The sequence below is a fragment of the Drosophila innubila genome, chromosome X, assembly GCF_004354385.1.
Source record: "Drosophila innubila isolate TH190305 chromosome X, UK_Dinn_1.0, whole genome shotgun sequence".
Lineage (NCBI taxonomy): Eukaryota > Metazoa > Arthropoda > Insecta > Diptera > Drosophilidae > Drosophila > Drosophila innubila.
Genome location: NC_047626.1, coordinates 37,675,596 through 37,795,215, shown reverse-complemented (window position 1 = coordinate 37,795,215; position 119,620 = coordinate 37,675,596). Strand labels below are relative to the sequence as shown.

At 35.9% G+C, this 119,620-nt stretch overlaps 4 protein-coding genes and 3 long non-coding RNA genes across 10 annotated transcripts; 4 read left to right on the top strand and 3 right to left on the bottom strand.

Moving 5' to 3' along the window:
• Positions 1-38,507: 38,507 nt before the first annotated feature.
• Positions 38,508-39,207, bottom strand: LOC117794185. The gene is made up of 4 exons (XR_004618377.1): positions 39,127-39,207; positions 38,971-39,057; positions 38,739-38,824; positions 38,508-38,680 (listed from the first exon to the last, which is right to left on the bottom strand). It is a non-coding gene; the product is annotated as an uncharacterized LOC117794185 (long non-coding RNA).
• Positions 39,208-42,466: 3,259 nt separating this feature from the next.
• On the top strand, positions 42,467-43,166 carry LOC117794183 (zinc finger BED domain-containing protein 1-like). Its single transcript, XM_034634702.1, has 2 exons — positions 42,467-42,881; positions 42,945-43,166. The coding sequence occupies exons 1-2, from the start codon at positions 42,510-42,512 to the stop codon at positions 43,131-43,133; spliced, it is 561 nt and encodes a 186-aa protein (XP_034490593.1). The 5' UTR covers positions 42,467-42,509; the 3' UTR covers positions 43,134-43,166.
• A 726-nt stretch (positions 43,167-43,892) lies between these two features.
• On the top strand, positions 43,893-44,750 carry LOC117794182. Of its 2 annotated transcripts, none has more exons than XR_004618375.1 (2): positions 43,893-44,465; positions 44,517-44,750. XR_004618375.1 is itself a non-coding variant. In XM_034634701.1 (2 exons), exons 1-2 carry the CDS (start codon positions 44,094-44,096, stop codon positions 44,715-44,717), a joined length of 561 nt encoding a protein of 186 aa, XP_034490592.1. In that variant the 5' UTR covers positions 43,893-44,093; the 3' UTR covers positions 44,718-44,750. The 2 variants fall into 2 exon arrangements, 1 of the variants encoding a protein (XP_034490592.1); XM_034634701.1 differs by having other exon boundaries at positions 44,529-44,750.
• A 4,939-nt stretch (positions 44,751-49,689) lies between these two features.
• Positions 49,690-50,182, top strand: LOC117794184. Its single transcript, XR_004618376.1, has 3 exons — positions 49,690-49,787; positions 49,879-49,948; positions 50,027-50,182. It is a non-coding gene; the product is annotated as an uncharacterized LOC117794184 (long non-coding RNA).
• Positions 50,183-57,808: 7,626 nt separating this feature from the next.
• On the top strand, positions 57,809-58,896 carry LOC117794186. 2 transcript variants are annotated; one of them, XR_004618379.1, is made up of 4 exons: positions 57,809-58,046; positions 58,117-58,197; positions 58,249-58,331; positions 58,389-58,896. It is a non-coding gene; the product is annotated as an uncharacterized LOC117794186 (long non-coding RNA). The 2 variants fall into 2 exon arrangements; XR_004618378.1 differs by having other exon boundaries at positions 57,809-58,197.
• Positions 58,897-63,185: 4,289 nt separating this feature from the next.
• Positions 63,186-79,092, bottom strand: LOC117794180 (trithorax group protein osa). Of its 2 annotated transcripts, none has more exons than XM_034634697.1 (3): positions 78,942-79,092; positions 65,147-66,331; positions 63,186-65,075 (listed from the first exon to the last, which is right to left on the bottom strand). In XM_034634697.1, the coding sequence occupies exons 1-3, from the start codon at positions 78,942-78,944 to the stop codon at positions 63,549-63,551; spliced, it is 2,715 nt and encodes a 904-aa protein (XP_034490588.1). In that variant the 5' UTR covers positions 78,945-79,092; the 3' UTR covers positions 63,186-63,548. The 2 variants fall into 2 exon arrangements, with proteins under 2 accessions (XP_034490588.1, XP_034490589.1); XM_034634698.1 differs by having other exon boundaries at positions 65,147-66,328.
• Positions 79,093-99,239: 20,147 nt separating this feature from the next.
• LOC117794019 (histone H1, orphon-like) lies at positions 99,240-102,793 on the bottom strand. Its single transcript, XM_034634480.1, has 2 exons — positions 102,490-102,793; positions 99,240-99,363 (listed from the first exon to the last, which is right to left on the bottom strand). Exons 1-2 carry the CDS (start codon positions 102,783-102,785, stop codon positions 99,240-99,242), a joined length of 420 nt encoding a protein of 139 aa, XP_034490371.1. The 5' UTR covers positions 102,786-102,793.
• Positions 102,794-119,620: the final 16,827 nt, after the last annotated feature.

The window sequence follows — 119,620 nt, the reverse complement described above, 5'->3', positions numbered from 1 at the left end:
GTGACGAAAGCAATTTCTTGCCCCAAAATTTCTGATATCCAATTTTGTGACGAACAAAATTCAGTTTAATCTAAAAATTTTAAATAAAAATATAAATTAATAAAAAAAAAGCGAAAATTGGCATTGTGCACTGTGAACAAAAAGGGTGAGCTTCTTTGTACATAAACATTACTTTTTGCGCAGTGCCGAATGCCAATTTTCGGCAATTTTTTTACAACATAATAAAATTTCGTTAAAGCCGTTTTGTCAAAAATCGCCAAAATGTAAGCTTAAAAACATAATATCACCTGTAAAATGTTACCTGAATACTAAAAAAAAAAAGTTTTAAGGTACGCATAAAAGCCCTCGAACGTACCTTTCCAATGATATATAAAACATATCTGTAGCTTCTATGGTTTGGAAACTGTTAGAGTTTCAATTTTAGCGGGATCTAGCGTTTTCCCGCTAAACTAGCGGGAAATTGAAAAAAGTCGTAAAACAAACATTTCTAGATTTTCAAAGAGGAATAAATCCCCATCATTACATCTTAGCTTTTTAAGCGCTTTGATACAAACAGACAAACATACCAACAAAGAAACTAACTTTTCAGTTTATTTTGAGAAGTCCACTAAAAATTTCAAATTAATTTATCTTTTGAACCAGTTACCGGATTTGGGTCATCGAAGTATCAATCGACGCGTATTTTTGATAAGAATTTTAAAAAAATAAATAATTTTACCAAAAAGCCCCAACGGCTCCACTAGCTGCGATCATACAAATTTTTCCCCTCCCACTTACACCCCCGTATCTCATGACCCAGGTGAATTAGAAAAAGTTTTAGTATGCCATTTTGTAAGTTAGGACTAAACCTTTCGATCGGTATATAACTTGATCTGATCGAACAGTCGTAGCAAATTTTCCAACTTAGCTGTATATATAGTTAGTCGCCTTTCGCACCCTTCGTGCTGCTTTCGTCACTAACGCGAACTGCCGTCCGCAGTGATATGCGTTTAACATAGATTTGTACATCCTGACCGAAGTTCGTTTAAATCGATTTACTATATCATACAGCTGTCATAGTTTAAAAAGGTTTTTTGTTTTTTGAGGTATCTTAACCAAAATTATAGAATATGCATTTATGTTTGATATGTACATTCTGACCAGATTTGGATAAAATCGGTTCCATATATCATTTAGCTGCCATAGAAACAATTGGTTGAAAATCAACTTTTATAAAAGAGTACCTGGGCTCAGGGTATCCTACTGTCGAGCGTGCTCGACTGTAGCCGCGCTCACCGCGAGTGAAGCGAGCAGGGGGCGGAGCCCCTCCTGTTTTCTTTATTATTAAAGAAAACAATTATTTTAAATATGAAAGAAATTCAACAAATAGATTTACATATTTTATTTTGTCTACATTAATGATAATAATAATAAAATTAAAAAAAAAAAAGCAATTGTAAAAATTTTTGATATCCCACAAAAAAACAAACGAAAATTGACATTCGGCACTGCGCAAAAAAATAATTATTATGTTCGTGGTAGCTCACCCTTTTTGAGCACAGTGCAGAATGCCAATTTTCGGATTTTTTTTTTTTTATTAATTAATATTATTATTTAATATTTGTATATTCAACTTTATTTTTATTTTTTTTTATTAATTAATATTATTATTTAATATTTGTATATTCAACTTTATTTTTTTCGTCACAAAATTGGATATCAGAAATTAAGGGGCTGGAATTTGCTTTCGTCTCTTGACTTTTACCCCGTGTAGAGGTTTTTTTTGTGGGATATAAATTGTACATAAAATTTGTATGTGAATGTTTGTCCGACGAGCAGTTGGTTGCAAAGTTGAATTAGAGAAGTATTGACGGCTTACTATTTTTAATCAATTCTTAGCCAGGGCTGCCACCCCGCCGATAATGACGCCGTTAATGATACGGGCTAGCCTTAAAGCCTTTATATTGAAGCCTAACTTTTAAATTTGCACATTGCAAAATGGATTGTTTTTGTGATTAGCATGGGACAACGTTGACTTTGAAAAAATTTTATATACTCCTGAGTTACTCCATTCTCATGGAAGTTAGTCTCCCGAATTTGGTTCCTCTCGTTCTAAAAGTCTGTGAGGTATAGGCACAATTCACACAAAAGTTTCAAGATTCTAAATTTTTCGACAAACCCTTTGATAAGTGCTGCCCATTTTTAAAAAGTGTGACCCATTGTGTGACACAGAGCTGATAACTTAGTCACAATTTCTAAATATATGTTACAACCAAGATGAGAGAACGAAAAAAAGTTAAATCCTTCATTTAGGGTAAAGTTCCCTATGGGTAAAGGGCTATGGACTTTGAAATTAAGATGAGAAAACGGCCCTAAATGAATAAAACTAGTTGTGTCCTTCTGAAACGCATATTAAATTTATGTGTTCTTTTTCTATTTGTTAATAAAGAAAAACACTTTGTTTCTTTAAAAAGAAATTCAACAAATAAATTTACATATATTACTATCTGCCTGCATTAATAATAAATGTACATATCACCCAAAAAAAAACCTCTACACGAGGTAAAAGTAAGTGACGAAAGCATATTCAAACCCCAAAATTTCTGATATCCAATTTTATGACGAGCGAAATTAAGTTAAATATAAAAATTTTTAATAGAAATATAAATTATTAAAAAAAAAAAACAAAAATTTCTCATCTTTGAGAGGTTGTCTCGCATACTATTTTTACATGCTTAAAAATCGTTTTTGCACTCGTAATCTTTGAATCGTAAATCGAATGCATACATATCGAGCCCTATTTGCATAAATAACGTAGGCGCCATTTTTCCGAAATTTGTTTTTTCATGCAAAAGTGTTCATTAATACCAACAGCATCTGCACCAAAAATATTATAGTTGAATTTTATATATTTACGGAAATATTGGCCTGTCAATTATTACGAAAGCGACAGACGGCATACGAAACACGACACACGATAACATAAGAAACTCTCTCCTGTAAAATCTTGTCTTTATCTTACGGTATTGTTGATAGGCCTATGTATCCGTAAATTTACAGAATATATATATAATTTTTATGAACACATTTGCTTGCGCCATTTTTGTAAATAGAGCTCGATATTACTATTACAATCGCTTTCATCAAAACAATGATTTTTTGCAACGCCCTTACGTCCCACTGTGTGTCGTATGAACAAAAGTCGATTTGTTTACAAACATATGTATGTATGTATCTAAATATGTGTGCACTGCATGCACGACACCGGATGATCGAGTTTCTTGTAAAGTGGAAAGAAAAACAAAAGCAATTCAAGCCTATTAACAATTTCATTAAAACAATAGTTTTAAGCTGGCATCAATCGCTATTTAAATGTTTTTTAATTTGTAGAGAGAGGCATACTAATTCTTTAATTGAAAAGCTACATACACATACAATGTCATACATACATAATTGCATACACACAATGTATGACTTACATACATATATCCATACATACAACACAAGGGAACAAAATTGAGCTTTTTGTGTTTATTTAAAATTTATAAAAGTTTTATGCTACTAATTTGGAGTCGCTGATTTCAAATCTGATCTCTATTTTATTCTATCAGCTCGCGTTTTTGGCGTTACAGGCTGATCTCTTTTTTTCCATTAATAAAAGTTAAAACAATCACTGCGGACGGCAGCTCGCGCTAGTGACGAAAGCAGCACGAAGGGTGCGAAAGGCGACTAGCAATATATACAGCTAATTTGGAAAACTTTCTATGACTGTCCGATCAGACCTATCGAAAGGTTTAGTCCTAACTTACAAAATGGCATTCTTAAACTTCTTTTAACTCCCCAGGTACATGTGGTAAAGGGGTGTGAGTGGGAGGGGAATAATTTTTAATGATTGCAGCTAATGGGGCCGTTGGGACCTTTCGGTAATATTTTATATTTTTTAAAAGTTTTTATCAAAAATACGAGTCGATTAATATGTCGATCAACCAAATCAACAACTATTTCAAAAGATTTTTAAATTTGAACTTTTTAATGGACTTCTCAAAATGAAATGAAAAGTTAGTTTGTTTGCTTGTCTGTTTGTATCAAAGCGCTAAAAAAGCTTGGATGTAATGAAACTTTACAAATGTTTGTTCTACGAATTTTGGAAAAGCCCTCTAGTTTAGCGGGAAAGCGCAAAATTCCGCTTAACTTGAAACCCCCGCAGTTTCCAAACCATAGAAGCTACAAAGTGCTCAAGTAAAATTTTACAGGAAAAAAGGTTTTTTGTCTCACATTTTGGCGATTTTAGAAAATTCACTTTTAATATCTTTATCAAACTTCAATATGTTAAGGTCAAAGAATTTCTGCGTTTTTTTGACATATCACTGCGGACGGCAGTTCGCGTTAGTGACGAAAGCATCACGAAGGGTGCGAAAGGCGACTAACAATATATACAGCTAAGTTGGAAAATTTGCTACGACTGTCCGATCAGATCGAGTTATATACCGATCGAAAGGTTTAGTCCTAACTTACAAAATGGCATACTAAAACTTTTTTCAACCAACATGAGTCATGAGATACGGGGGTGAAAGTAGAGGGGGGAAAATTTAAATGATTGCAGCTAATGGGGCTGTCGGGGTCTTTTAGTAAAATTTTATTTTTTTTTTTTTTATTTATTTTTTAAAAATTCTTCTTATAAATACGCGTCGATTGATATCTCAATCACTCAAATCCGATAACTGGTTCAAAAGATAAATAAATTTTAAATTTTAGTGGACTTCTTAAAATAAACTGAAAAGTTAGTTTCTTTGTTGGTATGTTTGTCTGTTTGCATCAAAGCGCTTAAGAAGCTTAAATGTAATGATGGGGATTTATTCCTTTTCAAAAATCTAGAAAAGTTTGTTCTACGACTTTTTGAAAAAACCGATAGTTTGGTGGTAAAACGCTAAATCCCGCTAAAATTGAAACCTCATCAGTTTCCAAACCATAAAAGCTACAGATATGTTCTATATATCATTGGTAAGGTGTGTTTGAGGGCTTTTAGGCGTACCTTTTTTTCTATCGGTCGAAAATCACGATTTAGTACGAAAAACCTTTTGGTTTTATGAGATATCTCAACCAAACTGATATAATATGCATTTAACTTGGTTTCATATATCCTGACTAAAGTTGGATCATATCAGATCACTATATCATATAGCTGTCATAAGACCGATCGGGTCAAAATTAGGTTTTAGTATGAAAAACTTATTTGTTTAGTGAGATATTTTCACAAAGTTGATAGCATATGCATTTAGGTTAGTTTTCAAAATCCTGACCGAAGTAAGTTCTTATCGGACCATTATATCATACAGCTGTCATAGGACCAATCGGGCGAAAATCAAGTTCTACTGTAAAAAACTTTTTTGTTTTATGAGAAATCTTAACCAAACTTATACAATATGCATTTAACTTGTTTTTATATATCCTGACCAAAGTTGGTTCAAATCGGACCACTATATCATATAGCTGTCATAGAACCGATCGGTCCAATATTAAGTCTTTGTATGAAAAACTTCTTTGTTTTACGAGATATCGTAACCAAACTAATAGAATATGCATTAAAGTTAGACTTATATATTCTGATTAAAGTTGGTTCTAATCGGAGCACTATATCATATAGCTGTCATAGGACCGATCGGGCGAAATCCAATTCTTAGTATGAAAAACTTTTTTTTTCATAGTAAGTACGGGGTCTCCGACAGTAGAGTATGCTCGGCTGTAGCAACGCGAGCATTAATTATAAAGTTACAATGTCAAAAGCAATTGCAAAAATTTCTGATATCCCACAAAAAAAAACCTCTACACGAGGTAAAAGTCTAGTGACGAAAGCAATTTCTAGCCCGAAAATTTCTGATATCCAATTTTGTGACGAACAAAATTCAGTTTATTCTAAAAATTTTAAATAAAAATATTAATTAATAAAAAAAATAGCGAAAATTGGAACTCGGCACTGCGCAAAAAGTAATTTTTATGTCCAAAGAAGCTCACCCTTTTTACTCACACTGCACAATGCCAATTTTCGCTTTTTTTTTTAATCGTGTAGAGGTTTTTTTTGTGGGATCACATATATCTGTAAAATTCGATTTCTCGAGGTATTACCATTTAAGTGTATATGTACATATTGCTTAGAGTCCAAAGATGACAGCATCAATAAAGTGGCATATCAGCAAACCTATGTAGCAAATAGCTTTTGCGCGACAAAAATAACCAGTGCTGCAAAAAATTACAGTGTTGCCAGACAGTTTATTTTGTTTTTTTGACAATTCGGGATTAAACTAGTTTAATTAACCTAAACTTGTTGTGTCTTTCTGCATATTAAAATTTATATAAATAAATTTACATATTTTAGTATCTGTCTGCATTAATGATAGTTATAATGCAATGTAAAAAAAGCAATTGCAAAAATTTCTGATATCCGACAAAAAAAAAACCTCTACACGAGGTAAAAGTCTAGTGACAAAAGCATATTCCAGCGCAAAAATTTCTGATATCCAATTTTGTAAAGAACAAAATAAAGATTAATCAGGCCTGTTCCGAATTCCGAACGTTTTCAAAAAGTAAAAACGAAACGAAAACGAACGTTTTACCATTTGCTGTTCCCAATTCCGACCGAAATGGACTAGTTTTTACTTTTCGAACTCGATTTTCAAAACGTTTTGATAGCAGTAAGTCATCGACCGTATCAGCTGTTTTAGCCAATGAGGAAATAGAAATTGCTTAAATAATATAAATTGCTAATTTAATTCTGCAAAATTCCGGCATTTATGGTTATTGGTTGCTTGCATTTTAGCATTAAATTTTTTTGTCACCAGCTGATTGCCTGGCTTGTGCATATCGACATGCACCAGAGTTGTCACGAATTCAATAATAAAAGCATTAAATTTTTCTCTTAAATCAGCTTAGAATTACTTAAAACTGTTTTTGGAAATTAATTGTATATATTTCATGTTAAATATAGCACATAAAATCTAAATTAGACTAAAATTTCGTTGTTCGAATTTTATTTATAAATTGAAGTAACTCTAGCAGCTTTCGATTGTGAGAGTTGATATCGATAACAAAAAGTAAAGTGGAATTCAGAACAGATCGGTTTAGTCATTGCCGCTCACTTTTGTTGTGTATGCAATATTTTATAGATGCTTATTAAAAAATTATTTTAAAATACTCTTCAAGTTTAAACAGTTGAAGTAGTGATGTTAAACTATTCTGAAATGTTCAATGTTATTTGAATTTTCAGTTTACTGCTTCAGGCAATTATTTAAATGCTTTTTGTAGCACTTACTTTTGATTCCGCTCGCTCAACAGCACACGTTTTGAAAACGACAATTCTTGTCGATTTGCGGAATGCGGAAAGGCAATCAAATCGATTTGCGACAATTTCACTCGATTTCGGAATTGGGAACAGGCCCGATTATGTTCGTGGTAGCTCACCCTTTTCGCACTCAGTAAAGAATGCCAAATTTCTTTTCTCTTTTTTTTTAAATTTTAAAATTTTTATATTAAACTTTATTTTGTTCGTCACAAAATTTGATATTATAACTTTTGGCGCTGGAATATGCTTTCGTCACTAGACTTTTACCTCGTGTAGAGGATTTTTTTTATAGCTTAGCTCCTCATTGGGCGTTTTCAAAAGCTTACTTTTATTCAAAGGGAACAATAACATATCTCAAAAAAATATAATTTTGAAAATTTCACAATAAGGAGTAAGTATGATTTATATGTTACTTTTATTTATAGAAAAAAATCAAAAAATCGATAAGTACCTGTAACTCAAAAACGAGAGCTGATTGAAAAAAATGGAGATCAGATTTGAAATCAGCGACCTTAAATTAGTTAACAACAGCAGTTAAGTTCCAGAAAACAAGTAAACAACAAAAGTAGAAAAAATAAAAAAATTTAATTCAAATTTTTATTTTCTTCTGGGAGCTAACTCACCTTTAAAAAATTTATGTTATGGTAGCTTTCCATGTACATTTTATCTAAAAACCCTCCAAAAAAGGAATTTTAAGTAACTTTATTGAAATGTTAATGACTTTTAAATTTGTGAGCCGATTACCTCGAAATAAAGCTCTTTTTTTCGAAACACGTTAAGCTTAACGAATAAAAAAAACTAAAACCACAGTATTTGTTTTTATATTTTTTTTTTAAGAATTTTTAAAAACATATTTTTTTTGGCCAAAATTGATATATATTTTTTTTTTTAATCATCAACGATATCTCTGAAACTACTGTGCAAATTTAAATCCAATGTTGATAAGATAATATTGATGACTTTTATTAACTGAATATGGTAAACCGTTTTCCAGATATTTCAATACAAAGGGTGGTTTTTTCTAGAAGTTGGTTTTTTCTAGAAGTTGGTTTTTTCGAGTAGAGATAAAGCTGTCATTTATGTTTAGTTTAGTTTGCCATTTTATCATGAACTGATTGAAAACAGAACAACGCTTGCAAATTGTGCAAATTTATTTCGAAAATACTTTTTCACTTCGCGAAGCTAACCGCAAGCTCCGTCCATTTTATGGTCGACATAATCGTCCATCATAGCAATCTGTTCGGTTAACCATGGATCGTTTTCGCACAACGTTTACTCTATGTGATAATACGCATTCGCAGGGACGTCGAACAGTGCGCACCCAAAAATCAACTGCTGGAGAGTCAGTTACCGTTAATGGAAACCGGTATACAGCCATGATAAGCGACTATTTTGTTTCCGAATTGGATGGCATGAATGTGGATGAGATACGGATTCAACAAGACGGCGCTACATGCCACACAGCTCACGGCACAATCGAATTAATGAAGGAAACATTCGATGATCGTATAATTTCGCGGAATGGACCTATCAATTGGCCACCAAGATAGTGTGATTTGACACCATTGGATTATTTTCTTTAGGCATATGTGAAGTCGCTCGTCTACGCCGACAAACCACAAACGTTTGGGGACTTGGAAGCCAACATTCGTCTCGTTTTTGCCGATATACAGCCCCAAATGCTCGAAAAAGTGCTTGAAAATTGGACCTCTAGACTTGGCTATATTCAAGACAGCCGCGGCTGCCACATGCCGGAAATATTATTTAAACATTATTAGCATAAAATTATCCTTCCAATAAAGAAAAAGTGATGGACATTAAAATGATTTTCTTGTGTTTTATTCCAATTCGAAGCTCTATACCTTTAAAAAAACACCCTTTATGTAGTGGCAGTGCCTTAAGTTTGGAAATAACGGTATATCGCGAGAAGTCGAGTTGATAGAAAAAAAAAACAAGTGTAGATTTGGATTCAGCACCCCAAATTACAAGCAATTGTTAATTAACAAATTCTTGTTCCTCTGTGCGATGTATGACATTCATACATTTCCATAAAAGACCTGCATTGTATTATGCCAAAAAAAAAAAAAAACGTGGCAATAATCAATTATCGCGTTGTTTCGTTTGACAAATATTTTTTTCGGTCAAATATTGATTCAAGTAGTATATGAAAAAGTATATTTTTAGTAAACTATTTGTGTGTTCTTGAGTAGGGTAGAGCGAAAATTACGTTTCATAACCTGCGACTATTAAATATGACCGAATAAAGGTATTTTGTGCTTGGAAGAATGTATATATGAAACATGCAAAATGAGTCGCCACAGACTCCCTAAAGTATATCAATTCTTGATCTGTTTTGACAGCCAAGTCTGTTGGAAAGCATCGATCTCGGAGACTATAAGAGCTAGAGACTTTAAACTTGGTATGCAGGTTCCTAGATCCAGTAGGCAGATCAAGTTTGTTTTTATTTTTTTTATCCGACCACTATATCTAATAGCTGCCATAGAAAAGATCGGTCAATCAAGTTTTAGTACGAAAATTGTTAGAAATTGCTTTCGTCACAAGACTTTTACCTCGTGTAGGGGTTTTTTTTTATGAGCTCTCAAAAATTTTTGCAATTGCTTTTGCTTTTGACATTGTAATTTTATCATTAATGCAGGCAAATAGTAAAATATATAAATTTAGTTGTTGAATTTATTTCATATTAAAAAAAAAATTGTTTAATTATAAAGATCGCTTTGCTCGCGTTGCACACTGGGCCAGGCGGCCGATATGCGTGGCAAAAATCATTTTTTTGACGAAAGCGTTAGTAAAAAGTAATAAAGGCATTCGATAGAAGTCTCAGAGATTACAAATCAAAGATTTTTGAAATCAGGTAAAATTGTGGGCGTGACAGCCTCTCAAAGTTGACCCTTATTTCAGTGCGCGCACAAATGTGGATTTTTTCCTAAAATGCAAACTTTAAAACTGATTTGATGACAAGTTATATGACCGATCTTTATGTTTTTGGTTTCATCTGAAAAGTACATTCATTTTTAATTAAATGCCGTAGAATTTTGTTTCTTCACTTGTTGACCTTTCATTCCAGCGATGTTTAAAAAAAGCACTAAAATTAGGCTATTTTTTGACTTTGATGGAATAGAAAAAAAATTGGACTCCGAAGGACTCGATCCCACTACCACAGGAGTCTTCGTTAATCAATTCTCTAACGAAATAACCCCGGTCTTTCATGCGTCCAGCTGCGTCTGGGAGAGTTATAGGACGAAAACTGATGCAACCTCGCAAAAAAATGGTGATAGAAGAGGAAGAGCGCAGTGCAATTTCATACGTTTTCGCTATGCCAGGCATCATACAAGATTTATCAAAAAAACAAAATTTTTTTTTTTTTAAATAAATATAAATAAATAAATAATAAACTTTTTTATATATTAAACAATGCTTTTTAAAGAATAAAATAGATTGAAATTTATATTTCGAACAAAAAATAAATAAATTTTTTTTTAATTTTACATGTAAAATATGCACTGAAAATATTTTTCAACTTTGACCGAAAGCCCTGAATCAACCAGTAGGCCTATTACGCAGTTAAAGCACTGATTTTAAAGCTTATGAAGTTTTCTATCAAATGCTTTTTAAATTTTGAAAATATCTTCACTGGTTCAAAAGATATGATTTTTGCAACGCAAAATGACGATCTGCCCCACTGTGCGTTGCTACAGCCGAGCATACTCTACTATCGGAGACCCCGTACTTACTATGAGAAAAAAAGTTTTTCATACTAAGACTTGGATTTCGCCCGATCGGTCCTATGACAGCTATATGATATTGTGGTTCGATTAGAACAAACTTTGGTCAGGATCTATGAGTCTAACTTTATATGATATAGAAGTCCGATTTGAACCAACTTTGGTAAGGATATATAAAACCAAGTTAAATGCGTATTGTATTAGTTTGCTTGAGATATCTCATAAAACCAATAAGTTTTTCGTACTAAAACGTGATTTTCGAGTGATAGAAAAATGTATTTATTCAGTTAACAGGTAATTTCTTCCAAGCCCCTCAGCCAAAGTTTATGTTTCATATACCAAATAACGCAAAATTTTACGTACTACAACAAACTCAAATTTAAAATCATAAGAGCCGTTTTGTCAGAAATCGCCAAAATGTAAGCTAAAGAGCTTTATTTCACCTGTAAAATGTTACCTGACTACTTTAAAAAAAAGTTTTAAGGTACTTCTAAAGCACCTTTCCAATGATATATAGAACATATCTGTAGCTTCTATGGTTTGAGGTTTCAATTTTAGCGGGATTTAGCGGTTTTTTCAAAATGTCGTTGACCAAACAGATCTAGATTTTTTAAATTGAATAGATCCCCATCACTACATATAAGCTTCTTTATCGCTTTGATGCAAACAGACAAACAAACTAACATTTCATTTCATTTTGAGAAGTCCACTAAAATTTTCAATTTTATTTATCGTTTGAACCAGCCGTCGGATTTGGGTAATAGAGGTATCAATCGACGAGTATTTTTAATTAGAATTTTTACAAAATAGAAAATTTTACCAAAAGGTCCCAACATCCCCATTAGCTGAAATCATTGAAACTTTTCCCCTTCCACTTACATCCCTTTATCTCATAATCCAGGTGAATTAGAATAAGTTTTAGTATGCCATTTTGTAAGTTAAGACTAAACCTTTCGATCGGTATATAATTCGATCTGATCGAACAGTCATAGCAACATTTTCAAATTAGCTGTGTATATTGCTAGTCGCCTTTCGCACCCTTCGTGCTGCTTTCGTCACTAGCGCGAGCTGCTGTCCGCAGTGATAACTTAGCCGTCTTACCATAGATCTTAACGGTAAAACTTGATTTTCGACCGATCTTTTCTATGGCAACATTTAAACCAACTTTGGTCATTATGTGTAAGACAATAACAAATTCGAATTCTGTGAGCTTAGTTAGGATATCTCAAAACATACAAAAAATTTTCATACTAAAGGTCATGCCGCTCTATCTCAAAAAATACAAAAAATTTTCATATTAAAGGTCATGCCGCTCTACAAGGAAGTCATAAAAATCAAGAAAAACATGCATAGATATTACATTTTATTATATCGCCGTTTCTCCATAGATTTTAATGATTAATGATTAATGTAGCTTTGCAAAAAAAAAATTAATACCGAAGTTCAGAAATTTTTTCGAGTTTTCCTTGACTTTTGAAGTAAAAAAAGTTAAAAAAACAAACAAACAACATTTTCTTAATTCAAAAATTAATAGCTTCTAAACTACTGCCTTAAATCGGTTTTGCCATTCGCGAGTAATGAGAACAAATGTGGGCGTACCTCTATAAAACGGCTCGAAAAAAGTCGGTTTGGTTTAATTCAGAATTGGGCTGTTGCCTACTGTAATCAAAGAAGCAATTTGAGGAAATATGATTTATGGAGGACATATAATCACCTGGATCTCAGAGACTATAGGAGCTGGAGCTACCAAACTTGGTGATAATACTGCCATGTTGTGCACGCAGATCAAGATTGCTTTAAAATTTTGCCACGCCCACCAATTTTCCTGTAGTGAACAAATAACTAAAATATTCAATTACAAGGCCAATATAATAGCTACATTTTTTAAATTCAGCATACGTATTGCGATCAGATAGTAAACAACGAATATATCAAGCAAATTAGTTTCACATTGCTCACCGCCTAGAGGGGTGGGGTAAAATAATATAATTTAAGGTCTACATGTTATATCAATGTATTCAAATCCGAGATCCTCAGTAATTTCGTTCAGTGCAAAAAATGGTTCATACGCTCACAACATATTCGTGCGACGTTCTGTCAGATACTGTTTTTCTTTTGATATGTTCTTGTTGCCTCTTCGTCAAATATATACTTGAGGGCAGCGTTCTAAATGAACCACTATATCATGTAGCTGTCATAGGACCGGTCGGGCGAAATCCAATTCTTAGCATGAAAAACTTTTTTTTTCATAGTAATTACGGGGTCTCCGACAGTAGAGTATGCTCAGCAGTAGCAACGCGAGCAAAGCGAGCAGGGGGCGGAGCATCCTAGTTTTTCTTTATAATTAAAGAAAAAACAAATTTTTAAATATTAAATACGCTCAACAACTAAATTTATATACTTTATTAATTGCCTGCATTAATGTTAAAGTTACAATGTCAAAAGAAATTGCAAAAATTTTTGATATCCCACAAAAAAATCCTCTACATGCGATAAAAGTCTAGTGACGAAAGCAATTTCTAGCCCCAAAATTTCTGATATCCAATTTTGTGACGAACAAAATTCAGTTTAATATAAAAATTTTAAATAAAAATATAAATTAAAAAAAAAATAGCGAAAATTGGCATTCGGCACTGCGCACAAAGTAATTTTTATGTACAAAGAAGCTCACCCTTTTTGCTCACAGTGCACGATGCCACAAAATAACCTCTACATGAGGTAAAAATTTCTGATATCAGTTTAATCTAAAAATTTTAAACAAAATTTAAATTAATAAAAAAAAAAGCGAAAATTGGCATTGTCCAGGTGAGTTTTTTTTTTTTTTAAATTTACATTGCCTTTATTATTGAATCTTCTCTAAGGGAGACTTACAATTAGTTTATCAAATCTTATATTTAAAGCATAACTAACAGTCATGTTAACTTAAAATGAACTACGGCGCCCCAAGGGTTTATTGCTGGGCTGGAAATTCGTTTCGTTTAAGGCGGGTTTGACTGCAGACCCGAGTTAATCGCCGAGAAAGAGGATTTGGGTCCAAGGATAGCTTAATGTTGTAGTTCGCCTTTTATCGTGCTATCACATCTTGGACGTATGTAGCGTTCAAATCTCTATGAATGTTCTCGTTTCGAACATACCATGGTGCCCCAGTGATAGTCCTCAAAATTTTTGATAGTGCTCGCTGTATGATATCAATATTGCTACTGCACGCGCTTCCCCACAGCTGCGAGCCGTAGGTCCACACTGGTTTTAAGGTGGAATTGTAAAGTAGGACCTTGTTGTCCAAGCTGAGAGGAGATCGGGGATTCAAAAGCCAATAAAAATTATTAGCTTTCAGTTTAATCTGCGTTTTCCTTGCTTCAAGGTGACGTCGCCAGGTGAGCCGCCTATCAAGATGAACGCCAAGGTACGTTCTTTCTTTCGCTTGTGGGAGTTGCGTATTAGACAGTGCTATCGGAGGACATGATTGCATGTTGAGAGTAAACGTGATGTGTTTACACTTTTGTATATTTATTTCAATACGCCAGTCGGCTAGCCGTTTCTCTACTATCGCCAAATGTTCAGCTAGACGTGATGTTGCTTGAATGGGGCATCTGGAGCGACTAAGAATTGCGGTGTCTTCGGCCAACGTATATGTTGTTAGCCGCTCGTTAATGGGAATGCCCGCTGTGTATATTACGTAAAGTGTTGGTCCCAATACACTTCCCTGAGGAACTCCAGCTTCTATAATATGATCATGAGATGTAGTAGTGTTGCATCTCACTGCGAAGACTCTATTGTAGAGGTACGACTCGAGAATCTTATGAGTGTACACCGGGAGCGTTGTAAGTCTATTAGAATATTCCATATATTTCGGGGATTGTAGTAGATTTAATAACACGAGGGAGTGGTCGGATGAAAGATCCAAAAATGTTACGGCACTTATCAGATTGCGTGGTATGTTTTTTGTCACAGAAAAATCTATTAAGTCTACTTGTTTGCTAGGGTCTGCTGGCCAGTATGTAGGACTACCCGGGGATGATAACACCATAATAATAACGACATCAGGTGAGTTAGAAAAAGTTTAAGTATGCCATTTAGTTAGTTTGGACTAAACCTTTCGATCGGTATATAATTCGATCTGATCGAACAGTCATAGCAACATTTTCAAATTAGCTGTGTATATTGCTAGTCGCCTTTCGCACCCTTCGTGCTGCTTTCGTCACCAGCGCGAGCTGCCGTCCGCAGTGATAACTTAGCCGTCTTACCATAGATTTTAACGGTAAAATTTGATTTTCGACCGATCGTTCCTATGGTAACTATATGATTTAGTCGACCGATTTAAACCAACTTTAGTCGTAATGTGTAAGACAATAAAAAATTCGAATTCTGTGAGCTTAGTTGGGATATCTTAAAAAAAAATACAAAAAAATTTTCATATTAAAGGTCATGCCGCTCTACAAGGTCATAAAAATCAAGAAAATCATGAATAGATATTAAATTTTATTATATCGCCGTTTCTCCATGGATTTTAATGATTAATGATTAATGCAGCTTTACAAAAAAAAATTTAAACCGAAGTTCAGAAATTTTTTTGAGTTTTCCTTGACTTTTAAAGTAAAAGAAGTTAAAAAAAAAACAAACAACATTTTCTTAGTTCAAAAATTAATAGCTCCTAAACTACAGACTTAAATCGGTTTTGTCATTCGCGAGTTATGGGCGTACCTCTAAAAAACGGATCGAAAAAAAGCCAAATTTTAAAAATTCTAAAAAAAACTCTGCCATAGAAAAAAAAAAAAAATATTTTTCGTCGTTTGGGGTCCCATACCAATCCAAAAAAGTCGGTTTGGCTGAATTCAGAATTGAGCTGTTGCCTAGTGTAATATGAAAAAAAAATTATAGGGTCCCCCATTCGCTTAAAGCTGCCTACTTCTTTAACACAAACATAAATTACATTACAATCTCCATAAATCGGACAAAATTTTCTGTATCCCGGACACTACGCAAATTTGTTGCTTTTAAAATACATTCACATTAATCTTTTTGTATGTAAAAAAGGGATACAAATAATAAAAATACTCAAAAGGAAAGCATTTCAACTGCAGTTGAAACAAATTATATAGTCTTATAGTATTTTCAATTCTTTTGAGAACTATGGTTCTTTATTTCAAAGATAAAGTTACTGTAGTTGATATTGCTCGACCTCCAAAAACACACTGGGGTCCACGGGCGTAGGCAGCTTTAAGCGAATGGGGGACCCTATAATATTTTTTTTTCATATTACACTAGGCAACAGCCCAATTCTGAATTTAACCAAACCGACTTTTTTGGATAGATATGGGGCCCCAAACGACGAAAATCCTTCTTTTTTTTCAATCGCAGAGTTTTTTTTTTTGAGAATTTTTTAAGATTTGGCTTTTTTTCTTGCCTTTTTTTGTCACCCAATTTTGTCATCATTATGCCAAAACCTATTTTCAAAAGCTTTACTTTTCCTGAAAGCTAATGAATATATCTGTAATTCATCTATACACAGTCTAAGATTTAAGCCAGGAGTTTAATAGCTTTTAATTTTTGAATTAAGATAATGTTGTCTTTTTTTTTTAAATTAAAGGAAAACTTGAAAAAAATTCTTAACTTCGGTTTTAATTTTTTTTTGCAAAGCTGCATTAGTTGATAAGATAAGATATGATTCATTAAAATCTATGGAGAAACGGCGACATAATAAAATTTTATATCTATGCATATTTTTATCGATTTTGATGACTTCCTTGGAGATCAAATTTTTTGGGTGCTTTGAGATATCCTAACCAAGCTCACAAGAAATCAATTTGCTGCTGTCTTTCACATTTTGACCACATTTGGTTACAATCGGATTTCTATATCATATAACTACCATAGGAACGATCGGTCGTAAATCCATCTTTAGAAAGAAATGTTGTGTTATTTATTGAGATATATCAACCAATCACACATGTTGTATATCTGGTAATGTTTTATATATCCCTACCAAATTTGGTTCGAATCGGATCCCTATTTAATATAGCTGCAATAGGAAAGATCGGCCGAAAATCCACCTTTAGTATGAAAAACTTTTATTTATTATCTAAGATATTTTAACCAAACTCACAAATTGTGTGTTCTATGTTGTGTAATATGCTCATATATCGAGGGTACACTGTACCTACTAATAATTTAACAGCAATACATAATTGCATAAGCATAAACAACACAACGACACTTTGTCGCTTACGTAAACAAATCTTAAGTACCCAGCACATTTCAAGTGCAATGAAATATGATCGCACTTTAATGTAGCGGGCAACGGCCAGAGCCTAGTCAGCATAACTGACAGACTCTTACCGTATGCATGTGGTTCTATGTGCATATAACTCTCTGCCCCTCAGCAACGTCTTTCGCAGAATAGGAACATTCACAAAGTGACCCTGAATAAACACGCAACAATACTAGTAGCATGTTTTAATCAGGCGCGCACACTAATACATGAACATAGCGAAAAATTAAGCCAAGCACATTGGTCAAGTGTATCGAAATTCTTAATCAGACTTAGATCAAATATTATTTCTGTGAAGGACAGGTATAATTTGGATATATCAATTCCATCTATCCTAAATACCCCTTCGACAGTTGAAACCGGTCTAGATCTACAAGAAGAATTTAAATCAAATAGTGACTCTGATAACGAAGTAAAAGAAAAAGATTTACATAATCTAGCAATTCCCGCAGTAATAACTCTACACGAGCTAATACAAGAAGAGTTTCCAGACTCAGATTAAAATTCAAGCGTCATTGCCCATCACTATGGCAGATACTTCAGCCCCCCAAAGGGCGTATATAAAGGAAATTTATTTTATTTATTTATCACAGCAATAAAGTTGGTCGACCTGACAAAGGGACCATATGAAGAAATTGCCATTGAAGTGATTAAATCAAAAATAGTAGGCACAACACTTTACAAAGTGAAAGATGAAACTTCAATAGCTGATATTATAAATAAATTTCAGACTATTATTGTCGGCGAGGCATCGCAAAATATGAAGGCCAATTTGGCTACAGTACAGCAAAGATGTAAAACGGCTACGCAATTTACCACCGAAATCGATAATTTACGCAAGCAGCTCGAAGCTTCGTTTATCGATGAAGGAATACCATCAGATCATGCTGACAAATTGAGCACAAGAGAGGCAATTGGGAAACTCGAACCAACCTTTAGGTACAGAAAAGTGAATCACCACAAGGTTCATACTTTCAATCTTAGCTAAAATATATTCGTATCGTTCAACCATGTAGCAACAGGAAAAAAATTAGTCTTTTTAATAGACCCAGGTGCTGATATCTCAATACTAAAAGAAAATTCTGATATCTTTCAAGACATTCAAATAGATAACACAATTACTATTTAAGGCATAAACAAGGGTTTAACCTCTATCGAGATACAGACACATAAATACATAATTCCACACAGTTTTCATATAGTTGACTTGCTATTCGCAATACCATGTGATGGAATATTAGGTCTTGACTTTATTAAAAAATACAACAGCCAATTAGATTGCAAGCCGATAGAAGATTGGCTTATAATCAGACCCAATAATCTAAATTTTCCGATTCATGTTCCAATTACATATAGTTCTGGTTATAATATAATTCTTGTACCAGCACGATCTCAAGTTGTCCGAAAAGTCAAACTATCTTCAAGTGAAGACAGCGTACAAATTCCAAATCAGAAAGTTCAAAACGGTATTTATGTTGCAAGCACCGTTGCAACTACCCGAAACGCATTTGTACGACTGCTGAACACAACCAGTACCGATCAACTAGTTAACATAAATAATCTAAATTATGAATCACTTTCGAACTACGATGTGGCTCAAACAAACGAAGGAAGTAGAAAAGAAGAAGTCATGTCTCGATTATCCAAATTTTTCCACCACAGTTTTAAACGAAATTAACTGAATTATGCACTAACTATACAGATATATTCGGACTAGAAACCGATTCCATTTCAACGAATAATTTTTACAAACAAAAGCTAAGATTGAAAGACGATGAACCAGTCTACATTAAAAATTATATAAGTCCTCACAGCCAGAAAGAAGAAGTCCAAGCCCAAGTACAAAAATTAATTGACGACAAAATTGTTGAACCATCTGAGTCAGAATATAATAGCACACTCTTGTTAGTTCGTACCAAGGAAATCTCATTCTGACTCCAATAAGAAAAAAAGGCGATTAGTAATTGACTATCAAATCAATAAAATGCAGTTAGCCGATAAGTTCCCACTACCTAGAATTCATGATATTTTGGATCAACTAGGTAGAGCGAAATATTTTTCTTGCCTTGACTTAATGTCAGGTTTTCACCAAATTGAACTCTACAATTATTCAAGAGATATGACGTCCTTTTCAACGAGCAGTGGCTTCTATCGCTTCACGCGATTACCATTTGGTTTAAAGATAGCGCTAAATTCATATCAGAGAATGATGACTATAGCATTTTCTGGACTTGAACCTTCGCAAGCATTCCTTTATATGGATGACCTAATAGTGATTGGTTTTTCCGAAAAGCATATGGTTAAAAACCTAACTGATGTTTTTGACAAATGCAGGAAATACAACTTAAAGCTACATTCTGAAAAATGTTAATTTTTATGCATGAAGTCACATTTCTGGGACACAAGTGCACAGACAAAGGAATCCTACCAGACGACAAAAAACACGACGTCATTCAAAATTAGTCCCACGTGATGCGGACACCGCTAGACGTTTCGTTGCATTTTGCAATTATTCTAGACGATTTATTAAAAACTTCGCCGACTATGCACGGCATATAACTAGACTAAATAAAAAGAATGTTTCATTTGAATGGAAGTATAACTGTCAAAATGCATTTTTATACTTAAAATCTTGACTCATTAAACCAACTCTGTTACAATACCCAGACTTCACAAAAGAATTTTGTATAATAACTGATGCGAGTAAGCAAGAGAGCGGTTAACTCAAAACCACAATGGACTCCAACTTCAAGTTGCATACGCATCCAGATCATTCACCAAGGGAAAAAGCAACAAGAGTACAACGGAACAGGAACTAGCAGCAATTCATTGGGCAATAACACATTTCAGACCATACATTTATGGTAGACGTTTCACTGTCAAAACAGATCATAGGCCACTCATATATTTATTTTCAATTGTTAATCCAAATTGCAAATTAACACGTATGAGGCTTAAATTAGAGGAATATGATTTAACAGTGGAGTATCTAAAGGGTAAAGATAATTATGTAGCTGATGCGTTATCGAGGATAACCATCTAAGAACTGCAAAACATAACAGAGAATGTCAAGAAAGTCACTACAAGATACCAAAGTAGACAAAAATCCTGCGCAGAAAATGAAAAAGTAAAATTGCCTAGGCAATCTACAGAAGAAGCTTCAAAGCCCAACGTACATGAAGTCATCAAGAATGACGAAGTTCGTAAAGTAGTGACCTTGTATGTAAAAAGCATGCTATGTTTCTTTAAACATGTTAGGAAAATTACAGCAAGATATGATGTTAGCGATTTATTTACTAACGGAACTCTTGACTTAGGTCAGTTTTTCCAAAGGCTTGAAATGCAAGCCTCAAAGTGGCACCGTGGGAAAATATTTTTGAACATGTTTCAATTGATAATTTCAAGAAAATGGGCAATAAAATATTGAAAACATTAAGAGTAGCGCTACTCAACCCGGTGACCCAAATAAAAAAAGAACAATAAAAAGATGCTATTTTGTCTACACACCATGACGATCCTATACAAGGAGGTCACACAGGCATTACAAAAACCTTGGCCAAGGTCAAAAGACATTATTTTTGGAAGGGTATGACTCGGGATATAACTGAGTGAAAATGTCTGAAAATGTCAAAAATGCCAAAAAGCAAAAACAACTGAGCACAATAAGACCCCGTTAACAATAACTGATATACCTATAAATGCTTTCGATATAGTGATAGTGGACACTATTGGTCCACTACCAAAATCAGAAAATGACAATGAATATGCAGTCACACTAATATGTGACTTAACTAAATATTTAGTTACCATACCAGTTGCTAATAAGAGCGCAAACACTGTCGCTAAAGCTATATTTGAGTCTTTTATTCTGGTATACAGTCCAATAAAGACATTCATTACGGACATGGGAACAGAATATAAGAATTCAATCATAAACGACTTGTGCAAATATCTAAAAATTAAAAATATAACATCTTCTTCCCCACCAGACAGTTGGAACAATCGAAAGAAGTCACAGAACTTTCAATGAATACATACGCTCTTATATGTCAGTTGATAAAACTGATTGGGATGTATGGCTTCAATATTTGGTTTTTTGTTTCAACACGACCCCCTCAATGGCACATAATTATTGGCCATATAAGTTAGTGTTTGGTAAATCAAGTAATTTACCAAAACAATTTAATAGTATAAGCAACATAGAAGTAATCTACAATATAGACGATAATTCTAAAGATAGTAAATATAGATTAGAAGTAGCATACAAAAGAGCTGGAATTATATTAGAGGAACATAAGAAAAGAAATAAGGAATTATATGATTTAAAAACCAAAAGCATAGATATATCAATAGATAGATAAAATATTACTAAAAAATGAAGTAGGACATAAATTAGACTTTACATACACGGGTCCCTATAAGGTAGAAAGTATAGAAGAAAGAGATAATATAATAATCTCGTATAAAAGAAATAAGAAACAAACAGTTCATAAGGAATATATAAAAAAATATACAAAACACGGAAATATATATATATATATATATAAAATATAAAATAACTTCACTAGGTTACGTTATTTTTCAAAAGGAGGGAGATGTAATATGCTCATATATATATATTTTTGTGTTTTGTATATTTTTAAACATAAAATAACTTCACTACGTTACGTTATTTTTCAAAAGGAGGGAGATATAATATGCTCATGTATATATACTAACCCCAAAATTTCTGATATCCAATTTTGTGACGAACAAAATTCAGTTTAATCTTTAAATTTTAAATAAAAATATAAATTAATAAAAAAAAAAAACGAAAATTGGCATTGTGCACTGTGAGCAAAAAGGGCGAGCTTCTTTGTACATAAAAATTACTTTCTGCGCAGTGCCGAATGCCTATTTTCGCTTTTTTTTTATTAATTTATATTTTTATTTAAAATTTAAAGATTAAACTGAATTTTGTTCGTCACAAAATTGGATATCAGAAATTTTGGGGTTAGAAATTGCTTTCGTCACTAGAGTTTTATCTCGTGTAGAGGTTTTTTTTGTGGGATATCAGAAATTTTTGCAATTGCTTTTGCTTTTGACATTGTAACTTTATCATTAATGCAGGCAAATAGTAAAATATATAAATTTAGTTGTTCAACGTATTTCATATTTAAAAAAAAATTGTTCTTTAATTATAAAGAAAAACTAGGGGGCTCCGCCCCCTGCTCGCTTTGCTCGCGTTGCTACAGCCGAGCATACTCTACTGTCGGAGACCACGTACTTACTATGAAGAAATAAAGTTGTTCATACTAAGACTTGGATTTCGTCCGATATGTGCTATGACAGCTATATGATATAGTGGTTCGATTAGAACCAACTTTGGTCAGAATATATAAGTCCAATTTCAATGCATATTCTATTAGTTTGGTTACGATATTTCGTAAAACAAAAAAGTTTTTCATACCAAGACTTAATATTGGACCGATTGGCTATATGATATAGTGGTCCGTTAAGAACTAACTTCGGTCAGGATTTTTAAAACTGACTTAAATGCAAATGCTATCAATTTGGTTAAAATATCTCACTAAACAAAGAAGTTTTTCATACTAAAACCTTATTTTGACCCGATCGGTCCTATGACAGCTGTATGATATAGTAGTCCGATTTGATCCAACTTTAGTCAGGATATATGAAACCAAGTTAAATGCATATTGTATCAGCTTGGTTGAAATATCTCATAAAACCAAAAAGTTTTTCGTACTAAAACGTGATTTTCGACCAATAGAAAAATGTATTTATTCACTTAACAGGTAATATCTTTCAAACCCCTCAACTAAAATCAATGTTTTATATACCAAAAAACGGGAAATTGTACGTATTACAACATATTAAACAGAAATCGTTAGAGCCGTTTTGTCAGAAATCTCCAAATAGTAAGCTCAAAAACTTTATTTTACCTGTAAAATGTAAAATTAAAGGTACGCATAAAAGCCCTCAACACCTTTCCAATGATATATAGAACATATCTGTAGCTTGTATGGTGTGGAAACTGTTGAGGTTTAAATTTTAGCGGGACTTAGCGTTTCCCGCTAAACTAGCGGTTTTTTCAAAAAGTCGTAGAACAAACATTTCTTGATTTTCAAAAAGGAATAAATCCTCATCATAACATCGAAGGTATTTTAGCGCTTTGATGCAAACAGACAAACAAACTAACTTTTCATTTCATTTTGAGCACTTTCGTGCTGAATTCGTCACTAGCGCGGACTGCCGCGATATGCAAGATATTATTTTGCAGATATTTCTTTATAAAGTCTGACGAGAATTTTTTTTATAGGACAAAGCCAATGAAATGTAGAAAGATGATTGAGTACAATCAAAAAACCAATGTGGCCACTTTTGCTGTTTGGATATGGTCCAAGAATATCAACGCCGCTGAAACGAGCGTTCGGAAACTGCTTGTTTACCCATTGGTGGCCTTAGCGTGATATTAGGCGCTTTAGTCTCTTTGCACACATCAGAATTGCGCACATATTCAAGCACTTGGGTTACCTAACCTGGCCAATAACAATGCCGTCAAATGATCTGTAAAGTCTTGGCCATTGCACAGGGAGCAGAAATCACATCGTCATGAGCTTGCTTCACCATCTCAACAGTCAAATCCTGTCAGACACAACTCACAACTTCCAACTATTCTGATTACTAAATTCTGAGCCATCGTCATGCTCAGTTAAAATGTAGACAAAATGATCTACGATCTTGAGATCAGGGTACCTTCCTTCGTCCTGTCGTATCCTGTCTCTGAGTTTTCGATAGTCATCAGCGTCAAAACATTCGGAATTCAAGTCTACTTTGGGCTCAATTTGTTCGAGAACTGAAACTTCTTCTGAGAACATTCGCGATAGGGCATCCGGTACAATGTTCTCACAACCTAGCCTATGACTCACTGTGAACTTGTACTCTTGTAAGCGCATTGCCCACCGTGCAAGTCTTCCCTTAAGATTGGGTTGTCTCATCAGCCAAAACAAACTTTGTGAGGAACAAGAATGTTTCCCACAACAATTGCACATTTTCAGCGTCGCCTCTGACATACAAGCGAGCATAAATCCCGCATCAGCGCATGCGACACTTTAAGCAGAACGAGCAAACGAGTAACCCCGATCAGTCGGTGCAATAGCAGGACATAGCAGTAGCAGGAACCCTCGTAGATATCCTTGCTGTGGCAAGATATAGTCCTTGCTGTCGCAGGACACAACATAGATAGCCTACCATTAGGAGGGTATAATCCTCGCTGTCGCAGGATCAATCGTAGTTATCCTCGCTGTCGCAGGATATTGTTTTACTGTCGCAGAACCGTCAGTCATACTCCTTGCTGTCGCGGGACGTAGTGTATTCGTCCTTGCTGTCGCAGGGCATAGTCTTAGTCTTCCTTGCATTAGCAGGACTAGGGCTAACCCAGCAGTAAGCGGGCAAAATAAGCGGAGAATCCTCGGAGAACGCAGGATCGTGTTATTCATTCTCAATGTCGCAGGACCTAGTTTATCCGTCCTTGCTGCAGCAGGACATAGATTTAATTGTCCCTGCAAGAGCGGGACACGGTGAATTCATCCTTTCTGTCGCAGGACCTATATTCGGCAATCCTTGCTGTCGCAGGACTTGTTCCCGATACCCTTGCAGTAGCGGGGTTCCAAGTACTAGAGACGAATCGAGCTACAACGAGTGGCGAAACCAGCGATACCCAACGAGAGACGAACCTTCATCGGATCCCAAGGACATCGACCAGAGAACCCGAGAATATCATTATTAACTAAGAACATCGAAATTTAATAAGCCTACTTGAAATTGAGAGAGTCGCCCATCGTGTCACTAATAAACGATTACCATTAATTATTGAATATCTATCTGCCTTCTTATTTACTCGCAAGTGCTGCATAATATAAATTTGTTGCTCGAACTCATAGCGCCGACCGAGTTAGCCCGGTGAAGCTTTTAAGGATCGTTACACTTGCGTGATCAGTGGTGATCTCGAACTCTTGCAGCTCCAAATAACATCTGAATCTCTTGATCGCTTCAACAGCTACCAAGCACTCCCTTTCAGTAACGCCGTAGTTACGTTAAGTAGTGCTCAGGTTTCTTGACATAAATGACACTGGACGTTCTTGGCCATCTTCAGATCTGAACTAAAACAGCACCGATGCCAAAATACCATTCACCAACCTTGCCAACAAGAATGACATGCAAGTTCTTACATAGAAGTAAAGTCATTCTGAAGACTGTCAGCTGTCAGAGGTCGTACTCTATACAAGAATTATTGCACTTTACATTCCAACTTTAAATGATCTGGGTCGCTTTATCTGGTATGAGAACAAGAGCGCTCCGCTCTACTGTCCTAGCAGCCTGATTATTTTGACTAGGTGACGCCTGCGAAGTTCTCATCGATTCAGAACTTTGCTACTGCCTGTTGACGGACATTGGGAAAAACTTATCATCAATAAGTTGGCTCATTCTGGCAAAAATCATGTCATAATCGACTTGATGCTGAGATTCTACGAGAACCTGACGAAAAATGTTCTTGAGCTTTATAAACTCGTGGTGCTCTCTGATTATGAGACTTGCCTCCTCGACCTTTTCGTGACTGCTTCACGGCACTGTTAGCAGCACCTGCCTGATAATCGAGATATGATTAGATATTATCATAAAAAAGTTATTTCCTATCCAGTAAGTCAGGGCAAACGTAGAAAAATAAATATGTAAATAATGCTATTGAAAAGGGAGTGTTAAGTCCTTAATACAAAACTTGCGCACTGCATCTTCTTAGCCTCAGAAATTCGAAATATTATGCCAACTTATCAAAATATACGCATTTCCAGGCTTAGTGTTAAAATCTCAACGAGTAATTAAGTCATAGCACTTTCTTTCGAAGATAGACTGAAAATTTAATAGTAATCGTTATCGGTAAAAATCCAGCTGTATACAAACTAGAAACCGTTGTATAATATTAGATAATATATTAATATAAAAGGGCTTTTAGAATTGAAGGAATTCACGAAAATAGCTTAAAAAGACGTACATAGATAAAAAAAAAAAAAAAGGAGCTGTTAATTTGTAAAATAGCAGCTTATGCATTATACACAAAGAGTATTATTCTAATTATACTATTCTGCAACCAAACTATTAATAAAAAAAGTCTAAAAAAAAACAGTTTTCACACTTTCATATGTCAATTTGTGCTTTCTCGCCTTTTATTAATTGTCGAAATCAAAATCAAATCAGTGTGCAAAAAGGGTCGTTCCTGAAATTGATTCAGATTTGCTTAATCCAAACCGAAATCAAATCCGAATCTGTTTCAGAAATTGCACTAATAATATAGTTTAATTCTTGTAATTATCGATTTCACAATTATTTGGAAATGTTAATGTACACATAATAATACAGTTTGAGGAATACCTCGGATATGTAATTTTAACATTAGCATAACTATGATCTATGTTTAAACTATGGATCTTAACAGAAACGAAAGTTGGTCACACTGCAGTGCCATCTATGAATAATGATTGCGCATTTGCAATTATAATGTATTATTTCAATTTGCCAGAAGGGTTGATCATAATTGCAAAAATTGTAAGTATTGCCAAAATAGAGTGAAAAGCGAATAAATTGACTGAAATATGCAAATACCGACGAGTGCTTAAATTGTGCGTGAAACATTTATGTTGCATGCCGAAAAGTATCCAATGCAAAAAAAATGTATGCATATTTAAACGTATGTATATTTTATTTATATTTATGTTATATTTTATTTTGTTTGTTTTGTTACACTATATGTATGTGCATTATGTGTGTAAATATGTATATCAAAAATAACTTTAAATTATGCAAGAGCCAGCAGCGCGCGCGGCGTTAAGAGAAGGTTAACAGCATATGTTATCATATACATAAGTACATACATAGCGCTTTACAATTGTATGCAAATCACTGAGAACGGCAGTTCGCGCTAGTGACAAAAGCAGCACGAAGGGTGCCAAAGGCGACTAGCAATATATACAGCTAATATTGACAATTTTCTACGACTGTCCGATCAGATCGAAAGGCTTAGTCCAAACTAACAAAATGGCGAACTAAAACTTTTTCTAACTCACCTGAGATTATAAGATGAGGCGGTGTAAGTGGGAGGGAAAAAATTTAAATGATTGCCACTAATGGGGCCGTTAGGCCGTTAATTTTAATTAAAAATACGCGTCGATTGATACCCCGATCACCCGAATCCGACAACTAGATCCAAAGATAATTAAATTTGAAATTATTACTGGACTTCTCAAAATGAGATGAACAAATTTTTTGTCTGTTTGTTTGTTTGTCTGTTTGCATCAAAGCGCTAAAAAAGCTGATGAATATTTTGTAATATATCGATACATTTTTTTCCAATTATCATGATAATCATCAACAACCCTAGTCACTTTTCCGGCGAGCTGAGACAGTGAGAACGTGTGAGCGGGCAAAGTGAAAACAAAGTAAAGTAACAAAGTGTACGGGAGTGATACATAGTGAAGTGCGTGGACGAGGAAAACGACAAGTGACAAAAAGGAAACAACAAAGACGTGGGAATAAACAAAAGCCAACCGCAGCCCGAGTTCAGCGCCGGCGAGTGCCAGTGAACGTGTGTGTTGTTGCTTGTTAAGACGCCGTTGCGCGCCAAGACCCAGCGTCGCTGTCTCCACCCGTGAGGGTGTGTGTATTAGGTGGGTGAGCTGCCCCCAAATATTTTACTTTTCGTGGGCTTTAAGGGATTTCAGGTGGCAGGACAACTAGGCGTTGTCTGGCCCCGATCTGGCAAGGTGGCTGGAGCATCATGGCGAGACTATAAAGGGCGCAGTCCCCTACGTCTCCTGTGATAGTTCTGACATCTTGCAAGATCTTGGCCAGCCCTTGGAGGAGTCCGGTCCAGGGCTCAGTCCGATACGGCGCCAAGGGTGTCGTGGCCGGGACAAAAAAGGGCGCCGCACCTACGTTTTAATGCGGTCAATTTTGGTACCTGTCGGGCGCACCATGCCGGGAGGCTCAACGGAGTGTCTCCAAGGACTCGGTCCGGGGGATCTTCCCTTGCGCCCGACGGTAGGGTGCCATGCCCGCCTGGGTCGTCCAGTTTTATATACAACCAGATAGGGAACTCTTGCGTTCCCGTAGCTCCAACCTTCAGTTATCTCAGTATTTACAAATATTCTGTAAATGGCCCTGGCCGGACTGAGACGTCGACCTCGGCTGGAATAGCTTCTTTACAGCATTTAACTTGGTTTTAAATATCCTGACCAAAGTTGGTTTAAATCGGACCACTATATCATATAGCTGTCATAGGACCGATCGGGTCAAAATTATGTTTTAGTATGACAAATTTTTTTGTTTTATGAGATATTTTAACCAAATTGATAGTTGTTGGCTCAAATCGGACCAGTATCACTGCGGATGGCAGTTCGCGCTAGTGACGAAAACAGCACGAAGCGTGCGAAAGGCAACTAGCAATATATATTGACAATTTTCTACGACTGTCCGATCAGATCGAGTTATATACCGATCGAAAGGTTTAGTCCAAACTAACCAAATGGCGTACTAAAACTTTTTTTAAATCACCTGGATTATGAGATTAGGCGGTGTAAGTGGGAGGGGAAAAATTTAAATGATTGTCATTAATGGGGACGTTGGAGACTATTGTTAACACTTTTTTTTTTTTTAATTTTGATTAAAAATACGAGTCGATTAATACCTCGATCACCCGAATCCGACAACTAGTTTAAAAGATAATTAAATTGGAAATTCATAGTGGACTTCTCAAAAATAAAAGAAACAAGGGGGTACACCCCCTGCTCGCTGCGCTCGCCTACCCCCGGCTCGCTTCGCTCGCGGTGAGGTGCGGCTACAGTCGAGCACGCTCGACAGTAGGATACCCTGCTTTTTTGCTTATCGCTTAATTCTTATTTGGTACCCAAAAAAAAAAAAATGGGTACTAATTCGTACTGTCTTTGTGCGCGCCTTGCATACAAACGTATACATGCTGTCTCGCTTGCACGTTCGATTTGCCATGCAAATGTAAATGTAATTTAATACGCATACTTCTCAACTGATTGTTCAGTTAGGGAGTGCTATGTCAAAAATTGCGCCTGTATATTGTATTGCAATTTGTGAGCGAAGGGGGCGTGTTATCAAAAATTGGAAACAAACTTGACCTGTGTATGGTATTCACAAACCTGCACTTCAAATTTGAAGTCTCTAGCACTTATAGTATCTGAGATCGACGCGTTCAAACAGACAGACGGACAGCGCTAGATCGACTCGGCTGTTGATCCTGGTCAAGAATATATATACTTTATGGGGTCTACCACGCCTCCTTCTGCCTGTTACATACATTCTGCCAAACACATTATACCCTTTTTTGCCCATTTTCAATTGGCTCAGGGTATAAAAATTGCTTGTCTGTTTGCATCAAAGCGCTAAAAAAAAACCTTTAGATGTAATGATGGGGATTTATTCGTTTTCGAAAATCAGAAATGTTTGCTCTACGACTCTTCAATTTCCCGCTTGTTTAGCGGGAATATGCATTTAAGTTAGACGTATAGATCCTGACGAAAGTTGGTTCCTATGGAAGCACTATATCTTAGTTATAGATCAAGCGAAATCCAAGTATAAAAAACTTTATTTTGTCATAGTAAGTAAAGCTCTCCGACAGTAGAGTATGCTCGACTGTAGCAACGCGAGCTAAGCGAGCAGGGAGCTGAGCCCCCTAGTTCTCTTTATGATTAAGGAAAACATTTTTTTTTAATAAAAATAAATTCAAAACTAAAATTATATATTTTCCATCTGCCTGCATTAATGATAAAGTTACAATGTCAAAAGCAAAAGCTATTGCAAAAACTTCCAATATCCCACAAAAAAAGCTCTACACGAGGTAAAAGTCTAGTGACGAAAGCAATTTCTTGCCCCAAAATTTCTGATATCCAATTTTTGACGAACAAAATTCAGTTTTATCTAAAAATTTTAAATAAAAATATAAATAAATAAAAAAAAAGCGAAAATTGGCATTGTGCACTGTGCGCAAAAAGGGTGAGCTTCTTTGTACATAAAAATTACTTTTTGCGCATTCCTGGAAAGTCGTTGAACAAAAATTTCTGACTTTCGAAAAGGAATAAATCCCCATCATTACATCTAAGGTTTTTTTTTGCTTTGATGCAAACAGACAAACAAACAGACAAACAATTTTTTCATCTTATTTTAAGAAGTCCACTATAAATTTCCAATTTAATTATCTTTTAAGAATCCGACAACTAGATTCGGGTGATCGAGGTATTAATCGACTCGTATTTTTAATCAAAATTAAAAAAAAAAATGTGAACAAAAGTCTCCAACGTCCTCTTTAGTGCCAATCATATAAATTGTTCCCCTTCCATGTACACCGCCTTATCTCATAATCCAGGTGATTTAGAAAAAGTTTTAGTATGCTATTTGGTTAGTTTGGACTAAACCTTTCGATCGGTATATAACTCGATCTGATCGGACAGTCGTAGAAAATTGTCAATATTAGCTGTTTATATTGCTAGTCGCCTTTCGCACCCTTCGTGCTGTTTTCGTCACTAGCGCGAACTGCCATCCGCAGTGATACTGGTCCGATTTGAGCCAACAACTATCAATTTGGTTAAAATATCTCATAAAACAAAAAAGTTTGTCATACTAAAACATAATTTTGACCCGATCGGTCCTATGACAGCTATATTATATAGTGGTCCGATTTAAACCAACTTTGGTCAGGATATTTAAAACCAAGTTAAATGCTGTAAAGAAGCTAATCCAGCCGAGGTCGACGTCTCAGTCCGGCCAGGGCCATTTACAGAATATTTGTAAATACTGAGATAACTGAAGGTTGGAGCTACGGGAACGCAAGAGTTCCATATCTGGTTGTATATAAAACTGGTCGACCCAGGCGGGCATGGCACCCTACCGTCGGGCGCAAGGGAAGATCCCCCGGACCGAGTCCTTGGAGACACTCCGTTGAGCCTCCCGGCATGGTGCGCCCGACAGGTACCAAAATTGACCGCATTAAAACGTAGGTGCGGCGCCCTTTTTTGTCCCGGCCACGACACCCTTGGCGCCGTATCGGACTGAGCCCTGGACCGGACTCCTCCAAGGGCTGGCCAAGATCTTGCAAGATGTCAGAACTATCACAGGAGACGTAGGGGACTGCGCCCTTTATAGTCTCGCCATGATGCTCCAGCCACCTTGCCAGATCGGGGCCAGACAACGTCTAGTTGTCCTGCCACCTGAAATCCCTTAAAGCCCACGAAAAGTAAAATATTTGGGGGCAGCTCACCCACCTAATACACACACTCTCACGGGTGGAGACAGTGACGCTGGGGCTTGGCGCGCCGCGGCGTCTCAACAAACAACAACACACACGTTCACTGGCACTCGCCGGCGCTAAACTCGGGCTGCGGTTGGCTTTTGTTTATTCCCTAGTCTTTGTTGTTTCCTTCTTGTCACTTGTCGTTTTCCTCGTCCATGCACTTCACTATGTATCACTCCCGTACACTTTGTCACTTTACTTTGTTTTCACTTTGTCCGCTCACATGTCCTCACTGTCTCAGCTCTCCGGAAAATTGACTAGGGTTGTTGATGATTATCATGATAATTGAAAAAAAAATATCGATATATTGATATTATGATATATTATAAAATAGTCATCAGCTTCTTTAGCGCTTTGATGTAAACAGACAAAGGTTTGTTTGATGTAAAAAAATTTGTTCAACTCATTTTGAGAAGTCCACTAATAATTTCAAATTTAATTATCTTTGGATCTAGTTGTCAAATTCGGGTGATCGGGGTATCAATCGACGCGTATTTTTAAATAGAATTAAAAAAATTAAGAATGTTAGCAAAATGCTCCAACGGCCCCATTAATGGCAATCATTAAAATTTTTCCCCTCCAACTTACACAGCTTTATCTCATAATTCAGGTGAGTTTGAAAAAGTTCTAGTACGCCATTTTGTTAGTTTCGACTAAGCCTTTCGATCGGTATATATCTGATCGGACAGTTGTAGCAAATTGTCAATATAAGTTGTATTTATTGCTAGTCGCCTTTCGCACCCTTCGTGCTGCTTTTATCACTAGCGCAAACTGCCGACCGCAGTAAAAGCTGACATTTTTTGTTAAATCTGGCAACTCTTATGTCATTTATGTTCAGTTTGGTTTGCCATTTTATCATCAACAGGTTGACAAATTATCAAATCATCAAATTTATTTCAAAAATATTGGTTCAGCTCATGAAGTTTACCGCAAGCTCCGTCCATTTTATGGTCGACATAATCGTCCATGAGAGCAATTAATTCGGTTAACCATGGATCGTTTTCGCACTACGTTTACTTTATGTGATAATACGCATCCGCAGAGACGTCAAACAGTGTGCACCGAAGAAACAATTGCCGAAGTAGAGCAAAGTGTTAAGTAGGACCCGAATGAATCGATCCGCCAACGTGCACAGCAATTGGAGCTTTGTCCATCAACTTTATAGAAGATTTGGCGCAAAGATCTTGGCTTACGACCTTACAAGATCCAGCTTGTTCAAGAATTAAAGCCGCGAGACCATGCAATGCGTCGTGATTTTGGTGCATCGGCCGAATATGAGATTGATCGCGATGCTGATTTTCATCGCAAAATTTGGTTCAGTGATGAGGCTCATTTTTGGTTGAATGGCTACGTCAACAAGCAAAATTGCCGCATTTGGAGTGAAGATAATTCACATGAGACCCTTGAGACGCCATTACATCCACAAAAACTGACTGTTTGGTGTGCTCTATAGGCTGGTGGGCCATTAAGCCATACTTCTTCCGAAATAATGCTGGAGAGTCAGTTACCGTTAATGGAAACCGATATAGAGCCATGATAACCGACTATTTTGTTCCCGAATTGGATGGCATGAGTGTGTAGATATAATGGAGTAGATATTGTTCCAACAAGACGGCGCTTCATGCCACACAGCGCACGTCACAATCGATTCATTAAAGAAAACATTCGATGAGCGAATAATTTCGCGGAATGGACCTGTCAATTGGCCACCAAGACCGTGTGTTTTGACACCATTAGATTATTTTCTTTAGGGATATGTGAAGTCGCTCGTCTACGCCGACAAATCACAAACGTTAGGGGACTTGGAAGCCAACATTCGTCTCGTGCTTGCCGACATACGGCCCCAAATGCTCGAAAATAGCTTGAAAATTCTAGACTTGGCTATATTTGAGCCAGCCGCGGCGGCCAAATGCCGGAAGTCGTATTTAAATATTAATGGCATAATAATATCCTTCCAATAAATCCAAATTGATGGACATTAAAACGATTTTCTTGTGTTTTATTTCAATTTGAAGTTCTATACCTTTACAAAAAACTCCCTTTATAAGGATAATACATGTTAGTGGAAGGCAAGGAGGAAAACGTTGATTGAAAAAATTAGCAAAAAGATCAGAGGCAACAGAATCATCGCAGACTTTATCATTATTAAATAAAAAAGAATTTGGTAAGGAGGGAAATGTACATTTAGAGTTAACGAAAGAGTAGAATTGCATAGGGTCCCGCATAAATTGATTCTTGCAACGACTCAGATAATTATCATAGCACTGAGAGTTATAGAGAGTAAAATAAGCTTTAGCTTAGAATATTTTATAAAGTCCAAATTAGTTCCAGTCAATTTAAACTTTTAAAATTATTTAGATTTAATATTCTTTAAATTAGATAATCTTAGAGTAAACCAAGGCGTCTTAAATAAAACAGACTTAATTACAGTGTGGGGGATACAGATATCAAGAAGAGAATTTAAAGTGTCATAGAAAAAAGATACAGTTATGTTTACATCATTTGTGTCATATAGAATAGACCAATCAGTTGCAGTTATCAGTTGGTTAAGCAAAACGAAATTTCTCTTGCGAAAACAGAAGCGGAAAGTAAAAGAAATAGGTGAAGAATTTTGGTTAGTATTAGAGATAGAAAATAAAAGTTGAAGAGTGGGAATCTTCTGGGAGTAAGAATCTTCAGGCGTAACCATAGGGGAAGAAAATGACGGCACTAGACAAATCATTGACAAATATTAGATCAAGCATCCTATTTAGACTGTTCGGAATTCAATTTATTTGAAAAAGAAACAAGTCAGTTAAACCATCCACAAACTCATGATGGGTTGAGGGAACTAAGTAATTTAAGTCATTAAAAAACGACCAGGATATGTTGGGTAGGTTAAAATCACCGAGAACGACAAATGTATCATTATCACGTACAGGACCACCTGCACGACCATTGTGCCGATCACGCCTAAAAATATTAAAATTCGATGAAATAATCTCATTGTCTGATATGCTAGAAGTCAGACAAGCCTCAGGTTTTTTAACTTGGAACAGAGACCTCTAACATTCCGATATTGAATATTAATTTGGTCAAGGTCTAGTTTTTTGGACAATTGGTAGTGGCAACGGTTTTTTTAAATTTAAATTTATTTAATATGAGCTACGGTGCCCCAAGGGTTTATTGCTGGGCTAGAAGGTCGTTTCGTTTAAGGCGGGTGCGACTGCAAATCCGAGCTAATCGCCGAGCAAGAGGATTTGTGGCAACGGGTGAAACAGAAGTTGTTATGGTCGATGCGGGAACATTCACCTGAGTCGAGGGAATCGAGTGGGCAAGCAGATTTACAGGAATTGATAAAGTAGGAGTTGTTGTGACTAAGATAGAGGGAGGAAGTTTGTTTCTGTTGCTTGCAGAAGGTGAAAATGAATGTTGTGGTGGCCCAAACATTTATTGGGATGGCACCAAAAATAGTGAGATAGACGGCGCACTTAAGAATTGAGGCTCTAAACGTCTAATTGGAGAAGCCTCAAATTTAAATTCACCCAGTAACTTCATACTTGAGTCAAAGGTACTAGATAGTTGCTCAGTCATTGTAAGAAGTTTCATAAATTCTATTTTCTCGCTATTGTACATGCGTGTAAAATCAAATTGTATGAAAATGCAGATAGGGAAAGATCAACGTAGACCGCCAATTTCTTTTTTCTTATCCATGCAAAGTATCCTATAGTGGTCACGTCCATTAAGCCCTGCACACTTAATATGCATCATGTTATCACATAACCAACAGCTTACAAATTTAAGTTGGTCTTTATCACGAATTGGCCCGTATGGGCAATTCATTTTGAAGCACGACATGTATCACTCAAAAGTTTCCTAATGGGCACCGAGATATGCTCAAAGCAAAAACCAGCACAAACAAATCTGTTTGCAACGGAAATGCAATAACAAAAAAATGCGTGAAAGCAAGCAAAAGTAAAAATGCGCAAGTGAACACACACCCAAACTTGCGATCGCTCGGCGTCTCAAAGAGAGCAAATGCGAAAATACGCAAATGCGAAATTGTAAGTATGTTAAATTTTCTTTTATTTTAACAATTTGAAAGTTAAAAGTGCCAATTTAATTTAGCCTCTGTACGAATTGAAGTTTTTAAAGTATTTATTTATTAAATTAATGGTCATTAAATCTAACTGCCGCGAAGATGTGGGTAGCGAGCATATAACTGTCGAGTGGGCTCGACTGTAGCCCTTTCATACCTCAAGAGAGCCGAGGGTAGGCGAGCGTAGTGAGCATGAGACGGAGCCCCTTGTGTTTTTTTTTTTTTGGGGGAAAGTGCCTAGCATTTAAAATTTAAATTGAATGCGATTTGCTTGCTTCTAGCTCCTCCCAACATTTATATTGTTACATATAGATTATCCACGCCTGTGTCTGACTGTTATAAAATTTGCACAAACTTAATATACCCTCGACGAGGGTAATTTATTGTATATATAAGTATTTATATACCCGTTGTATTCGGCGGTTAACGCATGCGCGGGATTATCACTTCTTCACTTTTGAGTATTTCAACCCTGTTGGGGAACCAGAAGCAGCGTTTATTGAATTTGCGCAGGAAATGGCTAAGCAAGGGATTACAATAACATAACGTCAACACTTTATTTTTGCGCTGAGAGTTTTGATGGCATGAAAACTTGCACTTGCCAAGAACACCATTTCCAAATTAGCTTCACACGCTGCACAGCACCTCACAGTCACTGTATGTTTTGACACTAAGCACGCGGTTAACATTGCCGGAAAAAAAATTTGTACCAACTCGCAAAAAAAAAATTGTATATAACAAATCAAGAATATTATATATATATATATATATATTTATATTTATATCTAAATCTGGGTGACATTTATCAAATTCTAAGTATGTTTTTTGGGAGTTATTGCTGATTGGCTCACCATCTGCATTAATACGATTTGTGTTGCTTGGTTGGACATGCTGAAACATGACTTGCTGCGGTTTCCCAAAGTCGTCACTTTCATGTCACTTTAAACACTTCAAGAGAATGAAAGCACCAGCGTCTGTCTCTGAGTATTTATACTGAAGACGCAGTAAACGTAACGTAACGTAGTTGTCGCAGCTGCTTCCACAGCTAACTATAGCTACTGCTGTTGCTGGTATTGCTGCGTGTTTCCTCTACAAGCAACGATTACACCCTCCGACACAAACGATTTCAAAAATAATATTAATAACAAAAAAATTAGGCTTGGAAAGCCACGTTCACAGCCATTCAATTTTAAAACCCCAAAATGAAATAAAATCGACTATCTCATCTACATCTATGTGCTCCTCTGTAATAGATCTAGTACTCATGTATGTACATAAATACTTCTAAAATATACCTCTACACGAGGTCAAAGTCTAGATTTTGTGACGAGCTTTGTGAAAAAACAAACAAATAAAAACATTACTTTAAAAAAATAAAGGGCTCCGCCCCCCGCTCGGTTTGCTCGCCTACTCCCAGCACGCTTCGCTCGCGGTAAGTTGTTAAAGGGTACCAGTCGACCCCAGCAGATATATGTGTAGTCTAGTTTGGATATAGCGCTGGCTTCATAAGGCCTGTGGCAATGTATCTTACAGTGTGCTATGTAATTAATATTAACAGGATATCTACTATAAGCTAGAAATATACATATTTGCTATAGTATTTTTACAATGATATGTGAATTCTCTTATCTTTTATCACTGCGTACGGCAGCTCGCGCGTTGGTGCCTTTTGGTAAAATTTTTTCTTATCAAAAATACGCGCCGATTGATACCTCGATTACCTAAATCCAACAACCGGTTAAAAAAAATTAAATTTGAAATTTTAAGTGGCCTTTACAAAATGAAATGAAAAGTCAGTTTGCTTGTTTGTCTGTTTGTAAGTTAGGGATTTATTACTCTTCGAAAATCTAGAAATGTTTGTTCTACGACTAAAACGAAAAATCACGCTAAAATTTAACAACAGTTTCCAAACTATGGAAGCTACAGATATGTCCTATATATCGTTGGAAAGGTATTTTTGAAAGCTTTTAGGCGCGTTTTTTTCCTGAAGTACTTGGGTAACATTTTACAGGTGAAATAAGGATTTTAAATTATTAAAAACAAAAAAAAAAATTTCCATTCGACACTACGCAAAAATTAATTTGTATGTACAAAGAAGCTCAAATAGGGTGAGCACAGTGCAGAATGCCAATTTTATTTTTTTTAATAATTTATATTTTTATTTTAAATTTTTGTATTAAACTTAATTTTGTTCGTCACAATATTGAATATCAGAAATTTTGGTGCTACACAGAGAAAAAAAACAACGTAAGCAACTATATACACTTTGATTCAAATATTTTTACGAATGATTTATCACCACATATGTTTGTAGTTGATTCAAAGAGTGTGCACTTAAATCTCTGTTTTTATAAGAACATATTAATATTTAAGTTATATCACAATTAGTTTGAACATTGATCCATATTAAATACAAATACGTTTCATAATACAATCTTATATTTTCATTATTAAATTAAGTAAAAAATATATTTAATTCAAATATGTATCATAGTTAAATCCAACATATTAATATTCAAAGTTAATATTTTCATATTATATTTATATAAGAATGATATTGAAATTAAACAGTATACATATTTAAATTAAATATATATCATATTAAAAATAACGTTTTTTATTGTTAATACTACTATTATTCAGCTTTAAATAAAATATGTAACATATTTGATGCATTAAATATGGTAAGTATTTAATTTAAATATTTTTCTACTTGAATAAAACAAAATTTAATATACGTTTTGTTTTTTTTTAATTTAAACAAAAAAGAAAACATATAATACATTTATTCATTATTTATTCGCTTATAGTCCAATCTTTCAAGTATAACTAAAGCGCAGCGAAATACTCCACTGCGGTTCAAGTGGGATAGTCTTCATACCTTGTAGAATTATATAGTCTGATGCATCTATTGTAAAAAATATATATTTAATAAAATAAAAACCAATATTTGTAAATTAAATTACCATTTGTATCTGCAAGCCAAAGGATCTGACCATTCATAGTTAACCTGACTGATATGGGAAAGTTTTTGGCATTTTGAGTTCACATCCTGAAATTAATATATAAAGAAAGAAAAACAAATAAATGTAATAAATGCTAAACATAATTAAATGCATGTATTTTAATAAAAAATATATAAAAAATAATTAAGCAAGTGTTCGAAATGTTGAAATTAACTAAAGTTATATTACTCACCTCTGTCCTTCGCCATAATTTTAGTCTAAATTATGCTCTGAGGCCAACGATTGTTTGTTGTTAGCCACCAAACAGAAATTCCATACGCTATAACAAAACGAATGAAAAAAAGTCGATTAGAAACAAAAAAAAAATGAATTCATTAATGCAACTTACAATCAAGAACTTCAAAATATCCCACAATTTCGGGTAGGGGTCATCATTGTTGTTATTATTATCCGACTCCATATGATAATCTGCATAAAAATGTACAAACGCAAAACTTTTTTTAATTATATTTTTCTCATATATTCTTGTTCTCATGGCTGTATGTATGCATGTGTACTGTCGAACAAAAAAGTTTTTCACCAGAGATCAAAATGATTGCATTTATTATAAATTATTATTTTTTATTTCACAAATTATAAAAAAATTTATAAATTATTGTAATAATATTTGGTAATTATCTATTATACGGTTCTCATCTCAAAAAAAAAAAAAAAAACCACAAATAGGGGGTGATTTATGATGAATTTATCAGTAAAAATTAGATTGGGGACTCACTTGGTTTATTTTTTAAAAATCCTTGAAATTTTCATACAACATTTAATTTTGCATGGTTGTATTGTGTAATTTGTCAATATTTTGTCCGTTTACCAACACTACTTTTGTAAGCGAATCTGATTAAGTACCTAATTTTGACGCTCCCGATTTATAGTTGTTTACCAACACTACTTCGTACTGGTGTTTAAATGTTGCCGTAACTTTTAATTAATAAAATATTTAATTAGTTAACCGCATATTTCTCTTTAAAATATACCATCTGCAGCTTCTGCGTCATCAGCGTCATCATCGTTTTCCCATGAGGATGTGAAATATATAGGCCGTAAGCAAACATTTTTTTAAAAAAAATCGCGTGATTTTTTTTAAAAAAATTTTTGCCTGCCGCGCTTTTTTCTCACCTTATCAACTCAGCTCATCTAAATGGACATATTCATCTATGACCACCTCTTTGGAAGGGTTGTAAAGCCTTCCAATGGCCATAAACCCCTCATGGATCCTATCCGTGACATGTTTAAACTTCAACTTTTCACTGAGTAATACGTTGTGACTCCGCAACAAGTCTAACAACTCACTTTTAATGAGTCTAAGAAACTGTCTCGCACTAACATCACAACCTGTGCACGACATTTTATAAAAATTAAAGCTTTCTGCACGATTCCGTTATATATAGTGTTGGAAAACGGCTAGAAATCAAGCGAGTCAAAATTAGGTACTTACCCAAATTCGCTTACAAAAGTAGTGTTGGTAAACGGCAAAGTAGTGACAAATTGCACAATACAACCATGCAAAATTTAATTTTGTATGAAAATTTCAAAGATTTTTTAAAATTAAACCAAGTGAGTCCCCAATCTAATTTTTACTGATAAATTCATCATAAATCACCCCCGATTTGTGGTTTTTTTTTTTTTTTTGAGATGAGAACCGTATAATAGATATTTACCTAATATTTAAAGAAGTTATATTTTTCTTAAGTAAGTATTTTCAAACAAATTATTCGAGTAGTTGAAGATTCACTTTTCAAAATACTTTTTTATAACCAGTAGACGCGTTTGCAACGAATTTCACAATAACAACAAGGAGTGAGAGCGAGCGAGACTTAAAGCAGCTTATGCGATCTCTGCTCGTACACGTGCATACATACATACATTGTGCGTTTTTTTGTGCCTGAACTTTTTTTTTCATGACACTGCCCTAAACACAACTCTAAATACTTACCCTTTTATATGCACTAATTTTTATTTAATTGATTATTTAAATTAATTGTTAAATCAATTTTAATTAAACACTTCTTATTTTTTCGCACTCCTTACTCGTCCAGCTCGGCCAACAAACAATTCGCACTAGAGGTGCCAAACCATCGAAGGCACTATCGACACTATCGATGGTGGATCACTATCGAGTCGGCCTACTATCGATGGTGCCGCACTGACGATAGTGTTCGATAGTGCCAGCGATAGTTCTGTTTACACATCACTGAAAAAAATTGCGCGCTTTTATTAATTTGTGGCGTCGCTTGAATACAAATATTTAAAAGTGTAAAGTGGTAAAGTGTTGCTTTAAAATATCAATTCGTAATATGACATAAATGGATCGCTTTCTTAAAAGAGGTAATACATTTTTCAAATAATTAGTAAGAATGCTTACAACATTTCTGTCTAATTTTAGGTCGCAGTTCTGCAGCAAGTTGCGATTGCAACAGCAGCGACAGCGAAAAAAATTCTGTGTCGGAAAAGCCTGTAGAAAAAAAGAAAAGTAAAATTTCGGATGTGTGGAATTATTTAAAAAAAATCAGATGATAAGAGATTTGCCAAATGCCTTAGTTGCGCCAAGGAGTATAAAACCAGTGGCAACACATCGAACCTGCATGATCACCTTAAACGGTTTCACCCAAATTTAGACAGAAATGCTCCTGATGTCAATGTAGACGATGCTGAAGATGCTGTACAAGATGAGAGCATTGCGTCTTCCAGCAGCAGTTGCAGGTCGAGCATGCGGTCAGTGGAGTCATATTTTAAACGGGCTGTGTTGTATGATGCAAACTCCAAGCGTAAAAAGGACTTAGATGAACTCGTAGCAGAGATGGTTGCTCAGGATGTTCAGCCCTTTAGCATCGTAAAGGACAAAGGATTTATAAAATTAATTACAGCCTTAGATCCACGTTACAGGCTTCCCAGCCGGAGTCATTTGGAAAACGTCCTAATGACCAATAAACGACGGAAAAATTGTCAACAATGTTGAAGCAGGTTTCGAGCATTGCCATCACTTGCGATTTGTGGACTTCTAGTGCTAACGTGAGCTTTTTAACGGTAACGGGCCATTACGTACATGAATACGGCATCAAAACCGCATCACCAGCAACTAAAAAACTGATAGATGCTACAAATCACTCAGCGCAAAATATTGCAGATACGTTAAAAGATATATTAACATCTTGGCATATCTTTGAAAAAACTGTCTGCATTGTGACTGACAATGCTAGCTCAATGCTGAAAGCATGCGAAATCTTAAAAATCCGAAATCTGCCATGCTTTGCCCATACAATTAAGTTGGTAGTCCAAGATGGCTTAAATCTCGATCACAACGATGTCACAAAAGCTTTGTTTGCTAAATGTAAAAGTATTGTAAAATTTTTTTAGAAAAGTTCAATTGCGAACGAAAAATTGAAACAAGCTCAAGAAAATTTTGAATATACCTTGTTGCAAGAAACCCCAACAAGGTGGAACAGCTTCCACAGCATGATTGAAAGAGTTTTATTAACTCATGAAGCCATTGCCAGTGTGCTACTATCGACAACAAATGCACCATTACCATTCACTGCAGAGGAAATCAACGTATTGAAAGATATTGACAAAATATTAGCGTTATTAAAGAAGGTGTCCGAAAAAGTTTCTGGTGGCAAATACGTTACAGTGTCATTAATAATACCATTGGCATATGGACTCTACCGGCAAATTCAAAATCTTTCAACTCAGTTGGCAACTGCGGTAGGCGAATCTATGAAAGATGCTATGTTGGAGTCGATTAAAAAACGACTATCTATATATGAGCTACACACGGTAACAAGGATCGCTACGATTTTGGATCCTCGCTTTAAAAAAGATGGGTTTCAATCAAACGCAAATGCTGAACAAGCAGCAAGTTTCCTGGAAAATGATTTGGTCAATTTGGGCAATTTGGATCAGTTTGAAGACCCTGACAACTTGAGTGTGGAAGCAAGCACGACCACTAAGGACCCACTCTTTGATTTTTTAAACCAACGAGGCGCTACTAAAAAGAGGAATGTCCGATCTGATGCAATCATAATTAAAAGGCAGTATCTGGAGAGAGACATTGCCATACAAGAAATGGACCCTCTTTTGTGGATCAAGGTAAAATTAATAAATCAATCTTCGATACAAAAAACTAAGTTTTGATAATAGATTTAATTACAGGTCAAGCAGGCGGATTTTCCTTTATTAAAATCACTGATGTTTAAATATTTATGCATCCCCGCAACGTCTGTGGAGTCGGAAAGAGTTTTTAGCAAGGCGGGACAAATTGTTTCGGATAGGCGAACACGCCTTAAAGAAGAAAATGTGAACGCTTTGCTGTTTTTGAACAAAAATCTTTCGCTACAATAAAAATAAATGTAAATATCTCTATTAAATATTAAATATCTATCACAAATTTTCTATGATAAGAATCACTGTTTTTTTTTTGCGACTATCGACCACTATCGATGGTACCATCGACCACCATCGATGGTTTGAAAATTACTATCGCCCACCATCGATAGTTTGGCGCCTCTAATTCGCACTAAAACTTCTAAGCAGCTCTGTCGCTACTCTTCGGCAAAAATCAAGAGTTGCGATTACCGTTATGCCTTGCAGCTGCGTGTGAAGCAAAGAACGCGATCTTTGCATTTGCCACAGTGTGTCAAAACATGAAATAAACACTGTAAAATATTTATTTTTGTGCGTCGCACAGTGGGGCAGATCCTCATTTTGCGTTGCAAAAATCATATCTTTTGAACCGGTGAAGATATTTTCAAAATTTAAAAAGCATTTGATAGAAAACTCTTTAAGCTTTAAAAGTGTGCTTGCACAGGGTGAGTGCCCACAGGGCGATTCAGGGTTGTTGACCAAAGTTGAAAAATATTTTCGGTGCATTTTTGACATGTAAAATTAAAAAAAAAAACCAATTTTTTGGTGTTTAGTATATTTATTTTAATCTTATTTCATTATTAAACAATATTTTTTAACATATTAAATAGTTTTAATAACCTAATAACAAAAAAAAAAAAAAAATTTTTTTTTAATATTCTATGAGCTTAGCTGTGTATATATTTATTTTATGCCTGATTTTTTTTAAAAATATTCATCAACATTTGGATTAATATCTAATAAACTTATCATTTCACTGCAGAGGAAATCAACGTATTGAAAGATATTGACAAAATATTAGCGTTATTAAAGAAGGTGTCCGAAAAAGTTTCTGGTGGCAAATACGTTACAGTGTCATTAATAATACCATTGGCATATGGACTCTACCGGCAAATTCAAAACCTTTCAACTCAGTTGGCAACTGCGGTAGGCGAATCTATGAAAGATGCTATGTTGGAGTCGATTAAAAAACGACTATCTATATATGAGCCACACACGGTAACAAGGATCGCTACGATTTTGGATCCTCGCTTTAAAAAAGATGGGTTTCAATTAAACGCAAATGCTGAACAAGCAGCAAGTTTCCTGGAAAATGATTTGGTCAATTTGGGCAATTTGGATCAGTTTGAAGACCCTGACAACTTGAGTGTGGAAGCAAGCACGACCACTAAGGACCCACTCTTTGATTTTTTAAACCAACGATGCGCTACTAAAAAGAGGAATGTCCGATCTGATGCAATCATAATTAAAAGGCAGTATCTGGAGAGAGACATTGCCATACAAGAAATGGACCCTCTTTTGTGGATCAAGGTAAAATTAATAAATCAATCTTCGATACAAAAAACTAAGTTTTGATAATAGATTTAATTACAGGTCAAGCAGGCGGATTTTCCTTTATTAAAATCACTGATGTTTAAATATTTATGCATCCCCGCAACGTCTGTGGAGTCGGAAAGAGTTTTTAGCAAGGCGGGACAAATTGTTTCGGATAGGCGAACACGCCTTAAAGAAGAAAATGTGAACGCTTTGCTGTTTTTGAACAAAAATCTTTCGCTACAATAAAAATAAATGTAAATATCTCTATTAAATATTAAATATCTATCACAAATTTTCTATGATAAGAATCACTGTTTTTTTTTTGCGACTATCGACCACTATCGATGGTACTATCGACCACCATCGATGGTTTGAAAATTACTATCGCCCACCATCGATAGTTTGGCGCCTCTAATTCGCACTAAAACTTCTAAGCAGCTCTGTCGCTACTCTTCGGCAAAAATCAAGAGTTGCGATTACCGTTATGCCTTGCAGCTGCGTGTGAAGCAAAGAACGCGATCTTTGCATTTGCCACAGTGTGTCAAAACATGAAATAAACACTGTAAAATATTTATTTTTGTGCGTCGCACAGTGGGGCAGATCCTCATTTTGCGTTGCAAAAATCATATCTTTTGAACCGGTGAAGATATTTTCAAAATTTAAAAAGCATTTGATAGAAAACTCTTTAAGCTTTAAAAGTGTGCTTGCACAGGGTGAGTGCCCACAGGGCGATTCAGGGTTGTTGACCAAAGTTGAAAAATATTTTCGGTGCATTTTTGACATGTAAAATTAAAAAAAAAAACCAATTTTTTGGTGTTTAGTATATTTATTTTAATCTTATTTCATTATTAAACAATATTTTTTAACATATTAAATAGTTTTAATAACCTAATAACAAAAAAAAAAAAAAAATTTTTTTTTAATATTCTATGAGCTTAGCTGTGTATATATTTATTTTATGCCTGATTTTTTTTAAAATATTCATCAACATTTGGATTAATATCTAATAAACTTATCATTTCGGGACTATAATTATTTTCTTCTAAATCCTTTCGTGATTTAACATGTCTAAAGGATGAAACAAGTGGATCTGAAGAGGCCGACAGCATATTAAAAGGTCTTCATTCTGTCTCTCACGTGAAATCTTGCAAGTATTCGTGTACCTAAATTTTTATATTCCTTGTTTTTGCATTCCTGTGCTTCTTCGGACAACTCTCCAAGCGGTAGGCATTGGTACTCAATTAAATCTGCGCCATGATCCAAAATCCTGTGAACGGTAGGAGTAAGCAACTTCTTGGGGTACATTTCAATCAAAAGTTGCTTTGTTTTTGATGCATACTCTTCATATTTTAAACAATTTATCATTTCCTTAGAATTTATGACATTAAGGATAACTGACAACCTTTTAATAATGTCATTGTGAACACCTGTTATTTGAGAGGTCACTTCATCATTGGCGAAAAATCTTCTGGACGTATTCCCATCATTGGTATTTCCATAATTGTGCTTTGGGTAGTCCACCTTTAATCCAAGCCTGTTGGTAAACTCGACTTGAATAATCTTTTTCCGGTCAGCTCTGATTTCCTTCTGTGTTTGTTTATCGTCATATTTTTCTCCTGGCCGTGGAATTGTGTACGCAAGCTTTAAAATAAAGTCCATACACTTTATTCTACAATGTAATGGAGAAATTCCATGCTTATAGCATTCCTTATCCTGCGTTGAATCGTCCAGATTATTTTCCTGCATTGAATCGTCCAGATTATTTTCCTTCGTTGAATCGTTTAGACTATTTTCCTTAATAGAATCGTCCAGATTATTTCCCTTCGTTGAATCGCCCTTTTTCGAATATTGTGATTAAGTCTTTTTACAAATTGCACACCTCAGGGTTGACTTATTATGTGCAATATCATTTAAGACTTTTCCATCAATCATGGTGAAAAAAAACGAAAAATCAACTTTTAAGGTTTTCCCATTCTTTGTTGTAATATCAGTTGGAATTAGTCGATCTATTTGTGAATCCATGTCGTCTCTAGTTGATTGTGTCAGCTCGCTTGTTTCTTTAGCATATTTGAAGAAAATTGGACGGCAGTAATGAACAGAGGATGGTCGAGGATTTCTCCAATGCTCAGAGCTTTTACTTCTTAGTCGTAAGGGAACTAGAGACGCCATAAACATTTTTTCATCAGAAATGGTTTCGTCTTCAGTATGTATTATTTGCTTATATGCACTTTGGCCAGACGATCCATCACATCCCCACTGGCTCAGTAATGTAAGTTGTTCGGGAAGCAGCTCAACCTCTTCCTCAGGCAAACTTTGTATTAGGCGTCTAGCGGTGTGATCCATCAAATCCTGAAGTCCAACCTCAACAGATACATTGGTTATTGTCAAATTGGGCGGAACGGCTTCCTTTTTAGCAAATCCAATTTTTTTATATCCGGGAAGAGCATCGACATTATGTCGAAGTAAGGAGCCTCGTAAAGTGTAATATTTTTCCTTAGTCAATCCCAAGTCCATAAATAAAGCAAAAGCTTCGTCAACTGTATAACTTGTTGCCGCAGAATTGGGTGGCGTTGGAATGCTTTCCTTTATTCTGTTCAGCCGTAATGGACTTGCGATCTTCACTGCTTTTGTAATATCCGCTTTTGTCCTTTCCTGCACTTTCACATATTTTGAAGATAGCGCATCTGCCAAATGTTCCGTGGATATTGCTTCTGTAGCATTGTCTAGCTTGCGTTTCCTTGTGTACGTCGAGCAGTCTTCGAAAGGCTTCCTCGGTCTTCCTCTGCCTTGGCTAGTAGATGGGCCCGTTTCTTCTCCTGCCACCTCAAGTTCCGTAAAGTCATTAAGCCAGTCCAAATACATTCTCTGAAACCTTTCTGCTGATCGTTGGGATCTTTGCAATTTTTTGTTCAAGTTCCGATAAAAGTTGGTAATTTTGCCTATTAACTCAGCTGACAAATCGTTTAAGGATATCTTTAATTCATTCATTATAGCCATTTGGAATTGAGCTTTGTTTTTTGTGGCAACGAATATTTCGAAACATTTTGAATTATTTAAAGCCATGATTACACTTCACTTATAGTACTGACGAAAATTTTCTGAATTATATTTAAAAATACTGTTCAAGAAAAAAGCAGCTCCAGATAGGTAATGGCTCTTATGATGTCAAAAATGAACTGTCTAACAACATTGACTGCATTTCATTAAATAGTTTTTTTTTAAATTAGGTAAAACATTTCATTAAACAGGTACATACTTCCTTTTTAATTAGGTAAAAAACAACACCTAGTTTACCCAATATTGCCTTTGAATCATTAAATAGGTATTTCCTTTTTGACTAGGTAAAAACTAAAACCCTATTGAAAAAGAATAGGCAGTGATTTCCATTCATATTGCATCAGAACGGATAAAAGTTCGTATAAATTTCCTCCACTATTGGTTTTACCTGCAATACATACCTGCTCAAAATTTCCCAAACATAATTTGCGCAATAACGGCTCTAAACAATTTTAAGACAGGTACAAGTTACAATAATGCTAATTCATTATATTCGCATCTATATTTTGTGCATCTTATTCATTAACAGACAGGCATACCGAAAACGTATGTAATTGTACTGCGCTCTTCCTCTTCTATCACCATTTTTTTGCGAGGTTGCATCAGTTTTCGTCCTATAACTCTCCCAGACGCAGCTGGACGCATGAAAGACCGGGGTTATTTCGTTAGAGAATTGATTAACGAAGACTCCTGTGGTAGTGGGATCGAGTCCTTCGAGTCCAATTTTTTTCTATTCCATCAAAGTCAAAAATAGCCTAATTTTAGTGCTTTTTTTAAACATCGCTGGAATGAAAGGTCAACAAGTGAAGAAACAAATTCTACGGCATTTAATTAAAATGAATGTACTTTTCAGATGAAACCAAAAACATAAAGATCGGTCATATAACTTGTCATCAAATCAGTTTTAAAGTTTGCATTTTAGGAAAAATCCACATTTGTGCGCGCACTAAAATAAGGGTCAACTTTGAGAGGCTGTCACGCCCACAATTTTTACCTGATTTCAAAAATCTTTTGGATTTGTAATCTCTGGAGATTTCTCTATCGAATGCCTTTATTACTTTTTACAAACGCTTTCGTCAAAAAAATTATTTTTGCCACGCATATCGGCCGCCTGCCCCAGTGTGCGTCGTCTTTTTATATTGGTTTTGATACAAAAAATTAATATAAACCAAATTAAATTACGGCGCACTAAAATTATTGTTTTTACTATTTAAAACTCTACTAAATAAAATATTTTTTTTATTTATTATGTAATGCATATACAATATCTATATTTTCTACTATATACTTTGTGCCACTTTCAAATACAGCATTATTCTTCTTGTAACTGAATATTTAATGACCATAGTACTATGTTAAATAATATGAAGATCACTTCATTAATGTATTTTTACATTTTTTAATGACATTGAGAACCACTGTGCAACGAAAAAAAGAGTCGACAATTTTCGTTTTCAGCGTGGCACGCTTTTGTTGCGCACACACATGTATACAAACGTGCGTGTATGGACGCATATGTATGTATGTATGTTTGTGTGTATTAAAATTATTTTTCAAATTAATGTTGCTTCTTGTGTTTCTGTTTTCTACGTATGAATGTACGAAAATTTCTATTAGTTTGATGCAAGAATATCTACATACATATGTATGTATATACGTGTATGTAGATTTATATGTATGTTGAAAGTACATGAGCATATAAACATACATATATACATATGTATGTACATATAATTTGTGATTTTTTATAGGCATCCCCCTAATGTTTACATACACATACGTGCAAATGCACGTACATACATACATACATCATCCCAGTAAAACCCGGAGCAACGTGTTCCGCCAAGCAATTCCTTCTGGCAACCTTATGATTCATGCAAAATGAGTAGTATATGTCTTGGCAGGGTGCTAAGAGAGCTCAAAAAAGCCTTGCAATAGGAGTACGTTGCATTTGCTGACTTTGGAAGGCTAAACGCCAGGTCTTTCAAAACGTTCGCTGCTCTGCTATGTATTTTGACACGCCCTCGCCTTCGCAAAGACAGGCACAAACTCTGTTAACCACCACGAAAGAGCGGACATAGCATAATTAGCGCAATTTTTACAGTTTTTTCTTTATGTTTTTTTCATTCTTTTGTGGATGATCTTCATATACTTGTAATTTTTCTATCGCAAAACAGAAGAAGCTGCCGTCGAGTGCGCACGTGTTTGCAAAGTGATTTTGAAATATGAAAACTTGGAAAAATATTATTTTTACATTGTGTAAGTACAAAAATATAGTAATTTCTTTTGCATTTATACATTACATTTATTTATTTATATTTATATTATAATATTTTATTTATTTATTTAGGAGCCGTCAAATATATGATTTATGTATGTATTAATACGTAAAAATGCGTGGTTCGACTTTATATTGAAATGTAAGTACGAGTAGATACTATTTTATGTAATACAGAGTTTAATTCTTAAAGTAATTAATTTTTTTTCATTTCTTAAAGTGTGGATGCACACGCAAAACCAAGCCGACGCCTTTGGAATAGAAAAAACCGAACCAAGACGAGACAACGCACTGGGGGGAATATATACTATTTATAGATTTAAATATAAATATTTTCATTATGTTATTATTTATATATCACATTTGTCTAAGCAAATATATATGCATTTTCAATATTTATTGTGTTTTAATGAACGTTGCTTATCCACTCCAAAGCAATGCCTTTTGGAAGCATTATGTTCGTAGCGAACGCCGCAAGCCTGCTCTACTGCCTTCTACAAGAAGGCCTTCTGCAACGTTGTTCTTGGAAATGGGCGTTGGAAAGGGAAATGGGCGTTAACAGAGCCATAACAGAAGCCCTGCCAAACTACCTTGCAATGCTACCCTTCTTTCAGCGTTTCACCCCTGTATAATAGCGAATGGAAAACGTCAGATTTAGCAACTGCTCTTACGTTCCTTAACATGTGGTTTGAAGTTACTTTCGATAGGAGCCAAGTTTTATTGGGATGCCACCAGACTTCTATTAAACCAAATCAAGTCAAATCATTGCCATGCCATCTTTCGCCCCTGCACTATCACTAATAAATAAATGCAATGTATAAATGCAAAAGAAATTACTATATTTTTGTACTTACACAATGTAAAAATAATATTTTTCCAAGTTTTCATATTTCAAAATCACTTTGCAAACACGTGCGCACTCGACGGCAGCTTCTTCTTTTTTGCGATAGAAAAATTACAAGTATATGAAGATCATCCACAAAAGAATGAAAAAAACATAAAGAAAAAACTGTAAAAATTGCGCTAATTATGCTATGTCCGCTCTTTCGTGGTGGTTAACAGAGTTTGTGCCTGTCTTTGCGAAGGCGAGGGCGTGTCAAAATACATAGCAGAGCAGCGAACGTTTTGAAAGACCTGGCGTTTAGCCTTCCAAAGTCAGCAAATGCAACGTACTCCTATTGCAAGGCTTTTTGAGCTCTCTTAGCACCCTGTCAAGACATATACTACTCATTTTGGATGAATCATAAGGTTGCCAGAAGGAATTGCTTGGCGGAACACGTTGCTCCGGGTTTTACTGGGATGGTCCGGATGAATAAATTAATAACTCGAAAACGAATGAAGATTTTTTGGTCTAGTGTTTTGCATTGGGCTTATGATATCAATACGCAAATGGCCTAGAAAAGTGGGCATGGTCCCGCCTTTATTTCGGGATCTGCGATACTTAAATTTTTTCAAGCTATCAGGACCAAACTTACAGGCTAGGCGTGTTCCTATGCCCGTAACGTGTTGGCAATTTCATTAAAATCGGACAACTATATCATATAGAAATAATAGGAATTATCAGTCGAAAAGTCACTTTTTTTTATAAAAACGCGATTTTTTTCCAAAATATCTGACCAAACTGATCGTATGTAAGTGATATTATGCTACTCACATTCTTAACAACATATATCAAGATCGGAATACTATCATTTTTAATATCATATTGTTCGGCCGTGAACTGACTTTTTGTATGAAACTAGAAATTTTCATTTTTTGTCGATTGTAAAGATTTATCATTTATTCAATACGTAAACACGAGTTTTTTTAATTTTCGCCAATGCGCACAATAAAATAAACCAAAAAATTATCATATTCGTCATTTTGTCTCATGTGTTGTCGCTACAACTTAAGCAACTACGCATTTTTCAACGTGAGGTTAGCTGCAGTAAGGTGAAATTTTGAAAAATGCGCAACTTCAGCTTAATAGTACAAATTCAGAATTGATTTCTCTAGAAAATGCATATCGTCGCATTGCTAGCATATGCTAGCAAAATTAGTTACCTTTTTCCAAAGATGAAATTTTTTTAACGAGGAAAGTTTTTAAATTACAAAAAACAACACATTGCATGTTGATTTTCAACAACGCGGATATATAAACACAAAGTACAAGCCACAAAATATTTATAATACACGATAAATTTTGTTAAAAAAGCTTTTAAATTAGTGCTGTAAGACAATTCAAATTAACCTTAAAAATTAGAATATCCGTTTCATGTGCAGTTTGTTCAAACCAACTCTGTTTCACAGCTGATTGCTAAGCAGTGTTGGAAAATGTTAATATTTTAGTTATGCAACATTTGAGTTGAATGTATTTTGAATGCATCGCCATCAAAAACCCGTTAATTTGAATAACTTTAACAAATGACTTTTTTCCAAAATATTCGTCATCCGGACCATAGTGCCCTGTAACAGAATTGTCATCCGACTTCATACATATGTATGTATGTGTTTTCTTTGCATTACCCACCATTTAGTTGAATCAAATATAAAAAACATTATTTTAAGTAATTTAAAGTATTAAAATTTATAACATATCATATTTAATTTAATATTGCTTTTTAAATATGGACATATTATAAAACAACATTAAAATAAATATGAAAAAATTAAAATGAACAGACTTAAACATTGATCTAAATATTTTTTATGTTAACTACAATATGTTAACAATATGTTTTTAGCTAAATCTAAGTGTTTTATAGTTGATTATAAAATGAATGTAGTAGTTTTGAAAGTTAATATGAAAATCTTTAATTTTACAACGCAACTTTTTTATCAGTGTGGAATATACTTTTGTAACTAGACTTTTACCTCGTGTAAACGTTTTTTTCTGTGATTAATATTTTAGTGATTTTGTTTTTGTTTTTTTTATGTATGCTTTATGAATGTTTTATACCTTATATCAAGTTGTAGAATTTTACTTCTTTCAGAAAGTTTTTGTAACTTAATAGGTTTCTGTTAGAGGGGTTGGTAAGTGAATGGAGTGGGCTAGTACTCGAAAAAAAATTTTGAACGCAGTTTTGATAGATGTGGGGATGCGCAGTCTACGAGGATATGTTGAACTGTATTGGAGCATGTACAGCTTGCACTCTTTGTTTTTAGGCTACAATCGTCAGAAATATTATGTAAGCACGCTTGTAAGTAAAAACACTCACGCGTTTGTTTAAGAAGTGTTTCGTTTATTAATTGCTATGGGGTTTTATAGGTTATCTTAAGTACTTAAGGAAAGATATCCCTATTGTGTTAAAGTATTCTTTACTCTTTTCTTCTCATTGAGTTATTGAGTCTTAAGTGCTGGAGTTATTTCTTATCTATTGTGTATTCAGTTTTGTTTGTGTTGCCCTTGTCTATCTATTTCTGAGCGCCAGGATTGCTTCCCATGTGATAATCCAACGCCTTGGTGACTTTTTCAAGTGGTTTGCCGCACATCTGGCAGCGCATTCCGAGGGTTGCTTAAATACCATGTTCATTTATGAACAAAAGGAATAAGAGGCGTAAGGAATTGAATACATTAATTGCAATTACCACTGGAGAAGCAAAAGAAAATCTTATTCGAGAGCTCAAGAAATTTGAAAGTCAAAAATATAAAAAAAAAAAAAAAATATTATTTCGGGTTTGGTTTATTCAAAAGAAAATTAACAATAGTGGTTTATACACGGGAACAGCTGAACGCATTAGGGGCAAGTCAGTCTGCAATATATGCGCAGCTAAAACGCTGGGAAGCGGAATTGGACAAAGACGAGCAGCCTAGTCTAAATTGGGCGACAAAAGTTCAAGATCAGTGGGAGCTGTTCAAAACACAACATCAAATTTTAAAAGCACATTAAGCGCTTTTGGCAGGCGAATACTTTGAAAAAGAAGCATACGAAAAAACCCTAGCAATCAAAAATAGGATAATGAATGAGTTCACCGAGCAGCTCGCACCTTACAAAGAACGATGAATCGTAGATGGTAGACACGAATGGCGAGTTAGATATAAAGTCAAAATTCATACGACTAAAAGAACTGGTAAGAGGAGAAGCGGCGCAAGTATTTAGGCAATTACACATCAGCACAAAAAACTACGACACAGCGTTAAGTATCCTAAAGAATAGATACGAAAATTACAAAAAAAACTATTTTCAAGCCACTGGAATCTAATTTTAGACCTACCACATGAACAGTGAATCTGACAAGAGTGTTCAGAACATGCTAGATACAACAAACAGGAGTCTGCACGCAATAAAAGGAATGGAAATCCCAGTCAAGGAAGCAGAGCCATTCATTGCTAGAATTCTTATCAGAAAATTTGATCGGCAGGGTCTGCAGCAGCATGAAATTTCCTCTAATAAGACAAAGGAAATTCAGACGCTAGAGGATGTAATACAATTCCTGGAAAGACATTTACAAACAATCCAGGCGTCAAGACCGAGAAGCTACAAAGAAATTCCAAAGATTATGAGTACGACGGTAGACAATGCATGCAAGTATTGTAAAATACCAGGTTACAACATACTGAATTCAAAAAGATAGAGCCAGAAGAAAGGAAGGATCTCGTCTAATCTGAACGTATATGTTTCAGATGCTTAAACCACAAATTCTCAATTTACCAGCCGTGCCAAGAGACCTGTGAGAAATGCAATGAAAACCATCACGAATTACTGTATTTTGTAAATTAAACTGAAACGACAATGACGACTAGATCAGCAAACACTACATTACTGGCCACAGCTCAAATTTAAGTACAGTCAAACACAGGAGAATGGATCATCTTTCGGGCACTATTGGACCAAGGATCGCAAATCACAGTTATTACCGAGGAAGTAGCGCAAAAACTTAAGTTAACGAAACGAAAAAGGCTAACAGAAATATATGGACTAGAATTTTACAATGTAACACACATTTTTAACATTGATAATCATTGGAATTATAGTTATAGGTATAATATATGTAATAAAAAAATGTAAAACAGATAAGCAAAAAATTAAAATATTTCGGGTTACCAACGACAACTACTAATAAACAACATAATAGATAAGAAATAACTCCGTCACATAATACTAATTTACTCAATGAGAAGAAATGAGTAAAGAATATTATAACACAATAGTGATCTCTATCCTTTAGTACATAAGATAACCTATAAAACCCCACACAAACCGAATAAACGACTCAGTTCTTAAACAAACGCGTGAGTGTTTCTACTTAGGGATTGGCAAGCGTGCTTACATACTAGTTCTGACGTTGCAACTAACATCGCGACAAAGTTCAAGTACAGATTTGCATGCACTTACTTATTTATTTGTATATTGTATATTTTATTGTATATTGTATAAAATCTAAACATTTATGTATGTACATTGTTTAAATATTAATTAATATTATTAACTTTTTATCACTTACACTAGGCAACAGCCAAAAAATTACAAGAACAAAAGCTACTTTTTTGGATAGATTTGGGACCCCAAACGACGAAAAACTTTTCTTTTTTTAAATACCATGTTCATTTATGAACAGCAGCCCACTATGGGCGATTATTCGATTTAGAAAGCGACTTGAGATTTTTTGTGTACGTTAGTTAGACTAAATTAAAATTAAAATTTGTTGGGAAATTGGACCACTTCCTCCCAAATCGGCTCTTAGCAAAAAATTCGACATATTGTCAATAACTCTAAAAGTGTAGCTATGCACGTATGTGTTTTTTTGTTGATTATGTGCAAACACATAAAAATTATAGCTATTCTTATTTTGAATAGATTTCAATATAACTATCGTGACGACAGGGAGTTTGGAAAATTTGCTATGACTGTCCGATCAGATCGAGTTATATACTGATCGAAAGGTTTATTCTTAACTTACAAAACGGCAAAAAACTTTTTCTAACTCACCTGGGTCTTGAGATACGGGGTGTAATTGGGAGGGGAAACATTTTAATGATTACAGCTAATGGGGCCTTTTGGTTATATTTTATATTTTTTAAATATGCGTTGATTGATACCTCGATCACCCAAATCCGACAACTAGTTCAAAAGATAATTTAATTAGAAATTTTTAGTGGACTTCTCAAATTGAGATGAAAAGTCAGTTTGTTTGTTTGTCTGTTTTTATAAAAGCGCTAAAAGCGATCTAATGATGGGGATTTACTTCCCTTCAAATATCTAGAAATATTTGTTGTACGACTTTTTGAAAAAACTGCTAGCTTAACGGGAAAACGCTAAATCCCGGTAAAATTGAAAACTCAACAGTTTCCAAACCATAAAAGCTACAGATGTGTTGTATATATTCTTGGAAAGGTGTGTTTGGCTTTAGGCGAACCCTTAAACTTTTCTTTTCTTAAGTACTCAGGTAACATTTTACAAATGAAATAAGGTTTTTTAGCTTACAGTTTGGCGATTTCTGACAACACGGCTCTAACGAATTTTATTAAATTTATGTATGTTGTAGAACGTAAAATGGTTCGTTTTTTTTTTTTTGTATATAACTCATAAATTTTGGCTGATAGATATTACCTGTTTACTGAATATACACATTTCTCTATCGGTCGAAAATCATGTTTTGGTACGAAAAACTTTTTGGATTTATGAGATATCGCAAGAAAACTGATACAAACAAGTAAAATGCATGACTTGGTTTATATCCTGACCAAAGTTGGTTTAAATCGGACCACTATATCATATAGCTGTCATAGGACCGATCGGGTCAAAATTGGGTTTTAGTATGAACAACTTTTTTTTATGATATATTTTAACCAATTTGATAGAATATGCATTTAAGTTAGTTTAATGTATCCTGATCAAAGTTGGTTCAATTCGGACCAGTATATCATATAGCTGTCATAGGACCGGTCGGTCCAATATTAAGGCTATAAATATAAAAAAAAACTACTACACGAGGTAAAAGTCTAGTGATGAAAGCCATTTCTAGCCCCAAACTTTCTGATATCCAATTTTGAAATATGAAGCTAGAGACTTGAAATTTTTGGTGTGCGTTAGTAAAAATATAAATTAATAATAATAAAAGAAAAAAAAATTGGCATTCGGCAATTTTTATGTACAAAGAAGCTCACCCTTTTTGGGCACAGTGCACAATGCCAATTTTAGTTTTTATTTTTACTAATTTATATTTCATTTCAAATTTTTATATTTAACTGAATTTTGTTCGTCACAAAATTGGATATCAGAAATTTTGGGGCTAGAAATTGCTTTCGTCACTTGTGTAGAGTTTTTTTTTGTTTTTTAAATTTAATCGAAGAAGACATGCCATCTCTTTCTCACTTTGTGTAAACAACCCAGCTCTTCTTCTTACTGAAGACATTCACATATACTACAAACACTTCAAAAGTTGCCACCTAATGAAAAATAGAAGTGCTGCATTAACTTATTTTAATTTACACTTAACTCTTCACTGCATAAATACAATTTTGTCAACTTAAACTAATATTTTTTTATGTTCATTTTATATAAAAAAAACGCCATCAAAAAAGAGATTTTATAGACATTTTGTATATTTAAAAATCATGAATCAAAACCTTTGTAATTTATAGCCTATTTCCACAACCACTCACATTTGGCTCATTTCGTCACATTTGAATGTGGCTCATTTTTTGCTTTCCACGACCAAATGTGCAACTTTCAAATCATTTGTCATTCGACCGAAATAAATCAGCTGTTCGGTGTTTGTTTACATATTGAATGCAAATCATAAAGTTAAAACCATGGAAAAAAATAATAATAAAATGAACAAAGCTAAACTTTGGACGACTTGGCAGGCATTGACGTCGAATGTGGACCATATGGAGCATATGGATGATGAGGTCTAAGCGGAAATGGCAGAATTCTTAAATTAAATTGTGCTGCCACCTGCCATAAAGCCAACTATTCCATAGTGTCCATCTGTACGGGAGTTTGTAAGTATATATTAGTGATATCGTTGTCCGGCACAATATTATAACTATAATTGATATACTATAGGAACTTCATGGAAATTTTTGGGAGTGCGACGTGCCTAACAACTCGGATGCATTCTTTAAGGAGAATTTCCGAGTGGAAAGGAATACATTCCTGATATTGACCGAGTGATTGAAGGGATTGGCTAAACAAGACACGGTAATGCGGAAGGCCATTCCTTTAGAAAAGCGAATTGCCATAGCACTGTACACTCTGGGGTCATCGTCAGAGTATCGCGCTGTGGGCAGACTATTAGGCGTTTTGGATTCGATGGTATGTAAAATTCTTCAAGAATTTTGCTTTGAAGTACATCGTGTTCTTGTACCCGAATATCTGCCAAAAGACTTCATGACCCAAGAAAAACTAGAGGAGTGTGTGCAAGGCTTTGAAGCGCTTGGATTTCCGCAATGTTTCGGTGCAATTGGTAAGGTTGTTTCCTTTTTATTAAGTTTTTATTAAAACAAATTTTTTATAGATGGAAGCCACAGCTGAAGCTGCAGACTATTATAATTATAAAGGATGGTACTCAACCATACTTTTCGCTTTGGTGGATTTTCGGTAGAGTACAATTTAAGTAGTCTTGAACCAATATTCTAATTGTATATTTTTCTCTAGATATAGATTTATTTCTGTGCATGTGGGTGCCCCAGGTCGATGCCATGATTCCCATGTGTTTGAAACCACCAGTTTAAAAAGGATGCTGGATTGCACAACGCTGTTTGCAGATAACTCACAGCGCATCGGCGGAGTCGACGTTCCTGTGGTGCTTCTTGCGAAATCTGCTTTCAAATTGTCGACGAAGATTTTGAAGCCATACCCCTTCAACACAACGGAAGACGAGGAAAGGAAGTCTTTTAATTATGTTCTGTCCAGATCGAGGAGATAGGTAGAAAATGCCTTCGACAATCACATTGACAAGGTCCCGCATATTATTTATACATGTTGCTTTCTACATAATTTTTTGAATTGTCACAACAGTGACATATCTAAAAATTGGGGGGCTCCAATGTGCGTACTCAACCTGAGAGTTCGAGTACAGCCTATGATTTCGACATTTCTGCAGAAAACATTAGAAAAGCCCTTGCCAGACATATACATAACAAATAAAAAAATATAAAAATTATTTACAAAAAATTTTTTTATTGATTTGAATTGTTCAAATGTTTTTCCAAGAGCTCCAGACACTTCTCCTTCTCATTCCGCTCGGAGCCGAGGCGCAACATCTCTCTTGTTCGCTTTTCATTGGCCTCGATGGTGGCAGCGAGCATGGCCGACTCGTACGCAGCCATCTCCGTCTGGGGGTTAAATTTTGTCCTATGTCTCTTTGCAGGTGGCCAATCGCTACCATTGGACTCCGAAATTCTGCTGTCCACTGGTCTCTTACTCCTGACGGAGGAGCTTGTAGCCTCAGAGTCGTTGTTTGGCTCTATTGGCGACAGCACACTAGAGGTAGACAGCAGTATATCGGAGTCCAAGGGTGGCGATGGCTCCTAACTTGAAGCCCGTTCTCGAGCCACCATGTTAACAAAGTTTTCCCAACTTTCATCATTGTCGACTGAAAAACAATTTCGATTAGTAAACAACATAACATATAATCATAAATTTCAGCTTACCTGCAGTATCCAGTACACAATGTGTGAAGTGGACCGACTTTACAGCTCCCAAAATGCGGTGCACCTTGTCAAGATGTTGCCATTTAGAGGGTGCACCTCCAGATGACCATTTTTTATTTCATCCCTATGGTATACAAAAAAAAACATAAATATGTTAAAAATATTTTGTGTGGAAATATGAACTCTCTTGTATTTTCTGGTGAGATTGTCCACCTTCGTCCGAATCTCCTTCCAAGTGACGCTGAAGTCTGCTTTCAAAAATTTTTCAGTTACTTTGGGCAAACCTCAGCGCACTGAAATTCTCCTTCCACAGCTCCAAGAGAATGACTGCTCCACTGTGTGTCTGGTTTCCCTTGCTTGCTCATCTGAAAAAAAACATTTTAAAATATATTTTGAAATTACAATTGGCGCAAATTTTATACTCACAGTTCTATTCGACAAAACAGCTGACTATAGTGATGATTGTTTCATTTTACACGTGCTCATCGATAAACATCGCGTGTTCGATAAAGAAATACTGGCAAAAAATCGGCTCATTCATTATGAATGAGCCAAAATGATCATTCGGATTTTGTAGTGAAATGAAGTCCAATGTCGTGGAAATAGGCTATTAAAATTTGTTTATACAGAAAGTTATAAAATTGAATGACCTTTCCAAAACAGTCACATTTTTTATGCATTACAAGCTTTATGTTATTGAGCTTGATCAAATCTCCGGACAAACTGATGGAGATTTAAAAATCATCTTGAACTAAGGTCTGTGTCACCTAAAATCTCCTTAAGTTGATTTTTGGTTGGTTTCAATCTGCGTCACCCCTAAATAAGACCGTTAAATATAGTTCGGGTGCCTGTACCAACGCTTCTACCACGTCACTTAACAGCACGTTTGGCATTTGCTGAAAAATATAAATTTTGCACCGAAGAATTCCGCAATGTTATATTTTCGGATGACAAAAAGTGGAATCTGGATGGCACTGATGGGTGTCAAAAGTATTGGCGCTGTTTAAGACAGCCCACTATGGACGATTTTTTGATTTGGGCGGCGTCAACTCTAAATATGAAGCTAGAGACTTGTGAACGTTAGTAAGACAAAAATATAATTAAAAAATTTTCTTTCTGGAAATTGGACCACTCCCTCACTTGGCTCTGGGCAAAAAATTCGACATATTCAGGGGTGCCAGAAATCTCTGGAGATTTAGACTAGATGCAGATCTATCAAAACAAACCGTAGGTGACAAAAAGCTTTGAGAGACTTTTCGGCTACAAAGAGTTGCTACCGTTCACCAAATAAAATGTACTAAACAGTATTCTTATTTTTGTCTTTGTTTTTAAAGTCGATCCCAAAGTGTTAGTATTATATTTGGTCAGTGGGAAAATAACAATATTTTTGTGAATAATCGCTTGTAAATTAAAACAAAAATATTCAATTATTTTGCCCGCAAAAAAAGGTAAGTTGTGTGACAGCCCTGCGATCATGTCAGCTGCTTAGTCTCTTATTTGATTGATTGTGAATGGCAAAATGATTTGCTTAAATTTGTAAAGTGCTTAAGTAAGGAAAGAATATTCAAAAAAAGCCTCTTGCTAGATTGCTGGCCATTGTTTTCTTGCGGAGGGAACAGTTGGCCAAGGAAAGGATCGATCGCAGGTTTCTTCGAAGCGCATCGGATCAACTGGCGAGTGCTAACAGCACGTATGCGTTTTTATGTTGATAATGTACAAACACAGAAAAACTATAGCTATTCTTATTTTGAACAGATTTCGATATAACTACCGTATCGACAAGGACACATTTATGATGATTTTTAATTTAATCCAAGGAGACATGCCATCTCTTTCTCACTTTGTGTAAACAACCCAGCTCTTCTTCTTACTGAAGACATTCACACATACTACAAACACTGCAAAAGTGCTGCATTAACTTATTTTAATTTACACTAAACTCTTCACTGCTTACAGCTGCAATTTTAACAATTTAAACTAATATTTTTTTAAGTTTATCTATCTATATGTATTAAGTTGTTTGTCCAACTGTCTGACTTAGCATTGTACAGGCCAAACGCTGTGACGTACGACCTTGAAACTTGGCCACAATATTCTTAAGATAATTTCATCGGAAGATAAGGCTGCGTTTTTAAAAATTCGAGGGGCAAATGCCTTAAATTAAAGTTCAAATTTTTAATGTATTTTCTGTTTACATGTGTTTGTAGTGTAGTAGAGTTTGGTCAGGCGCGGCATACAGTGACAAAGTGGTGCAGAGGATGGTGTGTTAGATTCAGAAGCAGAAGCTCCGGGCTCGAATCTCGCTTGATCATGGCTTTTTTAAAATCAATTTGACAAAACAAAGACATGCATTTATTTAATTAACATATAGCAGTGTTTGGTCAGCTGACGAGTTTAGTACTTAAGTAGTGCAGAGGATGGTATGTAAGACCCAGGTGCAGGGAGGCGCGGGCTCATTTCCCACACCAGGCAGGAATTTTATTTTGGGGTTAATGGATACCATAGGCAGATCAAGTTTGTTTTTTATTTTTGAATCGGACCACTATATCAGATAGCTGCCATAGGAACGGTACATCGAAAATGATGTTTTAGTATGAAAAAGTTTTTTGTTTGTTGAGATATTAGAACCAAACTGATAGAATATGCATCTGGGATGGTATTATATATCCTGATCAAATTTGGCTAAAATCGGTCCACTATATCATATAGCTGCAATAGAGACGCTCAATCGAAAGTTAAGTCTTAGTATAAAGTTTTTTGTTTTTTTAAGACATCCTAACCAAACTGATGGAATATGCATTAATGTTGGTTTTGTACATTCTGACCAGATTTGGTTCAAATCGGTTCCATATATCATATAGCTGCCATTGGAACAATTGGTCGAAAATCAACTTTTATGATAGAGTACCTGGGCTCAGGGTATCCTATCGCTCGACAGTAGCCGCACCTCACCGCGAGCGAAGCGCGCCGGTTCTTAAGACATGTCAACAAAACTCACAGATTGTGTATTTGAGATAGCCTGTTACACCCTGACCAGATTTGGTGAACATAGGGTTACTATAGCAGAGAGAGAGTGTTCTTTGTTTGAGTGAATCAGACGTGTTTTATTTGGCTCGTATATTTTCACCTGTTTCTGTGAAGTATAGCACACCGTTTTTATATTTTTTGATCTAAAATTGTGCATAAGTGAAAAAGCTATCGACTTGCCCTGTAAGTTGTAATCATTTGTGCATTGTGGTCCTAATATAAAGCATTTTTTTTTGCTAAACTTAGTTTTGCAGTTCCCCTTAAATAATTACATTCTTGTGCCTGTGTTTGTTTGTGTATTTACACCTGGCTCACATAAGTTTGTTGTTATTGTAAGCACAGCGATTGTTTTTGTTTACATCTCCTTATCTCAGTTTCGGCGCTTCGCACATCTTAATACATTTGTTTGTGTGTGTGTTCGTTGTTGCATTTCGTTTTTGTTTAGCAGCGCGCTCTCACAAGCAAATTGTTTTTGTGTTTTGCTCTCTTGTTAAGAGCTCCTTTTGAGTGCCCCCCGCTTAATTTACGTGCGCAGTTTCTGAAACTCGAGCATTTGCTGTGTGTTTGTTGTTTTGTTTTTTTTTTTTTGGTGTCATAAATGATTTGCGCGCAGCGTCAAAAGTTGTTGTTGTAGCCGGAGTACTGGGAGCAGTGAGAGCAAGGGCTTGCTTACCGCTGGTGTAAACTACTAAAGTTTTTTCTACAGAAGATCTTTGACTGCTCTACGGCTCTCTACACTCTACCAAAATAATCCTATTGTGTAAACAAAATATTCAATAAATAAATTTGTTTATTAAGTTTAGTTTTATACATATGCTTAAACGGAAAATACATATTTATTAAATTATGTCACCATTGGGTGATAGGCGACGCAGTGATTTAACGTCGAGTACGACATTTTTTTTTTGTAGCTTCTTTTGTTTCCTGTGACTCGTTTTAACAGTTACCGTCTCGTGTCTCAAACACTTTTTAATGGCAGATTGTCATAAAAATACGTTAATTACAAAAGCCAATTGGAGTAAATAATAAAGATGAATCAGCAATAAATAAAAGGAAATAAAGCCATTCACTGCTAATGGAAATGCACTACGGCAATATGCATATTAAAAAGAAGCTACTTTTTTATAGACTAGACTTAATTCATGACATCTTTCTTTACTTCAACAGCTTTAATTGGCTGAATCTCCTTAACCTTCTTGTGCCGTTCCTCCTCATTGCCATTCGCAATCGATAAAGCAGGCAATTCAACTCGAACCTCTTTCTCAAATTCCAACGGGTCCTCATTTTGATCATTATGTTGATGTTTATCCGACCGACTCTGTGCGCTAGGTGACTGTGGTTGCTCAATGGCAGTTAGTATGGACTGCAACAAACCCTGTGACAGAATTTCCTCATGATTGGCACCCTGTTCAACATGGGCTGCACCGTTTCCATCATTGCCAGTTGCTCTGTTTAATAAACTGCTAAACTGAACTTCAAAGTTCTGAATTGGTTTGTCAACACCTGAGCCCAGATTTATACTCTGCGATTTCTGAGCCGAAATTACATTTAATCCATTCAAATCCGGTAACTGCTGTGGATCTGTATCACCTGGCAGCGCGGTTACTGCCGATTTCTGTGAGGCATATCCGGAGTGGTCAAAATCAAAATTATTTCCCGAAGGCGGAGGTCCATAGCTGTCAGCGGGGATGCTGAGAAACTGTGTGTGCTGCTCAGCCACTGGGATGCTTTGCGCAATGGCATTATATGAACCATCGGATGCCGCAGTGACGCTGCCAAATGTTTGTTGCTGCTGCTGAATTTGGTAGCCATTGTTATTGACAAAATTGGGTCCATGGCCACAGTCGTGCACTATAACCGTCTTGGGGGAAGGAGGAGGACCATTCACCACAAATGGTTGTTGATTAAACCTCGATTCTTTCTGTACTAAAGGAAGTCCCTGTGAATATACATATTGTTGTGCATACTGAGAGGCACTGTAACTGTTCTCTGAGTGTTGATGCTGCTGTTGATGGAAAAATGTTGGTGGGGGCAAGTACTGCTGCTTTGTCGGTGGTTGCAGTGGCGCGGGTTGGTAATGTGATTGAGGCAGCGGGACGGGTACATGCTTTTGGGGTTTGAAAGCTAGTCTTAATTGCGACTGCGGCAGTTGCTGTTGAACAATGACCTGCGGTGAGAGTGCCTGATTAAATGGTGCGCCATATAAAACTTGTGGTGGTGCAGGGGGTACATTTAAAGCAATTTCATGAGCAGCCGGAGGAATGTAAGTAGGAGGCTGCTGCTGGGGTTTTACACCAAATAGGTCCAAGTGGTGCACGGTAGCCCCAATGGACTCCAACAAGCCAGTTGGGACTGGCGAACGGTAGGCTACCGGCGTATTGGGATGGCTAGCACCATGTTGAGGCAAAGGCTGTGGATTGCCTGAGGCAGAATCGAACTGTATGTTTATATTTGAGTGTGAATGTGCCTGACCGTTGCTGCTGGTTAAAGTTGCACGCTGTGGCGGTAGAGCTCCATACTGAGGTATAGGTGCAGGTGATAATGGCAGAGCAACACCTGAACCACCAACTAAGGTTTGGTATTTATGGGCATGTACAGCCCCAGGTGCAAATGAATCTGCTGGCGGCTTGGAATAGGAGTCATCAATGGAACCAATGGAGAGCTAAACAAGAGATAAGAAATCAAAACCATGTAATAAAAGAATTTACTCTTGAGTGGAGACTTTACTCCTACCTGTAAAGCGTCAGATTCAATGTTATTCAAATGTGCATCGCCTCCTGTACCAGTGATCACGTTACTAGCATCTTTTTGAAGAGCCACCGCTACTAGTTGTTCATCGGAAAGACCGTCAATAATGCCACCCTCTTCGGTGGTACTACTTACACTGTATTTGGTGCCAAAATTCTGACTTTCACTGTTGCCCTTTATGGGGCCCTGTTGGACGTTGCTGTAACCATCTTGCGTTTCGATGCGGTTCTCTTCAAAATAAGCGCCGACAGGTGCAGGTATGGGCTTCCACCCATCGCAAGCTGTGTGAAAAGGTACTTGTGAACTACTGTGAGTGTGTCCAGAGGCATCGATCAGGATTTGAGCTTGCTTGACGGGGCCACCTGTTGCGCCTCCCGGTAGCAGCTGACCACCAGGCCCAGTAAATATAATAGTCTGCGTGGGTACGCGATTGTTGCTTGCGGACTGTGGTCGAGGCAGACTAATAGGAAGTGGAGGTGGTTCATAATTTGCTGGTGTTTCATACACTGGCTTAGGCGGCAGATTCAATGGGCCGGATGCGGGTGGACCATAAGACGTGGATGGTTGATTGGCTGGCTTAAACAGTGGAGCTGGATGCGGGGGAGGTAATGGCTGTGTTGTTGCTGAAGAAATGTGGAAGTGTGGTTTTGGAGGTGGAGGTCCGTAGCGTTGAGCCGAATGGTGCTGCAGTTTTAAAGTTGGTGGAGGACCATATTGAAGACTTGGTTGTTTCGGCGGTCCGTATTGTTGTGGAGGTTGCAGTGGTGGACCATACTTTGTTGGAGTTGGTCCGTAAACTGATTTTGATGACGGTGAGCCATACTGTGTTGCGGGCTTGTGATGTATATGGGGTGGGCCATAAAATGGCTTGGGAACCCCAAAGTGCGTCTTAATCTGTTCATGTAAGCCACTTGACGAAGATGATCCTCCACCAACTCCCAAAAAGTTTAGCTTCGGCGGTCCATACTTTAGCGCAGGTGGACCATACTCTTGAAAGGGTATCTGTTGTGGCACCCCGTACTCACGATGCGGTGTGTGATGTTTTGGTGGACCGTACTGTAATATTAGACTCGGTGGTTGACCGTAGCTGTCAGAGCCTGACTTGCCGATAAGTACTGCCGGAGAAGCGCAAAAGCAGAAAGTAGTAACAATTGTCAGGTGTATCAGCTTCTGAAGTAAAATATTTAGAAAAGGAGAAAAAAGAAATATAATTTATTCAATTTTGTTTTGATATTGGAGAATAATACACTGCGCATCATCAGGTTAGCGCCCCCCCTTACACTCACACTCAAAGCTAAATATTATCTGAACCATTTGTGCTATAGCCCTAAAATTGTTATCCATTTGACTCCTAACAATTCTTCTTAAAATAAAACGAAAATGGCTTCTGTAAGACTTCAGATATTTTTTTAATAATTAATTTACGAAAATGGTACAAAATTAATGTAAAGAAAAATTGGTCATCAAGATAGCGCCACCTGCGATAATTTCCATTTATTTAAATTTTTGAGCAGCAATGATGCGTTTAACCACTGGTATGTTATATTTTAATAGTTTTTAAGTAAAATTAGTAATGCGTGGTCCTGCCTTTGTTTGCAATTACTTCAAAAATTCGATTGGGAATTGAATTGTAAAGTTGTTTAATGTAATTTAATGATATCGTGGACCAAGCGTGTTTGATGCCTTCGATTAACTCGGTTTTATTACTATATTGTTTTCCGGACTCGTACACTTTTCTGGCCAACCATCCCCAGACGTCCTCGATAATATTGAGGTCGGGGGAGTATGGTGGCCAATCGAGGAGATCAACTTTTTGGTCATGTATCCATGATTTCACAGATCGGGCAGTGTGGATTGGAGCATTATCATGTTGGAAATGCCACTGTAGATTATGGAACACATTTTGGAAATGCGGAAAAGCCGTTTTTAGAACGCTGTTATAGTTCTGCGCGTTCATGCGCGATGTTAAAAACTGCAGCTCGCAGGTGCCAAAGTACGATATGGCTCCCCACACCATTACTCCACCCACCCGGCTGTGCAAGCGGTCCAAGTAATGCTCCTCTTTGCGTAGGTCATGAAAATAATAGTTATATCCATCGGGACCTTCCAAATTGAATTTCTTTTCATCAGAAAAGACAACGTGTTGCCACTGGGTAGACCAAGTCATGTGAGCGCGAGCAAAATTTAGGCGCATTTCTTTTCGAAGCATATTAAGTGGTGGTTTTTTTTTTAATTTTAGTCGTTGTAGGTGTGCTGCTTTCTTAATAACTCGTTGCACCGTTGATAAGCTTGCCTTAACACCCGTTTTTTCCTTGATCTTCGAAGAAGAGTCGTGCGAATTTGAAGCTTGTCTCAGTATTGCTCTCCTGTCTGCTTGGGAAACCACTTGATTGTTGCCGCCTTTGAAGTTTTTTCCATAGTTTTCCTTATTTTTAAGAAAATTGGCAATAGTTTTTCTGTGTCTTCCTGTTTTTTCAGCAATTTTATGAAAGGATAGCCCAGAATCATAGTATGCTTCAATTTTTGATTTTTCTTCCAAAGATAAAACAGTTCCTCTTCCCATGTTGTGCGTTTATTTGTGGATAATTACTTGCTTGAAACTCACAAAAAATTTGGTAACTGTGATTGCCGAAACATTCGAGATAATTAACATTGAATTTGCAGGCGCTAACCTGATGACGCAAAATAAATGCAAGCTTTTTCGTAGAAAATAAAACAAAATAGAATATAAAATATAACGGTTGTTCCAAAGAGCTTTTTTTTCTTGTAAAAGCGACCACATATAATTATTGCGAAAACAAAATAAAAACTACGAAGTTGAGTGCAATAGGAATGAAGAAAAATGCAAAAACAAATGAGTGGAAGGGGGGGCGCTAACCTGATGACGCGCAGTGTATATTTCAAAATAATTCGAAAAAGATACAATCTAGTGCAGGCACAGAGTGCAATGAATCTCACGGACAATCACTGTGCTTTCTAAAACATGACACGCTCCCTTCCGCCCCGCATATCGCAGACACAAAACTCATAGTTTTAAAGAAAGAACGAATTTGTTGGTGGTCAAAATTCTCTTAATTTTTATGTCTTCTGCTTTGAATTCGCCAAACCTATCAAAAACCTTTTCAATTGAATCAAAATAAGCAGGCCATTTTTGGTAGACTTTCGGGAAATTAAATAATTTTGATATTTGTACTTTTATTAGAAACCGTAAAATTTTACATATAACTAGCAACTAAATTATCTATTAAATGCAATTTATTTTGTCATAATCGACCAATTGGTTGTAAAGATTTGGCCTATTTACTTTGATGAAAGTGGCGAACCTATTCAGTTGAGCAGCAGTGTATATACTTTACAGGGTCTGCCACGCCTCCCACTGTCCGTTACGAAATTTTTTTTTTTAAACAGACTTCATGGACCCTGTATGTATTTTTGAGCACGGGGCTTTAAAAAAAAACTTTATGGGGTAAAAGTCTAGTGACCAACGCTTTCCATGCTTAAAAATTTTTCATATGCAATTTTTGAAGAACGACATTAAATTTAAACCAAGGCTGTAACCTTCAAAGTTTGTTTAAGGTTCAGTTCAGCGGTTGGAACCATAGAGTAAGACAACGGTTCGTTTCTTGGTTTATCCCACAAAAAAAAACCTCTAAACGAGGTAAAAGTCTAGTGACGAAAGCAATTTCTAGCCCCAAATATAAAAAATAAAAATGTTAATAAAAATATAAATGAATACAAAATAAACACTTAAGTGGCATTCGGCACTGCGCAAAAAGAAATTTTTATATTCTTTTTGCGCAAAGTGCAAAAATTTTTAACTTTTACCTCGTATATAGGTTTTTTTTGTGTGTAAAACTTACACCCTAATCATTATTTTTGAACCAAAAAAATAAAAATAAACAATCATTATTTTTGATAAAGCTAGATAAAAAAATATTGAACTTTTACTTTTGGGGCAAAAGTGTTCTGTTAGCAAGCTGTTAAAGTCAGCTGATTATGTGTCACACGTTTTGTGAGAAAATTGCAGAAAAAATGTCAAAAGTTTCGAAAATATCGTGTTTTTCTGATCAAATTTGTGTATTTTTGTGTTCAGAATGGAAGAGGAACCACATCACCACAACATCAACCACTAAGATAAATGCAAAAAATTTAAACATAGTTTTGTTTTATATTATGTTGTTTTTGATAAAAATATATTGTATTTAAAAAATTAAGTTTAAACCTAAGTTTAAGTTTGGTAACTTAAAAAAATATGACAAGTCGACTAAATCGGTTAATGGCAGCTTTATACAATGGTCCAAATTATTTGAAACTTGGTAGGTAATTTTTAAAACGCAAAATATGTGTACATACCAAATTTCAAATCAATAGCTTCATAAATAGAGTTTATGCCAAAAATAATAAGCGGAAAAAACCATAAAGCATAGCAAGAATAAGTCGCTACTGTTTTTGTTTCCCGCAATATCTGTTAGAGTGTGTGTATGTTTGATAAAGTTTCATATGGCATTTATTGGGGGTTATTTAAAAAACAAATTAGTCATTAGTCATTGTGAAATATCAGCCCTGCATTTAAAACTAGGGGGCTCGCTCGCTTTGCCCGCGGTGCTACAGTCGAGCATACTCGACTGTCGGAGACCCCGTACTTACTATGGCAAAAGCTAAGAAGGGAAAAATTTAAAAACATTTAGATTACTTGACTGTATAAGACCAATTAAATGAATATTCTATCAGTTTGGTTACGATGTCTCATAAAACAAAAAAGTTGTTCATACACAAACTTAATTTTCGCCCGATCGGTCCTGTGGCAGCTATATGATATGGTTGTCCGATCGAAGAAACGAGACAAACTTGATCTGCCTGCAATGCAGAGGAACCTTCGTACCAAGTTTGGTACCTCTAACTTTAATAGTCTCTGAGATAATGTGGATATGCAATTTTCCTTGTCGATTTTTAGCCGTTAAATGTGGCGTAGTCAAATTCTGAAAAAAACTTGATCTGCTTGCAATATAGAGGAATCTACATGCCAAGTTTAGCTCTTTTAGTCTCTGAGATCTAGGTGTTCATACAGACGTCAGGACAGCAGGACAGAAAACAAATGCGATATCGGCTCGGCTATTGATGCTGATCAAGAATAAATAAACTTTATAGGGTCTCCCACGACTTCTTCTGCCGACTCCCAATCTTAATAGACCCCTGTACTTTTTTTAAGTACGGGGTCTACAAAGCTAATTAGAACAGCAAACGCTGAGACGAGACACACCGACTGAAATGGTCCATGAATTACGTAAATACAGTATGAATAAATTGAGTACAACTGCCACTTTCTCCAATTATGAAAACAGTTATGTAATAGACAATCTATGGTCAATCAGTCATTTAGAGACCACTCGATGGTCAGTTGGCTCTGCTTGCATCGAATATAATCAGATAAGTCTACACCAATAACAGCAACAAGTATTTAAATGTCATAAGCGCCCAAAGTCACCGAAAGCAAAATAAAGAAGAAAACCAAATATAAATAAATATCACGTTCAAGATAAAACTTTCACTTCCCGTTAGCCAAGACAAAACTTACGTAGCCAGCAACATCAGCGGCTTTGCCAACTACCAACATCTTGTTCATGAAGATGAGTAGGTGTCACAAATGCAGGTGGTGAAATTACGGGGCATATAATGAAATGTAAAAGAAATTGCAACCAATGAAATGTACCAGCTAAGAGAAAGATAGCGAGCTAAGGTCAGGGGAAATGTTGGGTGAAGTGTGCGCTAACCTTCAGTACTGTCTATCAAACATATGACATATCAACATACACTTACATATTAACGTAGTTACGCGTGTGAAGTTACCTGCAAGTGAGTGACTTACAATTGTTGTTTCTCTTCTACAGTAAGATTTGCATTAGAAATTGGTACATTTGTTTACAGTATATATAGAATAACAGATATTAAAAAAAAATATATATATATATTTATATAATATGTGACCGTCTGGGCAGGTCTGTAGCCATATTTTTGCGTCACAATCACAACTTTTGTTCGATTTATGTATGTGTATTAGGGTGGAGTGAATTTCACTTTTTTTTCGATTTTCGTAGGTCATCAGTCAAAAATTTCTAAAAATCTGACATAACTGTAAATTAATCCCAAAAGATAATGATTTTAACTGTAAAGATCGCTGGGAAAATATCAAACTTACAGATTTTTCAAAAATACCAAAATTGGTAAAAAGCCGTTACATTTGAGGCGGGCACGTTCTTTTGGAATGTGTCGAATGTACGAAGCAAGCACGTTATTTTTGTCAAATTTTATAATATGGGCGTGTGGAAACCACAAAAAGTTGTTAAATACCGTAAAACTATATTAGGTACAAGTACCTGCCATAAAATTGTGGAGTACAAGTGCCGGTCATAAAAAAAAGATTGGTTATTTTACAATTATTTCTTTTAGTAAAGAGTTCAAAGTGAAAACCATTGATTTGAAAAGTTAATTATTGAACTTTCCTAAATACGGAATCAGGCACCTGTTTACCAAAATTAGGTTTCTAGGTCTTACGTCAAGTAGAATATTTGCATTTTTTCAAAGGAATTTTATAAATTGAACCGTGCGGACGAGCGTTTAAGAGTGTATTTATGTGAATCCAACGTGTTTTAAAAATAATTATTTTCTGAGTTTTTATAATTTGGAATCGAAACTAATCTACATTAAAAAAAAACATTAAGTTAAATTCAATTTATGAAACGTCATAACCGTAAAAATGCCAAAAACTCGGAAAGCTTTGCGTTGCCCTAAAGTTGGTGATCCGCTTAAGCTAGGAGAAAATATGCTGCCAACGTTTTGTGATATTATAAGATATTATTTGTGGAAAAGGAACGATATGCTTGAGATTAATAATGAAGAAGACCCCGCAGTAAAAGATATTTTTAAAACTATTGCTGTAGTCGTAAGAAAAATATGGGATGGGCAAAGATGCTCTACTTTGCCACCGATAAGTAGAAGACAAGTTGTCGCAAAGTTGATTTTGCAATAAGTACAAAAGCTGAAAAAACTACGTGGGAACATCAGGCTTTCTACGAAGATTCTTCTAAAAAGTTGTTTGACATCTCAGCATGTAAGTGTACAACGCAGCTTATATGTAAATGCGCTACGAAAGTACCGGCTATAGAGAAAAAATTTTTATTGGACCAAGGAAGTGATCGAAATATATATTGGTAATGTGGATAAAACGATAACGAAATCTCTTCAGCGCAATAAATCCAGGAAACGAAGGCACGGTGAGTTTGTAAGGAATAAAAAGAATTTTAGTACTTCGTTTTCTAACCAACAGATAATTTGGCCATCTGGGAGTACCACCTGTGAATCCTCGGAGTCGGAAGCATCTTCGAATGAGTATTGGGCTTAGGCAGATAAATCTCATAACAAAAATCAACAAATAAGATACGCTATGCAAACCTCGTGTGATAGAACAGAACTTTCTGATCGATCTGTAGCTTTCGTCGTAAACGCTGCAATGGTTGACTTGAAACGAAATGTTTCCTTACCATTCTCAAGACAGCTTGTGACAGAGGCTTTCTTATCTGTTTGTGGACCAGAAGCTAGGGATGGATTTATTCGTGCCCAGATAAGAGCCAGGCAAATGATTCCACATTTCGAAACCAAAGCTCAGTATTTCCAACCTTGATATATGAAATTCTATAATTTAGTATAATTTCGTTACATAATAAAATTGATATATGCAAAAAATAACAAACAAAGATTTTATTCTCTGTGTATCACACTTGCGAGCTGACGGATTTTTACCGATTTTTGCAGTCCCTAAATACTTCTGAAAAAATACAAATATTCTACTTGACGTAAGACCTAAAAACCTAATTTTGGTAAACAGGTGCCTGATTCCGTATTATGGAAAGTTCAATCATAAACTTTTGGCAGCTGAGATCATAAATCTATGGTTTCCGTTGAACTCTTTACTGAAAGAAATTATTGTAAAATAGCCCCTCTATTTTTTATGACCGGTACTTGTACTCCACAATTTTATGGCATGTACTTGTACCTAATAACGTTTTACGGTATTTAACAACCTTTTCTGGTTTCCACACGCCCATATTATAAAATTTAGTAACCCAAAAAATTCATTCAAAAATTTAAAATAACGTGCCTCCTTCATACATTCTACACATTCCAAAGGAACGTGCCCGCTTCAAATGTGAAAAGTGAAATTCACTCCACCCTAATGTATATACTATGTAACTCATTAGCATAGCCTCAAAATCTTTGTTATTGATGCTACACATATTAACAAGGCAACATAAACAACTACCACGAAAACAACAAACTCGTCAAAAACAACAGCAGATCAAATAAATGAGCTGCAAACAAACAAAACATAAAGTCAAGCGTCGAACTTTCACTCTCGTTGGGTAAACGATAATTTCGTTGGAAGATCGCTATAACGAGGAAAGCAGGCGAACAAAAAATCAGAACGCTCTAGACGAGATGCAGTCCTTGTTCAGTCCTTATATACTCAAACAGAGTTTCGAGCAAGCGCTTATAAAAATATATATCACTATTTGTGCCAAAACTCAACTCTTCTGCTAATGTAATAAGATTTTGTTTTCTTTCGATTTTCTCAATTTTTTCGCAAAAGGGGCAACGCATCGATAAATATAAATATGAGTATCTAAAATCTCTGCCGACAAATATAGAACTGTTTTTTGTGCCCAACAGAAATATCAAGCACCATTTGCAAAAATGACGCAAGCGACAAAAATAAATCTTAGGCTTCGCGCACACTTTAGCTGAAAACGGAGCTGAAAGCTGAGAGAAAAAAATTAAACACACTGCACTCATGCAAGTGCACATATTGAAGCGTTCAGCTCAGCTCGGTTTTATGAACCAAACATGTTTGATTTTATCATCTCGGCTTTCAGCTCCGTTTTCAGCTATAGTGTGCGCGATTATTAATAAATAAATAATCTTAATAATCGTGTGTCGCTTACATCATTAGTTAGTTTTGCCAATTTAGCTATTTCCCCGCTTGATCTAGAGGGTTGCAATTGGTAAATTCGGAATAAATTGTAAAGTAGCGGCTAGCGGGAATTATAGCTATTTTCCAAGCAGTGAATCACTAAGTAAATAACCTATAGAGAAGTCATTTCACACAACGAAAATGCCCCCAGACATTGCGTCCACCGGTGAAATTTTTCATGGAACTTGAAAAAGAACCGGTTCTTTTGTTGTATGAAATGACTTCTCTATAGGTTATTTGCTTAGTGGTGGAATCAACCAATATTGAAGAGATTCTGTTCCAATAAAAAATACCACAAGCTTTTGGGAGAAAGTGTCCAACTACGTGGATGCAACTGGAAATAAAAGATTTTCGGAGCTGGCATCATTTGCGCTAAGCCTTTTATTTTATGTTTAAACTAAACTTCGAAATAATAGGGCTGCTCAAACATTAAACTCAATTTTTACACGAGCTAGTCTTTCATATAGTTCGTTCGTTCAGTGAATAGATCCCATTTAGTTCGTGCAAAGATTAAATCCGTATAGTTCGTTCAGAGAAAAGATCCCATAAAGTTCGTTCAGTGGATAGATCTCAACTGAGTTGGTTGAGGGGACGCAGAGGTTTCACCATTGTATAGATATGGGTTTTAAGAAAGTTTCTATTTGTTTATAACAAATTACTATATGAAACAGAATTTAATTTATGCTTTAATTTTTATTTCGTTATCAAAAATTTTACTGATTTTTGATAAAATTATGAAATTCGTATTTATTTAATGAAAACCATAAATTGACTTTAATTTAGTTCAAATTTTAATATATATTATCAACAGTGTGTCTCTAGCGAGATGTAATGGGATTCGAATCAACCAACGAAATGTTTTGGGATCTATTCACTGAACGATTTGTTTTGAGATCTTATTCACTGAACGATTTGTTTTGCGATCTATTCACTGAACTAAATGACATACAATCTAGGATTTAGTTCGTTCGTTCACTTTAGGGATTAGTTCAATAGATCTTAGTTTAATGGCTATTTCTAGCTTTTTTTCAAAGGCTAGTTTAGCTTTTTAATGACCCGAAGAGTTGGCAACTTTGACCATAATTGACAGGCCAATATCTCCGTATAAACAATCAATAAACAATCAAAGATTAATATTTTGGGTGCAGAGGCTGTTGGTATTTATGAACACATTTGCATAACAAAGACAATATACGAAAAAGGTCGCTTGCGTAATTTTAGCAAATAAGGCTCGATATTTAGTATCTGCTATATTTTTCTAGAGGGTAATATAAGTTCGTTTAAAAGTGTGTAACGAATAAAAGTAAGGTGTGGTAAGCCCAACAAAATAGAGTAAATAAATTCTTCTTAGTATGACAAGCTGGGGCTGGAATATGCTTTCGTCACTAGACTTTTACGTCGTGTATAGGTTTTCTCTGTGTAATATCGGAAATTTTTTTAATTGACTTTGCTTTAGACATTTTAACTATATCAATAATGCAGGCAGATAGAAAAATATGTAAATTAACTTGTTAAATTTCTTTCATATTAAAAAAAAAAATCGTCGAAACACAAAACTAAACGGTCTGGTAATACTAGTTATTTGTGCAACTCAAAGCTGTCAGCTACACTCTCAAGCTCTGGCTGCTACGCCTGCCTTGTTGCTGGTTCCCTCTCTTTATACTTATTAAAATATAAATATACAGTTAATAGGCTATATCTTCTAAGCCCCATAGCCAAAAGTTATGTTCCATATACCAAACAAGGGGGCTCCATGCCCCTGCTCGCTTACCCCGGCTCGCTTCTCTCGCAGTGAGGTGCGGCTACAGTCGAGCACGCTTGACAGTAGGATACACTGAGCCCAGGTACTCTTTTATAAAAGTTGATTTTCGACCAATTGTTCCTATGGCAGCTATATGATATATGAAACCGACTTTAACCAAATCTGGTCGGAATGTTAGGATGTTTTAAAAAAACAAAAAACTTTTTCATACTAAAACTTGATTTTCTACCAATCGGTCCTATGACAGCTATGTGATATAGTCGACCGATTTAAACGAGCTTCAGCCAGGATGGACAAAACCATGTTAAATGCATATTCCATCAGTTTGATTAAGATATCTCAAGAAACAAACAACCTTTTCTTACTAAGACTTAATTTTCGATTGTGCGTCTCTATTGCGCTATATGATATAGTGGATCGATTTTAACCAAACTTGGTCAGGATGTATATTACCAGCCTAGATGCATATTTTATCAGTTTGGTTTTGATATCTAAACAAATAAAAAACGTTTGCCATACTAAAACTTCATTTTCAATGTATCGTTCTCATGGCAGCCGTTTGATATAGTTAACCGATTTTAACCTAATTTGGCCAGGATGTATAAACCAGCCCAGATGCATATTCTATCAGTTTGGTTCTGATATCTCAACAAACAGAAAACTTTTTCATACTAAAACATAATTTTGGATATATCGTTCCTATGACAGCTGTGTGATATAGTTAACCGATTTTAACAAAATTTGGTCAGGGTGTAAAATACCTGCCCAGATGCATATTCTATCAGTTTGGCTCTGACATCTCAACAAACAAAAAACTTTTTCATACTAAAACTTAGTTTTCGATGTATCGTTCCTATGGCAGCTATATGATATAGTGGTCCGATTCAAAAATAAAAACAAACTTGATCTGCCTAAGGTATCCATGAACCTACATGCAAGGTTCGAAGTCTCTAGCTTTTATGGTCTCTGAGATCGATGCGTTCAAACAGACGAACAGAGAGACGGACAAGTCTCAATCGACTCGGCTGTTGATCCGGATCAAGAATATATATACTTTAGGGGTCTGCCACGCCCCCTTCTGCCTGATAGAAACATTCTGCCAAACACAACATACCCTTTTTTTTTTTACCAATTTTTAATGGGCTCAGGGTATAAAAACGGAAAATTTTACGTCTTATAATATATTGCAATTTAACCAAAACCGTTAGAGCCATTTTGTCACAAATAGCCAAATGTAAGCCTATAAACCTTATTTCACCAGTAAAATGTTACCTGAGTACTTTAGCTAAAAAGTTTAAAGGTTCGCCTAAAAGTCCTTAAAACTACCTACTACTTAAAAAAATTTATTTATCGTTTGAACCAGTTATCGGATTTGGGTGAATTGGGTATCAATCGACGCGTATTTTAAATTAGAATAAAAATAATTTTAGCCAAAAGACCCCAACAACGCCACAAGCTACAATCATTGAAATTTTTGCCCTCCCACTTACACCCCCGAATCTCATGACCCAGGTGATTAAGAAAAAGTTTTAGTATGCCATTTTGTAAGTTTGGACTAAGCCTTTAGATCGGTATATAACTCTATCTGATCGGACAGTCATAGCAAATTTTCCAAATTAGCTGTATATATTGATCCCACAAAAAAACCTCTATACGAGGTAAAAGTCTAGCGACGAAAGCAATTTCTAGCCCCAAAATTTCTGATATCCAATTTTGTGACGAACAAAATTGAGTTTAATCTAAAAATTTTAAATAAAAATAAAGATACGTCTAAAAGCCCTCAAAAACACCTTTCCAATGATATATAGAACATATCTGTAGCTTCTATGGTTTGGAAACTTTTGAGGTTTCAACTTTAGCGGTATTTAGCGTTTTCCCGCTAAACTAGCGGTTTTTTCAAAAAGTCGTAGAACAAACATTTCTAGATTTTCGAAAAGGAATAAATCCCCATCATTACATTTAAGCTTCTTTAGCGCTTTGATGCAAACAGACAAACAAACTGACTTTTTATTTCATTTTGAGAAGTCCAGTAAAATTTTCAAATTTATTTATCTTTTGAACCAGCTATCGGAAAAATACAAAATTTTACCAAAAGGCTCCAACAGCCCCATTAGCTGCAATCATTTAAATTTTTCCCTCCCACTTACACCCACGTATCTCATGACCCAGGTTGATTAGAAAAAGTTTTAGTATGCCACATTTGTTTAAATTTACATTAACAATGAGAATTTCAATACAATGGTACAATACATGTATATTTGATTAATTAACATTGACATTGAGAATTTCAGACCAATAATACAATTAATTTATATTGTTGGTAGTGAAAAAATTAGATCTAAATTTTATTCTTAATAGTTTTCAAGAAACTCTTGATTAAATAAATCATTGGCACCATTGCGCCAACGGAGAAAAAAAGAGCCAGTTTTGGGGCAAAAACTCCAAGTGTGGCAACCGTGATTATAATTGCCAAACCAATATCTCCGTTAATATATACAATTAAAATTTAATATTTTGTGTGCAGATGCTGTTGGTATATATAAACACATTTGCATAAGGAAACATATTTATACAAACAGGGCTGGATATATTTACAATATTTTCTATGTGTGATATTCATCAAAAAAACAATAGTTAATTTTTTAAATAACAAACATTAATATGCAGCCACTATACATATTTCATATTCAATTACATCAAAAGTCAATTAAAACCAAAGAAAATGTTTTCATTGCCAACGCCCGATACTATAAGTAGCACACTAACACATTGACATTTTTTTGCTCTCTCTTCCTGGACAGTTCAGCTTAAGACGTTTTTGCAATTTGAGGTACCTTAGAAATGAGCACACTCGTAAAAGCTGCTTTTTTTAATGGAGGTTATTATTTTTATAAGCTGACGCTTTGTAATCCTTTCAGTTGGTTTAAAAGAAGCAGGTTCTCTTTGTACGAATAGGTACTCTTAAAGTAAGATAGGCAGAATTGGAACTTTACCATGGTAACAGCTCTAAAATAATTTTCGAACAAGCAGGAAATTTACTGCCCACTAATGCTTCGGGGAAAAGTTAACAAACTTTAAGCTAGTGAAAGATTTTATGCGTTAATTCACAAGATTTTTGAATCTAGCAATCACACTTAAAAAAAATAGAAACACTTTTATTTTATCACGGAAACGCGACAAATTTTAAGAAATATATAAAAAACTTTATCGCCGATTAGACATAATATTGCACGGGCACGAATCGACAAAATCTTGGTAACGGGTCGAACGGATCGGCGTCCGCTACTTGTCACTCTCGAATAGAAAATGCTGCTGCTAAGATGATAACGCCAGCTCATATAGGTAACAGCCAACGCAGTCGTCGGGTGAGTAGCTACCTCAATAAAAACGAATGACCGAAACCGAAAGTTAAGAAATTTTTTAAACGTAAAAAAAAAGTTAATAAACAAAGACTGATGACGACTGACTCGGCACCACCTGATCAGTGAAGGGACCACCTTTAAAGAATAAGCAAAGTGTGGAGAGAGCCAGAGAGTCTTTCGTACCCAACCAGTTTTGCAACAATTTCTCAGACTGCTTGTTACATGCTGAATCCAATTTGATGGCAACTTTAACTTCAGTACTCACGAGACTACACAGGTCCCATAATAAATTGTAACACGTATTTTTACATATGTGCATTTCCACAGCCCCCTTACGTTACATTCGTACGGCAAAATGGGTCAAAAAAACATGAAAAAGATAAAAATTTTATAAAATGTCTATATAGCTGAGTATTCAGTTGGACTATATTTAATAAAAAAGATTAAAACAATCGGCCTTTTTGATCAAAAGATATAGTAAAAAAAAAAAATGCGATGACGTTACGTTACAGCAATGGAAGTTGGTAATGAGTTGGGGTTGAAAAACGAAAAACTCTGCGAAATGGGCAAGACTTTTTGCATAAAACTTTTTTAATATCATTTTAAATAATGTAAGTTAATTTTGCAAGATTTTGAATTTAAAAATCTTTTCCCACTTAATTTAAGATAGCTTAACGTTTCTCTAGCATTTTATAGCAAATTAATTTATGCCGTAATTTATATATATTAAGCTTTTTAGTAATTAACAAACTATTAAGTCAGAATTAAAGTGTTTTCTTTGTATGTTGATTAGATTCTTGGTGATGAAAGACGGATTGTATCAAATAAACGTTATAATACTACATACACTTCATTTTGAAAGACAATTTTTGAGAGAACGGTCAAAAATAAACAAAACCTCAATTTATAAAATAAATTTATATAATTTATAACTAAGAAACTTGAATATGTCTCTATAAAAAATTTAAAGATTTGAATTTTGTATAAATTTTAAGATTTTGGACTCGATGTCTATATTAAACAAAAAAATTAAGTCACGTTGCACACTTTTAAAATTAAATTATAAATTAATTATCTATTTTATGACCCAATAGCTAATTAAAAAAAAACTTTGTCGTACTAAACCCTGTTTAAGATTTCACGCAGTTGAGATCACCAGCGAAGATGTAAAGAGATTTAAAGCTATTTCGATAACGTGACGTTACATAGAAATATCAATAAAAAAATCAAAATTTTACCTTTGTTTAAAATTTTTTTTTCCCATTAGCATTTTTTCTCGTTAGTTCTTGTTTTAATAAAACTGTTTGCGATAAGAGTTAACCTACATTATTATTTTTAGAAAATTTAACTTTAAAGAGAAGATGCTCTTAGAAATGAACAACGCTGAACAAAACACGATTCTCGTCAAAGCATCTAGGAAACGACCTGTACTCCTTAATTTAATAAAATTTAAATATTTCTATATTTTAAAAAAAGTTAAAAAAAAAATGTTTGGATGACTTTTATTTTTTTGGTCCTGGTGGACCTTTCCGGGTCTAATTACATCAACGGATCTCAGCCATTGCACTATAGCCTATTTCAGGAAATTTGGTTTGAAAAATCTTTAAAATTTGACCCCGGTAAATATATATATTTTTAAAAAAAAATTATGACAACAAAATTAAAAAAAGGCGTGGCATAAGAACGGCGTAAATTAGCGGTCAATCGCAAATAATCCTTTTTATCAAAATTTAAAATGTATCAAAAAATGTAAAAAAAATTTTTCAAATAAAACTTACTTTTTTTAGTTTTTTTTTGTTTTAAGAAAATTATAAATCTCTTTAAAAAAAAAATAAAGTAAAAAAAAAACTTTTATTTTGATATTGCTCAATAAGTTCGTTTTAGCGTTAAGTTACGCCCTTTTTCATGCCACACCTACTTTAATTTTGTGGTCTGAATTTTCTTTCAAGCGTTTACAAAATATATTTTAAACTAAAAAAAAAAAATGTATTCAAATTTTTTAATAATATTTTTTTGTTTCGTTAGTCAGTTAACAGAAACAAATCAGCTTATAACCAAACCATGCATCGAAATAACGATATTCTGATTAAAAGTGGCCTTACAATTTTCTTTTTTCTCATTTAGTAATTTTTTAAAGTTACCTAAACTTTGAAAAGCTCTACACTCCAAAAAAATTGTACTAAAAATTTCAAACTTTCTGTATAAATGACTAGAACCAAACACATCAACATGTTTGCCAAACGGAACATTGTGAAAATTAATTTTTGCCACGTCCTTTCCTGAAGTAGGCCATAATGCATTGCCCCAGGGCACTAAGGCCCGATATTGGGGCATAAGCTCTAAATGTAAGGCTAGAGACTTGAAATTTGCAATTGACCTTAGTTACAAGGGCGTAGGCAGGATGAAAATTAGAGGGGGCCAGAACAATTTTTTTGTATGAATTTTAATACCCTGTGTGGGAAGGAGGCGTGGCAGACCCCACAAAGCATATATATAATTTATCAGCATCAACAGCCGAGTCGATATCCTTATGTCCGTCTGTGCGTATGAACAAAAAGATCTTAGAGATGGTAAGAGTTAGGCGTACATTTGGAATGTAGACTCCCTATCATTTCAGGCAGATCAAGTAAATTTTAAAATTTTTTCACACCCACTGTAGAGGGCGTAGTTCGCAAGAAACCGAGACTTTTAATAAGACTTGGTGGTCTGCCTATGTCTTATACATCCTAAAAAAATATTGTTCAATTCGGCCCACTTATCATATATCTGCCATACGTAATAAAAACTTCTTTGTTCATCTGGGTTCAATTACATCACCGCGATCTAATCGATTTGTTTTCCAAGTAAAGGCATGCTTTCCAATCACTTAAAATAAAATTCACAAAGCATGACTCAAGCTTCAGTGGTTTTATTATGGCTTATAGCAAGATTAATTTTGCCGTCATCGAAATATTTTTTGAATTTTGAATGAAGCCTTAATATAATAATTCCAAGCAAACCCCTCCACCATAGATTTTAATGTTTAATGTTTTAGCGGAAGCTTTATTAATCCAAAAACGTAAACACAGAAAGGAGAAAAAACATTTTTAATTTTCTAATTTAAAAAATGTATATAAGTTTGTGAAAGTATACTGCTCTTTAAGATCGGCTGAGTGGTTTTTAAGCCATGTTGAATATTGCACGCTTACCTCTAGAGATAAGCTTTTAATAATGGCTAGATTTTTAGAACTAAAAAAAGTTTGGCTACAGAAAAATTTTTGTAGTGAAAAATTTGGGCCTACGCAACATAAGCAAGCTTTTCTCATTTTTTCAATCCATTATGTTTCAAAATTCGTTCCTTAATATTTAATAATATTATTTATCAACTGATTGTATTATTGCAAGGATTTTGATAATTTGGTAGCATCTTTTAAAGTACATTATTTTAATTTTTCCCTTTTGGAATACAATACATAACAATTTTCTAACTTCTTTATTTTTAAGCAGCGGTGGGCAAGGAATTTGCAAGGAATTTGAGCACTACAACAACATCTACAACAAACACATCTTCTGAAGTCATAAATTAAAGCGAAATTAACACTTATGACTCTGTTCGTCGCGACGAAAAATCTGTGTGGTTGTTGTTTGCTTCATTGAGCCAAACAAATTATACACTAAAAGAAGTTCCAATTAATTTTATTTGCAAGTCAAACGCTTATTATGTGGTAAAAATCAAAACGCATCAAAATCAACTTTACTTTTTCACACAGTGTACAAGTCGCTGCTGAAGTCATAAATCATAGCAAAATGAACACTTTTATGACGGTACGCGTCGCAGCCGAAACTCGAGCATTTGCTATGTGTTTGTTGTTTAGTTTTATTGGGGGTCATAAATGATTTGCGCGCGGCGTCAAAAGTTGTTGTTGTATTGTCGAAAATCTCGAGCAAGCCAATTTACCGGTTGAGATTGTGAGTAGCGCGAGCAAGGGCTTGCCCACCGCTGTTTTAAAGGATCCAGGGAGGGGGGTACCTGCGTACGCCCTTGCTTAGTTAGACTAATGAAGAATTTCAATATTTGTTGTTTTTAAATTGGACCACGCCTTCACCCCAGCCCCTCCCAGTCCGACTATGAAGAAAAGTGTAATATATTTATAAAAAATCTAAACATATAGCTATGGACTTGAAATTTAGCATAAACATTAGTTAGACTAAAGTGGATTTAAAAATATTTTTTGTTTCCTAGTTGGATCTAGTCTTCACCCCTTTCCTATCCAACAATTAGAAAAATTTAAATTTTTTTGCAAAAACTCTAAATGTAAAGCAAAAACTATGAATGTAATGGGGTAAAATTTATAATGTGTTTTTATATTTTAGTTGACATTGTTTTCACCCACCTTCACAACTGACTTCGAGAAATATCCGATTTTTTTTACTAGAAACATGTATGTATAAGACCAACCGAGATGCACATTCTGTCAGATTGGGTAAGATATCTCTCAAAATAAAAAGTTTTCCGTACTAAAACTTTATTTTCGACCGATCCAGACAGACAGATGGACAGTTAAAAAAAGTTTGACTGTTGATAATGATAAAGAATGGGGTCTGCTACGACTCATTTTGTCAGTTACATACATTTCAAAACAATCGGTATTCCCTTTTTTGCCCATTTTAATGTGCTCAGATTATAATATAAAAGCAGAATTGCAGACAATATATGTATGTGAAAGTATAAATAGTTTCGTAATTGTATTAAAGATGCTTAAAATTCTTGTTGATATCTTAGATGTATTTAAATATATAGACACACACAAGGCACGGTTTCACAAATCAACTTGTCATTTATACAAGTACATATATATGATACATAGATATGAGTTTATCTCAGTGCCAACAATATAATACAACAAAAAAATGTTAAGGCGAAACGCACAATTGAAAAATTTTTAAAGAGGTGAAATTACATTCCAACGTGTTGAGACGTAACATAACCGAAGTCTTCGTTTCTTATCTGGCTGCTGCGCGGAGGCCTCTCCCACATTTTAGTTTATTCGGTTCCAAAGCCCAAATTTCAGGTGTAGCCACAATTATGAAGGTGCAGACGAAGCGACGAGTTGTGGCACTTGCGGTTACCGCAGTCTTCCCTCTGATCTTTTTTACAACGATGCCGAAGTCAGCGTCTTGCTTAATGTGATGGCGCGTAAATTACGTAATCTACTTTCCTCGTGCCGTCTCTCATTCTCCGGCCATCGTTCCTATGACACTTAATGTTGCTGCTGTTGTCGGTGACGGCTCTGCATCCGTATTTGAGTCCGTCTCATGGCCAAGAAAAATCAACACAATTTGTTAGTTCGAGCGTGCCAAAAATTTTATATTGTGAGTACAGTTGTAAAAAGCATTGACTTATATTCACGATGCCAAACTGGGAGTCTGAGGGATTTCACTTTTGTGACTGAATCACTTTTTGGCCCGAAATATATTTTTAAAGACCGGTCCGCTCAAATTTTTAAAAAGACCCGGCCTGAGCCCTGACAAAAATTATTAAAAGAAATAAAAGAAAAAACATTTTTAAATGATTATTTCCAATTCCTTAATTTTATCCAAAATCTAAAAAATGTTCTGATTTGTAATTTTGAGTTTTGTGTTTTTGTGCCTTAAAATAATCGGGGCCCCAAAAGCTAACATTTGTAGACATGGGTCCCAGCTCCAATTCAATCGTATTCTAATATTAGAATTTGAGCAAATCATTATCAGTTATTTCTAAGTTAAAGAATACAAAAAACGAGCACCATCCCCTAGTCGCTTTAGGCGCAAAATTGCAAGGCAAAAGGAGGAGCACTTCTTATATTTTTCTAGAACAACTTCTTCAGCCCAAATATATAAGCCAATGCAATAATAATTCAGACACTTGCTAATTCGGACACTCAAATGTTTTCGTAGGAAATTTTCTGTAACCCGGTCACCACACAAATTGGTTGTTTCTCAAATCTGGTCAGATTAAGTTTTTGTATGTAAGAATGGAATAAAATTAGCACATATGTGCAAGGGAAGTCATTTAAATCTCAGTTAACGAAAACTATAAAAAACTATAAAACTTCCGGAGCAAAGACGGCGCTCCCCCTCCCCCACATTTTATTTTTAGTGAAATGTTTTTTTTGTAAAAAATAAACAAAACAACGGTAACCTTTTTCAAAGCACAATTAAATTCACAATTCCTGTGTGACAATTATTTATTTGTTAAAAAAATAAATCTACAAAAATATGACAATTCCAGAGTCAAAATAAATAACTAAAATAGTTAAAAGGCTAAAAAAATTAAAACCTATTTTTCTAGCTTGATGAAATCTCTTGTTATTTGGTGTCATATTAAAAACCACAAAAAAAACCTCTACACGAGGTAAAAGTCTAGTGACGAAAGCATATTCCAGTTCCAAAATTTATAATATCCAAATTTGTGACGAAAAAAATAAAGTTTATTATAAAAATTGTAAATAATAATATAAATTAATAAAAAAAACACGAAAATTGTCATTCTGCACTGTGCGCAAAAAGGGTGAGCTACCACGAACATAATAATTACTTTTTGCGCACTGCCGAATGTCAATTTTTGTGTTTTTTATTTTAGATTTATATTTTATTTTAGAATTTTTATATTAAATTTTATTTTATTCGTCACAAAATTGGATATTAGAAATTTTAGGGCTGGAATATGCTTTCGTCACTAGACTTTTACCTCGTGTAGAGGTTTTTTTTGTGGGATATCAGAAATTTTTGCAATTGTTTTTTTGTTGACATTATATTATAACTATCATTAATTCAAACAGCTCATAAAATATGTAAATTTATTTGTTGAATTTCTTCATATAAAAAAAATTATTTTCTTTAATAATAAAGAGAACAAGGGGGATCCGCCCCCAGCTCGCTTCGCTCGCGGTGAGTTGCGGCTACAGTCGAGCACGCTCGACAGTAGGATACCCTGAGCCCAGGTACTCTTTTATAAAAGTTGATTTTTTACCAATTGTCCCTATAGCAGCTTTATAATATATGTAACCAATTTGAACCAAATTTGGTCAGAATCTACAAAACCAACAAAAATGCATATTCTATCAGTTTGGTTAAGATATCTAAAAAAAAAAATCTTTTCCAAACTAAGACTCGATTTTTGTCCGATCGGTCCTATGGCAGCTATATGATATAGTGGAATGAATATTTTTATCAGTTTGGTTAAAAACAAAAAAAACAAAAAACTTTTTCATGCTAAGACTTAATTTTCGATTGAGCGTCTCTATTGCAGGCATATGATATAAAGGACCGATGTTAACCAAATACAAGCCCAAATGCATATTCTATCAGTTTGGTTTCTTTTTTATACTAAAACTTTATTTTCGATGTATTGTTCCTATGGCAGCTATATGATGTAGTGGTCCGATCCAAAAATAAAAACAAAAGTTAATCTGCCTATAGTATTCAGGAACCTAAATACCAAGCTTAAAGTCTCTAGCTCTTATGGTCTCTGAGATCGATGCGTTCAAACAGACGAACAGAGAGACATGGCTCAATCGACTCGGCTGTTGGTCCTGAATATATGTGCTTTGGGGGATCTGCCACGCCCCCTTCTGCCTGTTACATACATTCTGCCAAACACATTGTACCCTGTTGTGCTCATTTTCATGGGCTCAGGGTATAAAAAGAATAAATAAATTTCATGTATAACAAGTTTAGGTCAATTAAACTTATTATTTCTTCAGCGCAAATACTGTCTTCTACATAGGTTTGCTGATATGCCACTTTATTGCTGCTGTCATCTTTGAACTCTTAGCAATATGAATATATACACATAATCGGTAATATCTTGCCGAAACGAATTTTTACAGATAAGTGTGAAATATCAAAAACGCGGAATTTTATTGTCTATAACCGTTTGAAATTTGATAAAGATGTCATGTGTCAATTTTTTCAAAAATCTCTTAAATGTAAGCTTAAAAACCTTATTTTACCTGTTAAATGTTACCTGAGTACTTTAGAAAAAAAGTTTAAAGGCTTACCTTAAGCTTTCAAGCTTACCTTTCCAATGATACATAGTACACATCTGTAGCTTCTATGGTATTCCGGGATTTTGCGTTTTCCCGCTAAACTAGCAGTTTTTTCAAAAAGTCGAATAACAAACTTTTTCAGAATTTTGAATCATTACATCTATTGGTTTTTTAGGCCTTTGATGAAAACATACAAACAAGCTGACTTTTCATCTCATTTTAAAAAGTCCATTAAATATTTCAACTTTAATTATCTTTTGAACTAACATAGTTATCGGATTTGGGTGATCAAGGAAGTAATCGACGCTTATTTTGGATTAAAATTATTTAAAATTAGCTGCGATCATTTAAATTTTGACCCTCACACTTCCACCCCCGTATCTCATGAACCAGTGAGCTAGAACAACTTTAAGTATGCCATTTTGTAAGTAAGGACTAAACCTTTCGATCGGTATATAACTTGTGCCACGTGCCAATTTTCTTCTTTTTTTTTTAAGTTAATTTATATTTTTATATTAAACTGAATTTTGTTCGTCACAAAATTGGATATCAGAAATTTAAGGGCTAGAAATTGCTTTCGTCACTAGACTTTTACCTCGCTTTTGACATTGTAACTTTATCATTAGTGCAGGCAGATAGTAAAATATATAAATTTAGTTGGACCGATCGGTCCTATGACAGCTATATGATATAGTGGTCCGATTTGAACCACCTTTGGTCAGGATATATAAGACCAAGGTAAATGCATATTGTATTAGTTTGGTTAAGATTTCTTATAAAACAAAAATGTTTTTTACAGTAAAACTTGATTTTCGCCCGATCGGTCCTATGACAGCTATATGATATAGTGGTCCGATATGAACCAACATCGTTCAGGATGTATAAAACTAACTAAAAAGCATATTTAATTAATTTGGTTAAAATATTTCATTAAACAAAAATGTTTTTCATTCTAAAATCTTATTTTGACCCGATCGGTCCTATGACAGTTATATGATATAGTGGTTCAATTTGAACCAACTTTAGTCAGGATACATAACACCAAGTTGAATGCATATGGTATCAGGTTGGTTGAGATATCTTATAAAACCAAAAAGTTTTTCGTACAAAAAATGCAAAATTTTACGTACTACAACATACATACAATATTAATAAAAATCGTTAGGGCCCTTTTGTCAGAAATCGCCAAAATGTAAGCTAAAAAATTTTATTTCACCTGTAATATGTTACTTGAGTACTTTAGAAAAAAAAATTTAAAGGTATGCCTAAAAGACCATAAACACACCTTACCAATGATATATAGAACATATCTGTCTCTCCCGCTAGTTTAGCGGGAAAGCGTTAGATCCCGCTAAAATTAAATCCTGAAGAAAACCAAACCATATTAGCTACAGATATGTATACATATATATATATATATATATATGTATTTATTATTGGAAAGCTAAGATTGGGGGCTTTTTGGCGTACCCTTCAATTTTTTTCTTTAGTGCTCAGGTAAAATTTTACAGGTGAAAAAAGGTTTTTTGTCTCACATTTTGGCGATTTTGGAAAAAATTACATTCAACATCTTTACCAAATTTTAATAAATTATAGTCAATAAAACTGCGCGTATATATGCATATTACGTAGAGTTGTAATATGACAGCAGCAATAAGGTGACATGGCAGTAAGCCTATGTAGCAGACAGCTTTGAGCGTCAAAAATAACCAGTGTTGCCAGTAAATTTAGTTTTGTGCTGCAGAAAATGCCAGGGTTGCCATTTCGGGGTAATCGACAACAATTTCAATGTAAGTTTGAAAGTGAATATACTAAATTTATGTTATAGACATTCGTAGACGACGATTTACTGGACTTCTGTGTGTTTGGCATAAAAGGCAGCCAGTATGCAGCAGATGAACAGCTGCTGGGCTATTTGACGGCAACAAGGAGGGTGTTCGGGACCAGGGCTTCTGACGACTTTTTATTTATTTATTTTATTTTTATTTTTATTTATTTATTTATGCACGACTAAAAGCAGTCGGCAAAGAAAAAATTACCAATTATAAAAATTAAGGTAAAGATTAAAAATACAAATACAATTAAAAATAAATTATGAACTGTAAAGAAAAAAAAATTAAAGTTAGATCTGGGGTAAGCAAAAATTATAAATGATCCAACATTTGTTGCTAGGATTGGGGAAAACCCAATCAGATCAATTAAGATTAGTATTGTTAATAACAATAGTATGAATGTTAGATTAGTTTAAAGTAGCATAAAAAGTTATTAGTAATAGTAAGGTCAGGGATTTAACGATAGGTATTGGAAAAGTGTGGATTTTAGAGAAGTGAGAGTTCGAGAGAGTTCTGAGGAGAACACGTGAAAGAGGCTATTATAGTTGGTGCATAAAGCACGAAACGAACTGTATGAAGCGTAATCAGTTGTGCATGTAGATAAAAATAAAGGCTTGTAATTCCTAGTAGACCTGCGGGGGACCGAAAAGGTGAGGCGGGCCAGAAGGGAACTACAATCGATCTCGCCAATAATCAATTTGTGAAGAAAAACAACACCAAGAGTTTTCCTACAATTAATTAAAGACGAAAGATTGAGAAGACGAAGCCTATGGGAGTACGGTGGTAAACGAAGGTTGGGATCCCAGTTAAAACCGCGTAAGGCGAAAACAAGAATTGCTCTTGAACTGATTCAATTCAATTCTGGTTCGATTCTGGTTTATTTGATACTGCGGGCTCAAAATGCATGAACAGTATTCCAGGATAGGACGAGCTAAAGAGACGTAAAGGAGTTTAGTGGTGGTTGGCGTCAAATAAAACTCCAAAATCCTTTACAGATTTTATACGTTGCAAAGGGGTATTGTCAATCGTTTAAGAACCTAAATAGGGCCTAGTACGACTAAGTGTCATGAACATACACTTTGAAAAATTGAGATACAACTTATTGGCCGAGCACCATAGTTGAATTGCGTTCAAATCATCTTGCAGACGATTATGAGGAAGAGGGTCAGTGTATGAAAAGATAAGCTTTACATCATCCGCATACATTAATGTATATGAATGGGACAGAATAGTGGGTAGATCGTTAGTGAACAGAGTAAAAATTAAGGCCCCAAGTGACTACCTTGAGGTACACCAGAAGTAACGTGAACCGAACTCGAAATAGTTGACCTAAGAAGTAGGTGGAAACCCAACGTACAAAGGCGGGAGGGAAACCTATGCAATTAAGTTTGTAAAGTAAGAGGTCATGGTTCACAGAGTCAAAGGATTTACTGAAGTCAGTGTATATGACATAAGTTTGCCTTTTCTCTGAAAATGCATCATTTAACAGGGAGGTAAACTCAAGCAAGTTGGTCGTAGTGGACCGACCCTTAATAAAGCCGTGTTGTGCTGGGAAAATGATCAACTTACTTTGATGCTGCAAAAAAGAAACAAGGATTTTTTTTTAGGAATGGCTGACAGCTTTGCAATGCCTCTGTAGTTCGAAATATCAGACTTACCACCTTTTTTGTGGAGGGGAATGATATAAGATTCTTTCCAAAGATATGGAAAGATTGAAGATTCAAGGGATAGATTAAAAAGATTATGCAACGGAGCAGCTAAAGAAGAACACCATTCCTTAATGAGACAAGGAATTTTGTCTGGCCCAGGAAAGAAAGAAGAATTTAAAGAGCTAATAGAAGAGATTATAGTGTTATAAGAAATAGAGGGAGCAAACATAGTGTTTGATTGAAAAATAGAATAAGGATAAGATGAGTTGGAAGTGGAGATTGGAGAATAGGTGGATTGAAAAAAGTTAGCAAATAGTTCAGCGGCTGCAGAGTCGTTGCTGGCATTATCTATCCCATAAAAAAAAGAGGAAGGTAAACTGGGGGATTTACGCTTCAAGTTAACAAACTTCTAAAATTGTTTAGGGTCACGGGAAAACTGTCTTTTGAATCGAGTTTGATAATTCTCGTAGCATAGCAAGTTTAAATTGGCGAAGTCCGACTTGGCTACTGTGTACTTAGACCAGTCAAGACTCGAACCAGACTTGTTATAAATATTCCCGTTACTTAAAAAATAAGTAAAAGGGTATATTGTGCTCGTTGGAATGTATGTAACAGGGAGAAGGAGGCATCTCCGACACTATAAAGTATATATATTCTTGATCAGCATCAATAGCCGAGTCGATATAGCCATGTGTGTCTGTCCGTCTGTCCGTCCGTCCGTCCGTATGAACAAAAGGATCTTAGAGACTATAAGAGATAGAGATACCAAACTTTCACTCACAGACTTCTATATACCCCACGCAGAAGCTTCAAATTGAAGCTACGCCCCCCTCCTCCCCCGCAAATAGCGAAAAACCTTTCGCTCGTCTGATTGAACAAAGGAATCTCAGAGACTATAAGGGAAAGCGTAACCAAATTTGACAGACAGATTTCTATATACCTTACGCAGATCAAGTTTGTTTCAAATTTTAGCCACGCCCCCCTCCGCCCCGAAAATCGCGAAAAACCACCACACCCACAGTTTTTATGATAATACGTTTTTTGTGAAAATAAACGTTATCTATTAGTATTATCTATTATCCCACTGAATTGCATCAAGATCTGACAAGTAGAACGGCAGTTATGGCGATTTAATGTTTTCAAAGTAATTTCTTTAACAAAGGATCTCAGAGTCTAAAAGAGATAGAATAACCAAATTTGGCTCGCAAATTTCTCTACACACCACGCAATTCAAGTTTATCATTTTTATCACGCCTCCCTCCGCCCTCGGAAATCGCGAAAAACCACCACACCCACAGTTTTTAAAATATTACGTTTTTGTGGGTATTAGAGTTGCAAGTTGCTATTATCTATTATCCTATAAAATCGCAGCAAGATCGGACAAGTAGAACAGCAGTATTAACATGCCGAAGCTCTTGAAGCAAAATTAGCTCCTTAGAGTATGCAATAGTTTTAATATTGTTACACAACAAAAATGCATCAAATAATTCTCAACTGGTTCTGACGACGCAAATATGACATTCGACTTGAATCGCTACTCGACTCAACCCAAATGGTACCGATGAATCTTCAATGATGATGGAACTGGCATCTATCGAATCGTATTGAGCATACTCCTTGCATTTATGCAAGTGTGGTATGTTGTTGAGCGTGTCAAGTCACCGGTTACCATATAGAGAGGTCGCTAACCAAGGGGATTGACATTTAGCAAAATTATATACCTAAAGAAGTTGCTAATTTAAAATTTTTTGAATCGACAACTAAGTAACAACAGCAACACAATATGCCAAGCAAACTTTTCTGTCATTCTTGTGCCTAAGAATTCTCAACTGGATTCAGGCAATATAAAATAACAAAAATTAATAATAAAAAAATCCTTTTTTCTAAAAAAAAAAACACATAAAAAAATACTTTTATACATATTTAAGTTAAGTAACGGGTATCATATAGTCGGGATCTCGACTATAACCTTTCCACTTGTTTTTAAAATATTTAGATATAATATTCTTTAAATAAGACAGTCTAGGTGTAAACCAAGGAGGCTTTATAGAACCATACGGTGGAACATAATTTGGAATGCACACATCTAAGAGTGCATTTAGGGTCTCATAGAAAGAACTAAGGGCAATATCGATGTCAGTAGCTTTCTTTAAAAAGCACCAGTCGGTAGCCAGGATAAGTTTATTAAGCAATGAATAATTTCCCTTGGGCATATGGACTCTTGGTGATGCGGCTCGCTGATAACGGCGATATGAACCTGCAACTCTCTTGTAGTCTGCTCCAAGAGGGCTTGCTCAGCTACGCAGTGGTTAAGGTTGATTTGGAGAAACCTTAACATCTCATTTTACTAACAGCTTCCTTGTACACTGGGCATCTGAAGCTACCCGCGGCATGATCCGTCAGCTTCACACCATTGCGAATGCAAAGCCTGCATTTTGCTGGTTTTATGCAAGCTTTGGCTAAGTGGCCATGATCCCCGCACTTGAAGCATGCACCTTTTAGGTCCTCATCGCTGTTGCACTTAGCTGCCATATGTCGAAAACAACGACGAGGTAATTGCTGACATAATAGAGGTGGACTAAAAGGTTTTGAGATTGAGATAGAAATTTCTATAGTAGGGTGATGTTAATCTTCAGGGATACTTAATGGGGATACCCTAGAGACGGTAGTATTTGCGAAATCATTAATAAAAACCAGATCAAGAATTCGATCATTGCGATTTCTTATTGAATTCATTTGAAACAATGAGAGATCTAGCAAGTTATCTAAAAAATTATCTTGATTTAAGGGAACAAGATAATTTGTGCTACTGAATGACCAAGAAATTTTAGGCAAATTAAAATCCCCCAGCACAATAAATAAGTCGTTGTCTTTGACTTGAAGGTTAATTTCTTCGATACAGGTGAAATGTTGCAAGTAAACTGCAGGAGAAGCTTTTGGAGGGATATAAGAGCAGGTGATTAAAATTGATCGAGTTGAAAAAGTTACTTTGACAGCAACAATTTCAATATCAGTAGTCACATAAAAAGTAATGCCTTCTGACTGAAGTGCCGATTTAGTGGCAATAAGTACGCCACCACTTCGAGTCGGTCGATCATTTCTATATAAAAGATATTTATTTGACATAACTTCAGAATCACATACTGTAGGATTTAACCAAGTTTCTGACAAAGCAATTATATCAGAATCAAAGGACATACTACTCAAATATAGATTTTTAAGCTTAGTAAGGAGGCCTCTAACATTTTGATAATGAATAAGAAATTTCTATAGTAGGGTGATGTTAATCTTCAGGGATACCTAATGGGGATACCCTAGAGACGGTAGTATTTGCGAAATCATTAATAAAAACCAGATCAAGAATTCGATCATTGTGATTTCTTATTGAATTCATTTGAAGCAATGAGAGATCAAGCAAGTTATTTAAAAAATTACCTTGGTATCAAGGTAATTTGTGCAACTGAAAAATGACCAAGAAATTTTAGGCAAATTAAAATCACCCAGCACAATAAATAAGTCGTTGTCTTTGACTTGAAGTTAACTGCAGAAGAAGCTTTTGGAGGGATATAAGAGCAGGTGATTAAAATTGATCGAGTTGAAAAAGTTACTTTGACAGCAACAATTTCAATATCAGTAGTCACATAAAAAGTAATGCCTTCTGACTGAAGTGCCGATTTAGTGGCAATAAGTACGCCACCACTTCGAGTCGGTCGATCATTTCTATATAAAAGATATTTATTTGACATAACTTCAGAATCAGATACTGTAAGATTTAACCAAGTTTCTGTCAAAGCAATTATATCAGAATCAAAGGACATACTACTCAAATATAGATTTTTAAGCTTAGTAAGGAGGCCTCTAACATTTTGATAATGAATACAGGCAAAATCGGGCCGCAGGTCTAGTTTTTTGAAGCCGTACTAGCGGGCTCCTGTACGTTGGAACTGCCGGCTGTAAGCGATACAGGCAAGGATTCACTACGCCTTTTGGGCTTAAACTCATGAACAATCATATGAGGTGGCCAAAATTTTGGATCACAAATGACAGCAAATGAGTCGTGGGGGACACTTATTTTAAAAGATGCTATTTCACGGGCCGTAGCAAAATTAAATTAAGTGATCGAAACCTTTGCAGAGACTTTGCTAGAAATGTATGCCTCCACATTTTCACAAGTAGTGTCCGAGGATAGCCTAGACACAAATACTTGCTTACGAGGAGCAACAACATTTAAAATAGGGACCTCAGATAAAGGGGCAACTACGTTATCAGTTCTATTGCTAGGCGCTGCAGTACGAGGAGGTCTACCCTTCCGACCAGATCCAGCCCGCACCGAAGACACGATGACTTGGGCTGAATCAGTTGTCTGAGTGATAGAATCACCTGTAGAAGGTGTAGGAGAATTGAATAGGTTATTAATACCCGGAGAGGCCGATAAAGACAAAGTTGGCGAAGCGTCTTGATATTGACGAGATGCCAATGGAGTCACGGGAGGCTGAGTAACTGATAAAAATCGAGAATCAGGTGGTTAGCCTAAATTATATTGGCTAAGCAACTCCAGACTAGAGTCAAAATCACTGGAAAGAAGCTTAGCCATTTTATTAAGTTTTGAGAATTGGTTTCTCACAGAACTATACATTCTTGAGAAATCAATTTGTATGTCGATGCATACTGCATTCACTGAACCACATTCCTTTTTAGAGACGGCAATGATCTTATCACATTCTCGACCTGTAAGACCAGCACACTTTGCATGCATGATATTCTCACACAACCAACAATAAATAAATCTCGGTTGCTCAGAATCATCAGCACACTTGATATTGCAGTTTTTCTTGCATCACGACATATTTCCAACAGGGGTTAAACAAATACTCAATAGGCAGAATAGGTAGATATTGCGCACTTAAATAGAGCGGGAGGCCCTCAAATGAAGCTCTAAACAAGAGAGCAAAACACAACAACAATTTGCTTGTGAGAGCTCGCTGCTAAACAAAAACGAAATGCCACAGCGAACACACGCACAAACAAATGTATTAAGATGTGCGAAGAGCCGAAACTGAGATAAGGAGATGTAAACACAAGCAAAATCAATCGCTGTGCTTACAATAACAACAAACTTGTGTGAGCGAGGTGTAAAGCAAAACCCGAAATACACAAACAAACACACGCACAAGAATGTAAATTTTTAAGGGAAACTGCAAAACTAAGTTTAGCAAAAATAAAATGCTATATATTAGGACCACAATGCACAAATGATTACAACCTACACAGCAAGTCGATAGCTTGTTCACTTATGCACAATTATAGATTAAAAAATTTACAAACGGTGTGCTATAATTCACAGAAACAGATAAAACTTTACGAGCAAAATAAAACACGTCTAGTTCGCTCAAACAAAGAACTATGGGACGTATCAGTAGGACGCGGGCACTTGACGCTCATAAGGGCATATGCGCCAAGATGGGCCTCAGGGACGGACCCACTGCGCTCCCGACGTCTTGTGTTTTGTCTGTGTGTGTGTTTCTGTCAGTGACGTTTGGTGTTGGTGCGCCGCTTGCGTGTTGTGTCGGTGTTTCGGCTGTGTGGTATTTTGTTGACCGGGTAAATCACAGTGTGGCTGCTGCGGCTTATGTGTATTGCGTGTATCGATGTTTGTCACGAATAATTTTTGATATTAATTAACGCACATATACTTTAAATTCCGCGCTCAAGAAAATTCTGCCCTGCAGCAGCCACCACGCGACAGACTAACCTTTCCTGCTATATCCCTAACCTCATAAACGTCTGTCAAGTCCCCGATTCCTACTTCTCCTAGATTCATCATTATTCCTCCTATTATAAGGCATAAAGCTTTTATGTTTTGTTCGACGCTGATTGGCTAGTTTTCGCCACATGCCATAGGTGGCGCTAGCAACAGCTGGTTGCCTATCGATAGCTCATCGCTGACCATAACAATTGTTGTGACTTTCTGCAGCGCATATTAAATTTATGTGTTATTTTTCACTTTATTATTAAAGAAACTAATTTAAGAAAATGTAAAAGAAATTCAACAAATATATTTACGTATTTTACTATTTGGCTGCATTAATGATAAAGATACAATGTCAAAAGAAAAGCAATTGCAAGAATTTCTGATATCACACAAAAATAACCTCTAAACGATGTAAAAGCCCTAAAATTTCTGATATTCAATTTTGTGATAAACAAATAAAGCTTAATAAAAAAATTTAAAATAAATAAATAACACTGTGCAAAAAGTAATTTTTATGTTCGTGGTAGTACATTCTTTTTGTGCACTGCGCAAAACGCTAATTTTCGTGTTTTTTTTTTTTTTTTTAATTTATATTATTATTTAATATTTTTATATTGGACTTTATTTGCTCTTCAAAAAATTGGATATCAGAAATTTGGGGATAAAATATGCTTTCGTTACTATACTTTTACCTCGTAAAGAGGTTTTTTTTTGTTTTTTTTTTTTAGGTAATATGTTTTTATTTCAGCGGATTTTATTCAAGTACATGTTCAACTATTTAATCTTTTTTTTTATGGCATCGCAGATGAATCTTAATACTTATCTTTTTTTATATTGGTTAACTTAATTGACTCGTTTTGCATATATGTACGTTTTTGGTATTTATTTATTTGTTTCTTATGTATGTGAAATAAAACTGTATGTAATTTCACGTATGCCATAAAAATAAAATTATGGAGTATGAACATCTGCTATCAGCAAAATATAAGAAAAGACTGTCATTTTAAATTTCTTTAAATTAAATTAAATTATTATTTATTAATTCATTCCGCTGAAACGCCCACAATAGAAGGTGACATGCGCGGCGTCTTCGTTGACTTCGTCGTCACACCAGGTGCAGCAGGCAGATGCCTCGTGGCCAAACCTGTTGGATACTGTCTGAAGCACCCATGTCCACTCAAAAGCTGCGTCAGATAAAATTTGACCATTCCGTGTCTCCGCTTGGTCCATCGCCTGATGTTGGGTATGAGGCGGTGCGTCCAGCGGCGCTTGGACGATGCGTCCCATCGAGCCTGCCAGGTTGTCAAGCTTTACATCCCTTGCCTCCAGGCGTGAACTGCTTCTCGTCTGTCCGGCTATTACGGCTGCATCTACGGATTTTTCCTCGGCGGCCAGCAAGTCAATCGGTACCATGCCAGAAATGACCAGGGCCGCATAGTCTGATATAGCTCTAAATGAACTGCATACACGCAATGCACAGAGCCGGTATGTTGCTTTTATTCCTCTGGCAAAGCTCTTCACCTTCATAGCGTCTGCCGAAATCGGAGCAGCATACAACGTGATGGAGCGGACGATGCTCGTTAACAACATCCGCCTCTCCTGTTTGGGTCGCTGGTATTGAGCATAATTCTGGTCAGTGCGCGACTCGAGTGTGCTGATTTTTCTGCCCGGATGCTAGGTGTTCCAGGAAGCTTAAGCGAGTGTCAATTACAACTCCGAGATACCGGATGGCTCTTTTCGATGTCACAATGCTGTCTCCAATTCTGATGCGAGCCGTCTCCACCCTCTTTCTGCTGCTGACGAGCACGGCCTCTGTCTTATGGGTGGCTAGTTCCAGCCCTACTGACCGGAGCCACTGCATCACCAGAGCAATTGCCGCACTACAAATGTTTTCCGCCTCTCCTAGGTGCAAAATCTCCTAGGTGCCACATCTATCGGCTGGTGACTGACATCTAGCTGCAATATGGCCAATCTCCAATCTCTGTTTAAATTTTATGTGATTGTGTGTGTGTATGATTGTGTGTGTGAATGTCACTGTGTGTGTATGATTATGTGTTGAATGACAAAATTAATTAAACAAATTATTATTTTACTTTACAAACTTATTTTTAGATATCTTTGTATCTTTTCTTTCTTCTTTTTTTTCTTATTTTTTTTTTTTTTTTTGTTTTTGCACCTTTTCTATTTTTTTTTCTGTACACTTTCTGTAGAAGGCCGACAGCTCATTAATTAAACGCTGAACACAATCGTTCAATTCAAGTGTACGTCCAAAAGTGACGCCACGCCATTTATGCGTTATCATCGATGAATCGCTAAACAGTTCTTACGATATCTAAAATCGAATAAAGTTATCACTTGAACAAGAGGATTCCACTGTTAAGATGACCATCACTAGCTTGTACTCAGCCTATTACACTTTCGTTTCTCGATTACAGGGTATCACCAGCACGGGAGAAAAGAAATTCAATGGCCTTTTGGCAAACCACAAATATTACAATTTTTCTTTTACATCATCACTATAATACAATTTTCACTATTGAACACTGTTTGTTGTTGTTGTTCAGCTGCTTCCGCCCTACTGCAGTACAGTCAAGGAGCCCAGGGGAAGAAAAGGACTTAAAGACGTTTAAGAAAAAGACTTAAAGACGTTAAGACTCCGCAGACGGAGAGCACTGGGGCTCTGCTGGCTAAGTCGATGTCTCCTTGCGGAGACGCTTGTGCTCCTGTGCGCACTGTAGGTCGTCTAGGGAATCGTTGGGCACTTTCGCCAAGTTGATGGGCTCTTTGTCCACGGTCAGATTTAATAGCAGCCTGTGTGCAAGCCAAAATGAGCGCTTGTGACACAGGAACAGCGGATACAATCAGATGACCACTTGTGGCCACAAGGCAATACAAAATGGCAGCAGACTGTACACAAAAATGCGTTTGCTTGCTGCACTTTATCAAACGGAAAAGAATTATGGTCTTCGCGAGGGCTGTCTTCCGAGCTTAGAAGCTCGTTTTTTGACAGTAGCTGTCAGAAATGCCCTGGAGTGCAACTATAGGATGCAGCATACCAGGCTCGAAGCTTTATGCAGCTAAAGCTCACAATAGATCAATTCTGAGTGCAAGAGATGATATTTAAAGCTCCATTTTGATCGTCTGGCAACACAGAAAGAACTTAACGAAACTTTCAAATTTGAATGTTGCGTTAACGTCAAATATGAATTTGAAAGTGTACAGATATGCATTTGAATTTCATGCGATCATTTTATCTCAATCAGAGCAGCAATATCAAATGATGTCAGTTAATGAATTTATGTTATTCTGCGACCATTACAAAGTCCTAAAAATTCGACAAACGTCAGGCCGATGATTAGAGGGAATTAGGGACGAATGTCCTTAGCATGGAAAGTACCAATTTCTCTACCAGCAAAGTCCTCCAAGACATAAAAGCATTTTCCATATTTCTTTTTAGCTCGACATTTTAGAAATTGTTTGACTAATTTTGCATTGAAGTTTGCGTTGCGTTTATTTGCCAAGAGAAAAATTACGAAGGAAAACTTTTTGTCCTTCTTTAAAGGATACGGGCTTTGAGCGCAGATTATACTCCTGAACATTGCTGTCAAAGCTTTGCGAATATTTGATTGTAAATCTTTTCGCAGTAAAGCCAAATTGTCAGATCTATCGAGAGCTACAACAGGTTCTTCTAACAAGATCAAGTTTTTCAATCAACGATAGTCAGAACCATGCGTGATCATATCTAGTCCGAAGAGCGCTCTATACGGGGAACATCTCAGTGACTGATGTTAAGCCGAACGCAAAGCACAAGAAATTCTGGTATCCCATTCTGTCCGATCTTTAGAAATATATGATCTTACCTCAGGTAGCAACGAACGATTAACCCGTTCAGCAGCATTACTCTAGGGAGAATATAATGAGGTATAGACATGCTTTATTCCTAATTCGGTTAATACCCAATTCACACTGAGCAACATCTAGCATCTACCATCAATTCTCGTGATGGTCCCATAGTTTTACCCGTGCCGAAATTTCCCATTCGTTCCGCCATCTCCCCTTTGATGTTCGTGTTTCATTCGTTTCCAATCGGTTTCAAGCCGATAGTTATCGAAGGCAACACTAGAAATCTGACATTCGCTACGAATATGTAAGCAATGTCAACTTAAATGAACGGCAAAAACAAGAAATGGACGCGTCATGTAAGTAAAAAAATGAAATGCATTTTATTTGTAATAATCCGTTTATTTTAATCAAAAGCTGGAAATAAATCGATTGCTAAGAGGGTGAAGTGGTCTGCAGAGATGGATGAGATTGCTTGGACCTCTAGTGCGAGAGCATTAAATTGCTAATCATTTTGTTGTTATGCTCCGTAATAGCGAGCAACATTTTAATTTTTCACAATAAAAAGTTCAATAAAAATTTTTCACGTGTCTACTCCTAATGATGTCAGGAGTAAAATTGATGGTAGATGTTGGCATTGTGAATTGGTGTTTCACATCTAGCATCATTTCCATGCGTTCCCCGTAGATGTGCTCAGTGTGCAGAGGCTTTAAGACGCATTAAAGTCATTTGCCTTGAATTGTGTACCATTATCGCTAACTAGGTTTCTGGAACTCCGAAACAATGAAACACTTGAGTCAACAAGAACTCCTGAATCTTGGCAGATGTAAATTTCAACAATGCAACGAATTACATTTGCTCAAGTGGTCTACAATGATGAGCAGACCAATGTGACTGCCTTTATTCCGCGGATATGGACCAAGAAAATCTATGTTAAGACTTTGAAATGGTCTACAAGTTGGACTCTGCGCTCCCATGGGTGGTCCAAGAGTACAGTTTGGGGCTTTCGTCTCCTTGCAAGTTTGGCAGTTTCGAATAAACATACGGACCTCGGTCGATGAACCAATATAAATGACGACGAAGCTTTTCAATAGTTTTCTGTATTCCTCCATGCGAAGAAACAACACTATCATGTGAAAACGTCAGCTCTAAGACGTTCAGGAACCCAAAGATTCCAGGAATTCTTCTCTTGTTCTTCATCACCTGAAGCATGCTCTGTGAGAATATAGATAAATTGATCGACAAGTTTTATATCGGGGAATCTATATGCATTTTCCCTTTGCGATGAGATAACGCAAACAAAGGGTATGCATAAGCGCATGGGATAGTTTCACGCACTTGTGGATGGCTCTATCACACCTATGTCTAACATGCGATCTATTTCGGTAAATAGAAGCTTCTACTAGGCAGGACTAACCGGGTAATATCGCTGTTTTACTAAAATTAACAGGAGTGAAGCTTCTCTCAGGTTATCGGTATCCTTTGTTGATGTGGGGTCCTTGGTGATAATTGGCCCCATGCGCTCTGTACTTACTCAACCATTGGATTTTCTGCGCCTTATAACTTCTGAAAATCCCCTTAACCAAATCTTCGTTACATTTACTTAGAGCTCCAGGTGATCAGAACAACAAAAAGATTTACCAAAACATTATAAAAAAGTTTTTAATTCAATAATAAATTCTCAACGGGATATAGATTTCGATTGGCCTACGGGACATATTAACTTGAAATTATGCATTATTGAATAATGCTAGTTTGTAGTGATCATGTCTTAACATTATTTAACATGGTTCAAAGCTAATCCTTTTTTTCTAGTCCTTTATGTCTATTTATTTATTTTTTCTGTTATTTGGTTTTTATTTTATTTCATTAATTTAGTTTTCGTTTTTTCTTTTTATATGGTTTTGAAGAATCTTTTTTCAGGTGTGCATGCTGTTTTTTTTACCCCGCTGTAATCCCAATACAGATTAATAAATAATAGGTAGAATATATATAAAAATATATAAAATAAAAATATTAAAATTGCATATTAAGAGTTAAAAATATGGTAATAAAAATTATTTATTTTTTTTTACGTTATTTTATTTAGGTTGCAATATTTTATTTAGGTAATGATATGTTTTGGTGACGGTCTTGGCCTTTGGCTTCGTCACGGTCTTCTTCACGTCGGGCTTGTTAGCAGCAGCAGCCGCGGACTTCTTGGCAGCACCAGCAGCGGCAGCGGGCTTCTTGGCAGCGGGCGCAGCAGCCTTCTTGGGTGCAGTAGCGGCAGGCTTAGCTGCAGCTGATGCCTCCTTCTTGGCAGCAGCGGGCGCCGCGGCGGCTGCCTTCTTCTGCTCTGGCTTCTTATCGCCAGGCTTCGCGGATTTCTCGGTTGGCTCTTTAGGTGTCATTTCTACGAGAAAAAGAAATGATTGATTGCACTGATAAAAATTCGGCAGACTGGCTCATGATTGTAGCGTCGAGGCTATACTCATTGAAGGGCGTACCCCTTGATTGTAGAATGGGGGATGATTTCTCGTCACCCCACAACATACCATCTACTGCCCGAGAAGTGCAGATTGGTCAACCGAATACTTGTTGATTATGCTGAGAAACCAGAACAAGATCGAGACCGACTCATTGAGGATACTATCAAGGAAGAATGAAGGAGGAGGAGCCCTTTTGGTGCTTGGCATCAATGAAATGGCCAAAGACGACATTATGTCCAGAGACTACCAGCTGTTCTTCCGCTACAGAACAATACCCGTAAGAGGTTTGAAGAAGTTGGTCGAGAAAGCTGATAAAAAGGCAGTGCCCTCCCCAAGCGTGCAGACCATATCCGCCAGCGACAACCCCCCTCCGGTGGATACGGAAGTATCGCCTGTGCCTGTCAGCAGATTTAGTGTTCAGCTGGCAGATCCAATCTACCCGTTGAAGGATCTAGACGAGGATGAGGACCTGGCGGAGCTGACGCTAGACCCCGCTGCGGCGCATGTGTTGGAGGACCAAATGGCCATGTCGACCCAGGAACTTTCGAACGAGCCGGAAGGAGCGGACGTCACCCTGACGAAACGAGATGACGAGGGAAGTTCGCGATCCCCCTCGTCATGTGAAATGGAGCCGCTGTTATAATGAGATGACTCAGGTACTCAGCACTAAGCTAATCCAGCTGGAAATTCATCGCGCGAAGGCGGCTTCTGCCGTCCTAGCCAGGATGTTCACCCAACAACACCTTGGGCTAGCCCTAGAACAGGAGCCATAGCACAACAATGGCATCAGAGGCCTGTACACAGCGGACTCGAAGGTAATCTGGGATCAGAGGGATCCAGTACCTAGAACATGCGTTGTTTCAGAATTCCTAAACAGGGACTGCGTACATTTGGCCGTGCAGAGGATCGGGCATGCCCGCACCACTGTAGTGGCATCAGCGTACTTCGCCGGAGTGGGAGCCTGCCCACCACCGGAAGTCGTCAAGCTAGTAGAGCACTGCCCCCGAGAGAAGCTCCCTCTAATCATCGGGTGTGACGCCAACTCGCTTCATGAAGTATGGGGTAACACTAACACCAACACAAGAGGTGAGCACCTTCTCGACTTTATATCTAGATATAACCTAAAAATTGGAAATGCCGGTAATACACCGACATTCGTAACCAGAATCAGGGAAGAAGTCCTAGACATCACTCCTATTAGTAAGGGTACCAGCCAGCAATCCCAAGAAAACAAACAAGGAAAAGTATAAAAAGACCCTGCAACTAAATCTATACAATAAAAGGACGGGCATACATCGATCACCATTGGATCTAGAGGAAGTAGAAGGCAATTTAAGCAATAGCATAACTAATGCCTTTAAAGAAAGATTTTTTTAAACAATTTTATAATTTTCTACAAATAAAAACAAGCAATAAAAAATAATAGTTTTATTTTTTAAATATTTTAAAAATTTGTTATCGCATTTTAAATGTTGAAAAACAAAAAATTTTGAGTTTTTCGTACATTTACGCCCTTTCCCATGCTACGCCTTCTTTTTTTTTTGGCCAAATATTCTTTGAAATGTTAAGAATATATATTTCAAATTTTAGACCGATATCTCGCCGGGTTCAAAAGTTACAGATTTTTGCCACCTTATTTCCTAAAATACGCCATAGTGCTACGGCAATAGAAGCTCTAATGGAGCTCACGCAACTCCATGTATTCATTGGACTACAACAAAGAGCGAATCTGTTAAGGATGGCACGAGAGGGTATTGGTAGCAGCCATATCCTTAGTCACAGAGACTCAGAAATACTATCAGGTTATCTTCCGCTACAGGTACAACCAAGAGACGAAATGACTGCCGAGCACATGTTCGAGAAACATTTAGAAGTGAACCTGAGCAGCAAAAAAAACTGGACAAAACTTGATGAAGTTCACCCGATGGGCATTCAGAACTCTTATACCTTCGCCATCTTCTGTAGGCAACATCCCTTTCCTTATTTTTACGGCTATACTTTGGTTAAACCATGGCTTGTTTCTAGCTTTTATTATTTTAGTTTTAATCGGTACAAATCTTTCAGATACCTCGAGAAAAATATACTCCATTTCACTTTCTGAAGGTTGTTTGCATACCATCTTTGATTTGAGTTTCTAATTTATATAAATTGCTTCTCCCCCACCACGACTCTCCCGATCAGATCTGTAAGGACCATACCCATCACATGCAATCAAAACATCACTCAATTGAGACATAAACCACGTTTCAGACACATGAACAATATCTACATTAGACGTTACAAACAAGTACCTAAACTCTTCAATCTTGTTGCACAAGCCTTGAGCATTTAAATGACATATGTGTTTCTTTGTTTTGAGAGGATTTTTATAACAGTTGCACTATTCGCTGTGGATCTGTCTATGTTATGGTTGTTGTATTGTATAAATATATAACAGAGGCACAATTCTAAACCAATTATTAAATACTAGACTAAACTAACAATTATTAATTTACTTAAAGAAAATACAATCATATTATATAAAAGTAATTATAGTCAAACAAACTACTATTGACGAAAGAGATCTTGTTCGTTGGTTTCTTCTCTTAATTTGAATAAAGAGAGAGTTCTTTGTTTGAGCGAATTAGACGTGTTTTATTTTGCTCGTGAAGTTTTATCTGTTTCTGTGAATTATAGCACACCGTTTGTAAATTTTTTAATCTATAATTGTGCATAAGTGAACAAGCTATCGACTTGCTGTGTAAGTTGTAATCATTTGTGCATTGTGGTCCTAATAAATAGCATTTCATTTTTGCTAAACTTAGTTTTTTAGTTTCCCTTAAATAATTACATTCTTGTGCGTGTGTTTGTTTGTGTATTTTGGCTTTTGCTTTACACCTCGCTCACACAAGTTTGTTGTTATTGTAAGCACATCGATTGATTTTGTTTGTGTTTACATCTCCTTATCTCAGTTTCGGCTCTTCGCACATCTTAATACATTTGTTTGTGCGTGTGTTCGCTGTTGCATTTTCGTTTTGTTTAGCAGCGTGCTCTCACAAGCAAATTGTTTTTGTGTTTTGCTTCTTAGAGCTTCATTTGAGTGCCTCCTGCTCTATTTTATTTCTACCTATTCTGCCTATTGAGTATTTGTTTAACCCCTGTTGGAAATATGTCGTGCTGCAAGAAAAACTGCAATATCAAGTGTGCTGATGATTCTGAGCAACCGAGATTTATTTATTGTTGGTTGTGTGAGAATATTATGCATGCAAAGTGTGCTGGTCCTACAGGTCGAGAATGTGATAAGATCATTGCCGTTTCTAAAAAGGAATGTGGTGCAGTGAAATGGTCTTGTCCAGTATGCATAGACATACAAATTGATTTCTCAAGAATGTATAGTTCTGTGAGAAACCAATTCTCAAAACTTAATAAAATGGCTAAGCTTCTTTCCAGTGATTTTGACTCTAGTCTGGAGTTGCTTAGCCAATATAATTTTAGCTCACCACCTGATTCTCAATTTTTATCAGTTCCCCCTAATATACCGGTTACTCAGCCTCCCGTGACTCCATTGGCATCTCGTCAATATCAAGACGCTTCGCCAACTTTGTCTTTATCGGCCTCTCCGGGTATTAATAACCTATTCAATTCTCCTACACCTTCTACAGGTGATTATATTACTCAGTCAACTGAATCAGCCCAAGTCATCGTGTCTTCGGTGCGGGCTGGATCTGGTCGGAAGGGTAGACCTCCTCGTACTGCAGCGCCTAGCAATAGAACTGATAACGTAGTTGCCCCTTCATCTGAGGTCAATATTTTTAATGTTGTTGCTCCTCGTAAGCAAGTATTTGTGTCTAGGCTATCCTCGGACACTACTTGTGAAAATGTGGAGGCATACATTTCTAGCAAAGTCTCTGCTAAGGTTTCGATCACTAAATTTAATTTTGCTACGGCCCGTGAAATAGCATCTTTTAAAATAAGTGTCCCCCACGACTCATTTGCTGTCATTTGTGATCCAAAATTTTGGCCACCTCATATGATTGTTCATGAGTTTAAGCCCAAAAGGCGTAGTGAATCCTTGCCTGTATCGCTTACAGCCGGCAGTTCCAACGTACAGGAGCCCGCTAGTACGGCTTCAAAAAACTAGACCTGCGGCCCGATTTTGCCTGTATTCATTATCAAAATGTTAGAGGCCTCCTTACTAAGCTTAAAAATCTATATTTGAGTAGTATGTCCTTTGATTCTGATATAATTGCTTTGTCAGAAACTTGGTAAAATCCTACAGTATCTGATTCTGAAGTTATGTCAAATAAATATCTTTTATATAGAAATGATCGACCGACTCGAAGTGGTGGCGTACTTATTGCCACTAAATCGGCACTTCAGTCAGAAGGCATTACTTTTTATGTGACTACTGATATTGAAATTGTTGCTGTCAAAGTAACTTTTTCAACTCGATCAATTTTAATCACCTGCTCTTATATCCCTCCAAAAGCTTCTCCTGCAGTTTACTTGCAACATTTCACCTGTATCGAAGAAATTAACCTTCAAGTCAAAGACAACGACTTATTTATTGTGCTGGGGGATTTTAATTTGCCTAAAATTTCTTGGTCATTCAGTAGCACAAATTATCTTGTTCCCTTAAATCAAGATAATTTTTTAGATAACTTGCTAGATCTCTCATTGTTTCAAATGAATTCAATAAGAAATCGCAATGATCGAATTCTTGATCTGGTTTTTATTAATGATTTCGCAAATACTGCCGTCTCTAGGGTATCCCCATTAAGTATCCCTGAAGATTTACATCACCCTACTATAGAGATTTCTATCTCAATCTCAAAACCTTTTAGTCCACCTCTATTATGTCAGCAATTACCTCGTCGTTGTTTTCGCAAGGGAAATTATTCATTGCTTTTTAGAGAAAGCTACTGACATTGATATTGCCCTTAGTTCTTTCTATGAGACCCTAAATGCACTCTTAGATGTGTGCATTCCAAATTATGTTCCACCGTCTGGTTCTATAAAGCCTCCTTGGTTTACACCTAGACTTTCTTATTTAAAAAATATTAAATCTAAATATTTTAAAAAATATAAGAAGTCTGGTTCGAGTCTTGACTGGTCTAAGTACACAGTAGCCAAGTCGGACTTCGCCAATTTAAACTCGCTATGCTACGAGAATTATTTAATTCGTTGCAAAAGACAGTTTTCCCGTGACCCTAAACAATTTTACAAATTTGTTAACTTGAAGCGTAAATCCCCCAGTTTACCTTCCTCTTTTTTTTATGGGATAGATAATGCCAGCAACGACTCTGCAGCCGCTGAACTATTTGCTAACTTTTTTCAATCCACCTATTCTCCAATCTCCACTTCCAACTCATCTTATCCTTATTCTATTTTTCAATCAAACACTATGTTTGCTCCCTCTATTTCTTTTAACACTATAATCTCTTCTATTAGCTCTTTAAAATCTTCTTTCATTCCTGGGCCAGACAACATTCCTAGTTGTCTCCTTAAGGAATGTTGTTCTTCTTTAGCTGCTCCGTTGCATAAGCTTTTTAATCTATCCCTTGAATCTTCAATCTTTCCACATCTTTGGAAAGAATCTTATATCATTCCTCTCCACAAAAGGCATTGGTAAGTCTAAATTATTTGAAAAAATCCTTGTTTCTTCTTTTCAGCATCTCTGTAAATCGATCATTTCCCCTGCACAACATGGCTTTATTAAGGGTCGGTCCACTACGACTAACTTGCTTGAATTTACCTCCTTGGTGAATGAAGCATTTTCAGAGAAAAAACAAACTGATGTCATATACACTGACTTCAGTAAAGCCTTTGACTCTGTGAACCATGACCTCTTACTTTACAAACTTAATTGCATAGGTTTCCCTCCCGCCTTTGTACGTTGGGTTTCCACCTACTTAAAAGGTAGGACCCAAAAAGTCCTTCTTAGGTCAACCATTTCGAGTTCGGTTCACGTTACTTCTGGTGTACCTCAAGGTAGTCACTTGGGGCCTTTATTTTTCACTCTGTTCATTAACGATCTACCCACTATTCTGTCCCATTCATATATTTTAATGTATGCAGATGATGTAAAGCTTATCTTTTCATACACTGATCCCCTTCTTCATAATCGTCTGCAAGACGATTTGAACGCTATGCAACTATGGTGCTCGGCCAATAAGTTGTATCTCAATTGTTCAAAGTGTATGTTCATGACATTTAGTCGTTCTAGGCCCTATTTAGGTTCTTATACGATTGACAATACCCCTTTGCAACGTATAAAAACTGTAAAGGATCTTGGAGTTTTATTTGATTGCAAATTATGCTTCAATTTACACATCTCCACTATAGTCAATGACGCCAAAGGAGTACTTGGTTTTATTGAACGTTGGTCGAAAGAATTTAATGATCCTTTCACCAGTAAACTCCTTTACGTTTCTTTAGTTCGTCCCATCCTGGAATACTGTTCATGCATATGGAGCCCACAGTATCAAATAAACTAGAATCGAATTGAATCAGTTCAAAAGCAATTTTTGCTTTTCGCCTTACGTGGTTTTAACTGGGATCCCAACCTTCGTTTACCACCGTACTCCCATAGGCTTCGTCTTCTCAATCTTCCGTCTTTAATTAATTGTAGGAAAACTCTTGGTGTTGTTTTTCTTCACAAATTGATTATTGGCGAGATTGATTGTAGTTCCCTTCTGAGCCGCCTCACCTTTTCGGTCCCCCGCAGGTCTACTAGGAATTACAAGCCTTTATTTTTATCTACATGCACAACTGATTACGCTTCACACGATTCGTTTCGTGCTTTATGCGCCAACTATAATAGCCTCTTTCACGTGTTCTCTTCAGAACTCTCTCGACCTCTCCCTTCCCTAAAATCCGCAATTTTCCAATACCTATCGTTAAATCCCTGACCTTACTAATACTAATAACTTGTTATGCTACTTTATACTAATCTAACATTCATACTATTGTTATTAACAATACTAATCTTAATTGATCTGATTGGGTTTTTCTGGGTTTTCCCCAATCCTAGCAACAAATGTTGGATCATTTATAATTTTTGCTTACCCCAGATCTAACTAAAATTTTTTTTTTTTTTCGTTACAGTTCATAATTTATTTTTAATTGTATTTTTATTTTTAATCTTTAACTTAATTTTTATAATTGGTAATTTTTTTTTGCCGACTGCTTTTAGTCGTGCATAAATAAATAAAAAAAAAAAAATACGTGCTCAGCAGACGAGTTAAGAGAGACGAAGTCATTTAACTGCAGTTCAGAAAGTTTGTGCAACCTCTCCACACATATTACGTCCGCTCCAACTGGCTGAGTGACATGCACGACCCCCGTCTTGTAAATACCAAAGAGAGTCGCTTAAGCTTTTTAAGTCGCATGGCTCTTTGAATATTGTGTAACTCTCTTTGGATAGCTGCTCATTAATGTAAAAAGCTGCGGTTGAGTTTGTTTCCACTAATTGAAGATTTTGTGGCTGCTTAAATTTTCTGAGGTATGCACCGACTGCACGCAGCAGTGTGGCCTTGTCACGGACGTGCTCTAATTTAATAATAATTGTGGGATCGACGGCAGTGTTTGACATTTTTACCCTGATTCGGAAAATGTCTTTAGTTTTCGGCGGTGGAGTAAGATTTAATGATGAGCATAGTGAGTTATACATAGCTTTTAAGTTTTCATCCTGTTGACATGGAACCCCATTTACGCGCAGATCACAGGCAATTCCTTGTGCTGCAGCTCGTGCTTCGATTTCAACAACACGTTGACCCAGATCCATATATATTTGCCTGGTCCTCCATATGCTTCACCCGCTCCTTCAGCAGCTGCATTTCCCCTACTTTGCCTTCCAGTTGCTGTATGCGCTGAGTGAGTTTCTGCAGCTCTTTAGTCAGCACACCAACTTTTTCTTGAAGTTCATTCAAAATGCGTTCCTCAGACTGGCGAACGGTAGCTGCAATGTTCTCTGTTTGATCAGCAAACTTCTGATCAATGAGCTAGAGCAGCTTGAGAGATGGTGCATCAGATGTGTGCATATTGTCCCAAAAGGCCAAAAAAAAAATTTTTAATTTAATTTTTTTTTTTAAGTAAAAAAAAATTTTTTTTTTCTTGTTTCTCAAAATTTGACAATTTTTTATGTAAAAATATTTATTCAGAGTCGGTGCTCAAACTCCATTCCGAATTATTCGGCTTATTAGAAAACTTTAATAGACGATTTTTACCTAAGTTTCATTGTTCTTCCACTAAACATGATTGCTGAAATGATCAACAGTTTTACTCAGTCTTAGATTTAAGCCTGTAGGCATAGAGCTATAATTTTTGATTTTAGAAAATTATGATTGTTTTAAAAGTTTTTTTACACCCTGTTCCCATTGAAAATTGGCAAAAAAGGGTACAATGTGTTTTGGCAGAATGTATGTAACAGGCAGAAGGGGGCGTGGAAGATCCCCCAAAGTATATATATTTTTAATCAGGATCAACAGCCGAGTCGATTGAGCCATGTCCGTCTGTCTGTTCGTCTGTTTGAACGCGTCGATCTCAGAGACCATAAGAGCTAAACACTTCAAACTTGGTATGTAAGTTCCTGGATATCATAGCCGATCAAGTTTGTTTTTATTTTTGTATCGGACCACTTCGTCATATTGCTGCCAACGATACATCGAAAATTAAGTTTTAGTATGGAAAAGTTTTTTGTTTGTTGAGATATAAGAACCAGACTGATAGAATATGCATCTGGTATTATACATCCTGACCAAATTTGGTTCAAATCGGCCTACTATATCTTACAGCTACCATGGAGACGCTCATTCAAAAATCAACTTTTAGTGCTTTCGTGCTGTTTTTGTCACTAGAGTGAACTACCGTCCGCAGTGATAGTGGAAAATTGCATACTAAAGGTCATGCTTCTCCATAAGGAAGTCATAAAAATCGAAAAAAAAAAAGCTAAATAAAAAGTGCTCGGCAAAGATGCAAAAGTAGTTCTGCAAAATGATCGCTTTTTCTCTCATGCAATTTCATGCATAGCTATCAGGTTTATTCTGATTTTTGCCATGCAAAAATACATATTTATATATTAACACAATTATATTTTAATCAAATTGTATATTTGTATAAACATAAATTATACATTAACATTTTCATTACATGATATCGATAATATTTTTGCTTATCGCTTAATTCTTATTTGGTACCCAAAAAATAAAATGGGTACTAATTCGTACTGTCTTTGTGCGCGCTTTGCATACAAACGTATACATGCTGTCTCGCTCGCACGTTTGATTTGCCATGCAAATGTAATTATTGAATTAAATGTAAATTCCGAAATAACTTCTCTATTTATGGGTCAATCGCTTTGAAATTTTCAGGGTCGTTTAATACGCATACTTCTCAACTGATTGTTCAGTTAGGGAGTGCTATGTCAAAAATTGCGCCTGTAAATCATTTTGTGCAATTTGTGGGCTCAGGAGGCGTGGCATCAAAAATTGGAAACAAACTTGACCTGCGTATGGTATTTACAAACCTGCATTCCAAATTTGAAGTCTCTAGCACTTATAGTATTTGAGATCGACGCGTTCAAACAGACGGACAAACGGAAAGACAGACGGACAGGGCTTGATCGACTCGGCTGTTGATCCTGATCAAGAATATATATACTTTATGGGGTCTGCCCCTCCATCTGCCTGTTACATACATTCTGCCAAACACATTATACCCTTTTTTGCCCATTTTCAATGGGCTCAGGGTATAAAAAAGGCGGGAAATGCTTTTTGTCACAGCTGCATTTACATATGTTGACCTGGAAAGCTCACAGCTGATCAAAAATATCGATGAAAAATGTAAAGATAACATTTTTATGCTAATTGAACATTTTGATATGGTAGATTTCAAAGAACGAAAAATTTCATTTCGTTACGCTAGATCAGCCAAAAATCCCACTGTGCAATGTTCCAAATGGCGAACTACTTTTATTTTTATTTATGATTATAAAATTTATACAATTTTTAGATTACACTTTTTATTGTTCATCACAAAATTAAATATCAGAAATTTTGGGGCATCTAGACTTTCGTCACTAGACTTTTACCTCGTGAAGAGGTTTTTTTTTTAAGAGATATCAGAAGTTTTTTGGTTTCATATGTTTCTTCATGTTAATTCACTAAAAAGGCCTGGATACACTCGGAGCGAAACGACCGCGTAATCAAAAACTCTATATAAAAAAACAGCGAAAAAATTGTAAGATTCGCAGTTTGAAATCTGATTCACATTTCTCGCTACATTGTGCAAAGCATCGGCATTACGTTGCGTTAACAATAACATGGCTATTGGAAGTTAGTTTCAAACCTATTTTCGTCTATCAACAATGAAAAAAAAAGTGGGCGGTTTACAGTCGAGCGCAGTCGACAGTAGGATACCCTGTGCCTAGGGTACTCTGTACTGAGGTTAATTTTAGAGCAATTGTTCCTATGGCAGCTATATGATATATGGAACCGAATTAAACCAAATTTGGTCAGAATGTACAAAGCCAACTTAAATGCATATTCCATCAGTTTGGTTAGGATGTCTTAAAAAAACAAAAAACTTTATCATACTCAAGCTTAACTTTCGATTGAGCGTCTCTATTAAAGCCATATGATATAGTGGACCGATTTTAGCCAAATTTGATCAGGATATATAATACCAGCCCAGATGCATATTCTGTTGGTAAAGATATCTACAAACTACAACTTTGCTCAGCCTGCATTCTGGCAGCACTCATTTTTCTCTCTCAATCTCTCTCTCTCTCACGCAACAAATTCGAGCCTTCCAAAGGCTGCTGTAGTGCGCGCAAAATTTGAAATATAAGACAATGTCTATTTTTATGAGATTTTTAAAGCGGAAAATGTTAAGTGTTTTTATTACAATGATAATAAGCAGATACTTATTGAATATATGTGTGAGAAATCTGAAATATTATTTATTAAAATTATTAATTTGTAGCTTTCAGTGCTCGGCAACGATGCAAAAGTAGTGCTGCAAAATGATAGATTGTCCTCTCATTCAACACAATGCATAGCACTCAGCTTCTGTCTGACTTTATTAAAAGATGTGACGTCATATGGAAGTTTGTAATAATTATTTAATTAACACAATTGTATTTTAATCTAATTGTATATTTGTATGTACATAAATTATTCACCAACATTTTCATTAATGTGTATATCGATAATATTTTTGTTTATCGCTCGGTTTTTAGATCAGTACCCAAAGAAATACGTTCTAGTTGGTACTTCCTTTGTGCGCTTACTTTGAACGCGCCTTGCATATAAACGTATGTATGCTGTCTCGTTCGCACGTTCAATTTGCCATGCAGGTGTAATTATTGAACTAAAACTAATATCGAATTATCTTCTCCATTTTCAATAGGCTTACTTCTGACCTGTTTGTTCAGTTAGGGATTGCTACCTTAAAAATTGCGCCTGTAAATCCTTTTGTGCGATTTGTGGGCGAAGGGAGCATGACATCCAAAATTGGAAACAAACTTGACCTGCGTATGATATCCAGGAACCTACATACCAAATTCGAAGTCCCTAGCTCTTACACAGGGGTGCCACAGAAGTCGAAACCAACCAAAAATCAACTTTAGGAGATTTTAGGTGACACAGACCCCAGTTCAAGTTGATTTTTAAATCTCCATCTTTTTGGCCGGAGATTTGATCGAGTTCACTAATATAAAGCTTGTAATGCATAAAAAGTGTTACTGTTTTGGAAAGGTCATTCAATTTCATGACTATCTGTATAAACACATTTTAATATAACAAAGGTTTTAATTCATAATTTTTAATTATACAAAATGTCTACAGAATCTCTGGTGTATTATGTCATTCACTTGTTTTTTTTTTTTTTTTTAAATTTAAATTGCCTTTATTTATTGAATCTTCTCCAAGGGAGACATACAATAAGCTTATCAAATCCTACATATAAAGCTTAACTAATAGTCATGTTGACTTAATATGATCTACGGTGCCCCAAGGGTTTATTGCTGGGCTGAAAGGTCGTTTCGTTAAGGGCGGGTCCGACTGCAAGCCCGAGTTAATCGCCAAGCAAGAGGATTTGGGTGCAGGGATATGTTGTAGTTTGCTTTTTGTCGTGCTATCTCATCTTGGACGTATATAACGTTCAAGTCTCTTTGAATGTTCTCATTTCGAGCATTCCATGGTGTCCCAGTGATAGTCATCAAGATTGTCGATTGTGCTCGCTGAATGATATCGATATTGCACGCGTTTCCCCATAGCTGCGAGCCGTAGGTCCACACTGGTTTTATGGTAGAATTGTACAGAGGGACCATGTAGTCCAAGCTGAGAGGAGATCGGGGGTTCAAAAGCCAATAAAGGTTATTGGCTTTCAGTATAATATGCGTTTTCTTTGCTTTAAGGTGACGACGCCAGGTGAGCCGCCTATCAAGATAAACGCCAAGGTACGTTACTTCTTTGGCTTGTGGAAGTTGCGTATTAGTCATTGTTAACGGAGAACATGTTTGCATGTTGAGAGTTAACGTGATGTGTTTACACTTTTGTTTATCACTGCGGACGGCAGTTCGCGTTAGTGACGAAAGCAGCACGAAGGGTGCGAAAGGCGACAAACTATATATACAGCTAAGTTGGAAAATTTGCGACGACTGTCCGATCAGATCGAGTTATATACTGATCGAAAGGTTTAGTCCTAACTTACAAAATGGCATACTAAAACCTTTTCTAATTCACCTGGGTCATGAGATACGGGGGTGTAAGTGGGTAAGTTTTTTCTAAAGTATTCAGGTAACATTTTACAGGTGATATTATGTTTTTAAGCTTACATTTTGGCGATTTTTGAGAAAACGGCTCTAACGATTTCTGTTAAATTTTAATATGTTGTAAAACGCACAATTTCAGTTTAATCTAAAAATGTTAAATAAAAATATAATTTAATATAAAACAAACCAAAATTGTCATTCGGCACTGCGCAAAAAGTAATTTTTATGTACAAAGAAGCTCACCCTTTTTGCTCCCAGTGCACAATGCCAATTTTCGCTTTTTTTTTTATTAATTTATATTTTATATTTAAAATTTTTAGATTAAACTGAATTTTGTTCGTCACAAAATTGGATATCAGAAATTTTGGGGCTAGAAATTGCTTTCGTCACTAGACTTTTACCTCGTGTAGAAGTTTTTTTTGTGGGATTTATTTTAACCCGAATCGTCCTGAGCAACTGTTTTTCGAGTTTCTTCATGAAACTTTCAGGACTGATAAATTTGAGGTCGCTGAATCTGAAAATGACATTCTTTTTATTCGCCCTTGTCAGGATAATCGACAGGACCATTTTTTCGGCTGTTACCATATGGGAACGCTGGGAATAATAGGGTATTGGTTTTTTTAATACTACAAAATACGAATATTTGCCAAAAAGTCTAATAAACACAGCTTTAACCAACAGGGGCTCTTCCTTGATATATATTCCAAATTTTTTTAGAATCGGTGCACTATATCATAAGATATAGTGCACTGTCGTAGGAACAATCGGGGTCAAATTCACCTTTAGTATGGAAAACTTTTTTTTCTGAGATATCTCAACCAAACTCACAGAATACGCATTTAAGTTGGTTTGGTTGACTAAATTTGGTTCAAATAGTTCAAATATCATATAGCTGCCATAGGAACAATCATATTTTATGAACAAAACAGTACCGAAACGCGATTAGAATGTATGGAAAAAACCTGTATCCAGTACTTCCCAGCGTTACCATATGGTAACGTAAGTTCACAGAATTTTTTTTTTTAAATTAAAAAGAGCACTCTTTTACCTTTCTAATGATGAATGCATAGCATACAGTTCAGAACTAAAATTAGTGAAACGATTTAAATTTACTTGCGACAAATGCCGTTTAGAATATATGCAGAATATAGTGAGCAACTTAGTGCGCATTTTTCGATTAGCTAGCTTCAAGAGATTGTTTCAATCAACTTTTATCAGTAAGTGACAACAATTTACTCCTAGAATATCATATTAAAGTTAGTCTAATGTTCACATGTTGTCTATAAATTAAGTTTTACCTATTGCTTGTTACCATACGGTAACGCTGGGAATATTCGGGTTAATACGCCAGTCGGCTAGCCATTTCTCTACTACCACAAAATGTTCAGCTGGACGTGCTGTTGCTTAAATGGAGCGACTAAGGATTGCGGTGTCGTCGGCAAACGTAGATATTGTTAGCCGCTCGCTTATGGGGATGTCCGCTGTGTATATTACGTAAAGTGTTGGTCCCAACACACTTCCCTGAGGAGCTCCAGCTTCTATAATATGATCATTAGATGTAGTAGTGTTGCATCTCACCGCGAAGACTCTATTGTAGAGGTACGACTCGAGAAGCTTATGAGTGTACACCGGGAGCGTCGATTTGATTTTATGCATGACACCATCAAGCCACACTCGGTCGAAGGCCTGGGAGACGTCGAGGAATATTGCACTGCAGTTTTCCCGATGTTCGTATGCTGTACGTATTTCTGATGTTATTCGGTTAATTTGCTCGATAGTTCCATGATTTTCTCGGAAGCCAAATTGATGTGTTGGGATTATGTTGTGAGTTCTCAGATGAGGAATTATGCGCGTCAAAAGGCATTTTTCAAAAAGCTTAGACAAGCACGGTAGTAGGCTGCTGGTCTATACGATGATGGTATTGTATAATCTTTCCAGGTTTGGGAATCATTATAATGACAGATTTCTTCCATTTTTTTGGGAAGTAGCCGAGTGTTGTAATCGCGTAAAAAAGTTTACAGATGAGGGAAATGGCACAGTTTGGAAGTTCAATGATCATTTTTTGAGTTATTAGATCGCAGCCTGGGACTTTCTTTGGTTTCATCTGTTCTTTTATGACTTTTGCAATTTCATTTGGCCTAAATTCAGCTGGTTCAGGTTCGCCAGGACTATGAGATGCACAGGATGATAGTAAAAACGAATTTGTTGCGGGATTTGGTTGGAATACATTACGTAGGTGAGCAGCAAGTGTAAGCTCTGTCTTTGTCGCTATGGGCCCAGCAGCCTGAGGAGTTTCTTAAAGGCGTTATCGTTACGATCTGCGCACTTAGCGTAGGGTGAGCCCTCCTGCTTGGTACTGGTTGGTGATAATTATTCTATGTATCGGCGTTGGGCATCTGCTTCGTCTTGCTTTAGAGCTTTACTGAGTCTGCGTGAAGCATCTTTAAAGCGTTGTTTTGTAGATGGCGACCGATGAGACTGCCATTCACGTCGCGATCGTCGCTTTTGCAGAAGAAGCTGTTCTATTTGAAGATTAGTTTTGCGTTGATTGTGTGCACATGCGCGTGTTGTGGAGTAGAGATTTTAGCTGCTGCAACAAGTACAGACTCTAGTTAATCAGCAGAGCAGTCGATGTCCGCTTCGATGTTGAACTGCGGGGCAATATCGAGGTTAGAGCTAACGTATTTCTTGTACTTGAGCCAGTTGGTTCTGTGTGTTGTAAGTCTATTAGAATATGCCACATATTCCGGGGATTGGAGTAGATTTAATAACACGGGGGAGTGGTTGGATGAAAGATCTAAAAGTGCTTATCAGATTGCGTGGAATGTTTTTGTCACAGCAAAATCTATTAAGTCTGGTTGTTTGTTAGGGTCTGTTAGACAGTATGTTGGACTACCCGGGGAAACATAGTTGAGTTTTTTTGCTTGGTTTTATGATTGCGGTGTATAACTGCCTTCCTTTTGTGGTCACAAGGCGAGAGCCTCAGTGCGGGTGTTTCGCATTGTAGTCTCCTGCTGCTATAAATCGCTGTCGCAGTGAATTGTAGAATTGCATGAATTGATCTTTAGAGATTGTAAAGCTGGGAGAACAGTATACAGCGGCAATAGTCAGATTGCGGATGTCCGATTGTAAAATTATAGATGTGGCTTGTAGATAGTTTGCCGCAAGCATTTTGTGGAATTCATGTTTGATGCGGTTTCTTATTAGAATACCGGTTCCGCCGTGTGCTTTTCCATCCGGATGATCTGTACCGTAGAATATGTAGCCGCATATTTGAAAGTTATATTTGTTAGTAGGTGCGTCTCAGAAATCAGCATTACATCAATGTGATTGTCGTATAGGAATTGGGTAAGTTGGCGTTAGCGTTCCACAGAGATATTCGTAGAGGAGCCATTGATTATTTGGATTGTTGAGATGTAAGCATCTGTGTCAAGGTGTTTTGATTTTGCATGAGATTTTTTATAGTTGATCTCATAAACGACATGAACTCTATCATACTTTGTTGTGGGGTGAAAATCATCAAGGAGTTGATTTTTGAAGGCCAGATTTTAAAGCATTAGCGAAAGATATGCCGTTGATAGTGTTTGCGGGACCAAATGAGGACCTAGCTGTTTTGCCGAAAAAGACGTCGGGTGTAGTTTGGAATGCTGTAACTGCACCTGGCAGGTGCTGATGGCGCGCTGTTGGTACTCGTCGGTTGCGGCTTTTTAGTTCGTTGTGCACTGGACAGCCTCTGTAGTTAGCTGTGTAATTTTCACCGCAGTTACCGCACTTTTTTGTAGTAGGGTCATTCTTGTTGTTGGCAGGAATCAAGGCCATGGGAGTCTCCACAAGCTACACATAACGAACGCAGAGTGCAGTACGTCCTGGTATGCCCATATTCCTGGCAGTTTGAGCATTGAACTGGACCATTCCGTTTTTGTGGTTCCTCAACAGTGATCCGGCGATGCAGCAGGAGCTGTAGTTTGTAGATTGATACCTTTAAGTATCACCTGTAGGCCCT

What these genes read in the sequence shown, in the direction of transcription:
- LOC117794183 (XM_034634702.1), top strand. Translation starts at nt 42,510, where the DNA reads ATGAAAGATGCTATGTTGGAGTCGATTAAAAAACGACTATCTATATAT. An exon ending in ACCCTCTTTTGTGGATCAAG is followed by an intron (nt 42,882 to 42,944) that starts GTAAAATTAATA and finishes ATTTAATTACAG; the next exon opens with GTCAAGCAGGCGGATTTTCC.
- LOC117794182 (XM_034634701.1), top strand. Translation starts at nt 44,094, where the DNA reads ATGAAAGATGCTATGTTGGAGTCGATTAAAAAACGACTATCTATATAT. An exon ending in ACCCTCTTTTGTGGATCAAG is followed by an intron (nt 44,466 to 44,528) that starts GTAAAATTAATA and finishes ATTTAATTACAG; the next exon opens with GTCAAGCAGGCGGATTTTCC.
- LOC117794180 (XM_034634697.1), bottom strand. An exon ending in TTGAATCTGACGCTTTACAG is followed by an intron (nt 65,076 to 65,146) that starts GTAGGAGTAAAG and finishes TCTCTTGTTTAG; the next exon opens with CTCTCCATTGGTTCCATTGA.
- LOC117794019 (XM_034634480.1), bottom strand. Translation starts at nt 102,785, where the DNA reads ATGACACCTAAAGAGCCAACCGAGAAATCCGCGAAGCCTGGCGATAAG. An exon ending in TATCATTACCTAAATAAAAT is followed by an intron (nt 99,364 to 102,489) that starts ATTGCAACCTAA and finishes GCTTGCACACAG; the next exon opens with GCTGCTATTAAATCTGACCG.